Here is a 144,179-nt window from a genome sequence, read left to right as displayed (position 1 = left end):
GTTGGTGACTAACTTTGGATCTGTTTTCTTGGGAATGAGACACAAGGATGCTAAATTTAGTTTAGACAAATCTAGAGTATTGTGATAAAAAGCTTGAAATAATTGGAGAATATCTCCTTGTATCACATCCCAGAAAGATTGGTAAAATAAAAATGACAAGCCATCAGGACCAGGGGCCTTGTTAGGATTACATGAAAAGAGAGTTTTTTTAATTTCTTCTAAAGAGAAGGGAGCTTCAAGACTGATACTGTGAGATACCGACAGTTTTTCAGAGTCAGTCCATAAATTGGGATTGAGGGAAATGTCCCTTTCCGTAGTGGTTCCTAACAGATTTTTATAAAAAGCAGTAACATGCCTTCTAAGTTGAACAGGGTCGAAACAGGTAACTCCATCAATTTCTAAAGAGAAAAATGTATTTTTCTTTTTTCTGGTGGAGGCTGTAACATGAAAGAATTTGGTGTTAAGGTCACCTTCTAAAAACCATTTTAGACGTGACCTTTGTTGCTAGTAAACTTCTTCATCTAGATAGAGTTGATGAAGAGTAGACTGACAATTTTGCCAAGATTCCATGTCTTGATAAGACAGTGAATGGGATTCATCAAGTTCTTCGAATAAGGTGATTTGAGAGAGAAGGTTATGTTTCTGTTTTTTGTGAGCCCCCATTACATTTGTATGCCAGCCTCGTAATTTTCTCCTTAGAAACTGTAACTTTACCTGCCAATCTTTACCTAGATCATGACCTAAGGGAAAAGATTGCCACCAACTAGTCAAGAGTTCAATGAACCCTTCCTGAGCTAACCAAGCTTTTTCAAATCTGATAGGAACTGTACTGTGAAAAATAGGAGCAGATGTGCTAAGTATAAGTGGGTTATGATCAGACATGAATCTAGGCAAAGAAGTTAAATTATGTGCAGGATAATGTGATACCCATTCTACAGAGCAGAACACTCTGTCTAAAAGGGCTTGAGAAGTGGAATTGATGGATTTGGACCATGTAAACTTCCTATCAGATAAGGAGATTTCTAAAAGTTGAAGAGTTGAAAGAAGAGTATTAAATCTATTACTTAAGGCAATGTTGAAGGAGGGACCAATCCTTTCCCTTCTATATCTAATAAGATTAAAATCACCTGTGAGTAACCAGGCGGCAATCCCGTAACTATGAATAAGTCTAAGTTCAGTAAAAAAAGCAAGTCGCTTGGATGACAAGACAGGACCATAAACCACAGTATAGATCCATTCAAAATGATCAGATTTATTCTTAAAATGTAGAGAGATAGTAAAATCACCAATCCAATGATTAATTAAATCGAATTTAGAACCATCAAAGCCAACTAGAATGCCTCCAGATAAGCCTAAAGATGGCCTTTGAAACCATTGAGACATAATAGAACTAAGATTACTGAGTATGCGTGAAGTAAAAGATTCATTTTTTGTTTCTACAATCCCGATAATGTCAATAGAATGTGCTTTGATGTAATCAGAAACTAGTCTACGTTTTACTGCCTTCCCTAAACCGCGTGCATTCCATGTAAGGAAATTAACCATTTAAAAGTGTAGTATGCCCTGAATTTGGTGTTTTAAGCACCAAATCACTAATGTCGGTCAAAGAAGAAGGTAACTGAACTGCCAGATGATTATCAGCAAGTTCATCTAAAACTGTAGATAACGCAAGTTTCGAAATGGTGCGAAACTTATGGATAACTTTATTTTTAATGTCCTCAGTAGGACCCAAGCAAAAACCACCAATTTCATACATAGAAATCAACTCAGAATCAGTTAAATGTGCATATGGAAATTGATCGAGCAATAGTTTAATACCTGTGCCAGTACTGCGTCTGACTGGTTTGTCAGCAGCTCCCTTATTATCAGCAACGGACTGCAACTTGATACGCAAACTGTTACGTGTTTCAGAAGAGGAAGTAGGTGCTGCCACGGGCTGATTGGCCACCAACTTGGTGGATGTCATCGGAGGTTGAGGGTTAGGTTCGTTGTGGGTCCATGGGTCAGAATCCAAATATTTGTTAACAACTAAAGTATCTGAACTCGGATTCAGTACCGAGACAAGTGGCTGAACGTCCAGATTGACAGGTTCCCGGCTCTCAGTAGCTAGAACCGAGAAGCGATTGTCAGTGGCAGCCAAGGGAGTGGGTATTGCTATCCTTGGAGAGATAGGTTTAGGGGGGATGACAAAAGGCACCTCAGGTGGGGGTACCACAGGTGGTGGGGGAGGGGGTGGAGGAGGGGGTAGCTCCAATGGTGGAGGGACCACCAAAGTAGTAGAGGTAGAGGGTGGGGGAGTGACTTGCTGCCAAACTTGAGTAGAGGGTGCCTCTACCATAATGAGGAGATCATGGTAGAACACAGTTTTATCTTCATCAGTGAATTGTAAACGGCGAGAGGTGGGAATAATCGAACGATCAGGGACTCCAATCTTGATCCTCAGAATTTCTAAATCATGGCAATCGAAAGATTGCGGATCGGTGGCAATCCAGAAACCACCGAGATTCTCCGCTACTCTCTTGATTTCACTAGGAACCCACAAATCTTGGGGAAATCCTAAAATATTCAACCAAAAGGTTTGAGGTTTATAACCTTTCCCAAATCGGGCAAATGAGAAGGGTTCCAGAGAAAAATCCACATCTCCAAGTGAGATCTTGCGTTCCCGGAGAGCAATGGTACGCCAAGTATCATCAGGTGGGTCAATAAGGAAGTATTGAGAGGCAACCTTGCGGGGAACCCATTGCCAATCAGGGATAGTCGGGAAACGAGCTTTCAGATGTGATTGAATGAATTGGGCGCCTCTATTCTGCTGATCAAATAAAACCACTCCTTTTAAAAGGATCTCACGAAGACGACGAGTGTCTTTGTTGGAGTAGAATTTCATCGATGGACGGGAATTGAGAGAGTCCATCGGAGGAGAGGAGGATGACATGGAAGTGATCTTAATCGGATTCTTGCAAGTTACCGATCGGTGGCCCACTTTGTTGCAAGCGAAGCAAACGAGTGAACTACGACAAGAGGATGCAATGTGGCCTTTGTCACCGCAGCGGTAGCAAGAAGGGTGTCTGGTATGGATAGAGCGGCGGATGGAGGAGAGTTTAGTATGGGCTTTAGAAGGAGGGTGAGAGGCTGTAGGAGGAGGTCGATGAGGCGGGTTAGCAAGCACTGGACGGGAAGCAGGCAACACAGAGGAAGGAATATGAGCCGTAGGAGATCGGACAGCGCCAGCAAAAGAAGTGTCGGGAAACACGCTAGGGTTATGTTTCAAGAGGCGTGAAGGTTGCCACGAAGAGAAGCCATCCAGATTTGATCGAACCGCTGGGGGCTTAGAGGATCCAACTGGAGAAGAGGAGAGGACTCCGCCGGAGAGACTAATTCGTCCTGATGGAGACACGTGGGATACAAGAGGACTGACCAGATTATCTGTAGTGGGGGCGAAATGAACTTCGGTGGAAGAGTGAGGTTGAAGACGTTTCACCTCAGCAAGAACCTGCTGCATAGCAGACTCCAGAGCAGAGATGGCCGAAGGGAAAGTCATAGCGAATCACAAAGGCCCAAGAAGGAACAGGCCAGGCCGAAAGAAGGAGTCTTGAATTTCCGGTTGCAATGAAGGTTAGTTTCCTAAAATTTGTATTAGTTTCTACACTGCAGATATTAAAATATAAATCGCCATTGCCGGAAAAGAAATCAATATTAAATTTGTATTAGTTTCCGAAAGAGGACAGTCTAATTTAATGCGGGGATAATTGAAAAATATTAGCAGAATAAATGGGGAGATAAATAGCTGTTAAGGAAATTAATATTGAGGAGAGAGAGTGCGGGAAAAGAAATCATTTAATAAATGAGAGTCATAAAATACTTATGAGTGAATCTATGGTACTATGTATATCACGGATTGGTAATATTTTCATTTTTTTTAAATTTTAACAGTCAATGTGAACCATTTAACATGATCTCCTTATAAATATGTACTTGCAGACATAATTTTATATTATTTAGAATTTTTTAATATTTTTTAAATATGTATATATATACTATGGCATTGGTTGTGTCATAATTACTTTAATTCCATTGGTAATCAAAATCTCAAATGATATATCAGATTTTGGTTTGGTTTTGTTTGGTTTTGTTTTGTTTTGTCCATCTATTTGAATTTGTACTTTTTATCTGATTTTTAGCAAATCTCAATCAATTTCAGGTTGGCAACTATCGGCACTCTGTACAACAAACTGGTACAACTAGGTCCTGATGACAATGACAAATGCGGCTACATGTTGAAGCTTTTGTTCAAAGAATTAATTGATTTTTTAATGGATACTTATATTTATTTTCCCCGCTACTCTTGTGTTGCTTTGGGCAATTGAACAACTAATTTGAAGTCAACCTTTAATATATGGGTGTTCCTTAAATTAGTGCTCCATTTATAGATCCAAAACTAGTTTGAATTTGAATTAATTGAATTGTATTGAAACAGACTTTATTCTTTATATTTGTACATAGAAATCCACTTTACGGGCTAGAGAAACGCTTACGTATGTGATGATATCACTCCAAATCTGGTTATTTTGGGCCTGGCATTGTTAATTTGGGCCTTCAAGCGTACCTATATAATATGATGAAGAGGTTGACATAGTAGTTCCATTTGCGCTAGCAATGCCAAAAGAGCCCAACTAAAGTGCACATTACTATGTGAAAATCAAATTGTTAATCTTAAAAAGTGAAAATTTCCCTACATAAATTGCGGACCTTTTTTTTACTGTAAAAATAAATTTAAGTGCATCATGTGCTTTAATTAAGTGCATATATATATATATATATATATAGAGAGAGAGAGAGAGATGAGCTATCCTACATTGCAATGTATAGGCCAATCTGTGCATTGTAATCTATACCGTACGATCCGCTAAAAGATTTGTATTTATCAAAGTCGCTGATCAGCTAAAAGATTTGTATCTATACCGTTCTGATCGAAAAAAATGTAACTGATAAGGCAAGAGAGCTTATGCTAATCACACATTTCATAATCTGGCGCGAAAGATGCAACCGCATCTTTAGAGAAATAAGCAAAAACACGGATGAATTGGTGCGAGAGGTTACTACACAGTGGGAGGTCAGTGTGTCTCATCAGTCAGAAGAACCAAACGTGGAGTGAGAAGTAAAGCGATTAAAACAGTTCGGATAGTTTTCTTTCATTTTGGAACTTTTATTTTGGACTCTTTCTTTGTAGTTTTTTTATTGGTTTTCTTTCTTTTCGTTTTTTGTTTTGTAATCAGGGTTTCTCACTCAGAAACTCAACAAAATGTTACCAATCATGGTTAATGAAAAAATGTGGGCTAGACCCTCATTGATTTTCTCAAAAAAAAAAAAAAAGTCGCTGATCAGCGAAAATATTTCAAAAATTTCGCATCCATTAGGCATCAATGGAGGCCTCCAGTTAGAGCCTCTTCCTCCTCTTCGTGTCTTGTGGAACCCCCTCTCTCTCTCTCAGCGCAAAATCTAGACCCTCTCTCGCACCACCGCTGGTCCTCTATTGCACCACTGCTCAATGCTCACCCTCTCTCGACCCTTCCTCCGACTAAAAAAAATCGAATCTCTCCGAAAAACCTCAAATCCCCGTTCTCCCTTCGGAGCCCTCTCCTGCTCCGCTAAACCGCAGTGACCCCTTTCCACCGCTCTCTCCTCTCTAGCACTGGGTTTCTCGGTCTCATCGCACAGGGTTTCTGGACCTCGCACAGATACTTGCAGGCAATTTAACTACTAATTTGTTCAAATTACACATTGTTTTGTCAGATTTTGTTCAATTTAATATAAAAAATTGTGTGATTGCTATTTACTGTTATAAGCCTATGTGAAGTAATTAGTATAGTTATGTATACTGATTACTGAATTTGGTTTTCGAAAGATGCTGGCAGTAAATTTGCATACTTGTTATGTATTTTCAATTCACCAAATTGATACTTTGTACAAAAGGAATTTTGACATTCCAGGTTGGCTTGCACCTGAAACGGTTACTATTTATGTACAATCTTAAAATCTTTCATGGTCTTCCTCAAATAGGTTGAAAGACATTGTCATTATGGCATTGAGTGTCATTAAGTTGGAGCCAAGATGAAGCACAACTCATCTAGCACATTTTGGCAAGAGGAGCCTCTGTACCAACCTGCATGGTACGGCCACAAGTAGCAAGAAAAAAAAAAAGAACTGTTGAGATGGTTATGCAAATATAAATTGCATTGTCTTAGGGTTGTACATATTTGTAATGCACAACAAGCTATAGCAAGGGCAAATTAATTATTTTTTCTGGTTAACAATGTTTGACATTTTTGTTTAGTGCAGTCGGCAATATAGTTTTCTGTTCTTTTTTTTCTTTACACAAAAGATGCAGTAATTGAAGGATGTTAGTTGTTTGCTTAAGATTTTGATTTTTGTTCATAATTGTTATGCTATGTATTTGCTTATGTTGTTTGTTGTTATACAATTAGAGCAGTGAGTTGTTCATGGGATATTGAGATGAGAATGTCCCTATTCGAGTAAGTTAAATTTTATGTTTTTATTAACCTCATATTCAACTAGTTTTACTTTTTTTATGAGGTTCTTTAACCTCATATCCTTATTCTTGCTTGGAATTATTCATATATTTGTTAACTTTTGAGAAATTTAATCTCGTCATCTGTCAGATAACTGAAGTGTGTATTGTGCCGATCTAGAAGAGAACCTTCAAGAGAAAAGTATGAAATCAAAATGCCTGTAAAGATCAATTTAATTGGAAAGTAACTGGAACAATAATCTCCATATGTACCCTGATAGCTATCATACCACTCAATACCGACCGATCAATTTGTAAAATTGAAAGGAAAAAAAAAGTGAACAAAAATCTTTCTTAAAAAAATGTGAAGACAGAAACTAATGGCCTCTGGTATATAGACTTAAATTTTGATGGACATTGCATTTTGTCGAGTAGAAATTGTTTTTCGCAATCATTTTTTTTTTCAAACCCGTAGGTATCATTTACAACTGAAAAATAAGCATTACATTGTAAAGACTAAGGAGGGAATACTCCCTAATACAGAGAGTCTACTGGTTTGGAATCTAAAAACTAAAATCTTATTAGAAACTACAACAAAGAGAGATGTACCAGTTGAGATTCAAAAACTACAAACCTAGAAAAACAGGAAATAAAACAGACCCCTGTTTACAATAAGACATTGTTCCTCAAAACCCGAGGCAGCCTTGAACATTCCGCAACCTTTGTCGCTGCCTGCCAGGAGGGCAGATCTTCTATGCATTCTTTTATGGCAGCATCAATCAGGTAATGCTAATGCTTGTAACAGACTATCATGTGAAATATAATCCCAATTTTGTATCAATTTCTCTTATCTTCTTTTTACCATTGGTCTGAGCTCAAGCTCAGATCTTGATCGCTCGTTCAAGCAATTGTTCATTGGCTCAATTGCGAGTGAAATTGAGATTTTCAGATTGCGTATCTGACAAAATCCATGCCCCATCAAAGATGGAGCTTAAGCAGGACCACTGAGAGGGGAATCAGGAGTTAGCGATTGGGGGCGAGTGAAACACGGAGGCAACAAAAATCAACTGATTTGAGATCTCGATGGAACCGAATCACTCACCAAACGGCTTGTTTGTGGGGGCACCATCAAGCACAAGAGTAAGAGCGAGAAAAGGAGAAGGGCAATGGCGAGAGAGAACGGACAAGGGAAGGAGGTGCGAGAGAATAGATCGCTTCTGTGAGCGAGATGAAGGGGGTCGAGGGAGGAGGGGCAATACAGAATCGACTGAGGAGATTGAGATCTTCTTCTTCTTCTTTTTGTTCTGAGAGGGAATCGGGGACGACGGGGAGGGGAAATGTTGGAAAAGAGATGAAAGTGACTGGATGCCTCCAGTAACTGGAGGATTAAAATTTCCGAAAAATTGAATTGATCAGCGACTGATCCGCACTGAATCGCACGAATCTTAAAACTAATCCAACGATATATAATCTAATGTACAAAGAGGTCAGTACATTGCAATGTAGGATAGCTCATCTCTATATATCTATATATAAATAAATATATTTTTAGTACTTAAATATTAATACTTTCAGTGTTATATGTAAAAAATACTTAGATATGTATACCTTCGTAGCTATAAATACTTAGAAGATAAGATATTAACACTTCAAAAAGGATAATCATAACAAGTCATACATCAAAGTATTCATATTTTTTTTTAGTTCTCCAATCATTCCTCATTAGCTTGATAATTGTTTTTAACTCTGTGCGATCACTGGTGCATTGATAATTGTTTTTAATCTACAGTCGTCACCAATATGAATTTGTATCCAGCAGGATACCGTATAAGAGAATCTTTAACATAGAGAATCCGTTCTTTTAACTTTGCACTAATCTCAAAATTCAAATAATAGTGTTCCTGCATCAGTCCGAATCTCAAAACGACTGAAAGTGAATCTCAAACTGTAAAGTAGTGGATCCCACAGTAGAGTAGCACTGTAAGTTTACAAGTCCCCTCCAGTCCGAATCTTCTTCCACAGTACCTACGGATTCAATCGGTGCAGGTAATAAAGGCTGATAAATTATCATTTTTTTGTATAAGTTTTAGTACTTTTTTTCCGCTTCAATTGTTGAAAAATTTCGTGTAAAACTTGGAGTTATGTAATTTCCTTAGATGGCATTAGGAGATATTTGCAATTTCCACCTGGAAAAACCACTATTAATTATAAGTCAACTCGTGTCTCTATTTTCATGAGGTTATATAATTCATACAGATGCTTCATTTTTTTAGAGGACAATTTTTCACGAGTAACTATGCGCTAATTTTTTTTTTTTTTTTTTTGGGCTATTCCAATTATTGTCAAATGAGCCCTTATACCGAAATATCACAAGTGCCTTCCTTATTATATAAAATTAAATATAAAAGTATTTAATTTAAACAACGTTGCATGAAACCTATATATTCAGTCTATAAAATATTAATGCATAAAATTAAGATTTATTATATTTCAAATAAGGTGACTAAAAGATAGCTACTTCAAGTCGGATAAGCAAATTAAACATACATAAATTTTATATTTTTTGAATATTTTGCTGCGATCTAAAATATAATTATTATAGCCGTAACTTTACCACTCAAAGATCATCACTTAATCAATTTACTTCTAATGCAGCTTTACACAACAACTTGATTAATTTTTGTGAGATTCCATCCAGTTTACTCAGTGACTTGATAGTTATAAAAAGTTGAAATTTGGATTAAAAATTAAAGCAACTAACATGGTACAAACTCGGATATATATATTTTTTTTGGTAAAATTCAGACTGAATGAAGAAATTCAAAATTGACAATATACAAAATGAACATAAGACTAAGTATTTGACAATCAAATCGGGGGTGTAGTAAAGTTTGTCAATGCTAACAATCTATTTGGCATACACCATAAATAAAAAAAATTAAAACTCTACAAAATTATTTACATGAAAATAGTAAGATCTCTAAAAAAAGGGAAAAAAAATATTGTTGTAGCTGACCGCCCAATGCTAGACGGTTTGGTAGAAAAAACTGACCGCCCCACGTCTGAGCGGTCAGGGCATTTTTAATAAAAAAATCAGAGGGTAGGTTTGTTATTTTCTATATTTTTTAGGATATTAATAAAAAAAATCGGCTCCATCCCCGTGATTTTTATTACTACCCAACTTTAAATCCCCCATGATTTTTATTAATACCCAAACAAGTTTTTGGACTTTTTATAAAAATATCCAATCCGCTAAGGTAGGTGGGTTTTACATGTAGACGCATCACTTGTAAGGTAGGCGGATTTTAACGATTTTCATTCGTCATTTAAAGCTGATTTGACATATTTTAAACTTAAGTTCATAAAGGAACTTGGTGAACTTAAGAACACCCTAATTCTACTCGCAATGAGATGTTGTATGACCTCTCTTTTTGTGTATGGAGGCTGATTTGTTCATTAAAAAACAAGTGCAATTAATACACCCTTCCACTGGTTGTTGTAGCCGACATTTTTATTTTTACCCCATTCAAAAATTATTTTAATAATAATAACCAAAGTTTAGCAAAAATTTTAAAAATACCCCACCCGTGGAAATTTTCCACTGGCTGGAATTTTAATTCCCGTTTTTTTTTTTTTTATAAAACAGAAATTTGTTTTTATTTTTTATTTTTTGTATTGAAATATTTGAAATGTTGGATATATTTCGTTGAAAATAGATGGAATACAATATAATTTGATTTATTAGAAAGACTGTAACAAATAACCCGGATCAATATTTTTCAGGTCGGATTTTTCGCGGCTGTAAGAAAAATTAATATATTTTTGTATGTGTTATTGGAAAAAAAATAAAAATGCTTAGATTCTGAGTTATCGATCCCGGTTCAAAAGTCACTTCTATGTAATCTAGAAAATATTGTGATCCTTCTAGGACATTTAATTTATAAAAAGTTGTATCTATTTTGAGAATTCTTTTTGAATAATAATTATTAAATAACTTAAAGTTTTTGTTTTTTTTCAAAAATAGATACAACTTTCCATAAATTAAATGTCCTAAAAGGATCACAATATTTTCTAGATTACATAGAAGTGACTTTTGAACCGGGATCAATAACTCAGAATCTAAGCATTTTTATTTTTTTCCAATAACACATACAGAAATATATTAATTTTTCTTACAGCCGCGAAAAATCCGACCTGAAAAATATTGATCCGGGTTATTTGTTACAGTATTTCTAATAAATCAAATTATATTGTATTCCATCTATTTTCAAAGAAATATATCCAACATTTCTAATATTTCAATACAAAAAATAAAAAATAAAAACAAATTTCTGTTTTATAAAAAAAAAAAAAACGGGAATTAAAATTCCAGCCCGTGGAAAATTTCCACGGGTGGGGTATTTTTAAAACTTTTGCTAAACTTTGGTTATTATTATTAAAATAATTTTTGAATGAGGTAAAAATAAAAATGTCGGTTGTTGTAGCTTATAATGCTTATTTGATTTCCTTAAATATATATGTTTTACTAGTAATCGTGCCCGTGCACAGCAACAGGAGCAAATTATGTAGTAGAAAATATTAAGTTCTTTAATAAGGAGGAGAGATAATTTAAATCAAATTTGTAGAGAAAAATAGTTAAATACTATATTTATCTACAAAATAACACATGTGAACTCTAGTGTAGTGGTAAGAATTTTGGCACCAACAGAACTGTTACGTTATGAAATTTTTACAATTAAATTCGAATGATTTAAAAGAAAGAATCGATAAATCATGTTAATAAAATGGAAGTTTAAACCTTAATTAAGGTTCCCCTAAATAAGTAAGTTAATTGTGAATTGAAACCGCGTCGAAATTTCGAGATTTCGGAATTTTATAGCCCCAGTACGGATTAGGTTGACCGCAGTGCGGGTGGAAGCCATCCGCAGTGGCTCAGGCTTTTTCTGGAATTTTGCCAAAAAAATGACTAAGTAGTGAGTGCGGGTGAGGGATCCGCAGTGCGGATGAGTTTAGCCGCACTCATGAATTTCTGTATTGCACTGAATTTTCCTGAAATCGGCTAAGTAGTGAGTGCGGATGAGGGTGAACCGCAGTGCGGATCAGGTTCATCCGCAGTAGGCTCGGACTTTTCCTGGATTCGGCTGACAACCGACTAAGTCTCGAGTGCGGATTAGGTAACCCGCAGTGCGGATTGGCTAATCCGCATTCAGGGTAATTTTAACCCTAAAACCCAAATTAAACCTTCTCTCTCTCTCTCTCTTCCACCATTCCCCATTTCTAAGTGAAATTCGTCCAAGAGAGAAGGAAAAGATCCCGTGAGTTTCCGTTTCGTTCAGACTCCCGATTGTTGCGAGAAATCGAGTTTGGAACCGAGAAAGCAGCCGAGGATCTCTCAGAACCCTTCTATTTGGTATTTCTTTCTCTCCTTTTTGCTTTCGAAACCTCGAATTTTCTCGATTTCTCGGATTCTCGTTTTAAACCCGAGATTTGTGCTCGAATTGCTCGAGGACTAGTTCCTCTACACTTCTTACTAGTTTGTTTGTCATTCTTTTTCCCGATTTCTTCCGATTTATGAAATCTGATTTCTAGGGTTTCGTGCCAAAATTGAAAGTTGGCCTAATCGTGATTTGATTTGCTTAACCCGACCAATTAGACTTGTAATCGGTAGGGTTGCCTCCTGATCGTGAATTTCTAGAACATTTAACGACTGATTTGAGATTTTGACCAAATTAGGGTTAACCAAACGGTAAATTGAAATGAACCGAGAACCAAAGTAGTAAAGCGGTGATTGATGGTTACCAAAGTGACATAGTATAAGGCTAGAGGGCCTAGAAGGAATTGTGTACCGTTTGGTGAGATTTTGGTAAGAAAGAAGGAACCGAAAAGAATCGATACCAAACCATGAGAACTGATTTAGGACTGTACAAGCCCTAAGTAAACGTATAGACCACTGAACCCGAATTAAACCAAGTATACGTATGATATAGGTGTAGGCTCGGTCGAGCAAGAACTTGCGAGACCATACGAGATGTCCGATCCTTAGCTTAAGCGGTACGCTCGTCAAACAGGTGCGGGATTCTTAGACTTGTTTGATACTTTATTTTCAGGAATTAAACTATTTATTCGTTTGTCATGTTGAATGATTAATTGTTGCATATTTTGGAATTCATACTGCATATTGATTCTTGCATAAATGAGAAGGATTGAATGGTTTTAGTTAAGGTTGATTGGCATGTTGGTACGGTTATTAATTGTTTAGTTCTATGAATTGTTCTTGTTGTGAATGAATCTGCCAGGCCGACCTGTTTAGGTGGCTGGTTAAGGTAACGGTGGCCTATCCGTTGACCGGTGTTTATGAATTTGCCAGGCCGACCTGTTTAGGTGGCTGGATAGGGTGACGCTGCTGACTTATGCGTTTGACCTGTTAGAATTTGCCAGACCGACCTGTTTAGGTGGCTGGATAGGGTGACGCTGCTGACTTATGCGTTTGACCTGTTATGGATTTGCCAGACCGACCTGTTAAGGTGGCTGGATAAGGTGACGGTGAGCTATCTGTTGACCATGTGTTATGATTTTGTGAGACTAACCTGTATGTGTGGCTTTGAGATATATTTGCTTGAGATTTAGCAAAGTTGACCTGTATAGGTAACTTTGATTCCGTGTGTTGCATTTGTGTCAAGTTGACCTGTATTGGTGACTTGTACCCGAACCTTAGGAAATGGTTAAGCCAAACAGCAATTGCAGATGGGTGTCCGATAAAGGTTCAGCTCGGTTGGCCATCTGTAGGCGCTTGTAACCCTACAGATGTGGGTTTGATAACGGTTCAGCTCGAAAGAACATCTGTAATTGCTACCAGCCCTAATGAACTGAGTTAGGAATCGAGTTAAGCCAAAATAGATGTTGTGTTTTGAAATCCATATTGAAATTCCGTAAACTGTGTTTCAGGTTGATTAACTGTTGTCGAGTAGTGGCATTCTGTTATTTATGTTTTCTTATATACTGTTGCATTGTTATTGTTTGGGTTTCATTATTGAATATAGAGTTTGATTGCAAGTCCAATAATTCATATGTGGCAAAAATTCGCACTGAGAATTTATTCTCACCCCCACCTTCCCCGTTATTTTACAGGTATTGGTGCGATGGATTCCGGAGAGGCACGAGAGTAGTAGGCCTTAGTAGCTTACCAGTATACGACCCTAGATATGTTTTGTTGTATAGATTTAGGGTAGGCCTCGTGGTTGGTATCCGGATGAGATACTTATATTGTATTATTTACTGTCCAGACTGTGTACTCTGATTATATATATTAGAAACTTGTTTTGAATTGCGTGTTGTTGGTTTAAATTGTGATTAGCCTTGTAAGCATACACGGCGTTGTATGCTTACGGCGGGGGACTGTTACTACCCGTGGCCGCGGGGTGTGACAAGAACCCAACTGGGTTCGAATCCCGCCTTCAGCAGAAAAAAAAAAGAAAAAAAGGTGCGCAGTGCACAGGCTCGGTTCGCAGGTGCCGTGCGTGGTTCAGAGGCGTGGTCCACGGGTGCGGCGCGCGGTCTACGCGCACTGGGATCATATGCGGCACGACCAATGCATACTTAAGTGTTGAAGCTCATAATTTAAAAAAATCATCAATGTGCGATCTGGAAATTCAACGGCTGAACATCATTCTGAAAAAAAAACTGTAAATCAAGACCCTTGCAGGATCTAGACATTAAGCTCCTTAATAAGGAGGAGAGATATAAAACTAGAATTGTTTTTGTGTTTCACTTAAAAATAATTATTATTGAATAAGAAGAAACTTTTCAAAGAAAGATAATTATGTAAGAATAATTTATATTTAGTAAACTTTTGACAAAATATTTTAGCAGAAGTCATTTTTGGTCGTTGACAACTGGACGAACACCTTTTACAATTTATTTATTGATAAACTAGTACTGTGCCGTGCCCGTTGCAACGCAACGGGATATATTATATACACAACCACTGAATCAAAGTGCGTTGCAACGGGATATATTATATACACAACCACGATTTGATTCAGGCAATTAATAATGCATCTTCACTTAAAAGTTAAATGCAGAGGATGAGTGGAGTACTTAGTCGGGTGGCAAAATAACAAACTAACTGTTGGCGAAACATCAACACATACACTTGCATAGAAATAAATTCACCCAAATTCATTCAAATCAAAACTTTTGGAGAAATTTGGATATATACCCATCACAACTTCTTTAATTAGATATTTACCCATCCAAAATTGAAAATTAGATATTTACCCATCTAAACATAACATATTTATCAATATACCCATTTTTAACTTTTTTCACTAAAAAATTATAAATTAATATTAATAAAATATTAAGAGACTATTTTACCCTTATCATTCTTTCATGTATCCTTTTCTTTTCTAATTTCCTACATGATATTTCTTCACCCCACGCCCGCCCTCCCTCTCCCCAGCCAACCCTTATCCTCCCGTGCAAAGATTATATAATTAATTCAACTTATAAATCTCAAACCAAGAGGGCATTATGGCACCATATGCATTGCGAAATAAATAAAATTATAAGTAAGATGCTAAACTTAAGTATTGAAGTAATATAGAAATTTAAGGATGAAAAAATAGAAGTCCAAGAACTACAGCTGCCTCTAATGTCAGAGGAATGGAAGACCCATTAGGTGAGGTTAAACACTTTATTTTCTATTCCAAAAACTGATAACATGTCACTTAACTGCCTCAGTTCCTGTTTGCCACAGGAGCACTTGTAACCATTTGGTCGTCACCATCATTTTTATTTTCCGTTACCTTTTTCCATTTTTTTCATTGAGGTTAAGTTTTGTAATTTTTTTTCAAAAATAACATGTTACCTTTCTCTATTGAAATAAATTATCAGATTTTCATTGGTATGGTAGCTTATATGAGTGAAATATGTGTACCAGTATAGTGGCAATCATACAATTTTTCGGAACTAATACTATGATGGCGTAAATGCAATTGTAATCACTAACCATGTTCTTCGGAGGCATCTGCATCATTTTGCACAACATAATGTGTAATCTTCTCCTCAGCTCCTCCACAACTGGTACTACATTCTCTACGGTCGGATCTCTTAGCAACACATTTGCAAGAAAACACAAAATATAGAGAAAATTACTAAGAGAGGCTTTAAAATTTTCCTTCTTGAAAACAAGATATTTCTTTTTCATTGCTCGTAATTTATGCAAAGGATAAATTTGGCATGCATGCTATAATGAACTGAGACCAATCACACAATCTATAATGAACTGAGACCAATCACACAATCTATTTTAGAGAAAATTACTTCTTTTTCTGTCTAGAAAAGTTTATGTACAAACTTGAACACAATTTCTTTTTTGTGTATTAAACGTATTATGCACTAACTCGATCTATTTATATCTCACATGTCATGAACAAGAGTCACCGACCTTATCTCAGCTTTCTAAGCAACTTCCTAATCAGCAATTGGTGCCTTCTACTATCCCGTTCTTTCTTGGTCTTGCCTCAGAACTAAAAGGAAAAAAAGCGAAACAAAACATAAATCCAACAGCACCCTTGTTAGCTGTTCTTGAATCAATTCTTTGTATGATGACAACAAGGAATATTATCCATATTTGTTAAATTAGAAACCATTGGTTTGATATTACAGGGGCAATTTCATCTGTATTACTGCAAATTTTTGTATGGAAGTTAAACATGCAACACACAAAAACATCACATCATGCTACCAAAAAGAATACTCTACAACCCCAAATTCTCAGGTTCTTCCTTGTGTTTGTCAACATGTTTAAAGATAGTGTTTTTTTTTAAACTGTCTATCTCTTTCCTTAGGTAGGTAGGTGATATCATAATAAAACTTTTGTCAAAAAGAATAAATAATAGTAAACCGGAAATGGAACAGCTAAAATATGAAGAAGACTTACACTTCTTGCTTCAGCCCAGAGAGAGAGAAGTAAAGAGTGTGATTGTTGGGATATCATAGTTGGTTGCAAATGGCATTGACCAAGTAGCAGCACCCCTCAGTGTCAAGGTTCTTCATCAGAATCTAGTAAATGTCCATTGCGGCCCCCACCAATATTATGTCCATCAGACTGTGAGTGATCTGCTGGCCCAATGTATTCTTACTCTGCAGTTGTTGTGTGGCCTGCACCCAATAAAATAGTTACTTAAATCAGTGAAAAAATAGGCTTAGGTATGAGAAATTTTGAGGCTGATGCTGAACAGCGTCATCTATGATATTCTTGAAGTAACATCTCAAAGAGGGTATCTACTACAAATGGCGATCCATTACCTTGACAACTGGAAAAAATAATTAGTAATTTTGTAATCTGACTTTCTAAAATGTGACATAATTTATATTTATATGATGCACATGAAAAATGATAGAATTTGCCACAAGTTTTACCGCCCATCAAATGTCTTAAAACTTACAATAGTCTATCTTTACAGCAATATTTTGGTTCCTTGATGACTATATTTTGCTCCCACATCAATGTAGCTTGAGAGTAGAGACAAACTTTACCTGGGGTAGATAATAGCAGATGTTTGGTGTAAGTTAAACACTATTTCATGTTAAATGAAATGCGCCTTGTGCCTTTTAAAAATAAAAATAAAATAAAGATGAGTTCAATTTTGGTTGAGCAACATATATAATATTGCTCGACTTGGCTCCCATCACTTAAATACTTTATATAGCATATAATACTTAACTTCAATTGTGTAAATGATTGGTATTTAGCAAGAAAAATCAAAGAATTAGAAACATTTTCAAACTGAATTCACTTATATAATTTATTACCATACCTACACAGAACAGGGGAAAAAAAGATTTAATAATAAACGTTGTGTATTAAGTATTATACAGACGATTCTAACGAAACAGGAATTAATAAATCTTCCTTTCCAATGACGATACGACACCTAAGCGCCAACTCAGTGAAATAAAGGTCAGATGTCCTCTATTGATTCTTCACAGTTCTCCTCGTTGCTCTCCGTTTGTTTCCCGTTGCGCTCTCTCCATTACTGACTTGTAACAGTGGCGGAGCGGATACAATACAATTCAAGTAGCGGACCCCAGTAACAATGTTGTACCTCTTCTTTATACGTTCCCTGACCGACTTGCCCTCCCAGACTCGTCTCTCCAGGTCTTCTATCGCTTTGACCGAGTCAAAATTGACTTTGTTTCTTCTAGTTCGATTTGGGAACGTGACATTAAATCATGAAGATAAAGACAATCTCAAATATTAGATTTTTATGTAAATCAATAAGTTGAAAAATCAATGTTTATAAATTATCTTCATTAGTACATTTTTTTTTATAAGTTCTTGATAACAATTAAAATAAATTTGAAATGTCGAAATTTTTTACATGTGTATGGATAAAATAATGTAGATCACATCCAACATTTTTATTTTAAATTTTAAATTTTAAATTTTGAGTTATTTTAATTTTTTTAAATAAAAGCATGATGAAGAAACAAAAATTGAAAAAGTTGTATCTATTTTGAGTTATTTTGACCTTTCTAGTACATTTAATTTATAAAAAGTTGTATCTATTTTGATAATTCTTTTTGAAAAACAATAATTAAATAAATTAAAGATTTTAATTTTTTTCAAAAATAGATACAACTTTTTATAAATTAAATGTACTAGAAGGATCACAATATTTTCTGGATTACCTAGAAGTGACTTTTGAACCGGGATCAATAACTCAGAATCTAAGTATTTTTATTATTTTCCAATAACACATAAAGAAATATATTAATTTTTCTTACAGCCGCGAAAAATCCGGCCTGAAAAATATTGATCCGGGTTATTTGTTGCAGTCTTTCTAATAAATCAAATTATATTGTATTTCATCTATTTTCAAAGAAATATATTCAACATTTCTAATATTTTAATACAAAAAAATATATGTTTTCCAAAAAAAAAAAAAAAAAACAAAAGCAAAATCAAGGTGGCCGTTGGCCCCCAAAGCGGCCCAAATAAGTGCCCGCTTCCCCCCGAAGCGGCTCGGTTCCAAGTGCCCGCTTCCCCGGGAAGCGGCCATGCGAAAAATATAATTTCCAGCCGAAATTGGTGTTTTGGTTTAATAATTTTAAAAAATTGGTATTTTTAAAAATTTCGGCCCAAAAAGCTCCATCCATTTTGTTGTTAAAAAAAAAATTAAATTATTTATAATATGCATAAATTAAATCTTCCTTATATAATAAATTATTCAGCTTTTTTAATTTGTATGAGCTGTACTAATAACCACAAACTGTCTATTTTAGAACACAATCTAGAAATTACAAATAGCGAGTACAATTACGGTGTTCTTAATTTCACCATTTTTTTTTTTTTGAAGTTAACTCTAAAATCTATCGAATTGACTTTAAATAACGAATCTGAACCGTTAAAATTATTTACCTTATGAGTGATATGTGTATATTTAAAAAAAAAATTAACTTTAAAATAAAGTTAAGCGGTCAAAATTAGAATTCTTATAAATTAATTTTGATGTATTTATTTTTTGAATGTTGTTTTACCAATTGATTTGACTCTATATAAAATTAATTTTTCCATATAGATACATCGCTCGTAGGGTATATGAATTTTAATAGTTCGAATTCATCATTTGAAATCAATTCAATTGATTGTAGAATTGAGTTTATAAAGTAACTTATATAATTCAAAAACACCATAGTTATTTTTTTTTAGGAACAACTCGTAAGCACAGAAATATAGGTTAACTTTTCTTATGCTGCCCCCACCCTTGCTGTGTTATGTGATCCCAGATTTTAATTTATAGTAGTCGATCATATACAAATAAATTTTGATAATTTCCTACTAACATTTTTTTTATTTAAGGAAAAATTTCATGTTTGCCCTTAAAAAATATTATGAAAAATTTCATGTTTGAAAAATTTTATTTTCATCAGAATTTATGAGAAAAATGATCTCATAAGAGTGTACATGGCCCCGTCGGTGCCCGCGTCGGTGCCCCTGTCGGTGCCCGCGTCGGTGCCCCTGTCGGTGCCCGCGTCGGTGCCCCTGTCGGTGCCCGCGTCGGTGCCCGCGTCGGTGACAGCGTTGGTGCCCCCGTCGGTGCCCGCGTCGGTATCCCCGTCGGGCCAGCGTTGGGCAAAAATGACCGAAAACTAATCGGATACGGCCAAGTGTTGAGCAAAAATAACCCGAAAACAGTCCAGCGGGGCAAAAACTAAGTGAAAGCGAGTAAGCGTTGGCTCGACGGGGGCACCGACGTTGGCATCGAGGGGGCACCGACGCTGGCACCGTCGCTGGCACCGACGGGGGCACCGACGTTGGCACCGACGGGGGCACCGACGGGGCCATGTACACCCATGGGCATGTACATTAGGGGGCACCCCTTTTGAAAATCATGTCCCCCTATAGGGGAATATGCATTTTTTGGCTCTAGCCATGCCCAGAGTTACCATCCCTGAAAATCCCCCATGTCAACATCCCGCATGTCAAATATTCAAAAAAATAAAAAAAAATAAAAAAAAATTTATTAAATAAAAAAAATTTCAAAATTTAAAAAAAATTCAAAAAATAAAAAAAATTCCAAAAAAACTTCAAAAATTCCAAAAAAATTCCAAAGAAATTAAAAAAAAATTCAAAAAAACTTCAAAAATCCAAAAACTTCAAAAATTCGAAAAAACTTAAAAAATTTCAAAAATTCAAATAAACTTCGAAAGTTCAAAAAAATTGGAAAAATTCCAAAAGTTTTAAAAATAATAAAAAAAACAATTTCCACTTAGGTTTGCCCAACGCTTGCCCGCTTCCGCTTAGTTTTTGCCGCGCTGGGCTATTTTCGGGTCACTTTTGCCCAACGCTTGCCCGCTTCCGCTTAGTTTTTGCCCCGTTGGTCTGTTTTCAATTTAAATTTTATATTAATGTAGAACCTCAGCCTGGGCCCCCACCTTTGGCCTATAAAAAAATAAAAAATAAAAACTGGCATCCCTATATTGTTTATGTGCCCTTGGCACCTCTGTTTCTTTTCACTGTCCCTGTTGTTTCTTTTCATTCAATCATGTAACATGAAACTAAAACTGATATCCTGAAAGAAATTAGTTAGGCTCCCCTACCGATCATTCCTGGTTCCGCCACTGCATGTTGAATTCAAAATAATTATTAGCTTGTGCTTACTATATATTAAGAACTGCCTTTATAGAAAGAGCTTAATTTTGTAATATTTATAGTTTACATTACATAGAAAGGTTAAATGCATGATATGGTTATGTCGTCAAAATTTATAGCCATGGCATATATCTATTAAATAGAGAAACATATATAATGCGACTGAGATTGTGCTCTTTTTCATGTTTTGGATGAGTTTGGGACTATTTGAACCCTCCACTATAGTTGTTGCATGAAGAGCGCCATAGGAGATCGAAACTGAAAAAGAGCAAACTTTTGCTGTGAATTTTTGCAAATATGCTAACGAGTGTAACATGTAATAAATGAACTTTAAATCAGTATAACGTTGTTATTTACCCGCTACACCAAAGGTTGTAGTGAATAAAATCAACTCTTTCACATATATTCGAAACAAAATCGAAAGACAAGTTCCGCCATGCATCACATATTCGTGAATAAAAAAATATGGATTATATTTAAATTGGTTAATTTCTTTTCGAAAAATAATGGCTACAAATTGATTATATTTTCCCAACAGCTATTTTTTCTCCTTTAACCTATAAAAGGCCCAACTGTACAATAAAATCTTATGAATGAAATATATAAATTTCTCATTCACTCAATCTGTCTCAAACTCTAAAATTCAACAGGCTCCTCGCTGCATACTTATGTAATGTATTTAGTTTGTATTGCAAATCTTTAAAAAAAAATACGGGTTCATCAAATTTTTAATTAGAATAATTATCTATGTTTTAAGTCATGAAGATTTAAAACATAGAAAAAATTCGACCAATTCATGAATTCGGCACGTGTAATTGTTACATATTATGTATGACAAACGTGTTTAGAGAAACAATTAAATGGAATTTTCCCTAAACATGTAACGCGAGCAGACAAATAAAAAAATAAAAAAAATTATTTTATTTTTATTTTTCTGCATTTGGCGTCGAATTTTACCATTTTTATAAAATATTGTTCAAAATTTCATTTTCATCAGAATTTATGAGAAAAATGATCTCATAAGAGTGTTGTGATTCCCAATACGTTGTGATTCTTTTTTTTCTTTTCTTACTCCTTTTTTTTTTCCCTATGAGCTGCGCACCTGGTGCTTACATCTGGCGTCAAGACTCAAACTTTAAATACAAAAGACAAAACCATTGATTAAATAAAAATAGAAACTTTAAGGTTGACTTGCTAATTATGCCACTATTTGAAAGAGGAATGCGTATTGACATTTTCAAGAAATATGTTAAATAGTGGCAGACTGACAGTACGTATTTGTCTTTTAAATAGATATTGGCATTAGCAAAACACGGTGCGTAAAGAAAGAAATCACTTAACAAATGAGAGTCATGAAAAACTTTTTATCTAGTGATAAAGGTACATATTTTTTATGTAGAAGATTATGAGTTAGAAATAAAGTGGAGAAATTCTCTATATTAATAAATTGGAGTTTAAAATATGTTGGATGGTTTGACCCAACTCATATTTTAAAAATAAATGAGAGTCATTAAATACTCATGAGTAAGTCTATGGTACTATGCATATCACGGGTTGGTCCGAAATATGGATTAATATTTTCACTTTTAAAATTTTAACAATCGATCTTAACCATTTAACATGATCTCCGTATAAATATGTACTTGCAGACCGAATTCTATATTATTTAGAATATTTTTAATATTTTTTTAAGATAAATAGAAATCACTTGAAAATTCTATACCATTCAAAAACAGTGGTTTTCTATCTATCTTTGACTGCTGATTTCTTTCCCTTTAGACCCAATTTTGACGGGGTCAAGTCGCTGCAAGTAGGACCCTCGCAACAGAAAAGAAAATCGACCGTTGAAGAGTTCATTAAAAGGGATGGTAGCTGCGATATGGGCCCAAGGCTGTCAGAACAAGAGACGTTTGAACTGGAGACTAGACGAACAGAACTGGAAGGGGTCGCTAGCCAATTTATTAAGACAGCTCAGCAGATTGGTTCCACGTTAGCGCTGACATGTCGTTCTGACGTTCATTTGAGCAATCCACTGGACAAATCAGATTGATCTAAACTAAAATCTCATCGCCTATATATATAGAACTATCTTAGCCATTTAGATTATGAATGTTGTAATCCGTTATTTCCAATTTCTTAGTTTTCTCTCTCAATTTCTGCTGTAACCAGATTACTCAGTTTAATAAATTCAAAGCTTTTCTTAATTCCAATTCGTATTCTTTATTCCAATTGGTACTCATTGATCCTGTCTGAGCTTGAGGTCGTCACATAAGAGAATCCGTTCTTTTAACTTTGCACTAATCTCAAAATTCAAATAATAGTGTTCCTGCATCAGTCCGAATCTCAAAACGACTGAAAGTGAATCTCAAACTGTAAAGTAGTGGATCCCACAGTAGAGTAGCACTGTAAGTTTACAAGTCCCCTCCAGTCCGAATCTTCTTCCACAGTACCTACGGATTCAATCGGTGCAGGTAATAAAGGCTGATAAATTATCATTTTTTTGTATAAGTTTTAGTACTTTTTTTCCGCTTCAATTGTTGAAAAATTTCGTGTAAAACTTGGAGTTATGTAATTTCCTTAGATGGCATTAGGAGATATTTGCAATTTCCACCTGGAAAAACCACTATTAATTATAAGTCAACTCGTGTCTCTATTTTCATGAGGTTATATAATTCATACAGATGCTTCATTTTTTTAGAGGACAGTTTTAAAAATAAGCATTCCTCTTTTTTTTTTCTTTTTTCTTTTTATTCTGATTGTGAAGCACCAATATTAGAATTTCTGTTTTCCAATCCTAATTTTGTACAATTTTTTTTTTTCTTCTGATAACTGGGGCTAACTATGATCTCAATTCATGCTTGCTAACTAACTGATAACTGGGGCTAACTAGGATTTCTGTTTCTCAAAAATAAAATTCTGACAAGGGATGTGTTATGAAGAAGGAACATTAGAAGTATGGAACATAGTACAACACTCAGCCATGAAACGCTTGCTGGTACCAGTACTGATACCGGGACAGTCAGTACCAGATATTTGGGAGAATTCATGGGAAGCGACGAAGCATCAGACATCGCTGACAAAGGATGAATGGTTAAACCGCATGTTATGTGTGTGCTGGTGGCTGTGGGGTCAGAGAAACGCGGTGGTTTTCAATAATACACGGATGGGAGCAGCGGTACCAGGAGTTAAAATAATGCAGGAGGGAGAGCTTTGGTTTTAACTTTTAAGTATTGTTAGTTGTAAGGCCTGGTTTGCAATTTATGTTAATTGCAGGGACCAGGTTGTAAATTTTACTTTTTTTATTGTACCTTTGACAGTCTCTGTCATTGATCTCAATTCTCAAACAAAAAGTATAAATTAAGATGTAACAGACTCAAAACTTAAATTCAGCAAGTTAAAATAACCATACAATTACCAGTATGCTATGTTAATTGCAGGGACCAGGTTGTAAATTTTACTTTTTTATTGTACCTTTGACAGTCTCTGTCATTGATCTCAATTCTCAAACAAAAAGTATAAATTAAGATGTAACAGACTCAAAACTTAAATTCAGCAAGTTAAAATAACCATACAATTACCAGTATGCTATGTTAATTGCAGGGACCAGGTTGTAAATTTTACTTTTTTATTGTACCTTTGACAGTCTCTGTCATTGATCTCAATTCTCAAACAAAAAGTATAAATTAAGATGTAACAGACTCAAAACTTAAATTCAGCAAGTTAAAATAACCATACAATTACCAGTATGCTATGTATATCCATTTCCTTATCTGATTTTTCCATATTAATAATAATTTTTGGTCTGCCCATTGCCTTATTTACTTTTTAAGTAGATAACTCACAAATAAGACCCTCTAAGATAAGAAATTAAGAATTAGTTGAAAGAGCTCAATTCGACCAAGGAAATTCAGATGTCTGGTGCTTAAACATTCGTACAAGGCATGGTTAGAATATACTAAGAAAAAAACCCCACTTAAACATTGTTTCATTAAAACTTGAAATGTAACTGCAAATTCTGTTATTTGCTGCACGAACCTCAAAACAAAAAACAGATACGCATTGCGAATCTTGCATTAGTCATTGCATACCAGTATACCAAAATGGATTGGTACCGACTGGTGCCACCCAATAACTTAATTTTTTTAACGATACCAGATACAGCCCTCAATTACTAGATACCAGAAAAAACCCAATTATCAAAGACAGAATTCTAAAATGATCAAAATCAAGAATCCAAGAAGGCGAAAATATAACCAGAATTCAGAAAAGAAGTTACTCAACATCAATCCATTAGAAATGTATAATAGAACTAAGGTATATGAACTAACAACAAATTACAACGCTTCAGCTCTAACTAGAATTCAATGGAGGAAAAATGGTGCTTATTTTTCCATCGCTTCATACAGGTCCTCAAATAATTCCGGATCCAGAATTGCACCGTATATCGGGCCCGGTGTCTCCTCTCCGTCCGGGACCTCCTCGGGCAGCAAGGCCTCCTCCTCGGGCAGCAAGGCCTCCTCCTCGGGCAAGACCACCTCCTCCTCGTCTGGGGATGGCTGTGGGTAACCCTGAGGCTCGGGCACCAGCAAGGTTAGTGGTATTTCTACTGCAAAGAAGGGGCCGTGGATGGGCCCCGGTACCGGAGGTGGTGCAAATAAATCAATTATGAAGTGGAGGAAACCGGCAATGGATATCCCAATAAGAATTCTTGCAACATCTCCGATGCTCATTGGGGCACCGAGAGTAAGCGTGATAAAATAGTAAACTGTAACAAAGGATAACAGAGAGATCGATAAACGGAGGCAGGAATGTAAGTCAAAGTCAGCACCTTCCATCAATGAATGGAAGGTGTCAGACAATAAGCGAATTGTATATGTGGCTAGGTAGAAAAGAATACGAAGTTGTTCCATTTTTTGCGTTTTCTTTTTCTTTTCTTTTCTTTTTCTTTTTTTTGCTATGGAGGGAGAAGAATCTGACCTGTGGGGTCGCAATTTAAAAAATTTAATCGGCGCAAAAATAATAGCAAAAGCGTTTTTCCTTTTGTGGACTGGGCATATGTGAACCGAACCGATCCAAGGTTTTAGTTTGGTTTATTCGGTTTGTTTGGTTTACACCGAAGGAAATTTGCCAAATCTTAATATATATAAGAAAGTATCTAAATAACTAAAACTGGGACCCACGCCTTTGCTTTTGTGAAAGGAACAAAAGGGAGTGCGTATCCTCTGAGATATCTTAATATATTTTGTGTGCTTTGAGATTCGCGCAGAGGTCTTTAAACGGTTAGGAATTTCCATAAAATCACGCAAAGTTTGAGATATCTCAGAGGATACGATTTCAACAAAAGAGGCGGATCAAATTGTAAGATCAAACTCTTATTCCTCTGACAACTCCTTGCCATTTAGACATTTACCAGCAAGTGAAAACTTATTAAAAAAAACTGGTACGCCTCCTCTGTCAAGTCCATGAGAATACAACAATTACTGTTTAAATTTTAAAAATTGCAAAACAAAATTGTTGTAAAATATTTTGACTTACAAATGTTGTAAGTGAGTCCCTCCTCTTAATTAAATCCTCTTAAAAAAGATTAGCAATATAGATATAGAAATAATGTTGTTTTTTTTTATTATTTAACTAGAACCAATCATATAATCATGTATGTGAATTCCAATTTCCAAGACATATATAAATTGCCAAACAATTTCCGAGAGATGTTCTAGCTAGTAATTAATATGCAAATATATATTCTTTTCTACTTAACAACGCTTCAGTAATTTAAACCGTTAATAAAATCTTTTAGTTCGTTTTGATCACCCAATTAATTATAAGAAAAATCAATTAATGAAACATTATGATTTGTCATTTATATGTATTAATTTCTCTAAACACAAATAATTAACCTTTTTCTTGGAAACTTAACAATAATCTGAAAATAATACGTACTTTAGATCTATTAAAATTTAAATTTTCCAAAAGTAGTACTAACCACCTCATAGCATTATTAATTGATTATGGTCTTAATTATCCAGAAATAATTTTAAAAATGCAGTCAATGCCATGACCAAAAATCTCCAGTCAAGGCAACCTTTATAAATGTACTTGCACTAAAGCTAGAGCCAGACTGATTGCTTCATATATTTTTGAGGGCTCAAATGTTTTCAATTTTTGTTTCTTCATCATGCCTTTACTTTAAAAAATTAAAATAACTCAAAATTTTAAATTTTAAATTTAAAATAAAAATGTTGGATGTGATCTACATTATTTTATCCATACACATGTAAAAAATTTCGACATTTCAAATTTATTTTAATTGTTATCAAGAACTTATAAAAAAAAAAGTACTAATGAAGATAATTTATAAACATTGATTTTTCAACTTATTGATTTACATAAAAATAAAATTGAAATGTGATAATCATTTTTTACAACATTGACAAGTAAAATTTTGTTAAAAAAATAGTGCAACAATATAATTTCTCAACCGGCATTTTTTAACATTTTAAGTATGTACTAAACAAATTCAAACATCTTATTTAGTACAAATTAATTTGGAAGTTTAATTTTTCAATTTTTTTTAAGCTTGCTGTTGAAATTACATTTTACTCTTTATTAAACAATATAAAGTATTCAATAAAAAAAATTATAATCTGTATAAGAGAAATATATGTCTTCTAATTAGTATAATTAGTTTGGGAGGGCAAATGCTTTATATCTCTATTTACGATGCATACAAGGTGACATATATTTTTTTTCTTTCAATAAATGGTAAATATGATTAATATGATATGATGATTTTTTAAATTTAAAATGATAAATATGATATTATGAAATTTAAAAGAGGAAATACATAATATCAATATTTTTTAAGGGCAAACATGAAATTTTTCCTTAAATAAAAAAAATGTTAGTAGGAAATTATCAAAATTTATTTGTATATGATCGACTACTATAAATTAAAATCTGGGATCACATAACACAGCAAGGGTGGGGGCAGCATAAGAAAAGTTAACCTATATTTCTGTGCTTACGAGTTGTTCCTAAAAAAAAATAACTATGGTGTTTTTGAATTATATAAGTTACTTTATAAACTCAATTCTACAATCAATTGAATTGATTTCAAATGATGAATTCGAACTATTAAAATTCATATACCCTACGAGCGATGTATCTATATGGAAAAATTAATTTTTTTTTTGAATTAATTTTATATAGAGTCAACTCAATTGGTAAAACAACATTCAAAAAATAAATACATCAAAATTAATTTATAAGAATTCTAATTTTGACCGCTTAACTTTATTTTAAACTAATTTAAAGTAAATTTTTTTAAAATATACACATATCACTCATAAGGTAAATAATTTCGAACGGTTCAGATTCGTTATTTAAAGTCAATTCAATAGATTTTAGAGTTAACTTCAAAAAAAAAAAAATGGTGAAATTAAGAACACCATAATTGTACTCGCTATTTGTAATTTCTAGATTGTGTTCTAAAATAGACAGTTTGTGGTTATTAGTACAGCTCATACAAATTAAAAAAGCTGAATAATTTATTATATAAGGAAGATTTAATTCATGCATATTATAAATAATTTAATTTTTTTTAATTTTTTAACAACAAAATGGATGGAGCTTTTTGGGTAGGTTAGCAGAAGTTGTGATTGGGTACGAGGCTACCATTAGGATGTAGGCATCCCACAAATTCTTCACAATCTAATATTTGAGATTGTCTTTATCTTCATGATTTAATGTCACGTTCCCAAATCGAACTAGAAGAAACAAAGTCAATTTTGACTCGGTCAAAGCGATAGAAGACCTGGAGAGACGAGTATCCGTTCCGCCACTGTTACAAGTCAGTAATGGAGAGAGCGCAACAGGAAACAAACGGAGAGCAACGAGGAGAACTGTGAAGAATCAATAGAGGACATCTCACCTTTTTTTTTTTTGAGGAAAAACCCGTAGGTATCATCTCACCTTTATTTCACTGAGTATAATACTTAATACACAACGTTAGAATCGTCTGTCATTGAAAAGGAAGATTTATTAATTCCTGTTTGGTTAGAATCGTCTGTATAATACTTAATACACAACGTTGTATATATATATGGATTGAGATTATGCTATTGAATAAGAATTTTTGGATTTCTACCTATCGTTTCGGTTTACTGTTCCTTTATGAACTCAAGTCTAAAATCTGTCAAATTAACTTTAAATGACGAATCTAAACTGTTGAAATCCGCCTACCTTATGAGTGATGCGTAAAATAGATACAACTTTTCATAAATTAAATGTACTACAAGGATGACAATATTTTATATATTACCTAGAAGTGTTTTAAACCGGGATCAATAACTCAGAATCCAAACATTTTTGTTTTTTTTACAATAACATAAAATGAAATATATTAATTTTTCTTACAACCGCAAAAAATCCGGCCTGAAAAATGTTAATCCGGGTTATTTGTTACAGTCTTTCTAATAAATCAAATTATATTGTATTCCATCTATTTTCAAAGAAATATATCCAACATTTATAATATTTTCAAAATCTGTATTAGTTATTTTAAGAGGGTAGTAACTCTCATTTGTTTATTTTTTGCTCCATCACAAAAGTTTTGATTTGAATGAATTTGGGTGAATTTATTTCTATGCAAGTGTATGTGTTGATGTTTCGCCAACAGTTAGTTTGTTGTTTTGCCACCCGACTAAGTACTCCACTCATCCTCTGCATTTAACTTTTAAGTGAAGATGCATTATTAATTGCCTGAATCAAATCGTGGTTGTCTATATAATGTATCCCGTTGCAACGCACGGGCACGGCACAGTACTAGTTTATCAATAAATAAATTGTAAAAGGTGTTCGTCCAGTTGTCAACGACCAAAAAGGACTTCTGCTAAAATATTTTGTGAAAAGTTACTAAATATAAATTATTCTTACATAATTATCTTTCTTTGAAAAGTTTCTTCTTATTCACTAATAATTATTTTTAAGTGAAACACAAAAACAATTCAAATAGATGGACAAAACAAAACAAAACAAAAATCTGATATATCATTTGAGATTATGATTACCAATGGAATTAAAGTAATTATGACACAACCAATGCCATAGTATATATATACATATTTAAAAAATATTAAAAAATTCTAAATAATATAAAATTATGTCTGCAAGTACATATTTATAAGGAGATCATGTTAAATGGTTCACATTGACTGTTAAAATTTAAAAAAAATGAAAATATTACCAATCCGTGATATACATAGTACCATAGATTCACTCATAAGTATTTTATGACTCTCATTTATTAAATGATTTCTTTTCCCGCACTCTCTCTCCTCAACATTAACTTCCTTAACAGCTATTTATCTCCCCATTTATTCCGCTAATATTTTTCAATTATCCCCGCATTAAATTAGAAATCCATCTATAAATTAATTTTCTATTATTGAAAGTGACGGACCATATATATATATATATATGGCTTTATTTGAAATCCATCTATAAATTCGACAATTAATTTGTCTCCCCATCTCCCATATATTTCTATGAAATTGTGTCAATTTGATATATAAAAAGCAAGAAAAAGAGAGAAGAGATCGATCTAGCTAGCGAGATGGAAGGAGCTCAGATTGATGGATGTCTTAAGGTATGTCTGTAGTTGGCCATCATCGTCTTGACGCTAATCGCCATTATCGCAAGTGTACTGCGCGTATTGTCGTTCATGATGATGTTAGATGTAGTGGTTTGCTATACCCGAAACGGGTTAAACCCGTTTTACCCGGCCCGTACCCGTTACCTGTTTGACCCGTACCCGTTGCCCGGGTCAAACGGGTAGACGGGTACGGGTAATATACGGGCCGGACAAGACATTTGAAAAAAAAACCCGTTGTACCCGTACCCGTTTACCCGCCTACCCGTACCCGCCTACCCGTACCCGTCTACCCGTACCCGTACCCGTTACCCGTACCCGACCCATTACAAAATTTGAATTTCAAATATTTTTTGGCGGCCTCTTTTAAAATTCAGATCCAGTGCAATTCCTCACTGAGTGCTACAATTCTAAGGGATTGTAGGTCCCTCCAATTCCAAATCCAACCTTTTATTTAAATATGCTACAATCCTAAGTAAATCTGGGCCGTTCGTTTCTATTAAACAGAAAAAAAAAAAAAAAAATCCGCCCGGACCGAACCCGTACCCGTGGTACCCGTACCCGTCAACCCGCAACGGGTACGGGTAATAAACGGACCGGATAGAGATTTTGAGAAAATTACCCGTCTACCCGTCACGGGTTTTACCCGTACCCGGCCTACCCCTTTACCCGTCCTACCCGTTACCCCTAACGGGTTACCCGGAACGGGTCACGGGTAACCCGTTAGCAAACCACTAGTTAGATGTAGCCACCATCATGGATGTAGCAACCATCATGGATGTAGCAACCACCGTGTTTGTTTTCGCCATCTTGGTCTATTTATGTATTTGTTTTCGACCACTTGTTCAGAATTATGATGCCATCAAGGCATCAACATCAGCATCAGCCCGACTGTTGTTGCTGATGTTTGTAGCAGTCCCCGTGTTTGTTTTGGGCGACTTCATTTATCGCTATTATTATTTTCGGTCACTTCGTCAGGAATGATTATGCTGAAAACTGGTTAGTTTCTCCTAGCTGCTACTATATTATCATATAGTAGTTTAGTCTATATTAATTGTCAATGGTCTTAATTTTCTTTTTATTTTTATGTTTCAATGTGCATGTTGGCCGGAATTAATTATAAAATTTGATATTTTGCTCTTACCTGGCTTAATTTCTATTTCTTTTAACAAGGCATGCAATTGATCGTATCTTTCGTGAAGGAATCGATTTATGTTAACATGAAGAAGGCTTTTAGACGTACACGGAGATGAATTAATTAAAGCTAGAATTCTAACAAGTGGAAGCATGTTTTTGGGCCGTCAATTATATATAATTCGTTAGAAGAAATAATTAATACCCAACTTAATATCTAACTTCTCATGTACCATCTGATCTAATCGGCCCAAATTAATTATAAACTTTTTTTTTTTTTTTTGGGGAAGATCTTTTCAATGTTATATGAAGTCTTATTCAAATTATATATTTGTTATTATAAAAAGGTAATTAGAAACCGATGCCCATCGGATCATTAAAATAAAACAACAACAACAATCAAGACTTTAGTCCCAAACAAACAGTCTATTTTGATAAAAGACTTATTATTTTTAACATCCTTCTCATATTATTCTTGAATAGTAACCAAGATTAGATATTTTTACAGCCGGAACAGCTTGGGTCAGATGGCTATTGGATCCAAAGTGGTTCCAACGGGTTCTCTCACTACCGGATCTGCTTTTGGATTTGCACCCACAATTTCGCGTCTGCTTTCAAATCCGTACACATGAATACTAAAACAAATCCGACGGTGAGAGAACCCGTTGGAACCACTTTGAGTCCGATGGCCATTGGACCCAAGCTGATTCATTTTACAGCATAATAGTAACAAGTATAACCAGAATTATTTAATGAGTGCAGATAATAAGGGATTTGCTGAGCCCTATGCATCTTGATTGAACCCAATTGCGAAAAAGCATCTGTGTGAGCCGAGTGTTGGTTAGAGGTGCTACTTTTACTTGATTATCCGGATTCGATTCGGAACCGAACTGGACCCGACCTGGATCTGATTAATTTGGATAGGGTATGGTTTAGAAAATTACTACAACAAATCTGACTTTCTGCGACCGATTTTGTTGTAAGCTTTGTCGCTAGTAACCCTGATAGTGATTCCGGTCGTTAATAACCCTGTCGTTGTAAGCTTTGTCGCAGATACTTGTCTGATGACGTCACCGGTTGCTGAATGACGTCAGCCACCGCAGATACTTCTTGTGGTGGTAACCCAATTTCATTTTTTTTGTCGCTATTTTTTGTTGACGTCAGAAAAACAAGTATCTGCGACCAAAATAACGGTCGCTGATAGTTTTTTCCTGAGACCAAAAAAGGGATCGCTGATATTTAAAACCGGTCGCAGAAAGTGTTATGTCAGGTTTTCAGAATTTTTATTATTATTTAAATTTGCACAATTTAATAATTGGTACGACACATACCAACATACAACATAATACACATACAAGACATCGATACATGTATACACATAATACAACATAACATCAATTCATACACATAATACAAGATATCGATACATACAAAACATATATAAACATAAATATCAGAAAACTGTATACTATATCATCAAATATAAAAAAACGAAATGTCAAGTAATGTAAACATAAATGTAGAATAACAATCAAGTAACAGATAATCTAAATTTGAAGTAACATTTAAACCAGGAATGTCAAAACAAACATCCGAACAAGATATAAATACCTAACCACCTAAGCAGTACCATCGCCGCCGACATTTGAGAACTGTTTCTCGTCATCATCCTCGTTATCCTGAGGAGCGGGCGGCGAGGCCTGGTGCAAGCCCGAACCTCCGTCCTGTGAGGTTGTAAGAAAATAGTTTAGATAATTAGAATTTAGGGATTTAGGGTTCACAATTAAAACATACTTAAATATCAAACTTCGTACTCGAGAAGCTCTCAACCGAGACTCCACCCGAGCCTCCAACCGAGCCTCCATCTGATCAAGTACCTGAGAAGATATTCTGTCGATATCTTCTTTTGTGAGATGCAGAGCTGGCAGCATAGAAGAATATGACTGTGAAGAATGCGACTGAGAATCGCTAGACCCACTGGAGCGAAACATGCCTCTCGTCTTGCCTGGAACATTAAAAGTAAGACAATTAGTATTATCTGACAAAACTAAAAATAGATTTAAAATTTCAAAGAATGTTTATTTTACCTAGAGCACCGAGACCATAGTTGTCGCCGTTGACATTCCGATCATCAATGCCCGTAGAGTACCATAGGTCATTGTTGTATGTGGGCCATGTGTCTCTATCCGGTCCATACTTCTCTGTCATAGCTCTCTCATATTTTAGCTGTAATTTTTGTAAAATATAACAATAATGTTATGTACAACAGGAACCATGATATTTTCTAAACGATTCAAAAGTATTACTACCTGTGCGTTTTTAGCCTTAACATTAATGTATTCCCCCGTCTTTTTTTTCGCGCCCTTGTGTTTGCTCCTGTTAAGAATTTGAAAGACCATTTAATTTAAAAAAACATGCGGAGGATAAGTTGGATAGAGGAGAGAACGTGCGGAGGATGTTTAGCTAAGGATATTGCGGATATCCGCTCCATTTGCAGGTGATATGTATTCTCCGTATCCGTTTCCGGGTAAAATCAAGGTAGTTCGTTATTATCCGGATCCGTATCCGTTTCAAACGGATTCGGAGCGGATATCCCTCTAATAATCTGGCTCCGTTTTCACCCCTAAGATTCAAAATTATTATATAAATGTTTTTTTTAATTAAATACAATTTAGTTGAATGCTACACCATAGTCATACTTCATTCCCAATTGTTATACATTATAATTAGAAAAAGATCGAGAAACTCATATATCATAAAAAAAGAATTCTGAGGGTAATATATAAATAAATAATCAAAATTAATCAGGATTCTTTCAAGAAAAAGAATTCAGAAAGCTATTTTCTTGCCCGCATTGCTTAACTCAAATTTTGAGGACCGTCCGATTTGAATCCCCACTTATATCCAAAGGCTCCGTGCCGCGCGTCACAAACTTCATTCTACTGTTCAACATGCATATGCATTCCGAAAAAATGAAACATGTATTGCAAATCATATTCTGTCGGGATTATCAAATCAATATATGTTAAGTAAATATATACTATGTTGTATTTTGTAGTTCACAAATATACAAAATTAAATTAAATTGCGATACCCCTTATATATATACTTCTAAAAATCCGATCATCATTAAGCAACTAATTAAATGATTAATTATACATACAAATTCAATCTTTTCGGATCACATGGTCATATCTTACAAGCGATAACCTCGATCAAGCCCTTAATTAGAAAGTTACATGCACCTCAATCATGCCCTAATACTACACCTTCAGCCATAATCACCATGCAAATCCAATTTATAAAAAAAAAACTAAACAATTGTAACACTAAAATTGGAAGCCAATGTATTTTTAAGATTATCTTATTTTAGAATTTATTTAAATTATTCAATATTTTTTTGGACAAATTGGAAGCCAATTGTAACACTCTTTCATTTTATTATAATTTTCTGGAAAGATAAAAGATGCATAAGAGATCATTAAGAGGTTGGATATCAGTAATAACCAGTGTTCTAAATGGGCTAGCTATAGCACAACTAGAGCAGTTTTGGATCTAAAAAGCTAAGTTACGAAGTAAAATTGCGCTAATTGAGCTACGACCGCTATAGCAGTAATAACGATATGCTATATATAGCACATAGCGCGTAGTGGCAATAGCAGCTAGCTATGCTACATGGATTTATTATTATTATTATTATTATTATTATTATTATTATTTTGTAATTTAAATAGACTTTAAAGTTCAAACCAAAATTAAATTACATGTTTTTTCTAAATTAAGAAAATATATATATATATCAATAAATTTGAACATTGTGCATTGGACTATATCAATTAAATTATTTGTATCATGCATTGTGCGTTGGACTCTTCAGAAAATAAAATAAAATCTAGTCCCTGAAAAATTGAAACAAAACCAAAGTCTTGTATATAGGAGGATATAGATCTAACTAATTAGGACTTCTTAATTCGATACTCTTACAAGTATTGATCCATTAATTCGGTACTCCAAGTATGGTCTAACTAAGGACTTTTTAATCAATTTGTTTTTTTTTTTCTATAAAACTCGAGATAATGTTTATTATTAGTAGAAATATAAAATTTAATTTTTGAAAAGAAAAAAAAAAACGCTATATATGATAGTTTTCGCTATAACTACGTTATTTGCTAAAGTTTTTTTTTTGGTCTCGCTGCAATGCCGCTATAAACGCTATTTAGAATCTTGATAATAATTAGTGAAGAATGAGTATTTTCTTGTGGAGTCAATAACTCCATATCCTATAAGGTAACATTTTTTTTTTTTAGAACATGATCGTCTGATTAGAGTCCCGACTAATCCATGAAATGTGAAATGCACAGGGGGGACTCCTTTAATATCCGTTCGGATTTTGATCGAACGATCCAAGTTTAAACAAAAATATTATGTTACCTAGGTGATAGGAATTCCCTTTTCGTGTGCTTGTTGCACATTGGTTTACTTGAAACAAGACTCAAGAGCAACAGGCAAAAAAATAATCATAGCTTGCTAGATGCTAAAATATCCATACATTTCCTACCAATCTACACTCCAATTCTTGTTTTTCGACACCTCTTTGCATGCACAAAGACCAGAAAAATATGTGTTTATATTAAAAGGACGCAAACTAATTGTGCTAGACAAGCTAGCATGTATTTCTATTAACAAAATTAGCTAGTGTTTACAACTGATTATACTAAATAATTAATTATATATTTATCAGGAGCGGATCTAAGACTTTGTTAAAGGTGGCTAATTAAACCACCTCTATGATTTTCAAATTTTAATTATGTATATTGAAATTTAATTTAATTTTTGTTTGTTCAAAGTTTTTATATAGTGAATTTAGCCCACAATAGCCCAAACAGCACAACTCAATCCGGCCCAAGCCCAAGCCCAAGCCCAGTCAAGAGGTATTGGGAGAGGTTTCATTCCAGCATGAGTATCTTGAGACTGTTAAAATCAAATGCTGGTGTAATTTTGAATGGATAAATATGTTAAGAAAATAGGTAATATAATTATTACTTCCGTTAGTTTTACACGTGATGTGATATGAGCTTCAATTTTTTGGATATGCAATTGAACACATGATGGTTATCTTGCTTTACTGATCAATAATTAACCAGTATGGTTGTTGCATGTACCCATCATTCTGATCTAAGTTTTATTTATTTTTTTTATTTTTTATTTTTATTTAAGTCGATACACTTTTCTCTAATTGTCTAAAAAAATAAGACTACTTTTTATAAAAAAGAAGAAGATGGTAGTCTGAGACTCTAAGCATGAACTTTTTGATTTGGTGGCACCAAATAAATAATCGAACCGTGTGATCAAGAGAATCATTAACAGGAAGTCAAGGGAAGCACAGTCTATCCATCACACTGTTCATTTCAACCGACATGATTTTAAAATAAATAAACACATCACTAGTTATGATCAATTATATATATAAATAAATAAACACATCACTAGTAATGTAGATCAATATAAACAATTTTAATTTGTTATTTGAAATCCATTTTATAAATTTTGAAGTTTGTTGTACTTCGACATAAATGTTATTAATTAATAACACATGTAGTCCAACTCCTAAATCCCTGTAATAAAGTGAGATAATTATGAAAATTTATTTGTATATATCGTATAGTTGTAATATTTAACAATTCATATTTTCTCTTACAAATATTGGATTGACAATTTTCATTCGTACGATCATTACAAGCAAGACAAGTATAGTATTAAAAAAAATCACGGTAGCCTCCATTTTTTTTTTTAGAATATTATTTGATTTATACTTATAATTAAAATATGCCCCTCTTTGTTTAATGCTAGCTGTTACGTCTTGCATATTTTTGGTTATTAATTTGATCTATTTCTCAATTTTCGAATTAATATATAAATTTTGGCTGCTTGCTAAAGGCTTTCTTATGAAAATTTATATTTGTATGAAGTTCTAAGAGTTGTTGTTTCAATAATTAAAAAAAAAATATATATTTCATACTGAAATGGAAACAAAATTGTATTTTATTTCTTAAAAAATAATACAATATAACTGAACTCTGCCATTATTTTTTTTTTTATTGTTTTATGTTCATACAAAATTGTGTGAAAATTAATTAAATTTGTGATTGCTTTACTCATGAATTATACAATTCAATTTTGTGTAGTTTTATTTTTGTAATTTATCAGTGACTGTAGATTACCACAATATATGGTGCTTGGTGATGCTCAAATATAAAAAATACAGTATGCGTTGATACTTTTCGAAACTATCTAGTTAATGTATGAGAAAAAAATATATATACGGGGTGACTGTTCCTATTTCTTAGATTCAAAATTTTTAAGATGTAAAATGTTATAGTTAAGGTGCTATTGATATTCTTAGATGATATATAACAAACAACGGTATGAGATATTCATTTTTTTCGATATTTAATCAATAAAAATAATTCATTTGTGTTTGTTAAAGTAATATCATTGTGTAACAAAACATTAATTTTTCGTATTATATCCTGAAAATGGTTGGTACAGAATGCAGCTTGAAACCATGTACTGGTAAATGAAAGATTTCAAGAATTGAGAGAAATTGATCTTTATTGATATTGAATAGAATACAATAGCTGTTTATATAGGTTGTGTATTAAGACACTAACCAAATCTCTAACTATCTAACCATCTGTCTAACCGCCTAACAGTATTCCTTTATTACAATCAATCACTAACTAACTAAGTTAGTCTATCTCATCTAGATGAGCTTGGTGCAGTGAACCAGCAGTTCCTGTATTACAGCTTAGATAAACAAATTATTTTGATAAATTTTGTTATTCATATTTTTGTTTCTTAAGGTTTTGGAATTTACAAAATTTGTTGATTATTATATGGTAAAATAATAAGATGTATGAGTATCCCCTAAGATAATAGAACTTGCAGCTAGCAGGGCCAAATTCAGTTCGGTATTTATTTGAAATACATGAGGTTTTCTTTAAAAATCGTGCTAGATTAAAGTCTCATTCTACACATATCTGATTTGCAGTATCTTTCATGAAATTCTGCCAATATTAATAAGGGAGAATTTCATATATACCACTAAAAAAACTATGAAATTACTTATTTGTCCCTCCAAATTTTATACATATTTCCTGTACGTTTTAACTTCTGATAACTCAAATGTATACCCAATAAAATTTAATCAAATATGCACAAAACTCAAATTAATTATGTTTGAAAATTTTGAAAACTGCAATTGTGAAAACTTAATTTAGCTTGCAATTGTTATGATTGTTGCTCATAGTACGTACAAAGCTCATGTGTGTCTGTGCCTGTGTATATATTTATTCCCAATTACTTTCTTAGAGATAAGCTTAATTTTGTCTAGATAAATAATTAACTTGTATTGTTACTATACTTGCACAAATGTGGATGAAATTTTATACTTTGAGTGCTTACATAAAAAAAGTCACACTGTGTAATTATTTTTTGTGAGTACTTGCATGCATGCATATATAATTGGATTCATGACTACACATTCAAAACCTGAGTCAATAATTTTTTTTATGGTTTTTGTTTGCGCAAACCTGTACAGCAACCGAACAGGACCTAAATAAGCTACCTAAATTCAAATTTAAACTGAATTTATTTAAATTCTGATCGGACAGTCCCATCCAACTCAAATTTTAAATTATTTTAGAGGATCCGGACCTTACCAAACGAGAGAACAACATTAAAAGATGCATGACCTCATGTCATGTATTCACCTAACGACATGATTGAAATAAATATCAAAAAGCTAGAAACATCATCAACCTAGTAGAATGCAACAGCAGCATGCCAAGCGAAATAGAAGACACCACAAGGCAAGAAATGCGTGAAGAGTGCCTAAAACTTTATTTAAAAACTAAAAAGTCATAGATGACTTACCTAAATATGGATAGAGGGAAGCTAAAAACACCACTAATATTTAGTATTCTTTTTTGGCAATGCCTTGATGTGCTTCCGAATTTTTTATTAACACCATTTAAAAAAAACACCACTAAAAATGGAGAATTCAAAAAATATCATGGCCTCTAATTCAATCTGCGGTCCCATTTTTGAGAGGGTGCAGATTGAATTGGAGGTCTCCTCAAAATCTAAATATCAGTATATTACAGTGCATATCTAAGTTTTTGGGAGGCCTCCAATTCAATATACTTCCCTCTAATAATGGAGCTGCATATTGAATTGAAGATCCTGTTTTTTTTTTCGAATTCCTCATAATTTGTGGGGTTTTTTAAATATATACAGGAAATGCGTGTAGAAAATTACTGTACTATATATTGCAGAATTCTTAAATATATATTCTTTGTGATTTGCTGTCAATTCTATTTTGTATTATGTAGTTTTTTAAAACTATAGACTCTTAACAACTAGCTTTTGCTCTAGTTGTTATGGCACATGGTCTCTATGTGAGAGGTCATGGGTTCGAAATCAGGATGGAGGAAATTCTTTGTTGTAATAACAAGAGTATTAAATAGTTATGTGGCTTAACCTCCAACCTTTACTCAAAAAAAAAAAAAAACTATAGACTCTTGTTTTAAAAGAGATCCGGTCTCTAAAGATGGAGGGGATGAATGAACATCTTGACTTAATTTTGTTATTGTTGGTGTCTAACTGAATTCTAAATCCAATTTAAACTAAAAAAATATCAATGGTGCTCAAATCACATTACTTGTATATATATGTGCAAATTAAGATAACAAAATAAAAATAAAGGTGGAACATACCCTTTTCTTTACTGCTCGAAGCAATCAAATGGTATTTCTGATATGAGGTGCTCATATGATGATTGACTTGTCCAAGGAAGCTTAAGAAAGCATTTTATTAAGTAAATTTATTCCTAATTTCTAGGAGTGACTATAGACAAAGCTATCCTATACAAGTAGTTTATGGTACACAATTTTAATAAAAACAGCGATTTTCAAATCATCTTAATAAATAATAAAAAAATTTAAAAAAAATATAAAAGTTTGTCTCCAAAAATATTTTAATATAGATTAAACATCTAACGGTTTGGATCGGCAGTTTGAACTTCGAAAACCGGAGAACCGAGTCGTCATTCCTGAGTCCAGGAACAAATGATTTGAGCTTAGCCATTCTCTCTCTCTGTGTATATATATATATAGAGAGAGAGAGAGATGGGCTATGGTGCATTGCAATGTATGACACCTTGTGCATTGGACTATAAATCACCGATTCAAATTCCAAATGACCGATCCAAACCGTTCATCTTGTTCTTCATATTAATATGTGCTTGGAGACCAAAATTTATATTTTTTGGAATTTTTTTACTATTTATTAAGACATTTTGAAAATCGCTGATCCAATGGTCCAGAAATTTTTACTGTTTTTACTGTTCACCCAGATTTTCAAAATGACTTAATAAATAGTAAAAAAATTTCAAAAAATGTAAAATTTGGTCTCCAAGCACATATTAATATGGAGAATAAGATGAACGGTTTGGATCGGTCATTTAGACTTTGAATCGGTGATTTATGATCCAATGCACAAGGGTGCCCATGCATTACAATGCACCATAGCCCATCTCTCTCTCTCTCTCTCTCTCTCTCTCTATATATATATGAATTGATAGCACCAAAGCTCAGAAACTACCACTTTGATCTTAGCCAACCCCCCTCTCTCTCTCTCTCTCTATATATATATATATATATATATATATATAGTTAAATAAAAATATATGTATTTATGCAATTACTATTTTAACTTCTCTATTTTTGTAATTATTAACTATTTATATAGATGAACACTAATTAAATTGTTGAATTAAAACCTTAATTTGGACCATAAAAATTGGAAAGTAGAACCAATTAAGAATTTAAATAGAAATAAATATTAAATTAGGATATATAAAAAGAGACGCTCCTAGTTTTGCATTGAAAATTTTATTTTTATGTACGTACCATCCTAGAAATAATATTCAATTCCCTATAATTAAATTCCACAATTAATAAAGCATTAATTAATTTGTAGCTAGCTTAGTATATGCAACAAAAAGATCTAGAGAGACAACAGAGTGAGATGGAAGGAGCTAATTATTACCATCAGATAATTGATCGATGTTTGAAGGCATGTATGATGTTCGTCGCCATCGCGCGTCGATCATGACGGTAATGGCCATTATTGCATGTGTACTAGCTTTTGTTCGGCCCTTTATACACCCATTGTTGTTAACGATGTTAAATCATGTAACAGCCAGAATGTTTGGTTTTGGCATCTTGGTCTATTTATGTAATTTGTTTTGGTCACTTGTTATCGAGGAATATACACCAGTTCGATTGTTGTTGACCATGTTAAAGGTAGCGGTCACCGTGCTTAATTGTTTTTTGGCTACTCGCTCATTAGTTAATTGTTTCAAAAAATTTCACTCAATCATGAAATGCATGTGGATCGACTGTCCGGTTATTTTGATCTCTATCTTTTTCATTGAAAAAATAGAATGCAATCAGTTATTAAATCCATCATACATTCATAGAATAAGTGCAAATTTTTTGAATTAATAAATACTTTTTTTGTGTGATCATGTAAAGATTATAGAATAACATATTTTTTGAATGAATAAGTATACATTCTTTTGTGATTATAAGATTATAAAAAACATGCATGCTCTTTGAATGAATGAACATCTCTTCCTTGTGATTATAGTGTTATAACACTTATAAATTGATCGTATTTAATTGCTGTATACATGACAATATATTGTCAAAATAAAAAAATAAAAAAAATCAGAATTCTACTCTTTAATTCTCAATAGATAAAATATTGTAGGAAACTAAATATTGTTTATATGTAAATTGTTTTCACTGGTCAGATTCATCCCCTTCTCCTTTCTCTGTAGCAAAAAAAATACAAATTAAAGAAAATGCCATAAATTCTTCTTCTTTTCTACATAGCCACAGCTAACACCATTCGGTTATTGGCTGACACCTTTCATTAATTGGTGAATGAAAGGTATAACTTTGACCTCTATTCATCAGTGTGTTTATCGCTCTCTTTCTTGTTCTTAGTTGGAGTGTACTAATTGGTTATGTTTAACCTCAGTGTCGCAACGAATATGGAAGACATTGGAAGAGTTGCTACAGGGATATCTATTGCTGAATTTCTGTACTTTGCAGTTGGTTCTTCATTATATAGCAATAAGAATATTTAATTTTTAATTATAATATTATTATTTTCCTTTCTCTTTTTTTTTTTGATTAATTATTTCATAAATTACTTGAGAAAATAGAATGACAAAATTATGAAAATATTCTTAAATGAGATATGAGGAAATTTTTTAGGAATTTTTGAATTATAAATGTGGAAACTTAAGTATATATAGAGATAAAAATTCTTATTTCTGGACTAAATGATTTTGCATGATTAAGACATTTTTCAAGGGTGTAGTGTATGAGAAAAATTGTCAACCGATATGAATTTGACTTATTTAGAATAGACAACAATTGGTTGTAGAACCATTCAACGCGTGGGATTGTATAATTCTACAATATTTCATGTTATATAATAAAATAAATGAGAATCTTTTCCGACTATATAGAAGCCGTACCCTTTATTCAATGTACTTGTAATGTTCAATTTCATGTCTCATTTGCACAAGTTTTTGTTTATAGAAATTAACTAAAATAATATTAAAAAAATGGATGAATGGTGATGGTATTTTAATGTCACAGAAACAGACAAATCAATTCTTTCATGTATCGTCTCATTCCACATATTCTGTCACAAAGAAAGACCTTCTTAACCCCTATTTTATTTCTATACATATGGAAGCTTTTTGCACATGAAATGGTATAATCTTCAACATTACAAATTGTTACCTATTAACATCCTTATAGTTACCAGTGTCCAATACATATGGAAGCTTTTTGCACGTATAATAGTATAATATGTTGTTTACTAAAGGTACCTAGAGGGGATGAATATGATCCTTTTAAGATTTTAACCCTAGTAGAGAAATTAATGATTAGATGGTTAGATTTACTGAATAGTTATTTCTGATAGTAGCAACTAAGTTATTGTTGGTACACTATTTACGACTGATAGTGTGGTTTACATACCGATAAAGTAGTTCGATTGCCAGCAATCAACGAGAATAATTGGTTGAAAAGGTTGGTTGTTGTTGACTTGTTTTCTCTTCCTCTCTTTGAGCTCCTCCTCATGACAATCACGTCCTTCTAACATTCCATTCCACTGTGATTCCGTGAATCTTCTCTCACCACTTCATTTGATCATCTTTTTTATAGCCATAAAAAAAATTAACTGAAATTTTGGATTACTCACTGTGCACAAGTCCATCCATTTGATAATCAGTAGTCCATTTAAAAATGTATTGCCAAACAGTTCAAAATTTGATAAGCAGTAGCCCAACTTGCTATACGTTTTTTTTTTTTATCCACGTTGCAAACACACGGTTTTTTAAAAGGAGACTTAATTTCATTGCCCGTGGCAACACACGGGTCGCTAACTAGTATATATATAAAAATGAAAGAAAAATTACATAATTATCTTTGGCTTTTAATTGAATGTGATTTGGTCCATTGAGAAAGCTACACATACGGTAGTCTTCCTTTGTTTTCACTAACAAAAGTAATAATGCATTAGAAATTTAACAAGTTTCGTTTATCATCAAAATAATTATCATTTTAATATATATTTAAAAAATGAACAAAAATGATAATAATAAAATTGTAATGTTCTAATTGCATTTTAACCATTGAGGTATAATCCGACTCATCAGTTCAAAAAAAATAGCACAAATGATTTACTTGTAAAAATCATGCTTTTCTAAATTCAGTTATGTCAAAATGAATAATGGATGGTCGTGTGGTTTCCATATCCAATAATTAATTTTCCATCTCTATCATATATTTTTCGTATATATGTAAGAACATTTTCATTTTAATGAATTAATTAATACTTACTACATAACTGGTTCTGTAATATATGAAACATTATGTACAATAGATTTCTATATATTATTGACAAAATTAATTGATCTCAATTTATAATTTTATATGATCAAATTAATTAGGACGAATTTGCACTTCATCCTGATAATGATAGGCAAAATAAAGAAGTAAAATCTATTTTGGAATATAAGTGACATAAATTTGGAGGGCTGTAGACATTTTCACAAGTGATAATTTTTTCAATTGTCTAACTGTCAATAAAGAGTTTAGTTAGTATGACATCAGTGTCAAATGACATTAATTTCAAAATTGATTGAAAAGATTTCAAATGGATAATCTAAACCATTTAAATAGATTTACTTTATGAGTGATGTGTTTACATGCAAATCTTTTATATTTTCGAGTTATTTTAAGAGGTAAAAAATGCTGAAAAATGAATGTATTAAAATTAACTTAAAAACTCACACATTTGACCGCTTGACTTGATACTAAAGAAATTCGAAAAATTATAAATTTTGCATGTTAACGCACAACTAATGAAGTAGATCGGATTGGATTCACCATTTGAAATCAATTTGATAGGTTTTGAAGTTGGTGTTATATAAATGTCACTGATGTTATACTAGCCAGACTCGTCAATAATTGATCTTGATTAAATCGAGGAAAATGTGTTACAATTGAAGGAAATGATGTCACAAAAATTGTAGTGATGTAGATTCATGAATCAAATCCTAAAATGATTTCGATGAGAATTTAATTTGAAGGAATTTGTGAGGAGATTTGTATAATTGTATATCTAAGAACTTATACTCTCAAGTCTGCAAATTACGTACGTTATTAATTGTCTTTGCATCATCTATGCTTCAATACATGTGGAGATCAATGTCTACAATTTTGTTAGAACTTTAACCATTATGATATATATATGATTTAATTAAATCATATTAGATTTTCTAGATATACAACATATTGCATAATCATCAATTAGTTTCATCGATCCAATAGCTCGGCATAAATTGTATAAATTAATGCATTATATACTTGTGCTCATACTTTAATTTTATATTATCTGATAAATGTTCTGCTACTCATTCTCAATATATAATCTGTGAGGTGCAAAATGAATAAACTAGCTAGGAAGACAATACATTTGATAACTAATATTCATATATTTTAAATGGCCTGAAAAATATACTTTCATTTTAGTGCTCAAATCATATGACTAGAACTTTTTATTTTTCCTTTTAATTAGAAAAATATCTAGTTCTTTTGAAGGATAAGGATTAAGGAGTGAGAAAATTATTAATCTCTAATAAGAGGAAACTTTGGTTTCTAATTATTTCTTGGTGGATACTATGAAGTACATATCAACAATCAAGTCGCTGCAAGGCATCAATCACCATAAACATCGACAAAGAAGATGAAGGATCTTTAGCCCTACATCTCAAGGACATTAGTTCTTATTTGGAGAATATAAATTAGGTATGATGCTTATTGATTTGAAAATATAATTTTTTATTTGATTTTAGTTACACATGATGTTCTTAATTTTGATACTTTTTTATTTTTGTCTAGCTTGTTTAAGTAGCATAAAACCCAACATTTGCTTCTTTTCTTTTCATCAAAGAATGTTTTACAATTTGGTTGAATTAAGACTTATTTTTATACAAACCTATAGACATAGTTATCTTCTCAAATTAAATCTTCAATTAATTAAGTGCTGTTGGAATATTTTAACCGGATCCATGTCAGTAATATTAATTAGGCTGATTTAATTTACAATTCAACAAATTTTCAGCAAGTTTTAAATGTCATATTTCTAAAAATATTTTTAAGAATAAAGTATTGAGAAGTCCAATAGTCAATCCATTATTATTTTTTGTTTGTTTTTTCGAATTATCAAAATGCACTTGGTTAATTAACCAATCCATTAATCAAACTAAATTCGACTCAAGAGTAATTTTCCACTCAAATTTGAATCATATTGTGTTGTGCACTTTTACAAAAATTGTACAACAAAAATAAATTCAAACTTTTATTAAAACATGCTCAGTCCTCAGATTTCTTAATTGGAACAAAAGTCAGGATTTTGTTTTCAATTGAAAAATAGCTCATTAATATTGGACTTCTCAATACTTTATTCTTAAAAATATTTTGTTAATCATTACCTAGCTAATTATATCTGTCTATCATATATGATATATGCATCTCATATTTGTCTCTCTCTCTCTCTTACTCGGTACCTCTTCTGATTAAAACAAGAAGAACAATAAAAACTTTGAAAAATGTTCTTTTTCTGCTACGCAACATCGGCCATTTTTATTAATACCCAAAAAATAAAATTTAATTTTAAAAATAACCATCAGTTCTGTTTTTTTTTTTCAAAAATAACCCAACCGCCAGGCTCACGGGCGGCCCAGAATATTAGCAAACCGCCAGAACTACGGGCGGTCTCCCTGCACCCAACAGACGGTCTCCACTTTTTTTTTTTTTTTTTTTTATAGAGATATGAGTATTTTGATTTAAATAATTTTGTAAAGAAAAAGTTTTCTTGGAGTGTATGCCAAAAAAATAAGACATTTGATAAATTTATGAAATTATGTCGTAACTCTTTATAACTTTGATTTTATTTGTCAGTTAGATATCACAAGTCTAAATATAACACTAATGAAAGACTTGGCATTTATTCAAAAATTTTCAAACTCTGACATTGCGCGTGCGCACACAATCCGTATCCTCTCAGGTATTGCAGAGGATTACTATCACTTTACGGTTTGAGATTTGGGTCACTGAAGGGACAGTATTATTGGGCTTTGAGATTTGTGCCAAGTTAAAAAGAACGGTCAAGATCTGGTAATTGTAAAATATTTCCTTATCAGATATTGGAGCGGATGTGAATGCCCCCCTTCCCTCCCAAAAAAAAATAGTAAATAAAGCATCATAGAAATTGCGTGAATGTAAATATGTAATCCTTTTTCACCAGAACTCTGATCAGTCTTTACAAATTCCTCTCCGATCTCCATCCAATTACGAGTCAGACCTCCAAATTAACTCAATTTTTTTGTTTAGATCCGAACCGTCTGATCAGAATCTGAACCAATTCAGCTCTCTTTAATATTCGTGCTGAAGCAGATCGAACCGTCTAGATCTAAACTCAAAATTCCTGTTACCTTGAGTGATATTAATTCTCTCTAGCAATAACTACTATCACTGTCTAAATCTAAAATCAAGAAGAAAAGAAAGAGAAAAGAAAAGAGAGAGAGAGATGGACGGAGCAGCGGTGGCGATCGCCGACCCTCAGCCCTTTCCGCCGCGACGGATCTCCGACGCACCATCGGCGCGCAATCTCAAACCTCGTCATGTCTCCGCCGTTCGTCAGTGGCCCCCTGGCTGCGGTCGCTTTGCTCCTCCTCCTCCGCCTCAGCCTACCACCCTCTCCGACCAATGTTCGCCTCCGCCTCATCCTCCGCCGTCCCTTTCCCTTCCCTCATTCTCATCCCCGGTTTGTCTCACTACCAGCACTCTCACCTCTACAACTCTTGTTTCTGATTCTCCTCCTCCTCCTCCTCCTCCTCCTGAGGGCAAAATCGACAATATCCCTGTTACAAATGTGGAATTACTGGTAAATGGTGGTACTCTTGTTTCTGATTCCAATGCTGTCCCTGATCATGTGAACCAACCCCTTGAATCTTCTCCTACTTCTGAGGGCAAAATCGACAATTCTAACCATTTGAATCAAGAGGCTGTGGAGGTACCAAATGGAGATCCATTGACTGTTTTAGAGAAAGAGAAGGAGAAGGAAAAGGGAGAATTGAGTAATAAGAGAAGGATGAATTCAAAGGTTTATCCACCACCTAAGAGAAGGGCAGTTTCGGCAATCCGTCGATTTCCACTTGGTTGCGGCCGGAAACCCGATTTCTGTCTCGGTTTAATTTGACCCACAACCCGTTCAACCTGATCCGATAAGCTCTCAGTACTGATAAATTAGAATAGAACCAATTACTGATAAAATAGAATAGAACCAATTACTGATAAAATAGAATAGAACCAATAGAATATATAGTTTGAACTAATTACCTAATTCTCCCCCCTTGTTACTGTTTTGACTTTTGATGTTGGAAGAAGAATGAGACATGCCTTGTTCAACTTTTACTTCATTTTTTTTGTATAGAAATGTTGTTTCCTCTTATTTTACTGCAATTCAAATTTGGATTCGGGTTATGAATTTGAAAACCAAAATATCATTATGTGATACACTATATATATAATAAGAACCAAAATAGGCAAAAAATAGGAGAGTTGCTATATTTCTTCACATCTAGTTTTGTCATTAACTCTTAATTAATTAGCACTAAGGAATCTTTATTTTTGTCCTTTATTCTCTTCAACTTGAGAAGATTCCTCTGTCTCGGTTTAATTGATCCGATAAGCTCTCTTGTTACTGGTGTTTGAACTAATTACCTAATTTGTATCCTTGTAGTAGTATTGATACTGGAAGAAGAATGAGAGATCACTTGTTCAACTTCATTTTTTTTTGTATACAAAATGTTGCTTCCTCTTCTTGTACTGCAGTTTAAATGTGGATTCGGGTTATGAATATGAAATGCAAAATATCATTATGTTATACACTATATATATATAATAACAATCAAAACAAGGAAAAAAACATAGGAGAGTTACTATATTTTTTAACTTTAGTTTTGTCATTAACTCTTAATTAATTAGCACTGAGGAATCTTTATTTTTTCCTTTTGTTCTCTTCAACTTGAGAAGATTCCTCTCTGATGTGGGAAATTAAGGGAATCTAGTTAAAAATGGAATGTATTTGTAAAAAGATTTAATAATATCTCTCATTATCTCATTTTAATTTGTTTCCAGAATTATATGATTAGGTGTATCTCTCAATTCCCCATGCTTGTTTGATCAGATGTATGTTCCCAAAAATATATGATCAGATCGATGTTGAATTACCTAACTAATATATATATATATATATATATATATATATATAGAGTACGGCTAACGCGCTTCCTCTAGCATATGGGCTGAAATGCTTCCGGTGGAAATTTGAAATTTCAAAATCCAAAAAGTCGATCTGAACCGTTCATCTCCTTCTCCATATTAATATCTTCTTGGAGACCAAATTTTACATTTTTCTGAAATTTTTTACTATTTATTAAGCCACTTTGAAAATCGCTGATCCAACGGTGGCTTAACAAAACAGTAAAACCATTGGATCAGCGATTTTCAAAGTGGCTTAATAAATAGTAAAAAATTTCAGAAAAATGTAAAATTTGGTCTCCAAGCAGATATTAATATGGAGAAGGAGATGAACGATTCAGATCGACTTTTTGGATTTTGAAATTTCAAATTTCCACCGGAAGCATTTCGGCTCATATGCTAGAGGAAGCGCGTTAGCCGTACTCATATATATATATATATATATAGAGAGAGAGAGAGAGATAGACTAATGTGCATTCGAATGTATATGGTCCGAAGTGCTTACGGTCTAAATTTGATTTTTCAAAATCCAAACGGTCGATCTGAACCATTCATCTTGTTCTCCATATTAATATGTGCTTGGAGACCAAATTTTACATTTTTCTGAATTTTTTTACTATTTATTAAGCCACTTTGAAAATTGCTGATCCAACGATGGCTGCACAAAACAGTAAAACCGTTGGATCAACGATTTTCAAAGTGGCTTAATAAATAGTAAAAAAATTCAGAAAAATATAAAATTTGGTCTCCAAGCACATATTAATATGGAGAACAAGATGAACGGTTCAGATCGACCGTTTGGATTTTGAAAAATCAAATTTGGACCGTAAGCACTTCGGACCATATACATTCGAATGCACATTAGCCTATCTCTCTCTCTCTCTCTCTCTCTCTCTCTCTCTCTCTATATATATATATATATATATATATATATATATATATATATATATATATATGAGTAAGGCTACGCTACTTCGCGAATTAAAGGGGTTGTTTTAATTCGCGCTTATATCTCTAGTTTTGAAGTCCAAATAGCCGATTCAAACCGTTAGATGTTTAATCTATATTAAAATGTGCTTGGAGACCAAATTTTACATTTTTTGGAATTTTTTTACTATTTATTAATATGGTTTGAAAATCGCTGTTTTTTATGGTGCAGAATTTTAATAAAAACAGCGATTTTCAAACCATCTTAATAAATAGTAAAAAAATTCCAAAAAATATAAAATTTGGTCTCCAAGCACATTTTAATATAGATTAAATATCTAACGGTTTGGATTGGTTATTTGGACTTCGAAGCTAGAGATATGAGCGCGAATTAAAACAGCCCGTTTAATTTGCGAAGTAGCGTAGCCTTACTCTCTCTCTCTATATATATATATAGGTCTATGGAAAAACTTCCATGTATTGTAGAATAACTTTGCATAAATATATGTTAATTATGTAAAAAGATATCTTGAGGCATGCAAGCTTCAGATGGAATTTCAAATGAACTGATTTTCTATCTATTTCTTGAATAAATACATATTTTTTGAATGAATGAATATCCTTTTTTTTGTGATTATGTAAAGATAATAGAATAACATATTAAGTATAACTTAATCTTAAATAAACATAAAAAAAATATTATAGTAAAGAGATAAATTAGAATTCATTACATCCATTTCTAGAGAAGAGAAGTTTAGCTACTCAAAGTCATAACGAAATAAAAGAAGTAATAAAATAAAGACATAACCTAGAACTTAAAACACTTCTTCTTTAAATGACTCATTCTTCTTTCACTTTGGACTTCGAGTGTCTCTTCTTCTCCAAACTCCAGAAATTACATGCAATATTCTGCTATAAACTATGTACTTATACAACTAAAACATGCATACTAATTCCTATTACAAGAGGGGTTTATATAGTCTTTCTAAAGGGTGTGGAGTCATGGAGATCTTGGGAGAACATGGATGCAAAATATAGCTTTTATGCTATATTTGGAGCGCTAAAAATAGACTTCAATGCGTAGCAAGGCTTGTTACATCTGGAGATTCGTCACTCTAAAAGATTGTTGTCCAACGGCTGAGATTTCATTCAAACTAGACAGTTCACGGATCCAATCCGTGTGTCCCTTACGACATAGGCTTTTATACCGCATGCGGTATAGCTGAGACCGTAAGGCACTGTATTTAGCCGTATTTCAGTGAATTTTATCATGTTGCATGTTGTGCATTTCGTGTGAGGTATTTAGCCGTATTTCACTGTATTTTGACGCTTCCGTCAGAATCGGCCTAAATATAACATTTTTGCTCCGTTTTTGGCCTAATTGACAACTTTCTCCAAAATCTACCAAACTAGTCTAAAAACACGTTTGTGATGAATAATTCAGAAAAATGAATATTTTGCATATATTTTTCCGCCATTTTCCGTACTAAAAGGTAATGATTTTCGCTATATATTTTGGTGTTATCACATTTATAAATTGAGCGTGTTTAATTTTCGTATACATGACAACATATTAGCATAATTGAAAAAAAAAAATCCTAGTTTTAAATTCTCAATAGATAAAATATTGGAAAACCAAATGTTGTCTATAATAACAAGAAATATCCTCGGTGAATTTAGAGAAAGTTGGAGAGATTTGATTTTTTTTTTTTGCATCAATAATAATAATAGAGTAATAATAATGTGAAAAGCATTATTGCAAAATTGATTACATTGATACCAATTTTTACTCAACCATGAAATGCATGTGGATGGATCCACATGTCCGGTTATGGTGATCTCTATTTTTTTTATTAAAGAAATAAAATGCAATCGGTTATTAAACCCATCATACATTCATAAAATAAGTGCAATTTTTTTGAATTAATAATTTTTTTTGCGTGATTATGTAAAGATTATAGAATAACACGTTTTTTGAATGAATAAGTAAACATGTTTTTCGTGATTATAAGATTATAGAATAACATGCATGTTCTTTGAATGAATGAACATCTCTTTCTTGTGATTATAGTGTTATAACATTTATAAATTGATCGTATTTAATTGTTGTATACATGACAATATATTAACAAAAAAAAATCAGAATTCTAGTCTTTAATTCTTAATATAGATAAAATATTGGAGGAAACTAAATATTGTTTATACGTAAATTGTTTCACTGATCAGATTCATCCCCTTCTCCTTGCTCTATAGCAAAAAAAAACGCAAATTAAAGAAAATGTAATAAATTCTTCTTCTTTTCTACCTAGCCACAACTAACACCATTCGGTTATTGGCTGACACCTTTCATTCATTGATGGAAGGTGGTAACTTTGACCTCTATTAATCAGTGCATTTATCGCTCTTTTTCTTGTTCTTAGTTAGAGTGTAATATTTGATTATGTTCAACGTCGGTGTCCCAACGAATATGGAAGACATTGGAAGAGTTGTTGTAGGGATATATTTCCGGATTCCTGCACTTTGAGTTGGCTTATTAGCATCACCTTTAGTAACAGGGTCCATCCACAACCCCTTCTTAGCGGTTGATATCCCACTGACCATGCTGCTGCCCGAGACTCAGGATTATCCACAGGCGGAACCTCCATCCCCACACTAGGAGGAGGCCTTATCCGAGGAGGTCCTGGACGGGGAGAACCACCTGGCCCTATATATGGCCCGGTGCTAAATCCAGATTGGTTTAATGATTTATACGAAGCAATGGAGAGATAGGGTTCAGATCATGATTTTTTCTCCAATGAATTGTACTTGAGCTTGTATTATTTCTTTCATACATTCGTTATGGTTCTTGGTTATGGATTGATGTTATGTTCTGAATTCTTATTATGATTTTGGCTTCTTGGCTTCTTGATTTTGAATATTTTAAAATACTTTTGTTTACAACAAGTATTCTATGCAGAATTAAACCTTAATGTGTGGGGTATGTTTGTCTGATTATTTATGTAGTTGTCTACCTGACTTCTTTTCTGATCACATCAAAATGTTTAGATTCGAACCGTTCGATCTGATTTATCACAAACATTAAAGAGATCCCATGCATCCGATCGGATTTGTCCGGATCTAAATGATAATGACCTTACAATCGTCTAATTAAGATCACATCTTCAAGACATTGTTATTTCCTGACTGTTGCCACATCAATTTAAGTTAATTCATTTGTCACCTTTCAATTTTTGTGGCAACAAATTAATTATAGAAAAAGTATCTGAATATTGTTATGACATCTCTCCAACAAATTAGCAGTGCTAGACAAAAAGGTACAACATTGACATTGCAATTATAACATGACTTTTCAGCTATATATCTTCTATTGAAATATTAAACAGTGTAAACTGAAGTAACAAGGACTTTGATTGCATGCATGTTAATCACAATTTAACTGCAAGGACTTCTACTGAAAAAATCATTAAGGGCCTGTTCGGGCGAATCACTGTTCATGTGGGAAAAAAAAATTCAGTTGAACTGAATTTTTTATTTCCCACGGAAACAGTTCTTTTCAGTTCAATTCCTGTGCCCAATCCCATTCTCATTTGTCGGCCGAACATGCCCTAAAGATCAGAAACTTCGGAAACTAATTGTCACAAATAATTTTTTTGAAATGGTCTACAATCAACTAATATTAAATATGAAAATAAATATGTTACAATTCTGAATCCAGTTAACAGTAGTCTGAAATCCCTGCAATCTTGAATCCAACTGTCGAAACTTTTTCAAGAACATATCTCGAAATAGCTAGTTTTTCTGTGGACACATCTCAAAACAGTTTGACGGCTAGATTTAGATTGCAGAGATTTCATAATCACTGTTCACTGATCTCGGATTACAGCTGATTCAGATCCTATTATATATAGCCTACAGCCTAAATAAGCAAATATAGTCAACTGCTAACAAGTACTTGTGCAATTCACCAGAGAAGGATGAAGTACAATTAATTTTCTTTAAAAGTGTTTATATCAGAATTTAGAGAGATGAATACAAATCACTTGCAAAAGATATACCATTAACTGCAGGAACAAAACTAGCAAAAATATTCCTTGAAATGTTTTATATATTTGGATATATAAATGGATACCTCGCCAGGTACGAGGTCGGGAACATAGGATGGCGTGTCGTGCTTAGTCATACGGCTCCGCATGTAAGGGTCACAAGAGAGGTAGAGGTTCTTCAGCACAATCACATCTTTCGATCCCTCCGGCACCTTCAATTCGACGGCTTCCGTTGGTACCACCTCCATGTCGCTCTCCTTCACCTTGCCAATCACATAGTTCTTCAGTATAACCTTCATCTCTTTCTAGATTCTCTCTCTCTCTCTCTCTCTCTAGGGGGAGTGCTTTGAAGGAAATTAGGAGGAGAGAGCTTGATATGTTTATAGGCAAACTTTTCTAGAAAACAAACTAGTGCTAACCGGTCATAGCTAGGTCACCGAATTTATTTTTTGTTACCGCGTTTAAAAAAAAAAAAAAAAAAATCGAACAGCCATGATTTTGAAATGAAGGTTCATCTTTCATAGCCGTCTGATTAAATTTTGAATATTTGTGCATCCCTTTAAGTGAACGGTGCAGATTTCTTTTCCCTTTTCGCTTAAAAAGACAGATATATACTAATTTATGCATTACTAGTATTATGTTTATGCTGAAAATATTATAAAAAAAATAAAAAAAAATGTTATCATAGAAAATAACATATTTTTATCAAAAAAAATTAGATCAATGAAAAATATATTTATTCAACCACATTTATGAATGATATTTAAATAGATTAGAACCATGATATATTATAAAAAAACCAAATAAATACGTTTAAAATTTAGTATTTCGTAGAAAATAAATCGGAGGACTTTTAATTCATATGTATATTCATTTTCTGTGATATTTTTTATTACAATAAAATACTAGAATTTATTATCTTATTATATTATTAAGTTAAGGGCTCAAATGCCACATTGCTTCATGCTCCAATCGTACCTCAAAATTTTTATTTTTAATTTCAAAGTTCAAACAGACGATCTGAACCGCTCAATATGATATCCATGTTAAAATATGATTAGAGACCAAATTTTATATTTTTTGAAATCTTTTTACTATGTTTTAAGATAGATACAAAATTTATATTTTTAGATGGTCAACAATTTTCTGAAAAAAATAATAATTTTGTATCAATTCTAAAAAATAACAAAAATATTTCAAAAAGTATAAAATTTAGTCTCCAGTCATATTTCTTTGTATTAATAGTTTGCCATAGCTCTGATCAGTCTTTCCAAATTCCTAAACCAGAAATTGAATGAAAAATCCTTTTTCACCAAAACTCTCATCTGTCTTTCCAAATTCCTCTCCGATCTCCATCCAACTCAAATTTTGTGTTTATATTCTGACCGTCTGATCAGAATCCCAACCAATTCGGATATCTTTAATATTCGTGCTAAAGCAGATCGAACCGTCTAGATCAGAACTCAAAATCTCTGTTACCTTAGATGATATGAATTTTATCTCTTGAGATAACTACTATCACTGTCATCATGAAATCGAAAAACAAAAAGAAAAGAAAAGAGAGATGGACGGAGCAGCGGTGGCGATAGCTGAACCTCAGCCCAAACCGCCGCGACGGATCTCTGACGCACCATCGGCGCGCAATCTCAAACCTCGCCATGTCTCCGCCGTTCGTCGGTGGCCTCCTGGCTGCGGTCGCTTTCCTCCTCCTCCTCCCCAGCCTCCCACCCCCTCCGACCAATCTCAGCCTCCACCTTCGCCTCCGCCGTCTCCGCCGTCCCTTCCCCTTCCCTCCTGCTCATCCTCAGTTAGTCTCACTCCCACCACTCCTACCTCTACAACTACTAATACTCTTCATTCTGATTCCAACGCTGCCCCTGCTGATTCTCCGCCTCCTCCTCCTCCTGAGGGAAAAATCGACAATATCCCTGTTACAAATGAGGAATTACTGGTAAATGGTGCTACTCTTGTTTCTGATTCCAACGCTGTACCTGATCATGCGAACCAACTCCTTGAATCTCCTCCTCCTCCTGAGGGCAAAATTGACAATTCCCCTGTTGGTAATGGAGAGTCACTGGGTAATCATTTGAATCAAGAGGCTGTGGAAGTACCAAATGAAAACCTATTGGCTGAGAAGGAGAAGGGGGATTTGAGTAATAAGAGATGGATGAATTCCAAGGTTTATCCCCCACCTAAGAGAAGGGCAGTTTCGGCAATCCGTCGATTTCCGCGTGGTTGCGGTAGGAAACCCGATTTCTGTCTTGGTTTAATTGACCCACAACCTGTTGAACCCGATCCATTAAGCTCTCACGAAATAAACCACCAAGAGAATGAAGATGAGATCGAGGCGAATGAACAAAGTGACAATGCAGATAGTGAGATAGAGGCGAATGAGCAAAGTGACAATGCAGATAGTGAAATCGAGGCAAATGGCCAAATTGGTACTGATGAAGAATCAAAATCAAAGGTTGAAGAATTTATAGTTGTTGAGAAAGAAGAACAGTCCATGGAGAATTTTGAAATTGGTGTTACAAATGAGAAACCAAAATGTGAACTTCACAGTATGGATAAAGAACCATTGGTAAATGGTGCAACTGTTGAACCAGACATTGTTGAAGGTGTCACAATCGACAAACCAAACTCAGAACAAGTTACAGAAAGCAATGATGGTAGACCAGATGCAGAGAAACCAAATTGTGAAGAACCACTGGTAAATGGTGAAACTGCTGAACCAGATGTTGTTGAAGCTGTTGCAATCGAGAAACTGAATGCAGAACAAGTTACTACAAGCAATGATGGTAGATCAGATGCAGAGATAGGTGTAAATGTAGATTCTCAGCAATCAAAAGCAATTGTCGTCTTTTCAGAGAACGTACCAGAAATGGATAAGAATGTCGGTTCAACAGGAAAGAAGAAAGTGGTCTCAAGGCAGAAGGTTTTAGCGAGAAAGAATACTGGTCAAAAATTGGGACGAAGGCGTGATAAAAGTGAGGCAATTGATCCATTACGTACATGCAATGATGACAATGCCACAATGGATCCTTGCACCAGTGAGGCAATCAGACTATCTCAAATACGTCCGGCTGTCTCTGCCAAAAAGTCGGTTTCACGTTCCTCGAAACCCTGCCTTTCAGAAGGTAACACAAAGAAAAAAGGAAGCAGAGTTGCCAAAAAGAGTATCCGACCCGTTAAGGATGATAACCCAATAAGCTCACAGTTACCTAACCTGATGACTCTGACCTTACCCCCGGTAACACCCTTTGGTGGCGAGAGACAACATTTGAATGCACGTGGTAAGGTGAAAAAAATCCTTCGTTTATTTCAAATGGTGTGTAGAGTGTTATTACGGAAGGAGGAATCTGGATCTGGTAAACAACCGCAAAAGGACGAAACCGAAACCGGGTCTCAGTCAAATAAACCAAAGGCGAGGAACCGGAATGACCTCAAAGCGGCCGAGATTGTTAAAAAGTCTGATGAGTACATTGACCCGGGTAATCCTGTAGTGGGTCATGTACCGGGTGTGGAAGTGGGAGATGAGTTCCGGTACCGAATGGAGCTCCATTTGATTGGCCTCCACCGACCTCTCCAGTGCGGCATTGACTGGACCAAAGTCAATGGAATACCGGTTGCAACCAGTATTGTTGCGTCAGGTGGATACTCTGATGGAATGGACGGTTCTGATGTGCTCATTTATACCGGGTCCGGTGGTCAGCCAGCTGGTAGGAAAGGGCAGAGGACGAAACCAGAAGATCAAAAACTCGAGAAAGGTAACCTCGCCTTAAAGAACAGCATGGAAATGAAATTGCCGGTGCGGGTCATTCACGGGTTGAACACCCGTGATACCGGTATCAAGGTGGTGAAGACATTCACATATGACGGTCTTTATATGGTAGAAGAATTCAGGCAAGAACCTGAGAAGCATAAAATTGACGGGCAAGAGTACATCACCCAGGTTTTTAAATACAAGTTGAAAAGGATGCCGGGTCAACCCGAACTCGGTCTTTATGTCGCTACCAAATCCAAAAAATGTAAAATTAGAGAAGGTCTTTGTGTACCAGATATCTCTCAGGGAAAAGAGAAGATACCAATATGTGCTATTAATACAATAGATGATGAGAAACCCCCGACATTTAAGTACGTAACCAGTACCATATACCCGAACTGGTATGAAAAAACCCCTCCAAAGGGTTGTGACTGTACTGGCAAATGCTTCAGTTCAAAGAAATGCTCATGTGCAGCTAAGAACGGGGGTGAGGTTGCTTTCAATTTCAATGGTGCAATCATTCAAGCAAAACCGCTAATATATGAATGTGGGCCATCGTGCCGGTGCCCTCCTTCATGCTACAACCGGGTGACTCAGAACGGGATCAAGTTCCCATTAGAGATATTTAAAACCGAATCTCGAGGCTGGGGTGTCCGCTCTTTAAGTTCAATTCCCTCCGGTAGTTTTATTTGTGAGTATGTAGGGGAGTTATTGCGGGATGAGGAAGCCGAAAAGAGAGACAATGATGAATACTTATTCGACATCGGGCACAACTATGATGATGCAGCATTATGGGAAGGGTTGCCGAGTTTTATACCGGATATCGGGTCATCAGGTGGTGGGGCCAGTGCGTCAGAGGGGTTCACGATCGATGCGGCGGAGATGGGGAACGTGGGGCGGTTCATAAACCACAGCTGTACCCCGAACTTATATGCGCAAAACGTGTTGTTTGATCATGATGACAAGAGGATGCCTCATGTAATGCTTTTCGCAGCGGAGAATATACCGCCGATGCAAGAGATGACGTATCATTACAACTATACCATCGGAGAGGTGCGTGATTCGATGGGAAACGAGAAGGTCAAGAAGTGTTACTGCGGGTCGTCAGAGTGCGAGGGGAGGCTTTACTGATGCCGGGTTGGCTGCTCTGGTTGCTCTTGCTAAAAAGCTGTAGTTTTTTTATTTTTTTATTTTTTATGTAGTATTGTCTAATCTTAGTTGTGAGTCTTGTGACTTACTCTGACTGCCTTTTAGTAATATAGATTTAATAAGTATTTTGTGGGATTTTTTTTTCTATTTTTTTTTAATAAAATTAGGGGAAAAATATAATTAATATAATTATAAAGCAATTAGGTTTGATCCTAGCAGCAGCTTTAAAATGAGAAACCAAAATGTAAAGCAGCTTTAAGCTGTAGACCTGTTGATGCACTTCACAAATCAATACCTCAAATTTTAACAAGTTTCTTTTATATAAGATTAAGAGTTTGAAAACTAGTAAAATAAATTACTAAACACATCAAAATAATTCATTTTTCAACCTCTTGAACTTAAACAAATGTAAAAAAATAATAATAATAATAATTAGAATTTATCATTTAAAGCCAATTTAAATGATAAATTGTGTATGTGGTTTATCCAGGTGGGTAACAGAGAAGGGAGACAACTCATACAAGTAGACAAAAAACAAAGGTGACCACATCTTTGGTCTCATATCCTTACCGACCGGTGACCATATATTTCTATTTTGTTGTTATATCCTGAAAAAACCACCTTTCAAAAGTTTTAAAAAGATAAAGCATTTAATTGTAACCATAAGGGATTAAGGTGTGAAAAAATGGAAGCTCTTCTCTCCTCCTCTTCTTGCACATCCTTATTCAAACCCAAACTCATTTCTCCATTAATTCCACCAAAATTAAACCTCAAATCATTCAATTTCAAGACCAAATTTCCACTGACAAATAACTCAGTTGCCAAATTTACCCCTCCGAAAGTAGCTAATTCTCCTTCCAGTACCACGGTCTCCGGCGAGGCTGTACCGGTGCAAATGAAGGCTTGGGTGTATGATGATTATGGAGATGTGAGTGTGTTGAGATTCGATGAGAGTGTGACGGTACCAGAAATTAAAGAGGACCAAGTTTTAGTTAAGGTGGCTGCAGCTGCATTAAATCCGGTCGATTTTAAGAGACGGCTCGGCAAATTTAAGGCCACCGACTCTCCATTGCCGGTGAGTGGCATTTGGTAAATGTTCTTACAAGAAAATATTTTTATGTCAAACATATAACACAAGTTGCTTATTTTTTTTTTGGCCTTTTTGTAACTGATGCATTAATCATGCATGTATACAAACTATACTATCTAATTTTAGGCTTATTCAAAGTTGCTTATAATATTATTAATTTTAACAGTAGGTGATACAAGGTTATAAACTTATGATAAATAATGGTGAGTTTAAGCAAATAACAGTAAAATATATAAAAAAATGCCAGAAAGGACCAAATTATATGTTTTGAGGAATTAATTATTATTATTATTATTTTAGATATGTAATGAAACTAGTTGGTGCTTGATATTATTTTTGTACAGTGTACCTAACAAAAAAATGCAATCATATACATAGATCAAAGAAATTATACTAACAGTAATTTATATCAGTAGACCGTACCAGGATATGACGTGGCCGGTACAGTTGTGAAGGTGGGTAGTCAAGTAAAAAGCCTCAAAGAAGGAGATGAAGTATATGGAGATGTAAGTGAGAAGGCATTGGATGGCCCGAAGCAATACGGTTCTCTGGCTGAGTATGTTGCCGTAGAAGAGAAATTACTCGCTTTGAAACCCAAAAACTTGGATTTTGCGCAAGCAGCAGGGCTACCACTTGCAATTGAGACGGCAAACGAAGGGCTAGAACGGGCCGGGTTCGGACCCGGTAAATCAATTCTTGTCTTGGGTGGCGCCGGTGGGGTCGGGTCCTTGGTCATCCAGGTAAAGCACCAATTTCTCTAACAAAGTGAATGTTTCAGTACATTTAGCTATCACTTGTAAACTGATTGAGATAATTTGTGGCTATTTTTTTCGGTATAACAGTTAGCAAAGCATGTATTTGGCGCATCACGAGTTGCGGCAACTGCAAGTACAGGAAAACTGGAGCTGTTAAAGAGCTTAGGGGCAGATTTGGCTATAGATTACACGAAGGAAAACTTCGAGGAACTACCGGAGAAGTTTGATGTAGTATACGATGCAGTCGGTAAGAATTTTTTGACATCTCTTGTAACAAATTTTCATTTCAGAGATGAAGACTGATTCTTCACAAGTGCTCTCTAGTTCTCCATCTATTTCAATTTTATTTGTTTCTATGTCATGATTTTAGGACAATGTGAGAAGGCTGTGAAAGCAATAAAAGAAGGGGGAAGTGTTGTTGCTCTGACAGGTGCCGTCACTCCGCCTGGATTCCGGTTCGTGGTAACTTCCGACGGGTCTGCATTGACAAAACTCAACCCGTTTCTAGAAAGCGGGAAGGTTAAACCTGTTATTGACCCGAAAGGTCCCTTTACTTTCTCTCAAGTGGTTGAGGCTTTCTCCTATCTCGAAACTGGTCGAGCTAGGGGCAAAGTTGTAGTATCTCCTATTCCTTGAGGGTGAATTTGTAAAACATCAATATTTACCTTATTAAAGATATACATTTATGTTGTACATTCAAGAGTGCACCCTCTGAAGTTTTTGAACCATATTCTACTTTGTAATCTCCTATTAGAAATAAAACATATTTGTGCTAAATAAAATTTATTAACTTTAAATAAACTCACAAGGGAATCATCAACATGTTTGTATTGCAATACCGGTACCAAACAGCTGGTACACAAAATGAACTTAAAACTAAAAAGACATTTGTAAAGATACTAAAGGACGAACAACTAGAAATAACCAACAAAATATAGAACAGTTTTAGAACATATACACCCTTCTGACGATCTAAATTAAAACACAAGTTTTTATTTCTCATCAAAATGACTCGTGTAGTACTATTTTATAATCACAAAATTAAAGATGCCACTTACTACAAAAAAACAAGAAAAGCTATTGCTAAACATTCCAGGCCTTCTTCTAAAAGATCACATTTCTATAGCTAGACTACTGCTTTAAAACATGGTCTTTGGCTCCAGAGAGAGAGAGAGAGAGAGAGAGAGAGATAGAAAGATTATTTAGGGCATAATCTGAGGGGACAGATAGCAAAGGCCATACGTCGCGCCGCAAAAGCGAGTAAGAACCTCTCGTCGTCTGTTAGCGGCCTCTCTATTACCTTAACCGCCAATGGGTCCTACAACATGTCAGATTTAAAAAATATGAAAATGTTGTTTCGCATCTGAAAACTGGTATATAACAAAAGTAAAGATGAATGTGTAGCCGAGATTTGTCACAACATGATGCTAAGATAACACAGACTAAATATTTATCATGTTAAATTGTGATTAAAAAATAGTAAAAATTTAAAGGTTGAGTCCTTTGTTTCCTTGTTTCTAGAAATAAAAAAATAAAAGCAAACCTAGACTGATCAAACTGGGGCATTATTGGAAAGAGAAAGTTATAATTTATCCCAAATCAACAGCAAATCACTTGATCAAATTTCAACCAAATATACTGTCAGGTACTAGCAGGACACCTAAATAAATGAGTAAATATAAAAAACGTACATTTATATGAAGGTGCTTAGAGGAGGGGCGTATTTGGGCAATATCACCAACCCTAATAACATTATTTATGTTGCCATGCTCATCATGCTCTGTTGGCAATGAGGTCGAGTGCTTCCATTGACCACTTACTATAAACTTGTAGTAGTATCTGAAAGAAATATTAATATAAAAAAAAGGAAAGTTACGACTCCTGTGATTAATTTGTACACAAAAAGATCAATGACAATTGGGTCATACTTTCCATGCCGTAGTCTGACTTCAGCCTCATAACGGGTCCCGCCTTTATGAGCGAGTGGGATTTTATCCTTCCAGTTATTTGTGAAATCTCCTATCAAAAACACCTCCTCTCCCTGTACAAGTTTGAAATTCAGCACAAAAATTCTTTAACAGCATTGTAATGATTAATGATTTTGTAAATTAAATTTCCCCTTTTATTTTAGCAAGCAAGCATGCATTGGTAAAATTCTATATGAAATTTCCAAAATGAAGATGATACAAAGTAAAATAATGTAATTACCTCACGACTGTTATTCCAGACAAAAGTAACAGAATAGGTTGGGTGTCCCTCTTGGTTTTTCACATCAGCCATGGCTATCAGGTCCCACGTGGCTGACACAACTGCCACTCTGCATTCACAAAATGTTCACTCATTAAAATACACCAAATTAAAACTAATGGATTGTCAAAATCTAAATTTGTATTTTTTCATAGATTTTTTGCTCTTTCATTTTTCGCTAATCAAGGATCAACATATGGACTAGACAAATATAAAAAAATGAAATTACCAGTTCAATCGAACTGAAATAAGAGAGATTAAAACGAATCATAAAAAACAAAAAAAATTAAAGTAAATAGCAAGTAAATTTTGGTTTGCTTGTTTGAACCAAAATAAGAGATATAAAACCGAACCAAATATAAAAATCCAAAGTAATTCAAAATTCAATCCAAACCAAAACATTTAATCCAGAATTTGTTGACTCGGTTGAAACCAAATAAACCGGATCCAATGAACACCCCTAATTACCGCTACTTACCATACTGGTAAAAAAATGTAAAAATCCTGGGTAATGGTCATGTGTGTCAGTACAAAATGTGCAGGCCCAAAATTCCATCTTTCCTCCATTCTTCATACAAACTAATAACACTACATTAGCAAGTGTATATAGAGTATTTTCATTTGCATGTGTAAGCATGATATTTGATTAGTAAGTGTAATGTACAATTCCTTAAAAGAAAATAAATAAAAACAAAACTAAAACTTAGAATTCTAAAATCACCTGTTGGGTCGACAAACATGGGGCCCAGTAACAAAATTAAATGCTGCATGAAGAGCAGTGTCTTGAATCCAGTGCAAATATGCAATTATACATGTAGGAGATCGGTCAAAACCAGAGGTGCATGTTACATAAATTTTGTAATTTTTTCTCAGGAGCCTCAGTAAAAGCCCCACACAAAAGGGTAATTTCTTTCTCAGATCTGCTGAGTCGATCTCCCTGAAAAATGGAGATTTATAGTTTAATTATAATACACAATTAATAATTTTGAATTTCATTGACGCAGGCAGCAAGACGCCATTAATATGAGCGAAGTTTCATTCTTTGGTCCTCTGGAAATTTTGAAATTTGGAGAGAGAAAGAAAGAAAGAGAGAACCTAATAGGATAATTAATCATCAAGATATTGTTATCTTTACAAGATTGATTAATCAAACCCGAATCTATCCCCCAATTGATGCGTTCTCTTTCACTCTGGAAATTAAGTACAGCTGTAATTCCCTACAAATCAACAATATATGTTAACTAATCTTCCAGAAACTAACAAGCAATAGTGTCAGCCATTTAAACTAAAAAAAAATACCAGATCATTAGCCAAGGTCTCCACATCTTTCTCTCTCTGTATGCATGACCCAACATACATTTGTTCGGTAATCTACAATAGAAAAAATATAATTAGTCAAAAAGATAGTTGAAAGGAGGCCAGTTGATTGATATAAAAAAATAAAATAAAAAGTACAATGAAATGCCTTCATACCTTGGTATACTGCATACCAAGCGAATGGTTATAACACAACTCATCTTTTGCTCGGTCGAGAGCTTTAATATACTCCTCCAATGGAAAACCCCCAAAAGACCAATCGGTCTCTCCACCCTGCTCTTCGGCCCACTTAGCAATAATCTCTGTTTTTAATTTAGAACTTTTCATCGTCCCGTTTCTCTCTCCTGACAGTTGGGCCCACCCGCTAGGTGAAAGAAGCTGAGGTGAAAATATAGCAAAACCCACCCTTCCATTTCCATTTCCATTTCCGTTTCCGTTTCCGTTTCCGTTTCCGTTTCCGTTCATGTTCACGTTCCCGTTCCCATTTCCGTTTAAGTTGAGTTTTAGATAGGAGGTTTGTACAAATTTACTGTTCCATGTAGTAAGTGGTACCCGGCCTTTGTTGAACAGTATACTATAATCCGCATTTAGAGGCAACTCATGGAGTGGGAAAGGAGTAAAAGGTCTTTCTAGTACAAGGCTACATGGGCCCGAAGCTTCATTAATGATATTTCTGAAACAAAAAGTAATCAAATCGAAAACCCAATTAAATATGTAATATGTAAATGTAATGCACAAAATTTCTCAACATTTAACAAAGAACAATATACAGTTAAAGCAATTAGAGGCATAGTCACAAGATTGACGAATAATTCCTTTTTTTGGTGATGGCGAACCAAACGATGAATTATTCGCGAATAATTCATGAATTTTACGAATTTTTCCTGAATTTTACGAATTATTTGTGATATATATATATATTTTTTTTGCTTCCTTGTGGCACTGATACCTCAGGTTCGAATCATTCCCAAATTATATCCGAATTATTCCCAAATCACGGTTTTTTGACCCCGCTGAACCGAACCCGAGTAATTCATTTGTCACTATGATTAGAGGCAACTCCATACAACTCAAAAGTAATTCTGGGAATAAGAGTTCATGAAATATAATTGACAAAGATCAAATTTTAAAAAAAAGGAGGGAATGAAATGAGTACTGTGTATCTTGTAAGTCTTTTATTTCGACAAAAGGACCATTTGAGGAGCCACTAGCTAGTTTTATTGTATCTCCAACCATAATAATCCTTGACTTCTCTGCATTTCCCTTACAAAAAATGGCAAATTTAGAGAATGTACAAGGGGGGAATCATAAATTTGTAAATTATAACTCTTCGAGGACATTTGCGCATACCCCTCTTTGCATAGAGTGAACAAAGACTCTGCCATCAGCCGAAAGAGCAAAGCGAATCCCGAGAGGTCTCTCCAAAGTAACCATATACTCATTCAAGTTCATCTTTTGCATAGCATGATCCGCCATTGCCTCAATCCGCACGGATCGGAGCAACGATCTTGCTCCACTCTTTCTGATCGAAACACATGGTCGAAAATGATAACACCTTGAATCGCCATTGGCGGATATGGAGAGGTGAGGTACGAGACGGAGTAAGGTTGGGTGCGGCAGCTGGAGCAGAGACATTGAGAATTGTGGATCGAAGAGAGAGAGAGAGAATGAGATAAATATAGAAGAAAGATGAAGTGTTAATTGAATCATCTAAGGGAACAGAATATTTCCATCTAGATCAGCACCGTTCAATTAGAACCTGGCACGAACATTAAAGGGACGGATTGATCCGAATTCTGATCTAACGGTTTAGATCAAAACAGACATATTCTGTTACCTGAGAGGATACGAACTCAATCGATCAGGACACGTGTGGGAGGGAGAGAAGGTATTTGCTACTTTGGCGCCAGGTGAGAATGGATAATGATCTTATGTGGTTTATTCTGTTGTTGCCCCACTAAAGCAAGTTCAGATATTTTCTAATCTTTGTCATGTTTCATAAACCAAAGTAGTTTAGTCTGCACAGAAGATCTGTCCTAGTAAATGTGAGAAGTCACGTGGGACCCGTTTATAGAAACTAATGGAAGTCCCTAGGCGGGTAGGCCATGCGGCCGCACGGGAAATTGGATAACAATTAGTCCAGATATTTTGCGGTAGATACAATACTAACAGGTAACAGCCAAATGTGGATTGTCTGACACATCATAGGAAGCAAAATTCTGAGATTATTGGCTGGGGAAATTGAATTCGTATCCCCTGAGATATCACATATTTTACGTGACTGTTTAGAAAATCTGAACTGTTCAAATATGTTATACACGAATCTCAAAGACAATCAATTCTGGCCCCTACTCTATCCCCGAATAGATACCGGACACGTGGGTCACGGAAAATATGAGCTATCTCAGACGGTACGCACTCTGGAAATTGGGAATTCGTATCCTCCGAGATATCTCAAACTTTGCGTGACTTTATGGAAAATCCCAACCGTTTAAATGCGTTCTACACAAATCTCAAAGCACACATAATAACGACCCCCACATCACCCCCGAATAGACACCGGACACGTCGGTCACGCAAAAGTTGAGATATCTCAGAGGATACGCACTCGGAAATTGGGGATGCTCGGAAGAAATCGAGACACCTGGCTGGAGGAATTGCTTTGTATTTTGTAAATATTGAAGGGTTAATTTATAAAACAGTCAGTTCTCTGTTCTCGCCCTTCGTGAATGTTCGAGTAAAGATTTTAACAGAGTAGATTTAACTTCATGCAGCGCACAGACTACATAATCAAAAAGCGCTTCATGTGGTCTGTTCGCTGCACGACGCCAAAACTACTTTGTTAAATTTGCAACTGAAGTCAGATCCTCGGAGGTACCTTACATTTTGAGTTTATCTTTAGACCGTCCATTTAAAATTCGAAACAATCCGGTCCACAAATGAAATGCACTGGACCTTTATATTCGTGCAGATTTAAATTGGACGGTCCAGATCTAAACTCAAGATTTAAGTTAACTTAGAGTATAAGGTTTTCCGTAATTTCCCGTTTTAACGAGTTTTGCTTTCTCAAATTGATAACTAATTAGTAATTACTGCTCCTATTTCTCAGTCTCTCTCGCGCGCGCTAGTTTACAAAGTGAAGCTCTTTTTCTATTAGGTAATTGATCTAGACAATTAGACATCAATTCTTAAATGGATAACAGTTCAAATCCGATACCAGCAATACTAGGTTTAGGGTTTAATTTCATCTCTCAGATCTCTGGAAGACTTCAAAATTCGATCGAGGTGAGTTCTTTCAATTTACTTTTGTTTTGTTCTTGCAGAAATAAAGAAAGATATCTCACACTTTTGTTTAATGAATTGTATTCAAAATGGTTTTTTTTTTTTTTTTTAAGGTAAATTGTAAGAAATTTCTGCAAAATGACCGGAGTACCCTTACTTCAAAATGCCTTACGGCATCTGAGGTAACAACATCACAAACTGATTATGAGGCTAGTTTTGATAAGCATCTCCAAGCTTGGAAGAGTAATCCGACTTGGTCTGACAAGGCCCCAAAAATCAAGGTTAATTTCATAATAATAATTATCTATTTACCAGTGTTGTAAATAACGGTATGCGCTCGTCGGACGGATAGGATACTGATAAGCGATTAATCGGGAATAATCTGTGTCGGTTTGGTTGCCGCTAATGACTAATCGGCCGATTAATCGGCCTAAACGGCCGTTTTTTACAACACTCTATTTACTGCTAAGCGTTTCAACTTTGATGTTCAAGTGAAGCTCAAAACATTTTTTCTATTCTTTCTAATGTTTTAAGGTAACAGTACCAAAGGATTCTCTCTGCAATTTGAATGTCGAATTCAAGGCGGGGTTGCCTCCGGATGCAATCTATAACATAATTATCAATCCTGAAAATAAACGGGTTTTCAAAAATATCAAGGTAAATTCACATAATTAAATAAATAAAGCATGTTACCAGTCACATGTGAAAAATCTATATGTATGCAATTTTACCTACTATATATATTTATTTTCTTATTTTTTTTTAATTTCTGGTTAATAGGAAGTTATTTCAAGGAAAGTGTTGATTGATGAGGGATCGAGGCAAGTGGTAGAATTGGAGCAAGCGGCCATATGGCGGTTTCTCTGGTGGTCTGGTACAATTTCAGTTCATGTTATTGTTGACCAAGATAGAAAAAATCACACGGTACAGTAAGATAAAAAATAGAATAAACAAAATTTTAGTTTGATAAATTACATGTTAAAGTCAAGTTTACAAAGTAAATTGTGCGATTTTGTTGCTCATCTGTTAAAGTCAAGTAACATAAAATCAAAAATAATGTTGCTTTCTTGTAATTTTTCTTCAAATTTCAGGTTAAATTCAAACAGGGAAGAACAGGGTTCATGAAGAGGTTCGAAGGCTGCTGGAAAATAGAACCACTTTACGTAGACAACCCTGTTTCACTTCCCGAAAATGTACCCAAAACGCTCGCCGAATATGAAAAAATTACAAATGGCAAAGGGAGGGTGGGGTCTACTGTCAGCCTACAGCAACTGTTAGAACCTGCACTGGTACCACCACCTCCTATATCCTGGTACCTGAGAGGTATCACTACTAAAACCACTGACATGTTAATACAAGATCTCTTGGCTGAGACGGCTCAATTAAGAGAAACAAGAGATGAGGGGTTAGGTGGTACATTAGGGGATTGTAGCACTGATTGTGGGCCCAGTGATTGTAGTGGGAATGATATCAAGGAGAGGTGGAGATGGAGAAGAAATAACCGACGGAGAACAAGAATCATGTAATTTTTAGGTTTTTTATTTTTATTTTCTAATTTTTTTATTTGCATTTTTTGTCAATAAATAAAAACATAAAAGGGCATGTTTTCTTTATGAACAAGCAGCAATTGAAGTAAACCTCCTCCTCAAGTTGCAACCTTGTGAAGTAATCTGAATTTTATATTTATCTTTTGGAATGACTCAAGCAACCTAATTTGGGATGCCAAATTTTGGTATCAGGTTCAAACCCTTCTATAAAGCTACATTTTTTTTTTGCTTTCCTAGGTCCCACTTTTCAGTCAGTACCCATTTACAATTTGCTACAAAACTTGTTACAACATGCATATATTTCAACATAGTTTCCATTTCTTTGGATATAACTATGCTATGAATGTTGAACATAGCAAAAAATCAAAGCATTATTCTTTGTTAACTACCAATCATGTCTATCCGTGAAGACCTATTACACACTGACAAAAATGAGACCTCGGATCCAATTGCAACACGCCATGTATCCGAAACCAAGTCTCGAGATCTAGTGCTACTGAAAATCTCAAGAGGATCAAGTTTGAAACAAAACCCGAGCACAAATCCAACCAAAATTTCGATCTCGACAATTCCACGGTACGAGTTAGACGAATTCAAAAGTTCGTTCTCTGGTAAACCTATCAACAATGGCCAAGATGGTGTTTTCATGATAACCCTAGCCGGAGAAAATTTGGGAGCAAATATGGCGATAAAAAACGCTGTAAATGCACCTCCGGCGACTCCAAATGTCAATAACAACATTCAAAGCATAAACAACTCGACAATACAAGAGAGTTCTTGTGTTGCAAGAGATCCAGGTGTTCATTTTGAGATTGCTTCAAGTGGAAAGGATTTAGATTTGGTGAATTATGTGCAAAGAAAGGAACCCAATTTGAAAGGAGGGTTAAATTTGAACCAAGAGAGGAAACCCGAAAATGAACCACGTGTAAGGAGACGGTGCCTTAGATCGTTGTTCATGGAAAGTGATAGTGACATAGAGGATGCAGGGAAGCCGAGGCGGCATGGATGCCGGTATAAATGTGAAGATAAAAAAGAGAAAAAAGGAGAGAGCAATGGAGGAGATGGTGGTGCTAGTACAAGTTCTAAGGTTCAAAATCAATGATGTATAGAACTAAAATTTCATATTAGATGTAAATAATGTGATTATTTGTTGGTTTTCTAATATAAAATTGTATAAATTGTGATCGGTCATCTTTTTTTTTTCAAAATTTATGCATTCAAATATACAAGTGAAACTAGTGATTAATTTTGTCTAACTTTTATTTAATACATAATTTATTTATTTATTGCTTTAAAAATTGTGCATGATTAACTCTTTAAAAATAAAAAGTTCAACCTTTTTTATAAAAAACATTATAAAATAAAAAAAAATCATATATAGCGAGAGTAGATATTTAGTAAAATATCAGTGTTCTAAAGCAATTCCATTCAATGAAAGGTATATTCCTCTAAAAAAAAACAAAACTTATTTTTGTTTCTTGTGTTAATTGAAGATTTTGTGCGCCTGAGATTTATTATCTTTGTTTTTTTTAGTTGCCCAAAATTTATGCATTGAAATATATATTAGTTGTATTCAAAATTTAAAATTATATAATATATAATTACAATAAGATTAAATTATTTATGTCGAAGCAATTAGATCACAATTTTGCGTATTTAAACATTTTGGATAGTGATCACATAAAAAAGAAATTTGACAATTTGACCTTTAAATACCTCAAGGGTCAATAATGATTTAGTCAACAAGTGATGACATATTTTTAATATTTTACTTAATTGAATATTATTTGATACTAATCTAATTGCTTGCGAAATATTAATATATTTAATATTGAGTGAGTCTATGGTACTATGCATATTAAGATTTGTTACCGTGTTACGGTTCTATATTTGAGTTTTCAAATTCTAATGATCGATCCGAACCGTTCATCTTGTTCTCCATATTAATATGTGTTTGGAGACCAAATTTTACATTTTTTGAAATTTTTTTACTATTTTTTTAGATTTATTGAAAATCACTGTTTTTGGATGGTCCAGAATTTTCAGATCAAGTGATTTTCTAAATATCTAAAAAAATAGTAAAATTTTTTCAAAAAATGTAAAATTTGGTCTCCAAACACATATTAATATGGAGAACAAGATGAACGGTTCGGATCGACCATTAGAATTTGAAAACTCAAATATAGAGCCGTAGCACGATAACAACCCGTGATATGCATAGTACCATAGACTCACTCTTTAATATTTGCATTAGATATTTTAAATTGTAATAGATTGAACCTCATCACAATTATCAACGGTCGATAATGATTTACTCAACAAATTCTCAACGGTCTATAAGACCTGGTCCATCCAAAACGATTTCCCCACTTCAACAATGGCTTCCATTGCCATCTCCTCCTCCATGCTCTCTTCTCCTCTCAAACCTCTCCATTTCTCCAATTCCAAAACTACCCCTCGCAATAATACAAGGTAATTCTTCTAATTCAAACAATGAAATGTCAATTTGTTAATATATATCGACGAAAGTTTGAATCTTTCTCCTCAATCAAGGCGAGGTGGATTGAGCATCAAGGCGGGATTAAAGATTTCGGAAGGAAATGGGGGCCTTCCCAAAATCACCTTGAAATCTCCTTCTGGCAGGTGAAATTTCTATTCTATTCATCTTGTTTTGTAAAGTTCATATCTTTTGAGTATCAAAGGAACCAACAAAAATTCTACCACTTTATGATGTTATTTTTGTTGCTGTATGCTAATTGCTACATTTCAATTTTCAAAATCACCAACTCTGTAAAGCAAAATATTGGCTTTATATACTTCACCATTGAAGTAACTCAAAATCAAAATAACCAACAAAAATATTGTAATTTTTTTTTCCATTATAAATTTACAACATTTTGTAGTGAAGCAGAGATTTATCTATTCGGGGCATGCGTTACCTCTTGGAAGGTGCCTGGTGGCAAGGATTTACTCTTTGTTCGTCCGGATGCTGTTTTTAATGGCAAAAAGCCTATCAGGTTAATTTTTTTTTTTTTTATAGTAATTCATGAAATTGTGTTAAATTTCTTCCTAAATTTATTTTAAATTTGAACCAGTGGAGGGATTCCACATTGCTTCCCCCAGTTCGGCCCGGGTCGTATTCAACAGGTAAAAAAACACAACTTTTCTAGTAAAAAAATTTAATTAAAAAAATTGCATTTTTAACCGTTGTTGGTACAGCATGGATTTGCACGAAACATGAATTGGTCAATCTCTAAAAACTCAGAAAATAACGAAGAAGAAACAACAGTCAAAATGGAACTAAAAGATGATTCTTATAGCCGTTCCATGTGGGACTATAGCTTTCATGCTCTTTACAAGGTCAAATTTTACAACTTTAAATTTTAATTCCATTTCAATAACTTGTCTTCTCTTTTCTCTGTTGTTTCAAAAGAATGTCGGGTTGCTTTTAGTATTATACCAATTATGATTGGCACTGTTGTTTACTAGTTGGTACCAAATTGGTACAAAAACCATACCAGTTAGTATACTTTGAGAAGAAAATGGAAAAGTGGTGAACCAGCTTCTATACTTTGTATTTTTTTTTTTTTTTGGTTTCTCATAGGTTGATTTGTGTTCAATTTGTACTATAAGTGGCCTATAAATCTGACAAATGGTACCAGTTGGTATGACACCACCATGTGCCTGCATATATTGTACACTTTTCTCGGATATTTTCCTCAAGTTTTACTACTTTTTGGATTTTATTTCTCATATTCGAATAATTTACCAATAAATGAGCACAAATTCAATTTAAATTCCAATTTATGAGTTAAAAACCTACTCTTCTTGATTTTATGTTGCAGTGCTGTCTTTCTTATTTCATATTACTTTTTTAGGTGACATTGGGTGAAAAGAGTTTGTCGACATCTCTGAGTATAAAAAATACCGACACAAAGCCGTTCTCCTTCAGTTCTGCTCTCCATACCTATTTCGGAGTAAGTAAGAGCTTAAACTGCCACAATTTCACAAGCACCCCTTCAAAATATTAAATTCACAAATAGCCAAAGAAAATGAAAATGTCTTGTTAATTAACCCCCATTAAACTTTGGAATGTCACAAACAATGCCCTTAATTTCTTTCTCATTTGTTCATGATTCCTCTTCAGAAAATGAGAAAGATCGGAGGGTATTTTGGGTATCTTTTGAGAAAGTGGAAGAGGAGGATGTAGTTGATTTTTTTTAGTGACAAGTACTAGTTATTGTTTTTCAGGGACATATATGATATTTTGAGGCCATTATAAAGGGAATTTGTGGATTCTTCTTACTTTATCCTTTATAATAATATACTTATTTTTCCTTTTTTTCCTCTTAATTTATAGGCTTCAGTTACAGGTGCAAAAGTAAAAGGGTTAAAGGGTTGTAAAACCCTAAACAAGGATCCAGATCCTCAAAACCCTTTAGAGGGGACTGAAGAGAGGTCCTTAATTTTTGCTTTATATCATATTTTTATTAAAGTTGAAAATTATCAGATCTAACTTATCATGCATTTTTTTATGTCTATGCTTTATATTTATGTGATACAGGGAAATAGTTGACTTCCCAGGATTTGTTGACTGTGTTTACCTAAATGCCCCTAATAAGCTAACTTTTGAAAATGGATTGGGCGACACCATCACTGTCGAAAATACCAAGTAATGACTTCTATTTTTTTTTTTTTTAAATTTAATACTTCAACCATATAATATTTTGAAAATTGTATGATACTTAATTAAATATGGTTTAAACATTAAAATGCAGCTGGTCAGATGCTGTCTTGTGGAACCCACACTTACAGATGGAAGCATGCTACAAAGATTTTGTTTGTGTTGAAAATGCACAGGTTAATAAAGAAATTTTGTATATTGAATCAAGAAAATTGTATTTATATTCATCTTTGAGTGAGGCTAGGGTACTATGCGCAGCGCATATTGGTCCATACTATCGATCAATATCTTTGTTTTTAAGGTCCAAACAATTGATCTGAACCGTTCAATGTGATGTCCATATCAAAATGTACTTACAGACTAAATTTTACACTTTTTAGAACTTTTTTACTAATTTTTTAGATAGGTAGAATATCACTACTTTTGAATGGTCTAGAATCTTTAGATCAATCGGTTTTCTACCTATCTAAAAAATAGTAAAAAGATTTCTAAAAAATGTAAAATTTGAACGGCCAATATATTTTCATATGAAAATTATGTTAAGCAGCTCGGATCAACTGTTTATGCTTTGAAAATGGAAATATTGATCAACTGTCTATGCATAGAACCATAGTCTCAGTCTTCATCTTTTATCAATTTTCTTTGCATTGGTGATTTAAATTTTTAATTTTTTGATTTATTGTAGATCGAAGATGTACAAGTCGATCCTGAACGGTCTTGGATAGCAGAGCAAACGATTGCACTCAGCTAAAACTGCTTTCCTAATTGAGTCTTTTGGGCTTCATTTGAGAGAGAAATAACTGGGATAAAAATATAGTTCATCCCAGAGAGAAATAATTAATTGAGTCTTTTGTGCTTCATTTGGAACATATATTTCTTCAATATATCATGTGAAATTTTCATGACCTGTATTTTTTGTTTGTTTGTCAGCTATAATACATGAGTCTGAATGTCTGATACAATTTTTTTGTGGCAATTAAAAACAAGAATAATGATAAATGTGTCATGTATGTAGAAAATATCATGTTTGCCATGTGTTAAAGAAGTCTTAGTAATTTTAGTGTGCCAATTGCCAAGTGTTAGACAAACAGGTGTATACTGCCAACAGAGCAAGTGTTTTGATTTCTTACTAATAGCTCTGTCACTGATAAAAACATATTTATTTTAAAATAATGAACTCATACCTTGATCAAATTTCTCAATTAAATATGAGAATTTTATTTTAATGAAAAGATAAATATATGGAGTTTGTGTGTTGAAAGGGCAAATAGTTTTGGGTTTGGGCCCAGTATAGCCCAAGAGAGCCCATAAACCAATTGGGTTTGGGCTCTCTATGTAGTTTTCACTGTGTAGAGTGAGGAATCTGCACTTGTCCGTTTTAATCTACACAAATTCTAATGAACCTGGTACAAATCTTAAAAACCTGTGTTCCAATTTTGGTCTGAAAAAACGATCAAATTTCTCTTTTATTTGGGAAAATTTTACAAAATGACCTACTTCTAAAAAAAAAGTCAGCTAAAATACCTTCTCTTAAATTTTTTTGACAAGCTAATTAATCCTCTGAGACCCACTAAAGTTAAAATTTCCCTTCCTATAATTATACACTTATTCTTTTTACTCTCTCTTGGCTTTCCCTTAAAACTACGGTCCCATTAGAGAAAATACACAGTTTTTTTCAATGATTCTTTTTTATTGTAGGTGGTGGCAGCGTGCATTGTAATTTTACTTCTTCATAGATTGAAGTATATGAATTTTCTTTTATGATATATATGTGCAAACTTATCACTTATTATACATACAAAAATAATTAAAATTATATTATGAAAATTTTACCATTATTTCTAAATAATTGAAATTATATTATATATGCGCATATGAAACATTCAGAGGACATCTCACTGAAATTTTTATTAATACCCAAAAATAATATTAAATTACGCAATCTACCCACTTTTTCATGGGATTTTAAAAAGTACCCCTTCCGGTAACTAAATAACCGGAGAAATGCTATCTTTCTGGTTGTTTAATCAACGGATCCAGAAAATTGAAAAGATGAAATTGATTCAGTTATTTAGTCACCGGAATTTAAAAAGATAGCACACACGCTATCATCACGCTATCATCACCGGAATTTGTCAAAGTATACCGTTTTATTGCAATTGGACAGCTTAGCTGACTTTCAATAAAAAAAATTATTCTTCAAATTGGAATGCTAAAGAAAAAAAACATAGATTTTATTGTGAACTTGATATGTTGAAACCGCTTGCTTTTGACTGAACTTATTAAGAATAATGATGATGATGTTGATGCCACATATTTCTTCTTTTTTAAAGCAGGTGGCATCAAGAATAGTTATTTCTATAAATAATAAAAATAATATTTTTTAACATTACAGATTTACAGAATATTCAAAAGATCACCTGTCCCCATAAACCCAAGAAAACCATTTTTCATCATAGACATGTATGGGTATAGCCTAGTAACTAGAGCTGTTTTAATGTGATAAATAGAAAATAATAAGTTGTCTTTAGTAGGCTAAAATAAAGTCAAGAGAATTCAAAATTCTAGGTTGGGCTTGCTTGCCGCTTGATCTTTACATAATAATATAATTTAATGGAGAATTGATAGTGAGTGAAACGTGATGATAGCGTGTGTGCTAAATTCCGGTGACTAAATAATCGGATTAATTCTATCTTTCTGGTTATTTAGTTACTGGACTAATTTTCTGGATGTGATGATTAAACAACCGGAAAGATAGTTTTCGTCTGGTTATTTAGTCACCGGAAGAGGCACTTTTCGAAGAGGAGGGATCGGATGACACCCTTTTTTGGTGACATCGAATAACATCGTGCATTTTCAAAGTTTTCAAAGTCCAAATAGTAATCCAAACCGTTCAACTTGATGGATATGTTAAAATGTTCCTGCAGATCAAATTTTATATTTTTCTGAATTTTTTTACTATTTATTAAGTATTTAACAAAATCGCTATATTCAGACCGTTGAATTTTTGTACCCATCTTAATAAATAGTAAACAAATTCAGAAAAATGTAAAATTTGATCTGCAAGCACATTTTAACATATCCATCAAGTTGAACGGTTTGGACTTTGAAAATGCACGGTGTCATCCCATGTCACCAAAAAAGGGTGTCATCCGATGCCTCCTCCTTTTCAAAATCCCACAAAAATGTGGGCAGATTGCGTAATTTAATATTATTTTTGAGTATTAATAAAAATTTCGGGACATCCCTCTGCATATATGTTACTTTTTTTGAAAATGACTTCTCATGTGATATATGACAAGCACAGTTGAGTAATAGTCCGTATGCAAAGTTTTCATAATTTGAAAATAATATTACATCATGTAAGAACAATTTAATTGGAAATAAAATTACTAACTGGTACGCTTGAATAAAAGAAAAATTAAAAATTTCTAGATTAAATAATTAATACTAAACTAAATCAAACCCATTTTGATAGTCCGCTTCCTTCAATTGCACATCAATTGAAAACTGGAACCAGTACTCCAGCTAGCATTTCTCAAAAAAAAAAAAAAAAAAAAACTGTACAAATCCTATAAAATAGAAACCGTAGCCTTGTTATTTCAGATATGTATGGTGCAAATCAAAATGAGTTGTCAAAATAAATATCGTTAGTCGCCAAATAATTCAATTATATATGAATACACATTAACAAATACACAGCAATACATTGACTCTTCTTTGTATGATCGGGCAAATAACTAATTTGAGTAGAATCAAAGGAGACGGAGAGGGGCACGGTATGCGCTTCAATCTCTTAGAACTAAAAGAGGCAGAGAGTGTTAGAGGAGCACACTTCAGGGCTTAACTAGAGGGGGCGGAGAGGAGGTGGAGAGGGGGCACAGGCCATTTTCTTCTTAGCGTAGAAATTAATAAAAAGAGAAGGAATAAAAAATTCTAGGGAGGCAAATTAAGAGAGAGAAAAAGGAAAAGGGTGGGAGTAAAGTGAGGGGAAGGGAGATTTTAACTTTAGTAGGTCCTAGAGGATTATTTTGTGAAAGAATTTAAAGAGAAGGTATTTTGACCGATTTTTTTTACAAGTAGGTCATTTTGTAAAATTTCCTCTTTTGTTTGGTGCGAAGATATCACCTATCGCTACTACAGAAAAATACTTCACTATCGGTTGAAATTGCAATCCGTAATCGAGTTTCGAACTGATGGCTATCGCCTCGAAGTAAATGTATACACATTTGACATCGGTTCAAAACAAATGGCGTTAATAAATATGCCATCGGCAACACGCAATTGACAACACGCAATTGACGGCAAATGTAATTGGTAGTTTATTTTTTTATCTATAGTTTTCTTTTTTGTAAAGTTTTGAGGATGAATGAATGAAGATGAACATATATATTTTTACTTCACAAAAATTAGTAGTTTTGGAGTCGAAGAATATATAGGAGGTTGAACATAACACAGTACTCATATAAAAACATATATATTGTGCAATATGTTGTACAAACCATAGTAGGAAAAATCGGTATCGGTATCGGTATCGGGATTGGTCCCGGCCGATACCGATACGGGATCGGAGTATCGGATCGGGATCGGCTCAGGATTGGCTCAGAATCGGGTTTTTTTTTTTTTATGATTTGCTATGTGAGGATCGGCTCAGGATCGGATCGGAGCCGGCCGATACCGATACGGGATCGGAGTATCGGATTGGAATCGGCCGATTTTTCCTACTACGGTACAAACCCTACAATCCCTTAGGATCGTAGCAGATTTATTTCCTGAATTTAGACATTTTATGCATGAGTCATATTCAAAAGAGGTGCCAATTAAATAGCCAGTCAACTTTCATATTCTGAATTTAGACTTTGTATGCATGAGTCATATTCAAAAGAGGTGCCAATTAAATAGCCAGTCAACTTTCATATTCTGAATTTAGACTTTGTATGCATGAGTCATATTCAAAAGAGGTGCTAATTAAATAGCCAGTCAACTCCTTTCATATTCTGAATTTAGACTTTGTATGCATGAGTCATATTCAAAAGAGGTGCTAATTAAATAGCCAGTCAACTCCTTTCATATTCTGAATTTAGACTTTGTATGCATGAGTCATATTCAAAAGAGGTGCTAATTAAATAGCCAGTCAACTCCTTTCATATTCTGAATTTAGACTTTGTATGCATGAGTCATATTCAAAAGAGGTGCTAATTAAATAGCCAGTCAACTCCTTTCATATTCTGAATTTAGACTTTGTATGCATGAGTCATATTCAAAAGAGGTGCTAATTAAATAGCCAGTCAACTTTCATATTCTGAATTTAGACTTTGTATGCATGAGTCATATTCAAAAGAGGTGCTAATTAAATAGCCAGTCAACTCCTTTCATATTCTGAATTTAGACTTTGTATGCATGAGTCATATTCAAAAGAGGTGCTAATTAAATAGCCAGTCAACTCCTTTCATATTCTGAATTTAGACTTTGTATGCATGAGTCATATTCAAAAGAGGTGCTAATTAAATAGCCAGTCAACTCCTTTCATATTCTGAATTTAGACTTTGTATGCATGAGTCATATTCAAAAGAGGTGCTAATTAAATAGCCAGTCAACTCCTTCAATACTCTGAATTTAGATTTTCTATGCATGAGTCATATTCAAAAGAGGTGCCAATTAAATAGCCAGTCAACTTTCATATTCTGAATTTAGACTTTGTATGCATGAGTCATATTCAAAAGACGTGCCAATTAAATAGCCAGTCATCTCCAGCTTTTAATTAAATCCAGTACGCCAATTAAATAACAGTTAGTTAGAATGATTCATGAGCGAATATCTTGTGGTCAACTTCTTCAATTTCTAACCATACATCTCCCTTTAATTAACTATAAGAATGGCAGCACTCTGTGAGAAAGAAACCCATTGCCTTCATTACACAAATCATGGAACGTTGTTATACCATGCTCACTATTCACCTCCTCTCAAGTCTCTTAATCTTATCCTCCTTTTCTCTCGCTGCCATAGTAACCAATAGTAAAACTGATCTATCAGCTCTTCTTTCCTTCAAGTCTCAAATACATGATGATCCATTTGGAGTTCTCTCGTCATGGAATGAGTCACTGCACCACTGTCAATGGCAAGGGATCTTATGTGGCCGGCACCATCCTGATAGAGTGACTGCTCTCGTTCTTGACTCCAAAAATTTGTCAGGTTATATTTCTCCATCTCTAGCAAACCTCACGTTCCTCCAAAGAATGAGTCTCTCTGATAACCAGCTGAGAGGAAGCATCCCGGTAGAGATCGGGTATTTGGGTAGGCTACGTTTTCTCAACTTGAGTGTGAATTTTCTCGATGGTACCATTCCATCTACTGTGAGTAATTGTTCAAATCTAGAAGTAATATCTTTGTGGTACAATAATCTCCATGGAACCATCCCATCTAACTTAGTGCAATGCAAAGAACTTAAAACTATCGATCTGGGGAATAACTTCCTCACAGGAGGCATACCATTAGAATTTGGTCTCATCCCACAGCTTCAATTATTAGGACTATATGTCAATAATCTCACAGGATCAATTCCTTCCACCTTGGGCAACCTTAGTAGCCTAATATATCTTTATCTTGACCAAAATAATTTTGATGGCGATATTCCAGATGATTTAGGCAAACTTATTAACCTATCATCTCTTTATCTTTATAATAATAACTTCATGGGTTCCATCCCACCTACCTTTGGAAACCTTACCAAACTATCAATTCTCTATCTTTTCCAAAATAGCATTAGTGGTGACATCCCGCCTGGCTTGGGAAACCTTACTAACTTACTACAACTTTATCTTAACAAAAATAAATTATATGGTTCCATTCCACATACCTTGGGTAATCTTCAAAGTATAATAGATATTAATCTTTCCGAAAATATGTTAAGGGGATTCATCCCTGGTGAACTCGGGAGGCTTCAAAATCTCAAGTTTTTTCACCTTTATCAGAACAACATTTCAGGTGAAATACCACACTCCCTTTACAACCTATCAGCATTGTATATGTTGGAACTTCCTTATAACCAACTTGATGGAACTCTACCTTTTGATATGTGCAATGCTTTACCAGAGTTGTCATATCTACGCCTCTATGACAATCAACTCAAAGGACAAATCCCACAATCCATATCCAATTGTTCTGCTCTTATTGAAGTTGACTTAGATAATAATTACTTCAGTGGTGTGATACCATCTAGCTTTGGAGCCTTAAAAAATCTTCAAAGATTTATGCTATATTCTAATCAACTAGAAGCCAAGAGACCACATGACTGGAGTTTCATGGATGCTTTGACCAATTGTACTTTGTTACAAAGGTTATATCTCGACAACAACCAACTACAAGGAGTTTTACCTATTTCTATAACAAACCTTTCTACTAGTCTCCTTGAACTCTCACTGTCTAATAACCTAATTTCAGGAAGCATACCAGCAGAGCTCGGAAAACTCAATAACTTAGATAAGCTTAACCTAGGCGGAATGTTTCTCAGCGGCAACATTCCAATAGAAATTGGGAATCTTTTCAAACTGGGAATGTTAAATCTGAGTAGTAACACAATTTCAGGTCAAATCCCATCCAGTTTTGCCAACCTCACCAAAATGATACAGCTATATCTAGATAATAATGCATTGGAAGGGAGTATACCACCAGAATTAAGTAGCATGAAAATCTTAGAAATCCTGAATATTTCCAATAATAAGTTGGTAGGTGAAATTCCCAAAGAAATCATGGGTCTTCCTTCTCTTTCCATTAGTTTGGACTTGTCACACAATTATCTAAGTGGCATCTTGTCACCAGAAATTGGTAACTTAAAAAACCTACAATCAATTCGTCTCTCGGAAAATAAGTTGGGTGGAGAGATTCCTAGCACAATTGATGGATGCCAAGTAATTGAAGCCCTTTATCTTGATAGCAATCTGTTTCGAGGACCAATTCCATCCAGCTTGAGCAAACTAAGAGGGCTGCAAATCCTAGATGTCTCTAACAACTCGTTCTCTGGTCAAATCCCTGAATTCCTGGGTACAATGAACTTGCAATATTTGAATATTTCTTTCAATAATTTTGAGGGGGCATTACCTAAAGAAGGAATTTTCAAGAATGCCAGTGGTCTAGATGTAAGAGGAAATCCAAAGCTTTGTGGTGGAGTACCTCAAATGCATTTATCCCACTGCATTTTACAACCTTCCACACAGAGAAATCACTTTCGAAGAAACATAGTGCTCATAAGCTCTGTTGTTGGTTCTTTTATTTGTATAACCACAATTATTTGCTTGTTAGTAATTTATTGTACTAGAAACAACCCTCGAAACAATCCACAATCTGATAGAGCTTTGAATTATGGGTTAGAGCCTGTTTCATACAATGACCTTTTTAGAGCTACTAAAAATTTCTCTCCAAATAATCTAATTGGAAGAGGTGCATTTGGAGAAGTTTACAAAGCCGTTATGAGTTTTGAGAATGTGACAACCATTGCGGTGAAGGTACTAAACCTTGAGAAACACAGTGCTTCTAGAAGTTTTTTCTCTGAATGCGAGACATTAAAAAATGTGAGACACCGAAACCTTACAAAAGTGTTGACCTTGTGCTCTAGCATAGACCACCAAGGCAATGATTTCAAGGCTTTGGTTTTTGAGTACATGCCAAATGGTAGCTTGGCCACATGGTTGCATCCAAATGCATGCACGGATCGGCCATTCAAAAGCCTTAGCTTCATCCAGAGGTTGAACATCGCAGTTGATGTGGCAGCAGCGCTAGATTATCTCCATTACCATTTACCAGTGCCAATTGTGCATTGTGATCTCAAACCAAGTAATGTACTTTTGGATGATGACATGACTGCACATGTGAGTGATTTCGGATTAGCAAGGTTTTTGGCTCGACCTGATACCATGCATTCTCAATCAATGTCAAGCACCGGTGGAATCAAAGGTTCTATTGGCTACATTCCTCCAGGTATATATAGCATAGCTTATTATTTGAGAAGTAGTTTTTTAGTTTGTCCCTGCAACAAAACTATTCATAGACTTAAAGGTTCAAAGAAAATATATGTTGCCTCATTTATACTGACATGATTGTGACTTAATTTTATTACCTGCATACTTCTTTAATTCACCGTTTTGGGCTATATAATTTTAAAAAATTACACAATTATATGCACGATCATGTGTGCCCAAGTTAAAGAAACTAGGTGAATTATATAGATGTTAATTGGTAGAGTCACAGTTCACTATGCTTTTGTACTAAATTTAGGGCTGTAACTATTAACTTTTCATTGTCTAGAGTATGGAATGGGTGGTCGGACATCGATAGAAGGAGATGTGTATAGCTACGGAGTTCTTTTGCTCGAGTTGTTCACTGGAGTAAGTCCAACTGACGATAGAATCATAGATGGTTTGAGCCTTCAGAAGCAAGTTGAGATGGCTTTCCCCGACCAAGTCATGGACATAGTCGACCCCAAATTATTCTCTGAAACTGATGGAGAACACAATCTGTATGCACCTGAAATTGTCTATAGTTGTTTGGTTTCAGTGATTCAATGCGGGCTTATGTGCTCCAAAGAGTCTCCAAAGGAACGCATTTCTATCAAAGATGTTACCAAGGAGTTGAACTCAGCACGAACAAAGGTGCTTAGGCCATAAAGACGGAGAAAAATAGAATCAAAAGAGAAGAGGAAGGGATCCACTAAATATGTATTATATGTAAAATTGGACAGCGGCTGTGGTAATTTATGGTGTCGTAGTATATTTGTTGTAATAACGAATTGTTGAATTTTCAAATTATTTGAATTGAATCAGATTCTAATTGGATGATCAGAATTTCAAACTAAAAAATTATTCCAAAACCATGGCGGATCTGTGTGGGGATGCACCTACTATCTTTGAGTCTAGATCCTCTGCATTACCTCACAATTTGAGTTTCAATCCAGGCCGTCTGATCATAATCCGGATCAATCCCGTCAAGCTTTTAATGCTCATGGATTCTTTAAAATTCGTACTAATATGTAATGAACGGATCAGATTCAAACCCAAAAAATAATGTATCTTAGTTGATATGAATATCTTTCTCTTCTATGACAGTGGGCCGTGGCCTGACTGAAAATCAAGGCCCAATAAAGATTCTCAAAACTTAAAACACAACGCTAATGGATGAAGCTTAAAAACTAAAATGCAAGGTGGTTTAGGTGGGCAAAAATGTCACGTGGCGATTGTCAAAAGGATGTCTTATTGTAGTCAGATTAGATATGCATGTGATTTAGGTGGGCAAAAATGTCAAAATTGCATAAATGACCTTTATTTTATTTTATTTACAAATTTATTCAAGTTTCTTTTATTATCAAAGAAAAATTATTTATACGTTTTGGCAATTTCTGATGCAAAACTCAGAAAAAAAAATTGAACAGAACTGATAAAGCAAAAAAGAAAATTTCAAAATTCCAACAGAAAATAAGAAATTTCCAATTGAGCTTGTTTATTTCATGAACTTGAGTACATTTGGGGTTACAGTTTGGCAGCATAACAACACTATTTGATTTTATTTCTACTGATTTAAACAGCACAACCTTCCAATTAAGTAATTAATTGTGTATTGAACTTATTGGGAGAGAAGTAGTATCCCAATTACAAAAGTAATTTCAAATTACTGATTTTGATTACCCAAATTAAAATTTGTTATGATAAACCATCATGTAAGATACTTCTGATATTTTAAAGTTAATTTTTTTTGGGCATTTTCGGTCATGTTAAATTCGATCTGCTAATTGTTTTGTCTCGTGTTATTATTATTTAATTACCAATAGTTAAAATCAAATGCAAAGATATTGCAAACCCAGCGCAAATCTGGGTAAATATCTTAACAGAGTAGTTTTGGCTTCATGCAGCGCACTAAGCATATGCAATGCTGTTCTGATTCTTTAGCCTGTGTGCTGTACAAAGTCAAACTACAATGTTAGAAAGCGCAAATTGACACAACTTTTAAACTACAATGTTACCAAGGAGTTGACGGATATGAAGATGCTACCTGCTCTTTATCTGGCAAACAATTGAAAGAACATAAAATTCATACGAAATTTGAATTAACTCAAAGTGTTGTAGCCCATAAATATAATTTAAATTATAAACAAATTAATAAAAAAATTATACAAAAACCTGAGGTATCTCCTTGGTTAGACTGCTGGTTGTTTTCAAATTGGCTATGGTACTATGCATAGCGCACATTGGTCCGTACTATGAATCAATATCTTTCTTTTCAAAATCCAATCATTCGATCTGAACCGTTCAAAATGATCACCATATGAAAATGTACATAGAGTCGTAGAGTCTAAATTTTATATTTATTTTGAATTTTTTTACTATTTTATTTAGAGAGGTAGAAAATCACTACTTTTAAATGGTCTAGGATCTTTAGATCAAGTGATTTTCTACATGTCTTAAAAAGTAGTAAAAAAATGTATCTGCAAGTACAATTTCATATGGAAATCATGTTGAACGATTCAGATCGACTATTTGGTCTCGAAAAAAATTGATCTGTAGTACGGACCAATTTGCGCTATGCATAGTACCATAGCCTCGCATAAATAAATAAAAACAATAAAAACTAGAGACCTGAGAGTAAGGTGCATTCGCCAGTGCCATTTGTTGTTGCTGAAACTGGTACCAATGCTGCTGCTATTGCTGTTGAACTTGCATCGACTGCTGCAAATACATCTGGTACATTTGCTGGTAATACATCACCTGTGGCTGCAACTGCTATTGCGTCTCCTGTAAAGAGTTGTTGCTAGGCGAGGAATGATTCGACTCTCCTGTAAAGAGTTGTTGCTAGGAGAGGAATGATTTTGACTGGAACTGGTTTTGCTGTAAAACCTGTTGCTGTAACTGGAGGCAATAGTACATATGTTGTAGTTGATTTTGGTTGTGTTGCCACATCTAAAATGGACACACTTGCCCTCCATTCTATCATTTTTTCTGTTAGTTCAACTCGATTCAGTTTTTAACCAAAAATATAATAAATGAAGGGGAGAAGAAACCATTGGTTGCTAGTGTTTATTTAATTACGAAAACCCATTACTAGCATGAGCATTCCCTAAACCCTAAACCGTAAAACCTAAACTCTAGAGCTCAGACCAAGGTAATTTCTCCAAGGTCCCTCCAAATTTTGTTCATCCTATTGTTCATCACACCTCTCTAAAATTCTAACTCTAATCACTTGTCTAATGAGAATATAATATAGTTTTCACAATAAGGATAGGGGAGATTTGTGCAAGGAAATATAGTTTAGATGTAAATTTTTAAATTCACCATTGTCAACTAAAAAATGAGGGTTATAGGCCATAGAACTTCTGTTAAATGTAATCATAAGGAAGCTTTTTCTATTAAATTAACCTTTCCCTATAAAAGGATACATGTGATGTTACATTTATGGGTGCGCTATGAGCTATATATTCGCACAAGCAAGCACATGTGACAAATAGACTCTTAAAAATTAAAAAAAACAAGGTTGAAATGGCAAAATGCACAAAAACACTAACCAAAGATTGTGCCAAGACTTCTGTAGGAAATGTCTGATATGGCGGTTGTGAAGTTTGTACCGGATTATTAGATCTTGGCAGGTCTGGATTCGAAACGGGTCGATTTTGACCCAATTCCACTTCTGAATTTGAGCATTCGCCCTGAATTGGGCTAGCAGGCCTAATTGGGCTTATTTGCAAAGACTCGTCAGGTTTCGGGTCTATAGTTTCAGATTCTGGATTTGCTCTTACCGGGTCAGCTTTCTCAACATCATTACTATGATCGATACTATCATTGGGAGAATGGCTAAGCTCAAATCGTTTGTTCCTGGGCTCAGGAACAAACGATTCAGTTCTCTGATTTCCGAAGTTCAAACGGCCGATCCAAACTGTTAGATGTTTAATCTATATTAAAATGTGCTTGGAGACAAAATTTCATATTTTTTGAAATTTTTTTACTATTTATTAAGAGGGTTTGAAAGTTGCTGTTTTTATTAAAATTCTGCACCATAAAAAAACAGCAACTTTCAAACCCTCTTAATAAATAGTAAAAAAATTCCAAAAAATATGAAATTTTGTCTCCAAGCACATTATAATATAGATTAAACATCTAACGGTTTGGATCGGCCGTTTGAACTTCGGAAATCAGAGAACTGAATCGTTTGTTCCTGAGCCCAGGAACAAACGATTTGAGCTTAGCCCACTCTCCTATTATTGGTATTGAAATTATTCTCAGGTGCAGTAACAGCAAAGTTGGTTTTTGATTATGGAGTTGGAGTTTCCTTGAGAACTATTGATTCCGAATTCGGTTGCAAAATCACCTCATTTTCTCCTCATATGGCTTCATTTTTCTCTAACTTTGCTCTTTAATTGCTAGTGGAATCAGTTAGGGGGAATACATTTTGTGAGTCCTTCGGGAAACGTACACAGTGGCGGGCCCACGCCTTCCTGATCTAAAGGTCTACTAACTGTACCAAAAAATAAGGTTATCTCAATTATGAATGTGAAGCTATATATGGTAGTTAAAAAAGCGCGCATTGATCTGTACTATGGATTTATATTTTCGTTTTCGAAGTCGAAATAGTCGATCCGAACCGTTCAACATGATTTTCATATGAAAATTTACACTTGGAGATCAAATTTTACTATTTTTTAAAATTAGTAGAAAATCACCTAATTTTAAAATTACCGACCATATAAAAGTGGTGATTTTCAACCTATCTAATAAACTAGTAAGAAAATTCTAAAGAAAAGTAAAATCCAATCTTCAACTACATTTTCATATGAAGTCATCTTGAGCGGTTCAAATCAATTGTTTGAATTTTGAAAATAGAGATATTAATCCATAGTACGGCCCAATCTGTGCTTTGTTTAAACAAAAGAATAATCAGTTAATTACATATTTAAAAAAAAGGCACTCCCATCAAAAAAACAACATATAGATCTCTTCACGTTCTTCATAGCATAAAGGTGCAGATTCATCAATTCGAGGTTCTATCACATTAGATATTATCGAATCCAAAATCGGTATCTGATTGGTCCCACCATGAATCATCTCAAATTAAATCAACACCTACAAGTTTCACAAATAATCATTGCTTGGAAAAATTTACAGATGCAAATATAGTAATAATTTATTAAAGTTACACAGAACTTTGATTAGAGAATTGTATGGTGTTTGTTTAATTCTCCTAAGAAAGACTTCTCTAGCCGCATCCCTGCTACCATGCAGTTGCCTATAAAAATTAAAAATTAAATTGAGAGAAATATAATTTAGAACTGATTATTAAGGAATTAATAAAAATATTATAATTTCTATCATACCTCTGATTTATTTTATGATTTGAATTTTAAAATTGAATTATAATTATTTTCCAATGTGCAGGTATGATTGAGGGCATACAGTTTTCAAAGCGGCTGAATCCTCAAAATTAAATATTTTCTAGGATCATACCGCAAATGTGAATTGTGCAAAGTTAATGTAAAGACTTGAAGCAACTTTAACATTCTTTTTCTCTACAGCATATTCAATTTCATTCTCATATAACTCGAAAGCACCCTTGATATTTCCTTGATATTAATAAAAAATAATGAAAATAAGTAAAAGAAAATTAGAGGAACATAAAATAAAACAGCAAAGAAGAGAAGTTCTTGGAACAGTAACACAAGGAATGAAAACATCTTTACTTCTTGGTCAAATAAAAAACAAAATAGAAGGGATAGAGGGAATAAAGAGAGTAGATATGTAAGAATAGGAGAATAGGGTAATATTTTCAGATTTTGGGAGGATTAAGGGGAATAAGAAGAATGCAGATCTGGAATAGAGATCCTTATTCTAGCGTAGAGTAGAATAGCGATGGTTAAGACTAGAATAGAGAGGCATATAAGCATATAGGGTTAAACCTAGAATAGCAAGGGTTTAGGGTTAAAAATAAATTGAATTAGTTGGAATAACATCCTACCTTGCATTTTTTCAAATTAGCCTCCCGGTAAATATCTTTAATATAATTACAAGAAAAATGGTTGAAATCATGGAGAAGTAATGAGCGAGAACCGAGCGAATCTCCCAAATCTTCTTTCATCATTGCACAGTACGTGCGATACGCTAGCACTTTCTATCTTAATTAATTTTTGGTGGATTATGAAAACATTTCCTTGAAAGATTGGACATAGTGCAAAAAAAAAATATAACCAAAGTAATACAAAGCTCTTATAATTTTGACCACTTGACTCTATACAAGATTTATTGAAAAATAAAAAAAAAAATTATATGTAGACACATCACTCATAGATAGATGGATTTTAATAGTTTAAATTCGTCGTTTAAAGCCAATTTGATAAATTTTAGAGTTGAATTCACAAAAAAAAACTTGATAAATTTAAGAACACTCTAGTTCTACTCAATTCACTGTGCCAAAGCTTTAAGTGTGAACCAATTCCCTTTAATTGGCCCCACATAAATTACATGTCATTAATTGACTTGACTCGACCTGATCCGACATAATAATGGGAAGAGTATGGGTTCTTGCTTCTCTGATCGATACAAGTCGGGTCGAGTCGGGACCTGTCTAACCTGACATAACAAAAAAAATAACAAAAAATATTTAAAAATTTAGAAAACATTGAAACAAAATGGATTGGCCGATTGCACCAGGGAAGCATTTGGTAGTTGGTACTCAGGTACAAATCACTATTTCAAAGATTAACACTTTTCTATGATAACAAAATTGACTCAATGGCCTAGAAATATACTCAATGGCTGAATTTTAAAATTTAGTGAAAAAATATTAGACCCAATTCTTCTTTGTCTCTTTCTGAACCTAGTATGCCCAAATCTTCTTCTTCAGTGCAGTGCAGTTCTAAAAAAAATATATAATGGGCCAAGCCCAAAACCACTTTCAGGCCTTCAGCGTTGTTTAAAAAGAAAAATAACGTGCTGAAGATGAAATTTGCGGACTTATCCAAAACCAAAAATCGAGTCTTAGCGCAAAAACCAATTTCTCGCTCTCTCTCTCTCTCTCTTAGCGCACAACAAATGTGAAATTACTATTAAGAATATACAAAAATCTAGAATAACTTAAAATTTACAACTTAAATATATAATCTAGAGTTTTTTTTTTTTTGAAAATAAGATAGGGGTCAAGCCCCTAATCTTATATTTTATTGATAAATTAAATATAGATACAATCAAAAGAGTCAAAAAGCAAGAAATTGCTCAATGAGTATTGAGCAAAGATAAAATAAAAATTACATTTATTGTACCACTTGACCAACCAACTGAAAAATAGGGCAAAATTTGTCTCTAAAGATTCGATTGCATCGCTCTCTCCATCATATAAAGATGGCAATCATGAAGACTCTTCTCAACTGCATAGGGTACTTATTTTGAAGAATAGCACACAATGGTGTTGCATATATAATCTAGAGTTGACAAATAACAAAATATTATTTGTGCGTTATTATGATTACTCTCCTAAATCCTTGGTGTTGCATATATACGGTGCTACGGCTCAATATTCGAGTTTTTAATGCTATGGGTTGCATAGATGAAAAGAGTTGTCAACAACAAAGATACTCTCCTAAATCCTTGGCCAAAATTGAAAAGAAAAAGAAAAAGTATGAGTGCGTTACAAAAAAAAAATAATGTAGATAATACAATTTTTGACATGCATATTTCGACAATTAACATAATAAATGCATATATTAAAGTTCATTGAAGGACCACTCGCTTAATATTTATTTTTTGCAGGTAAAAAAATAATATGCAAACAAAATGACTAAAACTGAGGTCATGCAATTGTATAATGTACAATCCATATAACATGACCAAGCCACCTTTTGATGGATAGTTGGTTCTGGTAAAAAAAATTCAATTACTTCAATAAATACCAAATCTTCCAACTATACCATAATTCAGGAATCCAGATACATTTAACAAAAATAAAAATAAAACTACTTAGGGAAGCTAATTAACTATCACTTAATACTTTTAACTTTGTTTCTCAAGTAATTCTTTCAAAATTAACGGATCATTCTTTACTAAATATTGAAACTGCTCAGTTGCGGCTACCCCTTGAAGGATTCCCGGAGAGGCTAAAAATTTCAAGCATACTGCCTTGAGATAATTGCAACTGTGCCTCTCAGCAGAAGACAACAAGGTCACCACCTCATCTGTGTTAATACTACTGCACGACATTGTGTTAATACTACCACACAACATCTTCTCGCATATTACCTTTAATCTCTCCAAACCGTATCTATCAGCCGCAACCAATAGTTGCTGAGACATTAATTTTGTCTCTTGTTTCTCATCACTTCCTTCTTTCTCTTCTAATTCGGGAAAGGAATCATTGTATATGAAATGAAGCATTGCTTTGAACACTGGAGCTTCCATTTCTTCAATTTTAATTGTTGTATCTGATTTTTCCTTCATCGGACCAAAAAATTGTGCCAAAAAGACTGGAGATCTCGTGGCGAGAATGCACTTATGAGCACTAACAATTTTCCCATCCACTTCAAATGTAACATCTGCTCCATTTCCATTATCCAAAAGATGGCCTAGTTGCTGCTGGATGTTACTAAGGGGTACAACAATTTGTGTAGTTGGCTCCGCGGGAAAAACTTTAAAAACAGTAACAACACATTTAATTATGAAACAATCATCCTTGATACCTGACTCCAGCACTTCCCTTTTAACAAATGAAGGATAGCCCCAATTTGAATCGGTTTTGAAACTTCTAATTTGTGATGTTTCGCTGAAGGCTAAAGCACATCCACAGTGGTCTAGAATAGTAAACCTAAATTGTGCCTTTACAACTTCTGAGTTGCTTTTAAGGAAAAGATATAGTGATATGTCATCAGCTTTCGCCTCAATGGAACCATTTGGGTAGTACTTGATACTCCAATCATGCCCACCGACCTCAAAAATGGTCGATTCGATAAACCCCCCTTTAGCGATATCCGTATCTAAAGAGTACCCCGCAATGCTAAACATATGTGATCTCATCACCTTTTCGATTCGTCTTATACAACCGGTGGTTTCTAGGACTTCAACGGGATATTGTGTGGATAGTGACATGGGTGGATATTAGATAGATAGAGAGAAAAAGAGAGAGAGAGGGGTTTTAATTCTCTAAAGTGGAGAGGTTTCTAGTGTTTCAATGGGATTTTGCGCCTAATTTCTCCCACCCCTTTAAAAGGATGGAAAAAAATTGCACAAGCGAGTGACATTCTCTTAATTACAGCATGCACAAAAACTTCCTTTCTTGCTGAAAAAGCTGCTGAAATTCAAACAATTAAAACATGGATCAATATAAACAGCTCAGCAACAAAATAGCTTTGTTTATGATCAATCTAAACTTAGCAATTAACGAGACCTAAACAGTGACAACACCAGCTATATCCGCATACATGAATTGTGAAGAAAGAAATAAATCAACACTCTGTATTGATAAAAATGTATAAAAAAAAAAAAAAAAAGCTTACTTTTCCAAAGATGTGAGAGATGCAGTCGGGTAGCGATCTGGACTTGTCAGATGAGAGAGAGGAGTACAAGTTCATTGAAGTTGGAACATCTATATGGTCATATTTCTTGGGTAAAATGCTTTGATTTTGTAAAGGTTAAGCCTAGATACCAAACTTCTTCAGCAAGTATGGAATAGATGAAATGACAAGTTTGCATATATGCTGGAAGCTAACTAGGCATAAAGTTGAGAATATATATAGTTCTTTTAAATGAAAACAATAATTGAAGTTCACCTAATTTTTAGTGGCCCAATTGCACTCAAGGAAAGTGGCCTTTTCATTTATCCTTTAAAACTTTAAAAATAATATACACTGTGAATTGCTAATGCACCCAAAAAAGAGAATCTTTTATATAAGAAAGTGATTATTTTTTATATATAACAAAAAGAAAACATTTATTATTATTGTGATCTTAAGTGAAAGGTTATTTTTTACTAGAAAATTATATTACGTGTCTTCACAACCGTGTTTATTTTTGTCATATATGTAATATTTTATTTGTGTAAAATTGAAATTTACAATTTAAATTCCATCAATTAATGTTTGTATGTGCTGATACTGTATGAGAGGCGCATATCTCTGCAATGTATAGCATCAGTAATTCTATGCATTTTGAGTTGGTAACCTTCGTTTTCATTTGTTTTTGTATTCTACGTAAAAATGCATTAGTCTACTTATTTAGCTTTGAATATTTGTATTATATTATAGTAAGCAAATATTTTGTATTATATTATAATAATGGATTGTTTGAGTGTAATCTTTTGTCCTAATATAATTTTTCGACTAATTGAGTACAAAACAAGCTTTTTTCTGGAAAAAAAAATCTTATTTCAAATCCGATTTGAAAGATTCTTTACGATTCACCTGATACCGATTCTTAATTTAGTCAACTTACCGATTTCACTTCCAATACTTCCAGAACCAATTAGGTTACATGGAGTACTTTTATATGTTGTAGTTGTTTAATTGATCAACAGCACATATCATTATTCATTTCTCACCTTTTAAACAAATGTTACAATTTTTTATGAAGTTAAAGTAACTGAGTATGGGTGTGTGCATTGATGGAATACGTGTGTTTTGATGTAGTACTCATGTGTGCATTAAAAAAAGTTAAGTGTGAATTTTAAGTTATTCACAGTTGTCAAAACATATTTTGAGCTGGTCTAAATCACTTGACAACCGCCAATTGTCATCAGTCATGACTTAACTCAAACAGACATGTGTGCATCGGCACAATATTCAAGTATGTATAGATACAATAGATATGTGTAAATTCGAAATGCATGAAAATTTTTAGTGTGTTTAAGGGGTGAGCTTACGGAGACAGCTATCATTATAAAAAAAAAAATGAAAAAAGAAAAGGCAAAAAGATGAAAAAGAAAAAGAAACATAAAAATGGGCACCAATAATGCAGTTCATTGATGGACCTAATTTTTCACCAGAGATAAGGTCAGAATATGAAACATCAAACAAAGTATATACAAATTAACCACCTATCAGAGACGGGCTCTCCTTGATAAAAATTGACAACTGACAAATTATGCAAGAAATAGAGTCATCCACCCATCCATCAATTCATCCCTAAAAAAAAGAAAAGAAATGACAACAAAGGCAATAGAAAAGAAAAAGGAAACCAAACATGTTCTCTTTTTCCTTTAAAATAGACCTCATCCAAAATACTACCCTTATTTTCTCTTCTGTTATTTGAACTTTGAAGCAAGCAACCTCTCATTTCAAACAACCTACAAAATAAGCTACTGGTAATTGTACCGCAACCTCGTTAATTAACTGAAGAAGATATGGATATATGCCTTCATCTTTCAGTTAATCGACGAGGTTGTGGTTTGCATATATGCTAAAATCTAACTAGGCATAAAGTTGAGAATATATATAATCCTTGTAAATGAAAACAATAATGGAAGTTCACCTAATTTTTAGTGGCCCAATTGCACTCAAGGAAAGTGGCCTATTAACTTTAAAATCAACTACTGTGAATTGCTAATGCACCTAAAAAAAATGAATATTTTATATAAGAAACTGATAAATTTTTATACATTACAAAAATAAATATTTGTTATTCTTTTTATCTTAAGTAAAAGCTTTTTTTTTTTTTACTACAGAAAATTACAGTACATGTCTTCTCATCCGTGTTTATTTTTATCACATATGTAACATCTTAGTGTTTCTAAAAATAAAATTTACAATTTAACTCCATCAGTAATTCTATGCATTTTGAGTTGGTAATCTTCTTTATTCCTTTGTTTTTATATTCTATATAAAAATCCGTAGTCTACTTATTTAGCTTTGAATCTATGTATAATATTATAGTAATGGATTATTTGAAGTAACATTTTTTACTGATATAATTTTTTGATAAACTATTTTTTAACAAACGTTTTCCTTTATTTTGAGAACAAAAAAAGTTTTTATTTCTGAAAAATTCTTGTTTCCAATCCGATTCAACAGATTCCTTCTGATTCACCTGATACGAATTCTTTAGTCAACTTACTGATTTCACTTCCAATTCATTCAGAACCAATTAGGTCACATGGAGGTCATTTATAAAATCGGTGACAATTATCAATTGTCATGACTTAACTGAAACAGACGTGTGCATCGACACAATATTCAAGTGTTTAAGGGGCGAGTTTATGGAGACAGTTATCATGCATAATAAAAAAAGATGAAAAAGGAAAAGGCAAAAAGATGAAAAAGAAAAGGAAACATAAAAGGGGCACCACTAATGCAGTTCACTGATGGGCTGACCTAATATTTCACTTTGGCAAATAATGAAAGAAAAGGGGGAGAGAGATTGACATGCCATATAACATCAACGTAAAAGCACCTCACCTCATGCCAGTACGTCCAGAAATTAATTTTAACTCAAAAGCTGATTAATGGTTTGGCAAATAAAATTATTGCATAATCTATGATCATGCTTTTTGAGGGCAAGAAATTCTATAGTATTAAGAGTGGAAGGTTGTTTAAATAATTATGGACTACTGTAAATCTCTCTCCCCCTTTTCTTTCATTATTTGCCAAAGTGAAATATTAGGTCAGCCCATCAATGAACTGCATTAGTGGTGCCCCTTTTATGTTTCTTTTTCTTTTTCATCTTTTTGCCTTTTCCTTTTTCATTTTTTTTTTATTATGCATGATAACTGTCTCCATAAACTCGCCCCTTAAACACTTGAATATTGTGTCGACGCACACGTCTGTTTCAGTTAAGTCATGACAATTGACAATTGTCACGAAATATTATAAATTAATGACCTCCATGTGACCTAATTGGTTCTGAACTTCTATGATTTTTGAGAAGGAAGTTAGGGATGCCACTGTATATGAAAAATATTTTTATCAAAATATAAATATTCTTTGATCAGAAATTTAAATTTAGAAAAGAAGAGGAACGGGGATATGTATTACTCATAATTTTCAACTATAATATCCAAAACCCTTTGAACGCTTGTCTAAAAAGAAAAAAAAATCATTTTAACTATCACAATTCATGTTGTTTAAAGACTCACCATCAAATTCAATTAAAAGCTATATATACTGGTGATTTTACTTTGTGGTGCATATGTAGAGTACATGTATCTACGAGTGTACTGAAATAAAAAAAAGGGAAAAAATATACAACCGTTAGATCGCCAGTTTTGGTAGCGATTGATCTTTAAAAAAATAGACATTTTTAATCATGGATCTATTTTGTAGTATTGAAATAATTTTGAGAAAATTAGATAAATTTAATATCTAAGATACGGGATCTAAACACGCATTTCAAGAGCAACAAATGTTACAATTGATGTATTTTAAGTGTTTCTATTTTGGACAACATACAATATAACTTTATTTTTTAATTGCAAAATTGAGTGGTAATGCTTATTTTCCAGCATCAGATTGTAATATATTTTTCAATAATTTTACGAATTAAGATTATTACCAGCAATGTACCAGTTTTATTTTTATGTGACTTAAAATATGATATATATGACCATACTATTTGTCTGTTTAGTTAATATATATGCATGAATTCAAAATATAATAAGAAAAGGCATATTGATTCGATTGATAGGACGTAGCAGTGACTCCTAATCCATTTCAAGGAGCAATATTCCGGGGAAATCATGTTATTAACGACGACGGGAGCTGCGAGAATACCGACCATATGTTAAACAAAAATATCACGATATTTGAATATTGAAATTTTTTAAATCCAAATGGAAGAAATAGAATATCTTGGTTTCAACAATATTCAAGTATAAATGTGAAACTTCCCTGATAATTAATGAAACAAATTGTAATTAATTTATTATTTTCTTTCTGTTTAAGAAAACCATTATTGTTGTCTATTCTTAAAATCTGAATTCTCATTCAACAACTTCAAATCCACCTTACCAATCTCTCAATAAATTAGGTTAGAGTGATTATTTTTTAGGGTTCTTCATGAGAGCCATTAGTGTGCTCACGTTATTCAAAGCTGTGTGACTTCCCGCTTGTTATGTAGGGGCTCACTGGTTCGAGCTTCTATGCTCACTTTGCATGAGTTGGCCATGTGACTTCTCGTTGGTTGTAAGGGTTCATCAGTTCACAAATTGAACTTCTTTCTCATTGGATCATCGAAAGACACACCAAGAAGCGGTTGCGACGCCCCGGTGATGTACGCCTTGTTTTGCCAAGCTCTGTTAACATCTATTGTGTTAATTTCTCTTACTATTCTATTTATTTTATTCACACTTGAGATTTTTAATATTAAAAAATCGAATTGAAAAGTTTTTAAAATATAAAGTCACCATATTCCCGCCATCTAGGTGCCATTAGGAACAATACTTATTTCAATAGAAAAAAGTACCTGCATTATGCCAATGAGTAGCAATATCGATCACACAATTTAAAAACTGATTAGACAAATAATCCTTGCTATAAAATTAGCGCTCAAATCGACCACCTTTACCAAGTTGTTTTATGAGAGAAACCTTTACCAAGTTGTTAAAAGACCGAAATCTGGGAGAAGCGGCTAGGGTATGAGAGAAGTGTTTAGGGTTTGAGATAATCAGATGTGAGAGAAGCGGCTAGGGTTTTATAGAATCAGATATGGGTGAAGCATTTAGGATTTGAGATAATCATATATGAGAGAAGCGGCTAGGGCTTGAGAGAATCAAATATGGGAGAAGCGAGGACACGAGATGGGATTGGTTGTCAAGATGAAGAAGAGAGGATGCAAGATATGGGGAAAGAGAATTCAGACGAGGAAGACATAGAATGTTTGTGAGGAGCAGGAACTTAGTGAAAATTGTACAAATCTCGATTTAAGTTAGAATTGAAAATGGTCTTTTTCTATCGGTTCTGAGTGTAGAACCGATATAAGAAGTTGACAAACTTATTATATCAGTTCCGTAGTAAAAAACAAATAAAAGAAGATCATTTTCTTCTATTGGTTCTAGGTGTAGAACCGATAGAAGATATGTGACACTTATTATATCGGTTCTAAGTGCAAAACCGATAGAATAAATGTGACACTTCTTCTATCAATTCTAAAGAACAAATCGATTGAAGAAGTTGAACCTCTTCTAGCAGTTCACAATTTCGGTAGAAGAAACTAGATACGCCTTTATATCATTTTTACTGTAGAACCAATAGAATAAATATTGAATTAATTACCAAAAATACCACAACACCTCTGTACTTTCGTTTTTGACCAAAAATACTTCAATTCAAACCTTTACAAATTGTGCGTTAGAAGATCCCATTTTTGTAGTAGTGAACGGATCGGACTACAAAGATAAGGTGGTGAGTGACCAATATTTAGGCTCTCGCTCGTTCTATATATATATATTGAACTCCATCTTGAATTTCAATTAGCCTAATTCAATGAAATTTTTTTAAGTATTTTTCCTAATAAGAGACAAGAAAATATTACTTAATAGTAAGATAAACCCCATTACTGTGTGTATTGATATTGTTTTGCACTTGTTGGTTCAGCAGTGCGTTCTAAGTGCAAAATGTGTCACAATTGCGGGATAGGATACTTTACATGAGGGATAGGATACTTTAATTATATGTTTCTTCTTTCGTATCTTTAATTTTTTTTCTTTTGGCTTAGTTACATTTTCTTTTTTCTTTTTCCTTTTTCTTTTTCTTTTTCTTTTTCGTTTCTTTTTCCTTTTTTCTTTTTCCTTTTTTCATTTTTCTTTTGACCACACGTGACATGACTGATCACGTCTAATTATTGTTTTCAAGTTTTAAGTTAGTTCATAAAAAAGAATATCAAAATATACCAAAAAATAAGAAACTATTACAAAATAAATTACAATTAAGAAATTATGTTGAAAAAATTTGTCACATAATGTGTCATGTGACATGATTGGATCAATTTACGTGACGTGACGTGATATGACTAAAATGATATACAACAGTTACATCATGAAAATAGTCATATCACGCGACACATAATCGACACACATGTCATGACGTGCAGTGCCATAATGTAACGTGACCAAACTGGTAATGACGTGACTAATTTCTTTCTCTATTTGTGAGCCAGCCTTGTTGAAAAATAAATTGTAGAAATAAATATAAATATGATTAACTAGCCTCAATGCCATGTGGCAATCTCATCATTGGCTAGTATTAGATAAAAGAGAGTTAAATTAAACTCCACCTTTTCACCTAACTCAGAAATTTTACCGTTGTAATTAATAAATAGAGAACCGTTGGAGTGTATCTATAAATACACCATGTAACATAAGAATTGAATATAACTTTTTCATCATCTTTTTCGTATTCCTCTCTGTTTCAACTTTTTCATCCCAGCCCATGAATAAAATAACTATCCTCCAACTCCCTTCTCGACCAAACTGTGACACACAATAAATCTTTTATTTTCAATTTAAGCTGGGACTGGGAGGAAACAGAGAAAATGGATGGAAGCACTTGATATCAGAGAAAAAATAAGATCCAAAAATCAAGCGCCAAAGAAAAAGGGGCCACCAAAGTGCTGTTGTAACAGCCACCCAAAAAATCTCAAAGAGCTGTAAACTCAGCCACCCAAAAGCCTAAAAAACAATATGGCTCCTCAAAACACTAACTTGAGATTGGAGGGGGAGAAGTGTTCGTACTGTAAGAAACTTGGCCATAATCGCGAGAAGTGTTGGTTCAAGCATTCCCATCTCAGACCGAACAGAAGAGCATCGGAGAAAGGGGGAGATCGGGATGGAAATAACAGAGGCACCGGCGCCAGCTTAGCTGGTCCAAGTGGGTCAGGCCGTCAGGATCAAATGCAGCAGCTGTTTCAACAGTTCTCCATGTGGTATGAAAATATGGATGGTATAGCTCTAAACTCTATTAAATCTAATTTAATTAATCAAATTATTTTAGATAGCGGTGCTACTAATCATATGTTTGTAAATAAAACTTTTTTTTGACAGATTTAAGAATATTTAATAATAATAGTCCACAAGTTCAAGTAGCAAATGGTATGAAAGTCCAAATGAATGATAGTGGTACATTTAACATATTTTACTAGTAACGTGCTTGTGCGTTGCAACAAATTATATTATAAGAGAACATTAAAAAAATTTCATACAAAATGACATATTTTCATTAAAAAAATTAAATAAAATGACAATAATATTTTAAATGAGAGCATAAATTTTTTTTTTTCTAAATACGATTTTATCATTCTTAAATACTTTTTTTTTTAATTTTTTACTTCTAATTTAATACTGTTGTAAATTAAGATATTAAATAGATCAACTGATTCTTCTTTAAGCAGTGTAACACAAATGTAACTTTTTAATATATTTGATACGATCACCTCATTTTTTGTATGATATGTATTTCACCACTAAGATTTATTATCCTTCTTTATTTGTTTTATAGTCATGATTATATATAGGAAGAATTACTTATTAAATTTATCTAGACAAAGAAATAAATTAGCAGCGACAAATATTGAATTATAAATAACATATAGATATGTAAAGTTGTGAACTATTTTTAGAATACTTATATATGTCAAAATAGATAACACATCCTCAAATAAAATAATATGAAAAAATCAACATTAATGTAATGATATAATTTTACATATCAATACTTAAATTTAAATAAAAAGATACATGGATTCCTCATCAGGTGCATAATTGTCGACATGGTTCCAACATTAATCAGGTGTCTAGTGAATTAATGAAAATAGTAAAGTGCAAAAATTGCTTCCTAGCAGGTACAACAATTGTCAAATTTGCAACTTTACATTATATGCAAAGTAGGTTTGATAGTAGATCAAAAAATTGTCACACAAATTGCTTCCCAGCAAAAAAAATTGATGCAATTTTTTGTAAAGCAGGTACAATAGTTTGTATCTTTATTGAAATGATAAACTTTGACATCATTCTATAATTTTATTAACGCTAAACTTTTTTTTAAATTTATCTAAAACTTAGATTGTCAAGCATCTTTGGTGAAATTTTTTTATTAAATTTACTATTGTCAAGTATCAAAAATACCGTTATCGCATTTCTTGGTGACCATTCTAATTTTGTTATTTTTCTTATCTTCCTTCCCTGCTAATTTGTGCTTCTAATATTTTCAATTGATTTCCATTGTGATCTATAAATAAACAAAATTGATGATATTTCTAGATTTCTCATCGCAATAGCTATAGAAACATATAAGAGAAATAAAGAAACATAATTATATCGCTAAATTAGAGAATAAATGAAATAAAGAAATATATTATATCGCTAAATTTAAGAGTTTATTTAATTTTAATTGTAATGCATTTAATCAAAAGAAGACAGCTTGTGTAATTGGAGGGTGAGATTAAATCCGAAATTTCAACTTTCAAACGTAGCCGTTGACGGAGCGGACATCCAACATGCTTAATAATAGAATGAAAATACTCAAATTATCTTCATCCTTAATTTAAATATTTTTTTTAATTCTATTGTGCTTAGACTCATTAATGTTTGCACACAAAATTAGAAACAAAATTATCAAATTTTATTTATATGCCATATAAATTTGTTGCCAATTTTGTATTTTAATTACATGTTACAAAACTACCAATTTAGACGCTGATTTTTTTTTAAGTTGAATGACAACATATTAAAATCATATAATCATCTATGTATCCCATATTAACTTTATAATTGAAGAACGCTAAATTAAAACCAACAAAAGTTACAAATTAAAGCCTAAGTTGCAAAAGGCACTGTCAAAATCTACGAACTGAAATATTAAACTAAGTCATGGTTAATGCTAAGTTAAAATTGACTTTGTAAATTTGAATAGTTTTTTACCTTACTTGAAATTTATGTCAAGATTAATTTTCAGATTGCTTGTTTCTCGTGATTTCATTTCATAACAAATACTAAATACAGATACATTAGTGATAACTTTAATTCATTTAATTTAACTGGTAAAAAATTTCAGACTCTCATGACAAATAAGGAATTAATGAACTAAGGAAACATAATTATATCACTAAATTGGAGATGAAGAAATAAGAAATGAATGAAATAAGGAAACAAATTATATCGCTAAATTTCAGATTTATTTAATTTTAATTGTAATACATCGTGTGACGGTATGTGTGACGAGTATGTTTTTAGTTAAATTTAGACTTTTACACATTATTTAGATGCATTTAATCAAAAGAAGACAAATTAAGTAATTGGAGGGGTGAGATTAAATCCGAAATTTCAACTTTCAATCGTAGCCGTTGGTGGATCGGACACCCAACGTACTTAATAATATAATGGAAATAAAGAAATTAAGGGTGTATTATATTTAGAAGCTTTTTCAACTAATTTAGTTTCAATTAAATAACTAACAAATGAACTAAATTGTAATGCAAATGTCACATTCTATTAAATCAAGATGATTGGTGATGGATTTTTAGAAAATGGGCTTTACATTCTAAAAAATCAAGAATTATTTTTTAGTGCAACAAAGAAGTCAATAGATCAAGAACTTTGGCACAAGAGACTCGGGCATCCCTCCGACCAAACTTTAAAGAATCTTTTAAATTTTTCTTTTTAAAATTGTATTAGTTGTGATATATGTAAGCTAGCTAAGCAAACAAGACTTCATTTTTCTTTGTCAATTAGTAAAAGCGAAGCACCTTTTGAATTAATTCATTCCGATGTATGGGGTCCGGCTTTAATTATTAATTTCTTATAATGGTTTTAAATATTTTGTGTTATTTATTGATGTTTTCTCGTGAACCACATGGCTTTATTTGCTTAAATCAAAAGATGAAGTGTTTTTAGAATTTGTAAATTGTGTTGAAAAACAATTTAATGCCAAAATTAAAATATTTACATCGGATAATGGTACGAAATTTGTAAATAATAATTTTGCAAATTTACTCAAAGAAAAAAGAATAATTCACCAAACAACTTGTATAGATACTCCCTACCAAAATGGTGTATCGGAAAGAAAAAATAGACATTTATTAGAAGTAACAAGAGCACTTTTATTTCAATCAAATGTTCCAAAAATATTTTGATCAGATGCCATTCTTAGTGGCATATACTTGATCAATATATTACCAAGCACTAAATTGGAAAATAAAAGCCCAATAGGAATCATTTTCCAACGAAAACCTAATATTGATCTTTAAAAGTATTTGGTTGTATTTGATACGTACCCACTCCGATGTGACTGGTCATAGTCTTTGAGGGATGCGAGTTCATGTGAACCCGAGTTTGCGTGCAAGGTATTCAAACTCTAACCTCTAGTACTTCTTAGTGCATCATCTCGAGCTTCCATATTTTATCAGTTTCGAAAATAACTCAAGGACTATGAGCCCATCGTTAACCTTTTTAGTTACTTCTTCCAAGTGTCGATAATTAGTGATGATTTCGTTACTTTTAAGAAGCGTGTGGCGAAGGACCTCAAGGATTCGAGGGTTATTTTCACTGCCAACACTAGTCTCAATAGGATTGATATATCCATGGATTGAAGGATAGGTGTATATTCCTAACTATGAAAACATTCCATCTTTGAAAGGGTTTTTTGGGAATGACATCCTTTAAGGATCAATGGGGTGCTACAGACTATCTGTTTGCTAAATGATCTTTCAGACAAAGAACGGGGTTGGTAGAGAAAATCATAGAATTGGTGCAAAGTTAGTGTTTTTATTGACGTCCCAAATTGTTTCACGCTATATTTCTTATTTTATTTTAATATTCGTTAGCTTTACTCTGTTTTTACGATTATTGTAATTTTTTTTTTTATCATGTGCAGATTTTGGGTCGATGGACTTTGTCTATGACAGCACTGACGTTTTTCCTATTGCTGCTAACCCTTTAATTACGAAGGAGTCGAAGGGACGTGTGGCGGAGAAGGCTGGGGCCAAGGAGGCCGAGACCAAAGAGAAGAATACTGAGGCTATGGCTGCCAGACAAAAGAGAGGTCCTTCTTCCGAAGCGAGTCCATCAGGCACTGTTGTCAGACTGAAGAAGAGTCGTGTTTTGGACAGCGATGACATGCCACAAACCGCTGTCCAAGTTGTTGAAGCTGCTGCTTCCCTAAAGAAGAAGAAAGGGGAAGAAAGTGAAGAAGAGATAGAAGAAGAAAGGAGAAAAAAGGGAAAGGACCTTGTCGTTCCTCCATCTGCGGTGGTAGCCAGCCAGGCTCCCAGGATGTACGACTTTGACGAAGCTGCCGTAGTGGCCGTAATCGCCGGTCCTCTTCCTGATCCCATTCCTAACGTTGGGTATGTTTGGCAGGCGGGTTTTCCTCCACAGTACCCAAATAGTGTTGCTATGCAGCTTCCTGGCTACTCTGCTATGCAGGATCCGAGCGGTCGTCCAGAGGGTATCGATCCTTACTCCCGCGAGATGTTCCGAGCTAACCAACTTCCCTATATGCTAGACCTTATGAAGACAAACCCTGACCGTGCTTTGGAAGAATCAATAACACGGGTTTTTGAGTTAGGGTCTATGTTGGTCCACTTGAAGGATGACCACCACAAGAGGAAAGAGGAGTTCTTCATTCCTCAGCTAGACCATAAGAGAATAGGCATTCTCGAATCTGAGAACATTTGGTGGAAAAATGCTGCCATCAGTAAGTGTAGAGAATCCAAGCAGGCTCAGTTGGAACATCATGTTTTGGATCAGAAAATTGTTGTTATAGAGCAGGAGTTGGCGACTCGAAAAATAGATGTAAATACTCTGGAACGGAAAAATAAAGAGCTAGCTAATGAAAATGCAACACTGAAAAAAGGTCAAGAAGCCTCGCAAAAATGTATTCGAGGTTTAGAGCACGAAGTGGCTATACTTCAGGAGAAGCTTGATCAGGCGAATCCCGCTGGCATTGTGAGACGATTTTTGGCTAGTCGAGCTTTTACGAATGCTGCTGTACTTTCGTGTGAGGAGGTGATGAAGTTCTTGGTTTATCGGGAATTTGAGAAACTCACTAAAATATATCCATTTACTCCCGAGCAAATTGGGTTTGTGAGGATTCCCCAAGAAAAACAAAGGCCAAAATCTCTCCGCGGCTATAGTTGGGACATAAAGTCTGACTTATTAGTAAGTCCCAATGGTGAGATGATGATGGGGACTCGAAAGATTGAGCTTTCGAGTGGCACAGGAACCGGAATTCTTTACCCTTGGCCCGCGGATGGAATGCCGAAGGATCCAACTATGCCTCATGCGAAGAAGCCTCGTATTCCTTCTACCCCTCGTGTACAGGGTGTCGAGGGCAGAAGTTCTCGTCCATCCGCTGTTTTCCCTGATGCCGCTCCGTCTGCTAATGAAGAACAAGAGAATGTGGCAGAAAAGGAGGGGAAGTGACCTAATCTGGGGACGTTTTGTCTTCTTCTTATCTTCATTTTATTTTATGTGTGATTGTTTTTGCAGCTGGCATGTCGAGGAGCATGACGGTGAGTTATGCGGATGCCGACAGGATAGTGTCTTTGTATTTTATTTTTCATGTATTTGTGTAATCTTTCCTCGGTTTGTAGGGAATATGAATGTTTGCTTGTAACATTTGACTTTCCGGGTTGTGGGGAGATAATAGTTTGTATTTGTAGTTGACTGTTGGTAACTTTTAATTTTGAACAATCTTTTATATTTTAACAGTCTGTTAAGTATTTTTGGTGTGCCTCTTTTTTGAGATTCCTTTTTGAGATTCTTATACTTGTGTAATCTTTTATATTCTCATGTCTTTAGTGCTTTGCCTGAGTTGTTTGCAATGTTGTATCCACATGGGATTTCATTTCATTTTTACTCAGATTTAGTGAAGCATTTGATTTTGTACCCTGGTTGGGTTTCATTCATTTTGCTCAACTTTTCTTATGGTTTATGAGCGTTTGTTGTGTGATGAGCTCGTGTATTTCTTATGATAACCCACTTAGTTTTTGATAAAGGTATCATTAAACAAAAATCTCGGAATTCTCCTTCAAAGATTCCGAGATGATTTTTCAAAAGACCTCGGGATTCTCCTTGAGAGGTCCGGGAGTGGTACCTCACAAGCTGATCAACGAGAGACATCAGAGATAGAGAAAGAGAGAGGAAGAGAGACTTAGTAATTACAACTGGTTGATTCTCAATCCAAGGAGACCAGATCATAAGGCTCCTCACACACAAGAAGGGGCGTGGGGGCAGACAGTCAAGAGGAGGTGGAACAGATATCGTAAGTTTGTAACTGAGGGACAAGAGTATAATTAAAATCTTGGTTAGTTTTCATTTAAAATAGTCGGCGACAAAACTTTTCACGGATTTTGAAACTCATCCGACGGCTAAAAAATACAGAGCACTACATTACACTATATATATGCATAGCACCATAGTCTAACACACACACACACACACTCTCTCTATATATATATATTTCCATTCTATTATTAAGCATGTTGGGTGTCCGATCCGCCAACGGCTACTATTGAAAGATGAAACTTCGGATTTGATCTCAGCCCTCCAATTACATAATTTGTCTTCTTTTGATTAAATGCATTTGTTTTATGTATAAAAATCTAAATTTAGTTAAAAACATACTCACTGCATGTGCTGCCACACGATACGTTACAATGAAAATTGAACAAACTCTGAAATTTAGCGATATATTTATCTATTTCCTTATTTCTTTGTTTCCATATTTCTTCTCTTCAATTGAGAAGACTCCACCTTCCATTTTCTTATTTCTTTGTTTCCTTACTTCTTCTTCGTTTCTATACGGATCACAATAGAAATCATTTTTTTTTATTTCCTTATTTCTCTTTCTTTGTTTCTATACATATTGTTGTGGGCAATTTAGAATATATTTCCAACATAGAATATATCAATGTGTGTGTGTGTGTATATTCTAAATTGGAAACAAAGAAGAAGAATAATATAAATTGGAACGTGTGTGTTAATATATATTTCTTTTATAATATGTGTGTGTGTGTGTATCCTATACATACACACGATAACACTTTTTATTTATGTTTTTTGATATCATATTATATGTCGATATTGAATTATTGTATGATATTTGATATTAAATTCAAATTGAGCTATTATATATTTGATATCATTGGTACTTAAAAATAAAGAATCATTACATCATCAAATTGTTATCAGAGATCACAATTAAAGTTAATTAAAAATACATAATCATATAAATTTTCTATTAACATGTATCTTAATTTTTGGATAATTATTGTATGCCCCATTGCAACGCACGGGTATGATACTAGTATATATTATATATATATATATATATATATATATATAGAGTACGGCTAACGCGCTTCCTCTAGCATATGGACCGAAATGCTTCCGGTGGAAATTTGAAATTTCAAAATCCAAAAAGTCGATCTGAACCGTTCATCTCCTTCTCCATATTAATATCTGCTTGGAGACCAAAGTTTACATTTTTCTGAATTTTTTTACTATTTATTAAGCCACTTTGAAAATCGCTGATCCAACGGTGGCTTAACAAAACAGTAAAACCATTGCATCAGCGATTTTCAAAGTGGCTTAATAAATAGTAAAAAATTTCAGAAAAATGTAAAATTTGGTCTCCAAGCAGATATTAATATGGAGAAAAAGATGAACAGTTCAGATCGACTATTTGGATTTTGAAATTTCAAATTTCCACCGGAAGCATTTCGGTCCATATGCTAGAGGAAGCGCGTTAGCCGTACTCTATATATAGAGGAGGGTTCAAATGCACCCAAATTTTTGTGCACCCAAAGCCACCCTATCATTTCTCTCCGTTTTTAAAGTCTGAATAGTCAATCCGAACCGTTAGATGCAATCTATATATTAAGATGTGATTGAAGACCAAATTTTATATTTTTTGGAATTTTTTTACTACTTATTAAGCCACTTTGAAAATCGCTGATCCAATGGTCCAGAAAATGTAAAATCAGCGATTTTCAAAGTGGCTTAATAAATAGTAAAAAAATTCCAAAAAATGTAAAATTTGGTCTCCAAGCACATCTTAATATATATCTAACGGTTTGGATTGACTATTCAGACTTTGAAAACGGAGAAAAAAGATTTGAAAGATAGGATGCATTTGGGTGCATTTGGGTGCATTTGAACCCTCCTCATATATATATATATATATATATATATTGCGGACTTGTATATGGTATATACGATGCTTAATTTGTGTATGCCAATAGGAGTCAATGTGGTTTCGTATTTGTTTGACCAGAAATGTTGTCCGAATATTTTAGAAACATTATATATGGCTGGATATTAATTTGTGTATAATTTGTGTATTAATTTGTGCATTTCTTCATATTTATAAAAGTAATAATAATATATATACACACACTAGCTAGTATCGTGACCGTGCATTACACGAGAGCCCTATCGTAAGAGAACAACTCTATATATATTTTGTGTTCGGATCGATGTATTGAACTTTAAAATCGCAAAATATGAGTGTGAAGTAAAACACTCGCTTTACTTCGCGAAGTACTATGTAACCCAACTCTATATATTTTGCGGACTTGTATATATTTATCTTTTTTTTTATTTTATTTTTGCCTCCGCTGTTAATAATATAAAGTTTGTCGTGACTAGTTTATGTAGTCTGCAAACTATATTAGGCGTAAACTTTATTTGTTAATGTTGGATAAATATTAAATTAATATCGTCATTTTCCTTGTTAAATATTTTCATATCTATACATTTTGTACTACATTCGAATTTTTTTTTAAATGACATTAATTGAGATGATGCGGAATTGAATACTTCAACAATAAGACAGTATTTGCGAGGGTAAAATTTGGCCTTCCAATACTTTTTAATATAGAGATGACATCTAACGGTTTTGATCAACTATTTGGACTTTGAAAATCAGAAAAATAATTGGTTGCACCACGGCTCTGGAACAAACGTTTTGATATTAACCAACCTCTTGTTAATTAATCATAAACCATAATTAAAAATAAATAAAACAATATTTACATAATTAAAGTTTGAATTAAATTAATTAAAGAAAATAGCAATTAGATCCTAATTAAAGTAACTTTTAATTGAATGATTAGGATTTGTTGATCATTGACTATTTAGATTCTGAAATTTGAAACTTAAGAATTATTTCATTGACCAGCAGGGTCCACATGATCATTCAATAATGGTTTTATTTATTACTTACAAGTATTTAGTAATATTGAAATTTTAGACCAATTGTTACAAAAAGGTCCTCCTTGCAATACTAAAAAAGTAGATGTTCCATGGAAGAGTTTAATTGGAAAAAAAAAAAAACATTTCAGCGATTTTTTGCCGTAGAGTGCATATTCTTGATTAGCTTGGATCAGTGATGTTAATTATTGTATAGACCATGACCCGAAAAAAAAAAAAAAAAAAAAAAAAGAGATAGACCAGGAGAGAGTAGTCATTTAATGTCAAGGTAGCGTGGAAAAAAAGGCAAGAGGGAACGTGCTTGACCTGGTAGAAATTAACTCAATAATTTCTAATGTGAAAGAGATGAAAGAGATATGAAAGAGAATAAGGGGTCCACATTCCACAATCTATTGTGAAAGAGATATGAAACATAATGATTTCATTGGAGAAGAGATAAACATCTGATTTAGAGTAATTGTAATTGAAAAGGAAATATATGAATCTCAACTGCCAGTTTTAGTAATTTCGAAATAAATAAATAAAAGGGAGATGATATGAGTACCCGCACTCTCATCCCCCCATTATACCCCCAATTTTATTTGTTCAATCTCGTCCACATTTCTCATGATCTATAAGGAATTTTGCGAATCTAAAATCACGAACGTACACAATTTTATTTTTCAAATGAGATCCATGATGACATATTTTCGAGTTCGTAATCACACAAGTATTTATACCTCGTCATTTAAGTATTTATACATAGTATTTTTCACATATGACACTGCTGACATTTAAAAGTATTAATATCAAGTATTACAAGTATTTATATCTATGCACTGAAGTATTTATACCTATGTCGTCAACTATTTTTGTTAGAGAAAGATTGACGCAGGGACGATTAGGGAAATGTGATGCGGAGATGCGGGGTCCATGATTGGGGATAAATACTTACAAGTATAGGTATAAATACTTGTACGATGCGGTATAAATACTTGCACAATGAGGTATAAATACTTGTGTGACGATAAATCCGAAAGTACGTCATCATGGATCTCATTTGAAAGATAAAATTGCGTAGAATACATTCGTGGTTTTAGATTCGCAAAATTCCTCATAGAACGTGAGAAATGTGTAAGATATTGAAAAAAAGAAAAAAAAACCCACCTCTAAAAACGTGTATAATTATTCTCCCCATGTAGTTTGAGTGGTCTCTCCATATAGTTATACATGCAAGTATTAATATCTTAATTTGCAAGCATTAATTTATTATCTTCCAAGTATTTATACTAGTGTTTTGAATAAATTTAATTAAATTAGCTAGTTAAGTTAGTTTATGGGAAGTTAAAATTTGATTAAGAGATGGGGGTATAATGCGGGTACTGGAGTGTGGGGATTGAAATAATTATTCTAAATAAAAAATGAATAAAAATAATCTTCGAGTGATCAAACCTTGTGTTATTGCACATGATACACTATCTCATATATTAGGTTTTACAAGATGCTAATGCAGTCATTGCATTTGAGTAACCGGGCCCTAGATTATGCGAACAAAAATTGAAGTAGAAACACAAACTTTGAAGTGGAGCACAGGAATCTTAAAGCAGATCGGACGGTGTTTGAACCCATCGAACCTACTCTCAAGTCATTCCAAAGACCATGGTTGGACTTTTCATCGGCTGTAAAAGAGATTGCTGTCACTTAGAAGATATCTTCAGAATCAAAGATAAGGCAGAGATTTTTTGAGAACCTCATAGACTCATAGTCAAGTCCACGCTCAAGTCAACACCAGGATGTACTCCACGAAATTATACTTCCAATAACATAACATGATATATTTATTGTATCTCTAATACTTGGCTGCTATCTATCTGCTCATCCTTTATCTTCTCCTACCTATAACTTTATCTCTTTTTAATTAATGGAGTTTTTACATCAAGCAACTCTTTTGTGTATCTTACTCTCCCTCATCATCCCTAGAGCTGTCTCACTCACTCTGAATACCTCCTACTTCATCCAGTGTGGCTTAATTAACTCCGCTTTGACGCATAACAATGATTCCCCTCCTCGCACTTTTGTCCCTGACGAGAAGTACCTGATCCCCGGTTCAAGCACCATCCCTTTAAACATTAATATTTCCACAAACCCTCTCTATTCCACCATGCGCATATCTTCCGGACCCTCTCCATTCTCTTACCAATTCAATGTTGTACCCAATACTTCCAACATACTGCGCCTTCACTTCCCTCCCTTTATTCCCAATGCAAATTTCATGGTAACAACTTCCAATGGCAACAGCTTAACAAACAATTTTTCTATCTCTGCTCTTACATCACTCATTATAAAAGAGTTTTTTCTTTCCATGGATTCTGACAAATTGGTACTCAAATTCACTCCACAAAACAACTCAGTTGCTTTTATAAGTGTGATAGAAATTTTCGATGCCGCACCCCTGCAATTATTTAGTAACATTCCAATTCTAATCGGCACAACTGATACATTCAATACACACCAAGCCAATCAGGGCATGGAAACATTCTATCGGGTAAACATTCCAGGCCCATTGATCACCCCAGAGAATGATACACTGTGGCGAACTTGGGTTACTGATGACCCTTACATCTACAATGCTGATGCCTCTCAGACTAAATCGGTATCTACGAATCTACACTTCATTCCTTCTGAAGGGAGCTCAAAGGAGATAGCCCCACAAAACGTTTATAACACGGCACGGATAATAAATGGCTCTGATGTTCAGTTCATCTCCAATCCTGGTTTTAACATCAACATCACATGGAGTTTCAGAGTCGACTCAGGTTATTATTATCTTATCCGATTACATTTCTGTGATATTATATCAGAGATCAATAGCCTGGATCAAGGGCTTGTTTTTGCGGTCTATATCATGGATTATTTGGCACTTCCAAATAACCTGAGAGTTAGTGATTACACGACCTATTCACTGGAGCCATTCTATATTGATTTTATTGCACATGTTATGGGTGCACGAAACATAACTGTAAGCATTAGCCTAGATAGGAAGGAAAGTCAGGTACAAAATGGTTTCCTTAACGGATTGGAGATCATGAAGATGACCAATTATAATCCTCCTCTTCAAAGGAAAAAGAAAAGGAAGTTGCCAGCTCTTATCCTTGGATCTACTATTGGGGGTGCCTTTATAATATTAATATTAATGATCATGTTTGGTGTTTATACAACTTGGTATAAGGGACGGTGCCATATGAATCTGCGAGAAGAAGAAGGGACACCATTTTCACGGTCTCATCAGTATTCGTGCAGAGCAACTAGTGTTGCATCTCCTAGGCTTATTGCCTTTTCTGAAATCAAAACTTCAACAAATAATTTTGATGAAAGGAGCTTAATTGGGGTAGGTGGTTTTGGAAAAGTTTATAAGGGGAGATTGCGTAATGGAACTATGGTTGCTGTAAAACGAGCTTCATGCCAATCCAACCAAGGTTTCCCTGAATTTCAGACAGAGATTGAAGTTCTATCAAATATCCGTCACCGTCATCTGTTATCCCTCATAGGTTACTGTGATGAGCACTCTGAGATGATACTTGTCTATGAGTATATGGAGAAAGGCACTTTAAGGAACTATTTGTATGGTATAGACAATTTATTGCCATCTCTTTCATGGAAGCAAAGGCTGGAGATTTGCATCGGCACAGCCAAGGGCCTACAATACCTCCACACAGGGCCATCACGAAATATCATACATCGAGATGTGAAATCAACTAACATTCTTTTAGGAGAGGGGTACATAGCCAAAGTGTCAGATTTCGGCATCTCAAAACTAGGGCCCTGTTTAGGTGAGACCCACGTCAGCACAGCAGTGAAAGGTAGTTTTGGTTATCTCGACCCGGAGTACTTTAAGACCCAACAACTAACTGACAAGTCCGATGTATATTCATTTGGAGTTGTGCTTTTTGAGGTGCTTTGTGCGAGGCCTGTGATTGACCAAAGCCTTGACCGAGAACAACTTAACCTCACAGAGTGGGCACTCATGTGGCAGCGAAAAGGCGAGTTAGAAAAGATTATCGACCCAAAACTTGTCGGGGAGATCAAAGAGAACTCTCTAAGGAAGTTTGGAGAGACAGCCATGGAGTGCTTGCAAGAGTATGGCATTGATAGACCGACAATGGGAGATGTTTTATGGAACTTAGAATACTGTTTGAGATTGCAGGAAACAGAGGTGAAGAGTGAACTGCATTATACAAACACAACAAACACATCAGAGTCACATTTCCTAGAAATTCCAACTTTGTGTGGATTGCCGTCAAATGTTTCAAGTGCAGATAGCAGATCTGATATAACAACTAGTAATGTGTTCTTCTAACTGATCTCATAGATGGATATGTTTATACCCCTTGCGTTTGGAGTCCCGAGGATGAAGCAGCTGCGACTCAAGGAGCTGACGGAGGAGGGCTACAAATGGTGATTTATGAAGAATGAAGCCAGCAGCAGGTCCTGGGCTTTTCAGCCATATCTTGTGTTTACTTTTGATTCCCTCAGCCCCATTGTGAGGCTTAGATATACACTTGGTTGGTTTTGTGTTATACTAATATGGTTGTTTTCTGTGACTATCGGTTTGATTTTATTTTTGTGGTATGCATCCTTATGGGATTTTTCAGCTTGCATGCTGAATTTTTTGGTTTCCAGTATCTGCCTTATGGGCTTTTCGGTTTTAGATGGGTTATCTTTGCATAAGGTGCAATAGTCAACCACTAGTGGAAAATATGGAATCAGGATCGGTTATATACACATATCAGTAACGGAATCCAACCGATCCTGATGAAGGCGATACTGATACTATCAGGATCGGTTTTATATTTTTTAAAGAACCGTTCCAAATAGAAACTAATAGGATCGGTTTTTTCATAAAACCGATCTTAATAGTAGTTATCTAGATCAGTTTTTGAATAAAAACCGATCCAGATAGGAACTATTAAGATCAGTTTTTATATAAAAACCGTTCTTGATAATATTTTCGAATATTTTTTTTTATTAAAAATTTCATATCTATATCAGTTTTTGAATAAAAACCGATCCAGAAAGGAACTATTAAGATCAGTTTTTATATAAAAACCGTTCTTGATAATATTTTCGAATATTTTCTTTTATTAAAAATTTCATATCTAGATCAGTTTTTGAATAAAAACCGATCCAGATAGGAACTATTAAGATCAGTTTTTATATAAAAACCGTTCTTGATAATATTTTCGAATATTTTTTTTTATTAAAAATTTCATATCTAGATCAGTTTTTAAATAAAAACCGATCCAGATACGAACTATCAAGATCAGTTTTTATATAAAACCGATCCTGATACTTTTTTTTTGTTGGAATGAGGATCTGAAATCTGGATCGGTTTTTAAAAAAATAACCGATCATAATAGTAGTAATCTGGATCGGTTGTTTAAAATAACCGATCCTGATGTTTTATTGAAGCTAAAAAAAATATTTTTATTTATTTAACCAGCTTCCATATATATTTTGCTGGCCAGCATCCTAAATATATTTTTTTTTGCACAGTAAGAAACAATAATCAAATATCATATACACATCATAAATTAAATATCATACACATCTTAAATTATTACAAAAAATTCATGTTCATACAAAGTTTTGTGAAGCATTACATATTATAACAAGAAATTTAAATCCAAAAAAAATTAATTAACAAACATACAAGTGACTAATTGAGCTATTTCTTCAATTAACACACATTTATGCAATTAATGTAAAGCACAACAATAAAAAAATCAATAATTACCTCTTTTGCAATCACATCACTTGAGATTAAAAAAGATCCTAAAAATAAAAACAAATGTAACAATTAGATGGAAAAACATTTTACAATAAAAAATACAAAAAAATGTGTTTTTAAAGCATAATAATGAGAAAATTATATAAAGTTAATACCGTAATAGTTGATCGGCCGAGCCGGAGGTGCGAGAGGCTCGGCTTTGAGAGGAAGAGACGGAGAGAAAGAGAGAGAGAGACACGGAGGAGAGGGAGAGACGGAGACAGATCTAGAGAGAGACACAAAGAGTACAGAGGGAGAGACGGAGACAGTGAGAGAGACGCTAAGTTGAAAATGAGAGGCGCGGAATGAAAATAAGAAGAACCCTAAGCAGGTTATATAGGGAGTTATCATTAGGATCGGTTGTTTATAAAAAACCGATCCTAATAGTATCAGGATCGGTTTTTTATAAAAAACCGATCCTAATACTAATTTTTTTTGGCGGGACTAACTTTGAAAAAAATAGTATCAGGATCGGTTTTTTATATAAAAACCGATCTTGATAAATTTTTTTTTCAAAATGGGTTCTGCAAAAAAAAAAAAAAATCAGGATCGGTTTTTTATAAAAAACCGATCCAGATACTATCAGGAACGGTTTTATTGCTAAAAACCGTTCTTGATAATTTTTTTTTTTTTTTTTTTTTTTTTTTTTTTTTTTTTTTTTTTTTTGCTGCAGAACCAACTTTGAAAAAAAATAGTATCAAGATCGGTTTTTTATAAAAAACCGATCCTGATACTATATATAAGAAAGATCACTGCGGTAAACCCCACTCATATTGATGGTCTATCAACCATCAAACGGCTACCATTTATTTTCTTTTCTGTTGATAATGCATGTACACAGATAAATATTAAGAAAAATGTGAAAAATATCAAATTTATTTATTTGTGTTTGTATGGCCAAATCAACTCTACTATGATCAATTTTGTACAATTTTATTATTATTAATGGCATCAAATTGTTAAATGGAATGCAGACCGTTCATTTCTGCATGATCATCCAACGGTGGGTCTGTAATTAAATGACATGTAATAATTTTTAAAATGATCAAGATATAACATGGAACATTAATAACGTAAAAGTGCCGAAGGCCCGACAACTGTAAGTTTTGATCCAACGTAAATTATTTACGGCCGTGCGATGTTGCTATATTGTTTTGCTTTGATGAACTAGTACACGAATCCCGAATTGTATCAAATTTTATAATGGTGAAATTAATATGACATTCTTTCATTTTAACGGTTCCGATCGACCAAATGCTAATATTCGTATTCGTTCCTTCACAACCCCACACAACAAGGGTTCAAGTCCTATGTATATTATTATATGGCACAAGTCATTGATGCATCATGCATGATTGTATAAAAAAATTCAATAGTCAAAATGACTTCAAAATGAAATATCAATGTCAAATAACTAATTATATTATCACATAAATTTTAATAATGTAAATTACATTAATTTTCATCAAAAAATATTTATAATTGAACCATATGCCATATACAACAACCATATATATATTCTATTAATCACCACACTAATTACATATACAACAACCATATAATTGAACCATATGCCATATACAAAAAAATAGTATTAGAATTGGTTATTTGAAATAACTGATTCTAATACTATTTTATTTTCAAAGTTGTTCTTAAAAAAAAAAAAAAAAAAAAAAAATTATCAAGAACGGTTTTTAGCAATAAAACCGTTCCTGATAGTATCCGGATCGGTTTTATTGCTAAAAACCGATCCTGATGCTATTTTCTGATATATATTTTATTTGTTAGATGTATTTAAGTTATCTGAGAAATATATATATAACCAGAGATTATTTAAAAAAAATAAACAACTTGTTTGTGTTTGTATAATTGTTTGTTTAATTATTTATTTGTTATTTATAAATTAATACCATAAAATTAATTGCTTAATTGATGTCATGAACAAATGGAAACGAATTCATATTACCTGAGATAACAAAATATATATGGTTAGACCAAGACCATATTGATTCGAATTTTATCAGACGGTTCATATATAGGATGTACATAGGGAATTAAATATCTTTAATTTGACATCTTTAAAGAAATTAATTCAATTATAAACCTCTTTTTTTAAAAATATATATACTTGAAAGCTGACCAGGTTTTACAATGCTACCTTTAAAAAAAAAAAAAAAAAAAAAAAAAAAAAAAAAAAAAAAAAAAAAATTATCAAGAACGGTTTTTAGCAATAAAACCGTTCCTGATAGTATTTGGATCGGTTTTATTGCTAAAAACCGATCCAGATGCTATTTTCTGATATATATTTCATTTGTTATATGTATTTAAGTTATCTGAGATATATATATATAACCAGAGATTATTTAAAAAAAAATAAACAACTTGTTTGTGTTTGTATAATTGTTTGTTTAATTATTTATTTGTTATTTATAAATTAATACCATAAAATTAATTGCTTAATTGATGTCATGAACAAATGGAAACGAATTCATATTACCTGAGATAACAAAATATATATGGTTAGACCAAGACCATATTGATTCGAATTTTATCAGACGGTTCATATATAGGATGTACATAGGGAATTAAATATCTTTAATTTGACATCTTTAAAGAAATTAATTTAATTATAAACCTCTTTTTTAAAAAAAAAATATACTTGAAAGCTGGCCAGGTTTTACAATGCTACCTTTTTAAAAAAAAAAAAAAAAAAAAAAAAAAAAAAAAAAAAAAAAAAAAAATTATCAAGAACGGTTTTTAGCAATAAAACCGTTCCTGATAGTATTTGGATCGGTTTTATTGCTAAAAACCGATCCAGATGCTATTTTCTGATATATATTTCATTTGTTATATGTATTTAAGTTATCTGAGATATATATATATAACCAGAGATTATTTAAAAAAAAATAAACAACTTGTTTGTGTTTGTATAATTGTTTGTTTAATTATTTATTTGTTATTTATAAATTAATACCATAAAATTAATTGCTTAATTGATGTCATGAACAAATGGAAACGAATTCATATTACCTGAGATAACAAAATATATATGGTTAGACCAAGACCATATTGATTCGAATTTTATCAGACGGTTCATATATAGGATGTACATAGGGAATTAAATATCTTTAATTTGACATCTTTAAAGAAATTAATTCAATTATAAACCTCTTTTTAAAAAAATATATATACTTGAAAGCTGACCAGGTTTTACAATGCTACCTTTAAAAAAAAAAAAAAAAAAAAAAAAAAAAAAAATTATCAAGAACGGTTTTTAGCAATAAAACCGTTCCTGATAGTATTTGGATCGGTTTTATTGCTAAAAACCGATCCAGATGCTATTTTCTGATATATATTTCATTTGTTATATGTATTTAAGTTATCTGAGATATATATATATAACCAGAGATTATTTAAAAAAAAATAAACAACTTGTTTGTGTTTGTATAATTGTTTGTTTAATTATTTATTTGTTATTTATAAATTAATACCATAAAATTAATTGCTTAATTGATGTCATGAACAAATGGAAACGAATTCATATTACCTGAGATAACAAAATATATATGGTTAGACCAAGACCATATTGATTCGAATTTTATCAGACGGTTCATATATAGGATGTACATAGGGAATTAAATATCTTTAATTTGACATCTTTAAAGAAATTAATTTAATTATAAACCTCTTTTTTAAAAAAAAAATATACTTGAAAGCTGGCCAGGTTTTACAATGCTACCTTTTTAAAATAAAAAAAAAAAAAAAAAAAAAAAAAAAAAAAAAAAAAAAATTATCAAGAACGGTTTTTAGCAATAAAACCGTTCCTGATAGTATTTGGATCGGTTTTATTGCTAAAAACCGATCCAGATGCTATTTTCTGATATATATTTCATTTGTTATATGTATTTAAGTTATCTGAGATATATATATATAACCAGAGATTATTTAAAAAAAAATAAACAACTTGTTTGTGTTTGTATAATTGTTTGTTTAATTATTTATTTGTTATTTATAAATTAATACTATAAAATTAATTGCTTAATTGATGTCATGAACAAATGGAAACGAATTCATATTACCTGAGATAACAAAATATATATGGTTAGACCAAGACCATATTATTTCGAATTTGATCAGACGGTTCATATATAGGATGTACATAGGGAATGAAATATCTTTAATTTGACCTCTTTAAAGAAATTAATTTAATTATAAACCTCTTTAAAAAAAAAAAAAAAGTACTTGAAAGCTGGCCAGGTTTTACCATGCTACCTTAAAAAAAAAAAAAAAAAAAAAAAAAAAAAAAAAAAAAAAAAAAAAAAAAAAAAAAAAAAAAAAATTTTTATCAAGAACGGTTTTTAGCAATAAAACCGTTCCTGATAGTATCTGGATCGGTTTTATTGCTAAAAACCGATCCAGATGCTATTTTCTGATATATTTTAATTTGTTATATGTATTTAAGTTATCTGGATCGGTTATTATGTATAGACCCGATCCAGATGCTATTTTATGATATATTTCAATTAATAAGATTTATTTGAGATATTTTAATTATCAGGATCGGTTTTTGTTGGAAACGGATCTTGATACTATCAGGATCGGTTTTTACTAAAAACTGATCCAAATGATTGAACTATTAGGATCGGTTCTAAAATAAAACCGATCCTGATAGTATCAGGATCCGTTTCCACAAAAAACCGATCCTAATAGTAATAAACTAGGATCGGTTGTTACTAAAAACCGATCTGAATAGTTTTTAGGATCGGTTTTTTTAAATAAACCGATCCAGATACTTATTAGGATCGGGTGTCCATATAACCGATCCAGATAGGCCGATCCTGATTTCTGTTTTTCCACTAGTGAACTGACATCAATGGTTGTAAGTTAACATTTTCTTTTCTTCAATGAAGATGGGTCTTTCGGCCTTTTTAATCAAAAGATGGATATGTTTATATAATTCTACTATTAAATTAATTAGAATATTGCATATGTAAGTGATTGTTGTAATCTTAATTTGAAGTTATATTATTAACATTGTATGAAGGGTGCCCACAAAATGAATTAATGAATATTCATAACTTGTGATTCTCTGAGGTTTCTTACAAATGATTTTCTCATCCGTATCATGTCTCTGCCGGTTAATTTTCAGTTTTTTGAAGGAATTCATAGTTCAGGTCGATTCTGATAGTATTTTTATCAAATTTTATACCTGTTGATGATAATTGTGATTGTGTTCTTTGTTTTCTTTGTTTTCATGTTACGTGGAGTTTCTTATAAATTTGTGCACTTGCTGGCTGGTTTATCCACAGTTACCAAGTAAAAAATTAGCATCTGATGTTGATCTGAAAAATGTTGAAGTTTGAGAAGGAGAAACATATATAATTGTTTGCTGTTGGTAATTTAATCGCATGTCAATTTTCTGAGTAATCCAGGCTGGTTTAGCGATCAAAACTTGAACCCGGCCCAAGCCCAAGCCCAACAAAATCAAATGGGATTCCTATAATCCATGCACCAAATTTATTTCGGCCAGGTTCCTCTGAAGTAACTCTAATATTGCATTTGGATCCAGACAGTCTGATCAGCGTTCGGCTTATTAATAATTCGTGCACAATAAAATCGGACGCTGTTGATCTAAAACCAAAATTTGGGTTACTGTAGGTTTTAATTATTAATATAAAAACACTACAAAAAAAGGAAGACCGAAACATAATTGAAAGAGAGAGATGAGAGGCACCGTGGCCTTCACCTCCTCTCTGCTAAAGAAGAGAAGCAGCTCCTGCATATTAGGTCCTGATCTCCCTGACATCTGGACCCCACTCAGCTCTACGGTGCTTCCTCGCACATTACCAGGTAGTGGAGGTGAGTGAGTTCTTTGCATCCACATGCTACGGCACTCTTTATTTATTCAAAAGGTTTCTACTTTCTAGGTGGGGCATTTACACAAACACCTTGCGAGCTATATTACTGTTGGGTTATTCTATGTTGTACCTTTTATTATTTTATTGATATGAAGTGAACTATGACACGTCAGAAACTATATATAACTGAGATGGTACATTTTCTAGAACAGTTAACAGACAAGCAAAATTAATATGATGTTAGTTATCTTTACTATCATTATTGGGAACCTGCTAGCATGCTACGCGTAGCATAGAGGGCCTCCGTGCAACGGCTCAATATTCAACTTTTTAAAATTCTAACGGTCGATCCGAACCGTTCATCTTGTTCTCCATATTAATATGTGTTTGGAGACCAAATTTTACATGTTTTGGAATATTTTTACTGTTTTTTTAGATTTATTGAAAATCACTGTTTTTTTATGGTCCAGATTTGCTGTAAACAGCAATTTTCAATAAATCTAAAAAGATAGTAAATTTTTTTCAAAAAATATAAAATTTGATCTCCAAACACATATTAATATGGAGAACAAGATGAACGGTTCGGATCGACCGTTAGAATTTTGAAAAGTCGAATATTGAGCCATTGCACAGAGGCCCTCTGTGCGTAGCATAACATATTAGCAATTTCCATTATTATTGATGCTGGTATATAATTAACTAACTGGTATCGTGCATGCATGTTTCATCAGAAGATTCATTCATGCATGTAATTACAATACAAGTAAACCAGTAAACCATGAATTGGTACTTGAAAAATAAAACGAAAATGATCATGTTCATCAAATACAATACAAAACAAAAACCTATATAATTCATTAACGTATACAACACAAAAATATGTCCTACTCAAAAATGCTTTTTAAATTTTTCCAAAATCAGTGTTTTTTGAATTTTTTATTATTTTTTATTATTTTTTTATTTAATGAAAAACACTTAATTTCAAAAATTCTACAAAAAAGTAAAAAATTTCAAAAAAAAAATGTAAAATTTAGTCTCCAAGCACATTTCAATATGAAGAACATGTTGAGAAGTTCAAAATCAGTGTTTTTGGATTAACTATTTCAACTTTGAAACTATAGATATGAGCACAAATTAAAAATTTGTAGAGCATAGTAGTCTTACTATATATATATACGCATGAGAATCGGATGAGGGACTGATGTAATCTTCTTTAGAGAGTGAGCTGGAGGACGCGTAGGCAGTCAACTATCCTACGTGTCCCTCCTAGTAGCTTTTTCTTCATATATTTTAGTTTACACTCATATTTTGCGATTTGAAAGTACAAAATGTCAATCCGAACCATATTTTATATTTTTTTGGAAATTATGTACTATTTTTTTAGAATTTTTGAAAATTGTTGTTTTTGGTAGTCCATAATTTTCTGAAAAACAATGATTTTCAAAAATTTCAAAAAAATAGTAAACAATTTTCAAAAATTGTAAAAATTAGTCTCCAAGCACAATTTAATATGGAGATCAATATGAATAGTTCAAATCGACGTTTTGAATTTTAAAATTGAAGATATAGATGTGAAGTAAAACACTCGCTTTACTTCACGAAGTACCATAGCCCAACTCTATATATATATAAGTTCGCATTCTCTTTCTTTTGTTATTATTTCTACATATAATCTTATGTATGAAAGGAGGGAGAGGTGTTGTCAATGATAGGACCAATTTAATAAATATTGATTACTAGAGAGGCCAACATGGTAACTGATAAACTTTTGAGACTAAAATAATAGAAATAATGTTGTAAAAAATGTATATAAATAAAATAAATTTTATTGTTTGATATTTGAATTTTTGTTTGAGACAAATAATGGCATAAATTTTATCTTGTTTTGGTCTATGTATAGTCAAGTCTAGTCATGTGTTGTATTGTAACCAATTAGTTTGTACCGTGACGTGATCACATGCCATACAGTTACAGAAATGTACCGTGACGTGTCCTGTCACGACGTAATTGGTTAAAATCATAAACCAATGAAAAAAACAGCATAAGGCGAATAAAAGAAAAAAGAAAATCAAAATTAACATGTAAACCAAAGTATTTAATGAAATCAAGCACTCGATCTAAAGGTATCCGTTGCGGCATCTAGTGTGTTCGAAAGGAGAATTGCGATAGTCATTGGGCCCACGCCACCTGGCACAGGTGTAATTGCAGAGGCCAGCTTCACTACCTCGTCGAAATGGACATCTCCAGTTTAGCGGTACCCATGCTCGTCATGAGAATCCATACAAAATAAACAAAGAAATGATCAAATGAGTTGAATATGCAGCAAATCCTATGTAAAAATTAACAATAAAAGAAGGACAGAATATGCTAAAAGAAAAATGAGTCTATTGGGTTCAATTGGCCAGTACCAGTACCAGACCTGATTCGTGCTGCATGAAACTGGCACACAAGTTCATATTATACCTCAATAGGATTGGTACCCACATCAATTCCAACAGCGCCTCTCTTTAACCAGTTGCCTCTGACAAGGTTGGCGACTCTGTGCTGCTGAAATTTCGATATCAGCCTCACATGTTATTTCTTCTGGGTATACGCATGAACTATGCTCACTGTTGCATGATGTCTCTGAAAAAAATATATAAATAAATGAATATTTGAACCAAATCACAGCAGAGGTTATACTATAATTTGCAAGTAGCACCCAACTTTTCTGACATTTCCTCCCATCACCCGACATTTTAGTCACAAAATTGCAAAACATTCGATTAGATCAGTTGGAGAAAAAAAAATGCATGTTATTTTAAATATCGGCAATGTTTCCCTCTCCCGAACATGTTCTTTTCGATAATCAGAAAATTTTAGTAATTTTCCACCAAAAATTGTCGACTTATACATGATTTTCTATATAGTTTATAGTTGAATATTATGGATACTCTAAATAGATACCTGAGGAAGTAAGGATGTCGGTAGGCCAACGATTTTGCTTCGTCCAGTGACAAAAGCATGTTTCCCATTTAATGGGTGAAACCTGTCTACATCTTTCTCAAAGTTAATGCCACCTAATATTCTCTCTTCATCCATGTGCTAAATTCACCAATAGAAGCCGTAAATTTTCACATTTCTCAAGACTGCAAAATGTATGCCAGTGGTAAAGGCAGTTGAATAGAGGGGTCTTCATTAAATCTTTTAACAGACTCTACTACTTCCTCATCCGAGCATGAATAAGATAATTGCACCACTAAAGACCTTATTCGCACCACATTACATGCCTTTATTTTGTACCTCAATCAGGTAATTGCGCCACTAAAGACGAATATCACCGCCAATCCAGGGACCTTCCCGTAAGAGCTTTTTAAATCCTGGGTCATTTTGGAAATTTCTGATTTTATTTCCTCGGCAATTGATTTAGCATCAATTATAGTTGGTGGTGCATCATGGTTAACTACATGCAAGATCAAAAGTTTATATAATTAAATAACAATCACCCAAAAATAACATAGCCTGCAAGGTGTTCGAGTAAATGCCATACTGAAAACTCATCTAACAAAAATTGTTCCAGTAAATGCACCATCTCATTTCATGCCAATTAAATAATATAAGGAACAACAAAGAATAACCCCATCGTAATATATAGAAACCTTTTGAAAAAATAACCCAATACTTATCTCCACCTCCTGGTAATGTGTGAGGAGGAACCGTAGAGCTGAGTGGGCTCCAGCTGCTTCTCTTCTTGGCTTCGGTGTCAACTGTGCCATGACATCGGCCAGAGAGGCGCAAGAAAAGAGATTATGGTGATGATGAATTTAGCGCCAATTTTATGTTAGCAGAGAGGAGGTGAATGCCACGGCGCCTCACATCTCTCTCTCTCTCTCTCTCTCTCTAAAATATAAAATGTGTCGGTCTTCCTTTTTTGATGTGTTGACACTTTAATCTTTAAATCCCGACCGTACGATCCAAACTCAACAGATATAAATACCGTGTCTACTTAGATTATAGTGATCCTCTTTGAGATTCATACCACATTAAAACGGACAATACAGATTTGAATCTACACGGTACGGTACGCACTGGATCTGAACTTGTGAGTCTATACTCTAGCGACGCTAACCATCCCATTTGATTTTCTTGGGCTTGGACCTAAGGTTAATTTTTTCTTGGGCTTGGCCCGGTTAAGCCTTTGTTACTCTAAAAATGAAATGGCTGCTTTGGGCCTTTTAAGGCATCAACTTGCTCTGCCATCAAGGCATGGATAAAACTATCACCACATTTGATTGGTATTAATATTAATCTATGTTTTATTTTATTTTTTTGCTTGAACTGTGGTATTAATATTAAGCAAATGATGTAGTGTGCGGATGTCCGGTTTACACATTTTCTCGTTCAACTTGATTGTTTGCTTATGTTAAACTTCGTTGTGCTTTAGCTATATTGTTTATTGGATTTTTGCTTGAATTCCTTTTTTGAGTTGTGCATACATAACATGCTTGCATGAAATAAGAAATGAATTTCTTTGATTATTTGAGTTGCATGGAAAATGCATAAATGACATAAAACATTAGTTGAACCATAAATTTTGCATGATATACTTGCATATATGCATGGTACATAGAATGATATGAACCATGAACTTCTTATAAATGAATTGTGTTAAACAACCACAAGTCTGAAATATGGCAATCATGTAGGCGCTGTAGTCGGGGTAAGTTCGTAATTTTGTTATGTAGACGCTACTTGTAGTGCATAACTGAAATTGTGTAGATGCAATTTTGTGATAGTGTATGACTCGGTTATGTAGGTGCTAAACTTGTAATGATAAATGTAGTCAAGTAGAAGTCATATTTAAGTTATGCGCATAACAGAAATTGTGTAGGCACCATGTTCGTGGCACCGCATGATTAGAGTAATTTATGAACTTGGTTGAACCTTATGCTTGAAACTTGATGGTGTAGGTATCATATTCAGGGTAAGCGCATGTGAGGCATGAATATATTTTTTGAAACTAGGAATGATTTGTAATTTGATATTCTTTCTAAATGAACTGTTCTAATTAACCACAAGTGTGGAACCTAACGATCATGTAGGTGTCGTATTCGGTGTAAACGGATAATTTCAATTATGCAGACGCTGAACTTGTAGCGCATAACTCAAATTGCGTACGCACCATTTTCGTGGTAGCTCATGATTCAATTATGTAGGCGATGAACTTTTAGTGCATAACTGTAAGCATGTAGGTGACATATTCGGAGTAAGCACATAATTTCAGGTTATGACTATAACGGACATTGTAATTTTGAGGTGCAATATTCGTGGTAGCACATGATCGGAGTCTTGTATATACTTGGTTGAACCTCACACCTAAAACATGACAAACATGTAGCCGCTGAGCTTGTAGTGCATAACTGTAATCATGTGGGCGCCATATTCGGAGTAAGCACAAAATTTCAGGTTCTGGCAATAACAGAAATTGTAATTTTTTAGGTGCCATATTTGTGGTAGCATATGATCAGAGGCTTGTATATACTTGGTTGAACCTCACACCTGAAACTTGACGATCATGTAGGCGCTGAACTTGTAGCACATGACCTGGATGCGGTAAATATTAAAATGGTTACCTAATGAGGCATGATTTAATTAAGTAGATTGAATGAATTCATTAAAGTATCACACATGAATATTTGCATATTTGACATGATACATTAACATTGCATTTTGAGGAATTAATGTCTATGTTAAAGACAATGCATGTTGTAAATTTTTGTTCATGCTACTTGATATATGAGCATTGCACTTTGGAACCTTAATTAGGTTTTTGTTTGATAGGGAGAAATGCATATTTATTCGTGAAGAACTGACATGCTACTTGTTTGGTTATAATTTTGCAAGTTGTTTCTTTAATTGATTTATATTGTTATGGTCGGTGTTATTTTATTTGTGCTTGGTGCTTGTTTCATTCTGTTGGTTGGATCATATAATAACTCGACTGGAACTGAATATCGTATTGAGAGGTTTCAATCTCTCACATTTTCACTTCGGTGGGTTCTAGGTACAAAACGCAAGACACAAAAATAAGATGCCAAACTTGAAGACTGTAGGACTTGCCACAAAGAGAGTTATTGATTCTTTCAAATAAATCTACTATGATATTTCGATTGCATGTTATTATACCATAACAAGTTTATTATCAATTCTTTTATTATATGTGAATTATGAAATTTTAAAAGTAAATTCCTTCATTTATTGTGGCTATATATTATCTTTGTCATTGGTAATGTATATATGTATATGATTCTATATGAAAGTAGAATCACCTTGCACTAATCAACACGACAGGGTGTCAGCCCTTGAGTTCCTCAACTAAATTAAAAGACACCAAGAATTGTGAAGTGTATTGGAAAGCAAAAGTTCAAAACAGATTTTTTCCAAAAAATGAAAAATTGTACAACACTCAATCAATTGTACAGATGTACTCTCATGTAATTTACTCTATATTATATATATATATATATGTGTGTACATCCCCCTAGCAAACATAAAACAGTTGTAATTGAACAGCAAAATGTTACTGCCTCATCTTACTCTATATTATATATATATGTACATCCCCCTAGCAAACATAAAATAGTTGTAATTGAACAGCAAAATGTTACTGCCTCATCCGCAAGTATTTGTTGTTGTAGAGTTGCTCTTCCAAGTATCAATCACAGTATCAGGAGAAAAGTTTATTTCACATTTTATCTCCATTATAGTCACCTTTTTCGATCACTCTCAGTGTCTCCAAAACCTCCTTTATAGAAGGCCTCATTTCCCTATCAGGTTGCAAGCATCGAAACGCCAGCTCAGCAACCAAAGAAACCATGCACCGCACCTCCCAATTTGAACTGAATCCGAGAGCCGGGTCCACCAACCCGTCCAATTGACACCTCGGTATTTTGTTTAATGCCATATTAGCAAGGTTGATCTCATCTTTGCTCCTACTCAAATCCACTGCCTTTTTTGATGAAATCAACTCCATCAAAACAACCCCGAAACTGTACACGTCACTCTTGTCAGTAAGATTATAGCACTGGTGGTACACTGGGTCCACATACCCAGGCGTACCTTGAGGGACTACTAGAGTCACATCCATTGGGAACAAACGCGACAAACCAAAATCGCCAACTTTGACATGGAAACCATCATCTAGTAATATATTATTCGTCTTGACATTTCGATGAATTATCGGGGGCTCAATTGCATGTAAATATGCAAGAGCATTCGCCGTCTTGATAGCAATTGACAGACGTAGCGGCCAGGTTAGTACGTTTTTGCTAGAGCGGGGCCCGTGGAGGTGACTGGCAACGGTGCCATTAGGGACAAACTCATAGACGAGAAGCAGTTCCCGGCTGGAGCATGCGGTGCTGCCATATAGAGTAAGCAGGTTCAGGTGGTGCAGCCCAGAGAGAATTTCGACTTCATTCATAAATTGCTCGGTGCTTTTGTAGCTGTTTTGGTAAAGGCGCTTTACTGCAACTGTGTGTCCATCCTTGAGTGTCCCTAAAGAATTTTCCATTTTTAATTACTAATTAACAACCTCACTAATATCATAAGTGCTCCAATAGAATCCAAGGCCCTGAGTTAGTAGGTATATGAAACTTAGCTAGCTCAGACTAAAAACAGAGATATTTTCTTCAAAATAATAATTTTATTTTCAAAAAGGTGTGAAAGAAATTTGATAAAATAAAAAGTTAATAAATGAGATCCATGTTGAATGCCAAAACATTTAGCTTACAATACAAGTGATAATATTTACCTTTATATACAATGCCAAAACCTCCATGACCGAGCTTTTTTTTTTCACTAAATCCTTCAGTTGCCTCCTGAAGTTCTTCATAAGAAAAAATCGGAGTGTATTCCGACCCAACCATCTCCAGATCATGTAAGGATTGATCAGAAACTCCTCTTTCTACAGGAAGCTTTGAGGATGATGAGATCAATCCAAGTTTCTTGCATTTGTAGAAGAAAAATAAGAAACCACCAAATGCAAGCACAAATGCGAATCCCACAACGCATCCTGAAGGGTAATCAAATAAAAGTGAGAATCATATCAAAGGGTAATAAAATGTTTAAAATTTGAACATTCCATGATCTAGATGAAGTTAACTTTTCAAATAGATTTATTGAAGTTCTCCACGCAACCATGCTAAATTTTCTTTATACCATTTAATAATCTCAAAGCATTTGTTTTCCTCCAAAAGGAATGGAGCAGAGAAAGATGTCGGTTGATTGAGAATTTTTTTACAAATCAATTAACTGTAGTCAATGGAATTGGTTTTAATATTGGAGAAAGTTTATCGATTAAATCTTATGTGCATTTGTAGTGTTTGGTCATAGCTATTTGGTGGATTGGTATGCAGTTTCGTTTACGTACAGGTTCTGCCTTGAGGTATTTGACAAAACCAAAATGAATAATTGATCTATTTAAATGAGGCCAACACCAAATCCTATTCTAAATTAGTTATTTCAAATATAAATCTCAGAATATTATTGAAGTCCTGCATGAAAAGATAACATGTATGTTCAATTTACTGTAAAACACTATAACTAAAAGAGAAGTGATACTTACCTATTGTGATACTCGTTCGCAAGTGTTTCTCTGCAATATGGACAAAGATAGAAATGTCACAAATGAATCATCAATTTAGATAAGCTTCATACTTTCTGTTCACTTGACTTAAAGTGAATAAAATTTGCATGTAGAAAAAAAAAATAGAATACAGTTTATTAGCAAATAATGAAACTAAAATCAAATCAAATGTGAGCAAGTTACACTGTTGAACACAAGCGAGTACAGATGTTCTGTTAGCAAAGCAATTAGTCTTAGAGAATAGATTATTTCTATAATTAGCTGATATCAGCAAAATACCTCGGCTGTCATAATTGATTAGTTTAGAATTATTACAAGGAAGTGTAGTTTGACATGAAATAGGGAAGCAGGGGGAGGAAAATAGAAGTTATACCTATGTCCTGTTCCTATAACCTCAAATAATTTCCTATGGTTTGACAACAACCTTGACATAAATTCTGGAAAGGATAGAAAAATGGAAATTTCCTACCAGCAACTCTGGTAAAAATAAATCTGGCTGCAAAGATTGATGATTAGCAATAAAGAACACCAGTATTATAAATAAAATGGTACAGATTTCTTATGCTAAACATTGAGTTAGGCAAGAAGTAAAAGGTTTTTGAATTGATTTTATAAGGGAACAAAATAATCGACTATAGGAGAAAGGTAGCCATCTTTTTCAATAAGTATGGGTAAATAGGGAATTTTTCACATGAAAGTATGACCAGAAAACTTTGAAAGGGAAATTTTAGAAAAAAAAAAAGGTTTGCTATTATTGTAATACTTTTGAACAGTCATGGGCTTAAAGGTTAATCACTCTAAGTCTGGTATATGACTCTATTAGGGATGTTATGTCAAGACCCCATTAATTATGTCGAAGGGGAAAGAAAAATTACAAAAAGAAAATGAACTGTCCATAATTTACAAAAATATTTAACAAGAAAATTATCAGGATAAATTAATCAAATATGGAAGCTACTAACCTTTACCATCTTCAGGATCAAAAACCTCTGTCCAGTTTGCAAAGCAACCGGGCCGTGCTACAAGATCGTATGAGTAACTAGCTGATAACAGAGTAAGGTGTGGGCTGTTCTTTTCAAATGAGAAAATGGACTCAAAAGAAGGGTGAAGGGAATTGTCAGACCTCGAACAATTCTGCGTAGGCTTATGATCATCTTGACCAAGAGACGGCGAATAGCTAAGGTTGTAATCCATTCGAAATATCTTGGGTAGTGATTGTATATGATCAGGAGGGTCACATCTCACAGAAGAAAGGCTACTATTCAATGAACCATACATCCTTAAGTCCAATTTAATAGGACTAGAAAAATTAAAATAAAGATTACGACAGCCAGATTTTTTCAAAGAAATACTAAAATAAGGATCTTGAACCCTAATAATGCTGGTATCATATGAGATGCTTTCCAATGGTAATAACTTAGAAACAAAAGAGAGAAATGGATTATTATTATGGTCACATCCAATCAGTAAATTACTAAGACAATTAGGACCCATTGTAATGTCTGATTGGAAGTAGAAAGGAGGTTTAATTTGAATAGAAGGATCACATGGAAGCGTAGGTGTACATGAGTAGGAGAAACAGGGAAGGAGGGAAATGAAAAACAGACAAGCCAGTACTAAAGTGGCCATTAAAGAAGGGAACCAACTGTTATAGCTATTTCTAAATTATGGAGAAGATATAGATACAGAGATGTTATTCTTGTAACCTCTTATATAACATTCCATGGATTAACGATAGAACAGTTCCCTTCAATTGGGGGAATTAGCTGACCTTGACCGGGATATTGAAAGATTGGCAGTTAGGCCCTAAAATTTTGAAAAATATCACCAAGAAAGTAGTTTAGTTTCAAAACTATATGCATCTCTTTCACTACCCAAAGCTTGAAAAGGACCACGATTATTTTGAAGAATTCACAAGAAGATAACAATTACAACATTAATTTGAAAAATTCTCATGGATGCAAGTCATATATAGTGGAAAAGACCCATGATTATTTTTCAGAAGGGAAATAAACAAGTCAACAGTTATATCTTAAAATAATTTTCTCCGTGTGTAAATTTCGGAATATATATATATATATATTTTTTTTGAGAAGGAATTTCGCAATTAATACTTCCTTAAGGTAGAATAACTTGTAGACTGGGTAACTTGGGATTAAAAGATAATTTATTGTAAACATAATTAATCTTTGAGTTTAAAATATAGTTGACTTAGTCAAGGTCTTCTCTTGTCCATAAGTACAAGTCTTTATCACTAATTATTCTATCTTTACATCACCTCCTACCATTGACTGTGAAGTAAACGCAGAACATATAACAAGAGAATAAACCTATTTATGACAGTACTTTAGATTGAAATGGACAGTTCAGATATTTCTGAAAAATCCAATATTGACCTTTCTACAGTTTGAGAAGACAAATAGAAAAATTATTTAGACCAGAAAATTAAAACAAAGTGGAGCAACAGGTGGTAGATAGAAAAGAAAAATGGCTATACAAATATCTCATTTCATTATCCTGGTGACCTCATGCAGTGTTATATGAAGCTTTATGCACCTTGATCACTTATGAAAATTAGAAGAAATACCACTAAAATACACCACGGAGTAAGCTTTCTTCAAACTTCTACGGTTCTACCTTTATGCTTCTATTATATTTAAAAACCAACAATAACAACAAACTCTACAAGTCTGAATTTATTTTAGTTACCATCTTAATATTTCTTAATTTTTTTAGTTACCATCTTAATATTTTTAAAATGCGATGGTAAGGTCAGAATTTTGAAATATGAAGATGGTAACTAAAATAAATTTCGGCTGCAAGGTATGGCAACACTAAACATAAAGGATGGATGTAAAAGGTATTAATTGCATTGAGATAAAATATCTTTCAAGTAAATTCAAGAGTAAAATGAGGGCCAGTTCTTTAGTCTTTTAGAAAGACTTGGAAGATTCTAGCTTGTAGACTTGGCAGAAAGGAAAACGATAGTGATGAAGACATTACTATAATAGTGAATATTCTTAAGTTTACTATATAGTTGATTTAGTCAAAGTCTTTTCTTGTCATTGTCTCAAAATAACCACCTGATTCATTTTCCAAGGATTATTTCTACCAATACAATTACTAAATATCAAGAGTCTGTGCTATCATTGACTGACATGTTGACTAGCTATCCATAGAACCACTTACAACAACTAAACATGATATAAATATGAATATATGGGCTTAAATACAAATCTAAACATACTCGAAATAAAAAAGGCTGCTTTTGTGAAGAGGAGAGATCCACATGATGAGTTTCTTGGCATTATGAGGCAACAGTTGATCCTCTTTTTGTTTCTGGTTAGGTGAATCATTATCTTTGGAGTTGGATTGCAAATTATATTAATTTTGTGTTTGATTGTTTAGGTGTGATTAATTTCTGAGAACTTGATTACTATATTCCTTTAAATAATGCAAACTTGGTGGAAATAATTCGAGGGGCAGTACTTTGGTCACTTTGATTGGATAGAAACATGATTGGTTTTCGTGATGACAATATTTTGAATATTCAAACTTTAGGTTCCAAGATTATTTCACTTGCTTTCTTTTGGGCATCTCAACAGAAAATTGATTTAACTGAGCAACTAATTCTTATTATGCGTTGTGATGTGAAGGACCTGTTAGGTACCATGCGAGCCATTTCCATGGGGGTTATACATGTTACAATTCTTATGAATGGAGAAGGGACAACTTAATTTGGATGGTGAAGATGAATTGCAAATGGTACCTTGGTTGAATTTGGAAGATGCAGGGTCTTAAATGCAAACTTTTACTTTTGTTGCTATTGTTAACATTTGTAGAATGTGTTTGTTTTGTGTGTTTTTCTGGATTATTAGTTGTAGGTTATTTTTTGTTGATGTTAGTATTTGTTGCTGGTGCTTAATAACTGTTTAGGATTGTGGTACGTGTGTAGCTGGTATCATCTTGTGGTACCGACTATGCTGTGTAATACTTTGATTTTCAATTTAGTGGAGATTGGTGGCAATGCCAAAATAAGTAAGGTATTTCCTTAATTACATAACATATAACATATTATACTAAGCCTCTTTTATTTTGGAAATCTTCAGGTTTGACTCCATGTACATATCCCTCAAAAGTTTGAACTAAATATATATTAATCCCTTATGAAACAAAATTCAAATTTAGTGGCTTCATTTCATACCTTTGTCTAGTTTAATTACACTTGTCAAATGATTATTGCTTAACTGCACTTGTTGAATGATTTGGAGATCAAATGAGGCCTTCAACAACATTTTGTTTACAAGGAAAGAAGAAAAGAAAAGAGTAGAACCAAATGGAGGCTTTATTTATCTGAAACCTACTTGGTAGGTACCAAACCAAGGTTCTAAATAGCAATTATTGCGTCATCATGGAGGGGCAAAAAAAAAATGCTATCATGAATAGCGTAGCTAAAGCGGAAGCTATCGTACATAGCATTTTTATTTTCTTTAAAAAAAATATTCTATATTTCTACTAATTATCAACATTATCAACATTGAGGAATTGGGGTAACAACCAGATGACAACTAATATAAGTTTATATTTTTTTCAATAATGCAAATAAGAAAATAAATGGATCTAAAAGGTAACAATCTTCAAAAGTTCATACTTCATAGTATTACAGATTATAATAGACAAAGAACAATTAATTTTACAAGTAAAACAAAGTTAGTACTTATTTGATTATTTTACAAGTTATAATAATCAAAATCAGCTTTAATTTGAAACGAATGTCAATAATTTTACATGTGAATACTAGACATAGAACAACCAAAAGAAATAATTAATATTTGAATATTTTCTGATATAGAAAGAGATACTAAATCACAAATAGGAACAACAACACAGAGTTTGGTTTAGCATACCTTTCATGGCAGACCATTTAGCATGACAAATAGGAATAGTAACACCAAAGACAATGTAAATTTCCGAAAAAATGCCATGTAGCATAACGATCCGCAATAGTACGTAGAGGTAATAGCAGTCTACTATTACAGCTATAACAGTCGTAGCTAAATTACCACACTTTTATCTAGAAAAATTGTCCATGTTTTATTCAATACAAAGTTTTTTTTTGGCTAAAAAAAGAGAACCTATAAAATTTAAGAGTAAACATTTCACGAATTTGAAAGAGAAAAATATAAACTCTAGATGAGAGAGAAAATGTTTTTATATGTACCTTTCATACAAAAAGTAAATTCAAATTGCCTTGAGTATATCAACTAAAGAAATCAAAGGACACCAAGAATAGTGATGTGTATTGGAAAGCAAAAGTTTAAAACATATTTTTCAAAAAATGAAAAAATGTACAACAACAGTCACACAATCATACAAATGTAATCTCATGTAATTTAGTCTATTAGTCTATATTCTATATGTACATCCCCCTAGCAAACACAAAAATAGTTGTAATTGAACAGCAAAATGTTGATACCTTATCCGCTAGTATTAGGTGTGGTAGAGCTGCTCTTCCAACTATCAGCCATAGTATCAGAAGAATGGTTTGTTTCACCCTTTAACAGATAAGTTTCTTCCTTCATCATATTTTCCTTCACCATTTTATCTCCATTATAATCCCCTTTTTCAATCACTCTCAGTGTCTCCAAAACCTCCTTTATAGATGGTCTCATTTCCCTATCAAGTTGCAAGCATCGAAATGCCAGCTCAGCAACCAAAGAAACCATGCACCGCACCTCCCAACTTGACCTGAATTCGAGAGCTGGGTCCACCAACTCATCTAGTTGGCACCTCTGTATTTTGTTCAATGCCATATTACCAAGGTTGATCTCATCTTTGCTCCTGCTCAAATCTACAGCTTGTTTTGATGAAATCAACTCCATCAAAACAACCCCAAAACTGTACACGTCACTCTTGTCAGTAAGATGGTAGCACTGGTAGTACACTGGGTCCACATATCCAGGCGTACCTTGAGGAACCGTCGAAACATGTGTCACATCCAATGGGAACAAACGCGACAAACCAAAATCGCCAACCTTGACATGGAAATCATCATCTAGTAATATATTATTTGTCTTTACATCTCGATGAATTATCGGCGGCTCAACTGCGTGTAAATATGCAAGAGCATTTGCTGTCTCGATAGCAACTGACAAGCGAACCGGCCAGGTTAATGCATTCTCACTTGAGAGGGGCCCATGGAGGTGGTCGGCAACGGTGCCATTGGGGACAAACTCAAAGACAAGAAGCAGCTCCCTGCTGGACCGTGTGGTGCAGCCATAGAGGGTAACGAGATTCGGGTGGTGGAGACGGGAGAGAATTTCAACTTCATTCATAAATTGCTCAGTGCTTTTGTAACTGTTCTTGTAAAGGCGCTTTACTGCGACTGTGCGTCCATCCTTGAGTATCCCTAGAGAACTTGCCATTTGTCAATTGTTAATCACTGATTTACATCCTCATTAATATCCAAAAATGCTCTCTTTTAAAATAATATCACAAGTGCTTTAATAGCAATCAAGGCCATAAAACAGAGATATTTTTCTCCAATATTATAATTTTATTTTCAACAGGTTGAGAAAGCATTTTGAAAAAAAAAAGTTAATGAAATCAATGTTGAATTAAGAAACCAAAACATTTACCATACATTTTTTTAATAGGTAAAACATTTACCTTTATACACAATGCCAAAACCTCCATCACCGAGCTCTTTTGATTCGCTAAATCCATCAGTTGCCTCCTGAAGTTCCTCATAGGAGAAAATCTGAGTGTATGCTGACCCAACCATCTCGGGGTCATAAAAGAATTGATCAGAAACATCTTTTTGTACCAGAAGCTTTGACGATGATGAGATCAATCTCAGTTTCTTGCGCTTATAGAATACTAGTAACAAAACACAAGTTGCAAGCACAAATACTGATCCCACAATACATCCTGTAGGCTAATGAAATGAAGTGAGAATCATATCAAAGGGTAATAAAATGTTTAAAATATGAGCTAGATGAAGTTGGGTTTCTACGTAGGTTTATCGAATCATCCAACGCAACCATGCTAATTTTTCTTTATCCCAATTGAGAATCTCGAAAGTGTTAATTGGCATCCTAAAGTGGATAAAGGGTACTAAGATAGAAAGGTACAAAACACAAGGGTTGTATTGAAAGTTTCATACTTTCATGTAAAAAATGGTAAAGAGAACACATATGTTTAGTATACACTTAAAGAGAAGTGTACTTGCCTAGTATGATTTTCCATTGAGAGTGCTTCGCTGCAATGAAAGAAATGTCACAAATTAATCATCAATTTAGATAGACTTCAAACTTTCTTTTCACTGGACTGAAAGTGAATAAAATTTGGAAGTACAATAACTAAAATTAATTAAAATACAGTTTAGAAGCAGAGAAGGAAAAATAAAATAACCAAATAACATGTCAGCAAGTTATTATCCTTTACACTGTTGATTTCAAGCTATTACCAGTGTGCTGTTAGCAGAGCAATTAGGCTTAGGTAAAAGATGATTTCCATAATTAGCTGATATGAGGGAAAGATCTTGATTGTCATAATTGTTACTAGGAATAATAAAAATAAGTTCTATTTAACATGAGATAGGGAAGCAGGGGGAGGGGAATAGGAAGACTAAAAAGAGAACAAAGGGACTCTCTGAAGTGGCCATTGCAAAAGAGTTCAAATTATAATAAATTAGTGGTAGCAAAGGGGGTCGAAACTTAACACAGATCGAACGGCCCGACCAGGAATCGAATCGAATTTGGTCTAATGCCCATTGGATATACCCTGCTCCCTATTTATAGACGTAATAATTATACCTACGTGCTATTCCTACAACCTCAAATAATTTTCCATTGTTTGACAAGAACCTTGACAAGGAAAGGATAGAAAAATGGAAATTTTGTACCAGCAACTCCAGTAAAAATAATTAATTAGAACTACAAAGATTGATGAAAAGCAATAAAGAATAGTAAAATATTATAGAATTCTTATGCTAAACATTGAGTTATGCATGAAGTAAAAGGTTTCCGGTTTGATTTTAAAAGGGAACATAATAATTGTCTATAGGAAAAAGGTAACCATCCTTTTCAAAGAGTACTGGAAAATTGGGAATTTTTCACATGAAAGTGAGCCAGGAAACTTTTGAAAGAAAAATTAGAAAAGAAATTAGCCATTATTGTAATAATTTTGATCAGTTATAGGCTTAAAGGTTACTAAATTAGTCAGTCTCATATCATGTCCCTATTAGAGCTTTTATGTCAAGATCTAATTATTATACCAAAAGAGAAGAAAATTAACAAAGAAAAGAAAAATGAAACAGTAATTGTACAACTACTTTAAAAAAAGAAATAGTATTTTTCATAATTTACAAAGAGATAAAAGATATTTAGTAGGATAATTTGATAAAATATGCAAGCTACTAACCTTTCTCTTGTTCAGAATAGAAAACCTCTATCGAGTTTGTAAAGCAATCGTGCCGTGCTACAAGGTACCGTGAGTAATTAGCTGATATCAAAGAAAGCTCTTTGCTGTCATTTTTGAATGAGAAAATATACTCAAAAGACCCAAGGGGATTATCAGGCCTGAAACAATGATGTGGATGTTTATCATCTTCATTGAAGGATGAGTAGCTAAGGTTGTAATCCGTTCGAAACATCTCTGGTGGTATTTGTATTTGATTAGGAGGGTAACATCTCACAGAAGAAAGGCTAGTATTGAATAACTCATACTTGCCATAGCAAAAGTTATCGATAGGACTAGAAAAATTAAAATAAAGATTACCACAGCCAGATTCTTCCAAAGAACTACTAAGATAAGGATCTTGAACCCTAATGATGCTGGTATCATATGAGATGCTTTCCAATGGTAATAATTTATAAAGAAAAGAGAGAAATGGCTTATTATTCTTGTCACATCCAATCAGTAAGTTACTAAGACAATTAGGACCCATCGTAATGTTTGATTGGAAGTAGAAAGGAGGTTTAATGTGAATAGAAGGATCACATGGAAGTGTAGGTTTACATGAGTTGGACAAACATGGAAGGAAGAAAATGAAAAAAAGACAAGCCAGTAGAGATGCGGCCATTAAAGATGGAACCGAGATATTAAGTTATAACTATTTCTAAACTTTGGAGAAGACAAAGGATACAGACATGCTATTCTTGCAAACTCCTATATAATTTCCCAGAGTAGAACTAGGGTGCTCTTAAGCTCACCAAAGTTTTGGTGAGCTTAACTCTAAAACTCATCAAATCGATTTCAAATGACGAATCCGAACCGTTGAAATCCGACTACCTTACGTGTGATGCATCTACATGTGAAATTTTTAAACATTCGAATTAATTTAGTATAAAGTCAAGCGGTCAAAAAACGTTCAAAAATTAATGCACTAAAATTAATTTATTAACCTTCTAATTTTGACCGCTTGACTTAATACTAAATTAATTCGAATGTTTAAAAATTTCACATATAGATGCATCACACGTAAGGTAGGCGGGTTTAAACGGTTCAGATTTGTCATTTGAAATCGATTTGATGAGTTTTAGAGTTAAGCTCACCAAAACTTTGGTGAGCTTAAGAGCACCCTAGTTTTACTCTAATTTCCCATCCTATTCTTGCACATATGTACAGTTCCCTTCATTTGGGGGAATTAGCTGACCTTGACTGGGATATTGAAAGATAATAAGTTAGATCCCTACAAATTTGAAAAATGTCATCAAGAAGATAGTTTAGTTTCTACACTTTATGCATCTCTTTCACTCCCCAAAGCTTTGAATACTGTGCCAAAAGCATGAATGAAATTTGAGAAATAAACAACTCAGTTAAAATGTTTTCTCAGTGTGTAAATTTTGGATAATTTGGTCAAGGTAGAATAACTTGTAGACTGGTTAACTTTCGCATAAATGTTAGAAAACAGAAGCTATAATCTTTTTCCCACGACTTCAGTCTGGTTTTTTGGTAAAAAATTCCATGTTTTCTGTAAACATAATTATTCTTTGGGATCAAAAGATAGTTGACTTAGTCAAGGTCTTCTCTTGTCATTAAGTGCAAGTCTTTATCACTAATTATTCTATCTTTATATCGCCATGATCCTACCATTGACTGTGAAGTAAACTCAGAAAATATAATGAGAAATAAACCTATTTATGACAGTTCAGATTTAAATGGACGGTTCAGATCTTGTACGATTGAAGAGGACAATTATGAGAATTATTTATACTACTAAAACAAAACTGAAGCAACATGTGGTTCAAACAAAAGAGAAAAAATGGCCATAAAAATATCTCATTTCATTATCCCTGTGACCTCATACACGGTTATATGCAGCTTGACGTTGACCTTGATCACTAGTGATAAATAGAAGAAATACCACTAAACTTCTACCTTTATGCTCCTATTATATTTTAAAAGCAACAACCAACACTACAAAGTATCTTTAAGTAAATTCCAGAATTATAAAAATTCAAAAAAATTTAATTTGTTATTATCGATTATCAATAAGGTAATAAGATATATTATTAAAGTAATTAAAGATAATATATTTTTTTGATTAGTATGGATAAAGATACTTTGATTTAACAAATAATGAATTTTACTTTTTTTTAGGAAAGGAAATAAGGAAAAAAGAGATTAAGATAAGGTAAAAAAATAAAAAAGGACAAAAAATTTAGAGATTTTTTTATTTAGAATTGAGAATTCTAAAAATTTGGAATTGTTCTAAGTATTTATTATTGTCGAGCCATAGTAATTGTATTTATCAAGGAAACTAAAAGAATTATAGAAATGAGTTAAAAGGGAAGAAAAAAATTTGTTGCTAAATGAATCCCAATTTGTTGAACGTTATTTATGAGGTCCTGTTCTATAATTTGGTTTGATCTTGTAGTCCAAATAATCTCATACCATGATGTATATGAGATCATACGTAGTCATTAGTGAAGAAAGAATAGTTTTACAAACCAGTGAAGTAACCGCATCTCCAATGGTCCAAAGATATGAATCTTTGGAATATTCTAAACCATTAATGAACATTATAGAAAATAAGATCAATACATTTATGGCTTTGATATAAACAAGGAGTTGTGCAGTAGCTACAAAATAGGAGTTCAATGAAATATAGAATAAAGATATAGAAATAAGAACCAATCCCAATGAAAAGGCAGAATAAATTGGATTGGTAAGTAATACTACTCCTAGACCCCCTAATACAAGAACTGATCTCAAAAATACCACAAGAATATCATGTATTGGTCGAGATAAATCCATTATGTATAAAAACAAAAATAAAGAACTTAAAATATATCATGACTATACTAAAAGGTCCAGAAAAGAAAAAGGGTTACCCTTTTTTCTTCTTTACTTTATGATCCAACGGTAGTTCTTTAGTCTTTCGTAAAGGCATGGAAGATTTTTTGCTTGTAGAAAAGTCTTTTGTAAAGACTTGTCATTGTCTGAAAATGACCGTAACACCTCTTTTCCATTACAATTACTTAATATCTAAGAGTCTGTCCTATCATTGACTGACTAGCTATCTACAGAACCACCTACAACAACCAAACATGATCTAAATATGAAAGTATGGGCTTTAATAAAAATCCACATAAGGAAAAATCGGTCATTCTGGAATGGAATCGACCGATCCAGACAGGAATCTGGTACCGATCTAATTTCAGGCCGAGTTACAATGTACGTGATTTTTTCATCCATTTTCAGCCGAAACAGTCCGATTCCAGTCAAATGTCAACCGAAATTGTCTGATTCAAATCAAATTTCAGCTGAAATGATCCAATCCAGTCAAATTTTGGCCGAAACATGCAAATATCACTCTCTAAATTTTTTTGATTCTTGCGTGACTCAAACCAAGGAGCTCTTGAATATCAACCAAGTCAACTACCACCACACCATGCTATCTTTTATTGCTAGAATACATAACTACCCATAAATATAAGTGTTTAAACATCTATTGGAGATGAGTAATGCTTGTATTATATTGTATTAGTGGATTATTTGATTATAATCATTTGTCTAAATAGAAATTGTTGACAAATTATTTTTTTAGTATAAAACAAGTTTCTAGCAAAAAAGACCGAGTTTCCAATCCGATTCGGCTGATGCCGACCGATTCCGATTCCATGGTCAAAAGACCGATCCCGATTCTGATTCCAATTTTTCCTTCTATGTACAAATCTAAACATATTGGGAACTCAAAAGCTTCTTTTGTTAAGAGGAGAGATCCACATGATGAGTTTCTTGGCATTATAAAGCAACAAATTAATAAGGTGAATGTCTCTCTGAAACCTGTGCCGAATATTGCTCTCTTATCGTAAAAAGGAAAAAGCGACATAACATTGAAGGCTAAGGCGATTTTTGAGGGCAATGGGTGGTTCAAGGTGGTGCCAACTGGGGAAAGAAGCAACTGCAACGGAGGAACCTCATTAAGTAGCCACAGAAGACAGAGACACTTATGTAACCATCATGATTCAATACATGGCCATTAATGCAGCCAACCACCATAACCCACCTACAAAAGATAAATATCAGCTCAACATTCAACCCATCAAATCCAGTAACTCCTCTAACCCCACTACACCAATAGCATCAAATCTCCAGTGACTATAGGAGAAAGAACATTCCTACCCCTACCGGGAATTCTGTTGATATTTTGTATGTTTCATTACTAGTAGTTTTGTTAGGGTCTTTTTGGTAAAATGATATTATAGAGAAGTTTAGGGACTCAGATATAAGCTCAAGAAGCTATGAATAAAATAACAATCATTTTTTGGCTAAAAATCAACTTGGTATCAAAGCATAACCCTAGCCGGCTCTTGTCCTTTTCTCTCTCTCCCACCACTGCCCTCCTCTTATGCAGCCTTGCCTTTCCGCCCTTCTCCTGCCCAACTCAGCCGCTTCTCCCACAACTTATATAGCTACCCTTTCCACTCATGGCTCGGCTGCCTCTACCCTTCTCTCTTCAGCAAAAGCTGCGACCCACCTCTCCTCTCAACCGATTCTCCTCTCTCTCTTCTCTAGGCCGGGCTAGCGCTAAGGTAGTTTCATTGTGTTGATTTGACCAGCGTGGAGGGCCTATACCTGACGATAACTGAGAAGCAAGTTTCGATCGGTTTTTGATCGGATTTGGACTCAAATCTTGATGAGATAAATCAAGATTGGGTTAAAAAGAAGAGGAAAATGATTGATGTGATGTGGATCTAGATCTTGAGGGTACAAGATCGGGTCTGAGGAAGTAGTAAGAGGGATCTGGACTTAGATCACTGTGTGAGGAGTAGATCTAAGTCAGATCAATGACGGATGATAGTGCGAGCAATGGCAAGAATCTGTTCGAAGAGATCATGTCAAAGCTGAGCGGTGCAGAGATCTCGATCTTAATGCAATCATTTAGTGTGGCAGCTAGTGAGAGCTCACCGAGGCCATAGAGGGTTGAGCTTCCACCTATTGTTGCGAAACTCGATGGGCTAGTTACGTATTTAAGTTGGTCACGTCGGGTGAGATACACTCTAGAAGGGAAGAATCTAGAGGGGTACGTTACTGGGGAGAAGGAAGAGATAGCTGAGAGTGCACCTGGGAGAGATGAGTGGAAGTCCACTCACATGCAGGTGTATATCTGGCTCCTGAGCTCGTTGACTTCGTCTAGTGCGTCCACAGAGGATGCCATGGAGAAGGTGAAGGATGTCTCAGAGAAGGTGAAGAGAACCTATGACAGTATAGGGAGAGAAGACTGTACAGGAGTATGCTATAGAGCTGGAGAATTTATGGTTAGAGCATGATCATTTTAGGGTCCGACGATGTTGCATCGACCCTACGTGTTCTGAGAGAGAGGTTTTCATCGAGGATATGGTTATGTTGTTCCTCCAGGGTTTGGCGCCAACATTTGAGCAAAGAACTATGTTACTAGCTCAGATGAGGATTTCCCACTTGAGGAGGTGGTCTCAGCCCTGATACTGGAGAAGAGCTAGATTAGGCTACAAGCTAGGGCAACAGAACTTCCAGGGGTGAAGTCGACACTAGCGATCTCCAACTCAGGTAACACAGGGTACCGAGGCGAGACTCGACAAAGCTACAACTGTGGTGAGGTAGGTCACTTGAAACAGGCTTGCCCTAAGCCACCAACGGAGAGATGCATGTGGGAGGGGGCAATCTGGGAGTTGGGGTCACGGCCGTCGAGGTCGGAGAGGTGGAAGAGGAGGTAACTGGGCAAATTTGATGGTTGTAGAGGAAGAGGAAGAAGCTGGTGTGGGCTTTACAGAGAATGATCTCTCTATCCTTGAGGCTTGCTCACAAATACTCAGGAGGAAATAGAAAGGAGCAAGTGGTGGAAAGAGTGTGGTCGATGATGCATCCACCTTATCTTCATTCAGAGGTAACTTGTGATACACTTACTATTGCCTCTATATCCTCCACCACTAGATCACTAGATTGGATAGTCGATTCTAGTACATCTCGACATGTGATGGATACTGTAGGAGAGTTTTCTTCCTATA

At 33.7% G+C, this 144,179-nt stretch overlaps 9 protein-coding genes and 2 pseudogenes across 15 annotated transcripts; 7 read left to right on the top strand and 4 right to left on the bottom strand.

The window, feature by feature from the left end:
• The first annotated feature begins 55,953 nt into the window (after positions 1–55,953).
• Positions 55,954–59,921, top strand: LOC144548900 (uncharacterized). 2 transcript variants are annotated; one of them, XM_078297618.1, is made up of 2 exons: positions 55,954–59,351; positions 59,821–59,921. In XM_078297618.1, the coding sequence occupies exon 1, from the start codon at positions 55,983–55,985 to the stop codon at positions 59,310–59,312; it is 3,330 nt and encodes a 1,109-aa protein (XP_078153744.1). In that variant the 5' UTR covers positions 55,954–55,982; the 3' UTR covers positions 59,313–59,351; positions 59,821–59,921. The 2 variants fall into 2 exon arrangements, with proteins under 2 accessions (XP_078153744.1, XP_078153745.1); XM_078297619.1 differs by lacking the exon at positions 59,821–59,921 and having other exon boundaries at positions 55,954–56,765; positions 56,805–59,453.
• Positions 59,922–59,953: 32 nt separating this feature from the next.
• LOC144548903 (2-methylene-furan-3-one reductase-like) lies at positions 59,954–61,868 on the top strand. Its single transcript, XM_078297621.1, has 4 exons — positions 59,954–60,405; positions 60,837–61,160; positions 61,263–61,422; positions 61,546–61,868. Exons 1-4 carry the CDS (start codon positions 60,016–60,018, stop codon positions 61,809–61,811), a joined length of 1,140 nt encoding a protein of 379 aa, XP_078153747.1. The 5' UTR covers positions 59,954–60,015; the 3' UTR covers positions 61,812–61,868.
• Positions 61,869–62,096: 228 nt separating this feature from the next.
• On the bottom strand, positions 62,097–66,394 carry LOC144548902 (phosphoglucan phosphatase LSF1, chloroplastic). Its single transcript, XM_078297620.1, has 10 exons — positions 66,090–66,394; positions 65,896–66,002; positions 64,896–65,412; positions 64,722–64,793; positions 64,518–64,639; positions 64,144–64,359; positions 63,384–63,492; positions 63,104–63,216; positions 62,867–63,014; positions 62,097–62,493 (listed from the first exon to the last, which is right to left on the bottom strand). The coding sequence occupies exons 1-10, from the start codon at positions 66,372–66,374 to the stop codon at positions 62,374–62,376; spliced, it is 1,809 nt and encodes a 602-aa protein (XP_078153746.1). The 5' UTR covers positions 66,375–66,394; the 3' UTR covers positions 62,097–62,373.
• Positions 66,395–67,824: 1,430 nt separating this feature from the next.
• Positions 67,825–69,683, top strand: LOC144549039 (OBP32pep, putative (DUF220)). Of its 2 annotated transcripts, none has more exons than XM_078297801.1 (6): positions 67,825–68,024; positions 68,135–68,302; positions 68,556–68,678; positions 68,802–68,945; positions 69,113–69,543; positions 69,646–69,683. In XM_078297801.1, the coding sequence occupies exons 1-6, from the start codon at positions 67,932–67,934 to the stop codon at positions 69,650–69,652; spliced, it is 966 nt and encodes a 321-aa protein (XP_078153927.1). In that variant the 5' UTR covers positions 67,825–67,931; the 3' UTR covers positions 69,653–69,683. The 2 variants fall into 2 exon arrangements, with proteins under 2 accessions (XP_078153927.1, XP_078153926.1); XM_078297800.1 differs by having other exon boundaries at positions 69,643–69,683.
• A 2,212-nt stretch (positions 69,684–71,895) lies between these two features.
• LOC144549111 (Galactose mutarotase-like superfamily protein) lies at positions 71,896–75,251 on the top strand. Its single transcript, XM_078297858.1, has 10 exons — positions 71,896–72,040; positions 72,122–72,211; positions 72,472–72,585; positions 72,664–72,715; positions 72,788–72,928; positions 73,447–73,545; positions 73,929–74,026; positions 74,133–74,240; positions 74,347–74,428; positions 74,938–75,251. Exons 1-10 carry the CDS (start codon positions 71,946–71,948, stop codon positions 75,001–75,003), a joined length of 945 nt encoding a protein of 314 aa, XP_078153984.1. The 5' UTR covers positions 71,896–71,945; the 3' UTR covers positions 75,004–75,251.
• Positions 75,252–80,129: 4,878 nt separating this feature from the next.
• LOC144549173 (receptor kinase-like protein Xa21) lies at positions 80,130–83,914 on the top strand. The gene is made up of 2 exons (XM_078297907.1): positions 80,130–83,225; positions 83,553–83,914. The coding sequence occupies exons 1-2, from the start codon at positions 80,177–80,179 to the stop codon at positions 83,909–83,911; spliced, it is 3,408 nt and encodes a 1,135-aa protein (XP_078154033.1). The 5' UTR covers positions 80,130–80,176; the 3' UTR covers positions 83,912–83,914.
• A 7,234-nt stretch (positions 83,915–91,148) lies between these two features.
• Positions 91,149–92,702, bottom strand: LOC144549131 (BTB/POZ and MATH domain-containing protein 1 pseudogene; annotated as a pseudogene). The gene has a single exon (XR_013509582.1). The product of XR_013509582.1 is annotated as a BTB/POZ and MATH domain-containing protein 1 pseudogene (transcript).
• A 6,879-nt stretch (positions 92,703–99,581) lies between these two features.
• On the top strand, positions 99,582–105,904 carry LOC144549064 (uncharacterized). The gene is made up of 2 exons (XM_078297820.1): positions 99,582–100,128; positions 104,056–105,904. The coding sequence occupies exons 1-2, from the start codon at positions 99,870–99,872 to the stop codon at positions 105,603–105,605; spliced, it is 1,809 nt and encodes a 602-aa protein (XP_078153946.1). The 5' UTR covers positions 99,582–99,869; the 3' UTR covers positions 105,606–105,904.
• A 5,314-nt stretch (positions 105,905–111,218) lies between these two features.
• LOC144549095 (putative receptor-like protein kinase At5g59700 pseudogene) lies at positions 111,219–113,977 on the top strand (annotated as a pseudogene). Its single transcript, XR_013509574.1, has one exon. The product of XR_013509574.1 is annotated as a putative receptor-like protein kinase At5g59700 pseudogene (transcript).
• A 13,434-nt stretch (positions 113,978–127,411) lies between these two features.
• On the bottom strand, positions 127,412–131,426 carry LOC144549107 (LEAF RUST 10 DISEASE-RESISTANCE LOCUS RECEPTOR-LIKE PROTEIN KINASE-like 1.1). 2 transcript variants are annotated; one of them, XM_078297846.1, is made up of 5 exons: positions 130,647–131,425; positions 129,664–129,693; positions 129,038–129,111; positions 128,851–129,001; positions 127,412–128,594 (listed from the first exon to the last, which is right to left on the bottom strand). In XM_078297846.1, exons 1-5 carry the CDS (start codon positions 131,311–131,313, stop codon positions 127,786–127,788), a joined length of 1,731 nt encoding a protein of 576 aa, XP_078153972.1. In that variant the 5' UTR covers positions 131,314–131,425; the 3' UTR covers positions 127,412–127,785. The 2 variants fall into 2 exon arrangements, with proteins under 2 accessions (XP_078153972.1, XP_078153971.1); XM_078297845.1 differs by having other exon boundaries at positions 128,851–129,111; positions 130,647–131,426.
• Positions 131,427–134,982: 3,556 nt separating this feature from the next.
• LOC144549110 (LEAF RUST 10 DISEASE-RESISTANCE LOCUS RECEPTOR-LIKE PROTEIN KINASE-like 1.1) lies at positions 134,983–136,915 on the bottom strand. 2 transcript variants are annotated; one of them, XM_078297855.1, is made up of 2 exons: positions 136,354–136,915; positions 134,983–136,093 (listed from the first exon to the last, which is right to left on the bottom strand). In XM_078297855.1, the coding sequence occupies exons 1-2, from the start codon at positions 136,466–136,468 to the stop codon at positions 135,162–135,164; spliced, it is 1,047 nt and encodes a 348-aa protein (XP_078153981.1). In that variant the 5' UTR covers positions 136,469–136,915; the 3' UTR covers positions 134,983–135,161. The 2 variants fall into 2 exon arrangements, with proteins under 2 accessions (XP_078153981.1, XP_078153983.1); XM_078297857.1 differs by having other exon boundaries at positions 134,983–136,101; positions 136,354–136,888.
• Between the last annotated feature and the right edge of the window lie 7,264 nt (positions 136,916–144,179).

This window comes from Carex rostrata, chromosome 34, assembly GCF_964058835.1.
Source record: "Carex rostrata chromosome 34, lpCarRost1.2, whole genome shotgun sequence".
Classification (NCBI taxonomy): domain Eukaryota; kingdom Viridiplantae; phylum Streptophyta; class Magnoliopsida; order Poales; family Cyperaceae; genus Carex; species Carex rostrata.
Note: the sequence above shows the minus strand (reverse complement) of the source record. Positions and strands in the feature narration are given on the sequence as shown.

Bases quoted from the DNA above. Each gene is read 5' to 3' on its own strand.
- LOC144548903 (XM_078297621.1), top strand. From the start codon at position 60,016: ATGGAAGCTCTTCTCTCCTCCTCTTCTTGCACATCCTTATTCAAACCC. The intron at 60,406-60,836 runs GTGAGTGGCATT...TTATATCAGTAG, and splicing joins CCACCGACTCTCCATTGCCG to ACCGTACCAGGATATGACGT. The intron at 61,423-61,545 runs GTAAGAATTTTT...TCATGATTTTAG, and splicing joins TGTAGTATACGATGCAGTCG to GACAATGTGAGAAGGCTGTG.
- LOC144549110 (XM_078297855.1), bottom strand. From the start codon at position 136,468: ATGGTTGGGTCAGCATACACTCAGATTTTCTCCTATGAGGAACTTCAG. The intron at 136,094-136,353 runs GTAAATGTTTTA...CAAGTTCTCTAG, and splicing joins TTTTGGCATTGTGTATAAAG to GGATACTCAAGGATGGACGC.
- LOC144549111 (XM_078297858.1), top strand. From the start codon at position 71,946: ATGGCTTCCATTGCCATCTCCTCCTCCATGCTCTCTTCTCCTCTCAAA. The intron at 72,041-72,121 runs GTAATTCTTCTA...TCCTCAATCAAG, and splicing joins ACCCCTCGCAATAATACAAG to GCGAGGTGGATTGAGCATCA. The intron at 72,212-72,471 runs GTGAAATTTCTA...AACATTTTGTAG, and splicing joins TTGAAATCTCCTTCTGGCAG to TGAAGCAGAGATTTATCTAT.
- LOC144548902 (XM_078297620.1), bottom strand. From the start codon at position 66,374: ATGTCTCTGCTCCAGCTGCCGCACCCAACCTTACTCCGTCTCGTACCT. The intron at 64,360-64,517 runs GTTCTCTCTTTC...TCCATTTTTCAG, and splicing joins ATGATTAATTATCCTATTAG to GGAGATCGACTCAGCAGATC. The intron at 63,493-64,143 runs GTGATTTTAGAA...TTGTGAATGCAG, and splicing joins CATGTTTGTCGACCCAACAG to AGTGGCAGTTGTGTCAGCCA.
- LOC144549039 (XM_078297800.1), top strand. From the start codon at position 67,932: ATGGATAACAGTTCAAATCCGATACCAGCAATACTAGGTTTAGGGTTT. The intron at 68,303-68,555 runs GTTAATTTCATA...TAATGTTTTAAG, and splicing joins ACAAGGCCCCAAAAATCAAG to GTAACAGTACCAAAGGATTC. The intron at 68,946-69,112 runs GTACAGTAAGAT...TTCAAATTTCAG, and splicing joins AAGATAGAAAAAATCACACG to GTTAAATTCAAACAGGGAAG.
- LOC144549064 (XM_078297820.1), top strand. From the start codon at position 99,870: ATGGCTCCTCAAAACACTAACTTGAGATTGGAGGGGGAGAAGTGTTCG. The intron at 100,129-104,055 runs GTATAGCTCTAA...TATCATGTGCAG, and splicing joins GTGGTATGAAAATATGGATG to ATTTTGGGTCGATGGACTTT.
- LOC144549107 (XM_078297845.1), bottom strand. From the start codon at position 131,313: ATGGCCACTTTAGTACTGGCTTGTCTGTTTTTCATTTCCCTCCTTCCC. The intron at 129,694-130,646 runs GTTAGTAGCTTC...TCCATATTGCAG, and splicing joins TGATCCTGAAGATGGTAAAG to AGAAACACTTGCGAACGAGT. The intron at 128,595-128,850 runs GTAAATATTATC...AAAATTCTTTAG, and splicing joins TTTTGGCATTGTATATAAAG to GGACACTCAAGGATGGACAC.
- LOC144549173 (XM_078297907.1), top strand. From the start codon at position 80,177: ATGGAACGTTGTTATACCATGCTCACTATTCACCTCCTCTCAAGTCTC. The intron at 83,226-83,552 runs GTATATATAGCA...TTCATTGTCTAG, and splicing joins TATTGGCTACATTCCTCCAG to AGTATGGAATGGGTGGTCGG.
- LOC144548900 (XM_078297618.1), top strand. From the start codon at position 55,983: ATGGACGGAGCAGCGGTGGCGATAGCTGAACCTCAGCCCAAACCGCCG.